The 144179-nt window shown below is 46.4% G+C and overlaps 3 protein-coding genes across 4 annotated transcripts; 1 reads left to right on the top strand and 2 right to left on the bottom strand.

Annotated features, from left to right (window-relative positions):
• Positions 1-49655: 49655 nt before the first annotated feature.
• On the bottom strand, positions 49656-99682 carry MPHOSPH9 (M-phase phosphoprotein 9; the record flags this gene model as incomplete). The annotated part of the gene is made up of 23 exons (XM_079717272.1): positions 49656-50801; positions 53235-53303; positions 53608-53855; positions 54529-54632; positions 55679-55799; positions 56612-56752; positions 57904-58079; positions 58937-59125; positions 64870-64971; positions 66387-66451; positions 67371-67418; positions 74940-75155; positions 76995-77082; positions 80540-80695; positions 81021-81481; positions 81644-81769; positions 84748-84854; positions 86297-86387; positions 90288-90411; positions 91345-91868; positions 92568-92657; positions 97435-97588; positions 99576-99682. 23 exons carry the CDS (start codon positions 99680-99682, stop codon positions 50700-50702), a joined length of 3609 nt encoding a protein of 1202 aa, XP_079573398.1. The 3' UTR covers positions 49656-50699.
• Positions 99683-104695: 5013 nt separating this feature from the next.
• On the bottom strand, positions 104696-126489 carry CDK2AP1 (cyclin dependent kinase 2 associated protein 1). Of its 2 annotated transcripts, XR_013811209.1 has the most exons (6): positions 126161-126489; positions 121551-121648; positions 119899-120025; positions 117365-117527; positions 106560-106713; positions 104696-104808 (listed from the first exon to the last, which is right to left on the bottom strand). XR_013811209.1 is itself a non-coding variant. In XM_079717713.1 (4 exons), exons 1-4 carry the CDS (start codon positions 126213-126215, stop codon positions 117460-117462), a joined length of 348 nt encoding a protein of 115 aa, XP_079573839.1. In that variant the 5' UTR covers positions 126216-126489; the 3' UTR covers positions 116708-117459. The 2 variants fall into 2 exon arrangements, 1 of the variants encoding a protein (XP_079573839.1); XM_079717713.1 differs by lacking the exons at positions 104696-104808; positions 106560-106713 and having other exon boundaries at positions 116708-117527.
• MTRFR (mitochondrial translation release factor in rescue) lies at positions 112384-114958 on the top strand (the record flags this gene model as incomplete). The annotated part of the gene is made up of 2 exons (XM_079717712.1): positions 112384-112665; positions 114201-114958. The coding sequence occupies 2 exons, from the start codon at positions 112384-112386 to the stop codon at positions 114441-114443; spliced, it is 525 nt and encodes a 174-aa protein (XP_079573838.1). The 3' UTR covers positions 114444-114958.
• Positions 126490-144179: the final 17690 nt, after the last annotated feature.

Here is a 144179-nt window from a genome sequence, read left to right as displayed (position 1 = left end):
GCCCCCCGGACCACCCAGGCCCAGCCCCTGTCTGCTGGCCCGGCTGCAGCAGGAACCAGGCCTGAGGATGCTGGGGAAGCGGGGGCTGAGGATGCTGTTCCGGGTACAACACACTGCCCCCCAACGTGCGACTGTCCTAGGACTCTTGCTGGGGACACCAGCCGGTCCCCTTTATAAGCTACTAGAGAGCGCTAAGGGAAAACTACCCCCAGCAGGCCGGCCCGCTGTGCGAGGTCCCCACAGACCAGCATCCTCCTTCTCTCTCCTCCCACAGACCCTCCCTCCCGCGCCCAGGCACAAGTGTGCTTTGGGAGGGAGCCGGCAAGGAAATCTGTCTTTCCGCACAGCACAGCGTGGCTTGGGAGGTGTTCTAGCAGACTTATTTATAGCCAAGCACCCCGTCCGCATGCTCTCCAGCGCTGCCTGCCTGCCACTGGGGCTTTTCAATCCATGTCTATATTTATCCCCCAAAGCCGTGGGGATAATGGCGAGGCCAGAAATAGCCTTGAAGACATTCACGTGAAGATGACAGACAGGTCTCCAGCTCCCGGCTGACCTCGCGCCCCACATCTGCTGCGTGGCCGTGGGTAACAGGGAACAGCTGGATGGGGCCGGGAAGGCAGCCGAAGCCAGATGGGAACAACATAATCCCTCTTTCCCTGCTGGCCAAGGTCCTCTGTAGTGATGCGGTGGACAAGTCCAAAATGGTACCTCACGGCTGCCGGGCTACGGGGAGAACGAAGGTGACACGGTTTCCTGATGGACGTCGGCACATTAATCAGCTCAGAGAAGAATGGAGAGTCAAAGGGAGCAGGCACAAGGGCTCTGCTCATTCCCGGGCACACACTCACAAAAAGCAGGTCGCCCGCCACACCAAGGCTGCAGGGCGTCTCCCTCCTGGCTCACCCCCTCACACCTGGACACAGGTACAGGGCTCACCATGGAAGTGTATGCACCGTCTCCTGCTGACCGGCCACTTCTCACCTCCTGGCAGGGAGGGTGACTCGAAGACAACCTGGCTGGTCAGGGAAGAAGCTGGGACCGTGGGGGAACCAGTGGGTGGCTCCTCCTCCCCAGCTTCAGAGTCCTGGAAGAACTCACCATCTGGGATGGGGGACAGACACATGAACAGCACATAGTGCATCAGTAGAGGGAGGCACAGAGCGCGGCCAGAGCAGAGAGAAGGCAGTGGATAACTGCCTGATGGGGAAGATTTCATTGAAGAGGGGGCATTTCAGTTGGGCTTTGAAGGATGCACAGGAGTTTACCAGGAGAGAAGGGGGAAGGGCACAGGGGACAGCAGGAGCCAGTGCCTTTAGTACTCAAAGTGCATGGTATGTTTGGGGACTGGGAGAAGTCCCAGGTGGCAGAAGTGCGGGGTCAAGGGTGGTGAGCTGGACCTCAGACTGGGAAAGGGGCTGGACCCAATCACACATCTGAAAGGCAGAGCTTGTGAGCACATGGGATTCAGAAGACTCACTCACCATCCCTGTGGCTGTGGCTGTGGGCTGCCTGGGGTGTTCTCTGACCTGTCACAGCTCCCAACAGGGAAGAGCTTTCTGATTTCATGCTGCCCCCGCTTCCATGACGGGGCCTCTGGGCTGGTCCCTGACACCCCCTCCCTGCCTGGATCTCTAGCCCCCAGTCCTGACGTACATCTGACTCCCTGTCCGTCCCTCCCTCCTGTGAGCCCCGGCCCATCCCAGGTCTCTCTGGGGCAGGGCCAGGGCTCTAGAAGCACCTCCCACAAGGAGGGAAAGAACCCCCGGTTGTGGAGTGATCACAGAGTGCCCCACATAGGTGCCATTTAATCCTGGCTGCTGAGCAAGGTAGATTCGACCTGACCATTCCACAGATGACGACATGAAGCCTCTGGGAAGCTGAACCCCCAATCTTCTCAAGACCACTTTGCAGTTAGTGATGGAGCTGGGTTTAAAACGAGGTTTGGGGCTTCCCTGGTGGCGCAGTGGTTGAGAGTCCGCCTGCTGATGCAGGGGACACGGGTTCGTGCCCCGGTCCGGGAAGATCCCACATGCCGCGGAGCGGCTGGGCCCGTGAGCCATGGCCGCTGAGCCTGCGTGTCCGGAGCCTGTGCTCCGCGACGGGAAAGGCCACAACAGTGAGAGGCCCACGTACCGCAAAAAAAAAAAAAAAAAAAAAAAAACCAAACAAACAAAAAAACGAGGTTTGTCTCAACTCTGTAGGTAGAGCTTCCCAGCTGCTTCCTTCCCTGCTGGGAGGTCCTTGGTGTGTGTGTTGGCTGGACTTTTACAGGGTCCAGCCCCTTTCCCGGCCTGATCTCCAACTCACCACCCTTGACCCGTACTTCTGACACTTAGGACTTCTCCCATTCCCCAAACATACCATGCAGTTTGAGTACTAAAGGCACTGGCTCCTGCTGTTCTCTGTGCCCTTCCCCCTTCTCTTCTGGTAAACTCCTGTGCATCCTTCAAAACCCAACAGAAATGCCCCATTTTCTATGAAATCTTCCCCATCAGGCAGTCGGCCACTGCCTGCTCTCTGCTCCGGCTGCACTCTGTGTCTCCCTTTACTGATGTATTACACGTTCTGAAACGTGTCTGATCCCAGATGGAGAGTTCTCCTCCCTCACTGTGACCCACTGCCTGGCACAGTAAACATCTTCCAGATGAGAGAGTAAACTGATTCCCTCCTTCACGCTCATCCAGAGCTGTCATTTTTGCGCCACCCACCCCAGCTTTTTTCTAAAGTATGGAACCCTACAGCAGGACCCCCTTCAGCAATCCAGGCAAATGATAAGCCCGGGTGCTCTCGCGCTCTGCCCCCCCATCTGGACAGCACGCAGGCTGCCAGGCACTCCTAGTCCTCGGAGAATACCCAGTGCTGCCAGATTGAGGAGCTGCTGCTCTGCCAGGGCTCTGACAGCAGGACCACAGCCAGGTGAGGGAGCAGGCCTGTCTTTGCACCTGGGAGCTGGCGCGGCACGGGGGACTCCAGGCCTCATCTGCAGCACAGGAGCTCCGACGACACTTTGCAGTCACTGAGCTGATTCTCTGTGAGGCTCCCGCCAGGGATGCACCCTCCTTCCCAGTGGCTGATCACAGAGCAGGAGCTGGGGTGCCCAGGAACAGGGGCTGCTGTCATGGGGTTGGGTCTTACCTCCCCAGCTTCTGAATTAACCAAACTGCTCCCGACCCCAGAGACCTGGCTCTGAATGCTCCCTGTGTCCCTGGCTTTAAGGTTTAAGTGCCTCTTGGAGTTGAAGCAAGTCCAGGGGCCACCCCCAAACTCACAAGGCCCTGTGCCAGACCCTCCAGGTGAAGAGAGATTCCCAGGGTACAAGACACTGACAGCCTAGACGGCTTTCCCAGGGGTGATCAGAAGAAGCAAAAGCACTGAAAAAGGGGGCACCCTGCAAAAAGCAAATTCTGCAGCCTTTGAAACATCACAGAGTACCTACTATGTGCCCAGCACCTGCAATCTAGAGGGAAATACTTACAACAGCGAACACAGACACAGCCCTCACCAAGCACTTTGTAGATATTCTCATTTAATCCCCATGACCACATGCAGTGAGCACTAATCTTGTCCCCGTTTTACAGATAAGGAAACTGAGGCTGGGAAAGGTGAAGGGACCTGTCCCAAGTCTCCCAGCCAGGTTCTAAAGCCAGGCAGCTTGGTTCTGGAGCCTGCATTAACCAACACACTACACAATTCTGCACAACAATCATTATAAAACAGTGTGCACTGAAAAACTGACAGCCGCCTTGGAAAAGTCTGGCAGTTCCTCAAAACGTTAAGCATAGAGTTAGCCTATGACCCAGCAATTCTCCTCCTGGGGATATACTCAAGGGAAATGAAACGTAGGTCCACACAAAAACGTATACGTGAATGTTCACAGTACCATTATTCACAATAATCAAAAAGTGGGGGGAATTCCCTGGCAGTCCAGTGGTTAGGACTCTGCACTTCCACTGCAGGGGGACATGGGTTCCATCCCTGCTCGGGGAACTAAGATCCCGCATGCCACAAGGTGCGGCTAAAAACAAAAAAGTGGGAAAAATGTAAATGCCTATCAACTGATGAACGGATAGATGAATGAGGGTCCATCCACACAATGGAATGTTATTCTGCGGTAAACGGGAGTGAAGCACCGATTCAGGCTACCACGTGGTGGAGCCTCGAAAACATCATCATGAGTGACAGAAGCCAGTCACTGAAGGCCACATGCCATTTATACGAAATGTCTGGAGTAGGCAAATCCATAGTGACAGAAAGGGGATGAGTGGTTGCCCGAGGCTGGGGGAGGGAAGTGATAGCTAAGAGGGCGTGGGGTTTCTTTGGGGGGGATGATGGACATGCTCTAAACTTGACTGTGGTGATGGCTGAACAAGTCTGTGAATATATAAAATACCATTGAATTGTACACTTTTTTTTTTTTTTTTTGCGGTACGCGGGCCTCTCACTGCTGTGGCCTCTCCCGTTGTGGAGCACAGGCTCCAGACGCGCAGGCTCAGTGGCTATGGCTCACGGGCCCAGCCGCTCCGCGGCATGTGGGATCCTCCCAGACCGGGGCACGAACCCGCGTCCCCTGCATCGGCAGGCGGACTCTCAACCACTGCGCCACCAGGGAAGCCCAAGTTGTATACTTTTAATGGATGAATTATATGCTATATGAATTATATCTCCATTGAGTTGTTTAAAAAGAAAACTGTGCAAACCCAGTTTGCACAGAGGTGTGTAAGCCCAGGTGCTCGGAGAGCCAGGGCAAGGGAGTCCCCTCTGCCTGCTGGAAGGGCAGTCTGGGCACCAGGGTCGCCACACCTGGCATTCTGCTGGCTTTCAGGTTCTGCAAGCCAGGTCTGTCCCTTACCTCCTGTGTCACACGCGAGACTTAGGAGCTGGCCTAGCACTGGCCAGTCTTCTATGTGGGAGAAGACTGAGGCCCAGGCTGCCTCACCTTGGGCAGCTACGTCCTCAAACACCCTCCTTCACGCTGTGCCGCCATAACTCTAAAGGGCTTGGTTCCAGAAGCCTTCCCCGATTCCACAGATGGAAGGTGCCACTCTCCCGCATACCCCACACCCCACGCAGACAGCGATCAGACAGCTCTGCTGGCCAGGGCACAGCCATCATCCCAAGGCAGCGCAGGCCCTGGGAGCCTCGGCCGACTCTGACGGATTTGTTTCCTTATGTGAGGAAAGGAACACTGATTTACTGAGCAACTACTAAGTGCCAGGAGCTGGGCGGGGTGGCCTACACCGCTTTTCTCATTGTCTCTCTTTCTTCGGGTCACAGTCTTTTCAAATCTAGGCCATCTTTGCAAGATGCTTTAACGGTTCAAGAAAACATGCCCATGACCTCAGATGTCCCCTTGCGATGGGAGTGAAGCACGTGTCACGGGGACAGGGCTGGCCCCGGGGCAATCTGTGATGTTGGAGGAGTCCTCCTGCTGGAATGCCGGCTCCCCACTGCCACCTCCTCTCATCCTCGCCGCCCTGGCCTGCTTCTTGGGTCCACTGCGTAAGCTTATGCACAGGGAGGTACCAGGGAGGGAGTGCGACATACTTCCCCAGAGTATTTATAACTTGTAGGCGAACTAGAGGCAAGAAGTGACTGAGGGAAGGAGAAGGAGGTGTGGCTCTCCTTCCAAGCCCCTCAAAGCACAACTCTGCTTTATTTTCACCTCCAGCACATGGCACAGCTCGCGCACACAGAAGGTGCTCAACACGTGTTAGGCAAATGATCACCCGACTTAAGGCATCTCCTCCAGTCTGGGAACCCACATCCTGGAAAGCATGCTGCGGGGGACAAGCCAACGGACTCCCTTTTCTCGGGGAAACTGGCGCCAGGAGAGGAGATGTGGATCCTGAAATCCACCACCGACGTGGGCACACCCTGAGCACAGGGCCCAACCTCGGCCGTCCTGGAGAGAGTCACCCCAGGGATGCTAGGAAGGGTTCCCCTCCATCATCTGCAGGTGCTGCAGCCCAGGGCAGGCTTGGGCCCTGGAGGGAGCCTGTCTGGGTGTTTGTTTTTCCCTTGCCATCTCCCCACTCCTCTAGCCTCCGAGGAAGATGCCAACAAAAGGACGGGGGCTGGCCTGATACCAGCCCACTGAGACTCAAGCCTCACTTCAGTGGTCTGGCTGGATCTCCCACGTCTGGGCACCACGTTCTCATCAGCCCTGTCCTGGGATCACCTGTGGCCGCCAGGGCGCTCATCAGACCCAAGGGCACAAGAACCACTTCTGGAGACAGCCCGTAAATCACCCCGTGGAAGCAATTCCAAGTTGGCCTCAAGAGTACCGCTGTTGTGATGGGACAGATCAAGTTAAAAGGCTAAAGAAAAATCAAACTGGAGTTTTCCCCCCTTTGGCCTATAGATCCAGCTTCTCCATAGAGAGTGAAAGCAAAATCTCTATCTTCCCAGGCAACCCTCACACAGAAGAGCCTGAGGATGATACCCAGCTCTTTCCAAGCTGAGCTGGGAGCTTCACAGGCCTCGTTCTGTATCTCAAGGGTCACCAGTGACCTTAAAGCTGGCCATTAGAGCTGGCTTGCAGACTAAAGAAAAGGTAGCAGCCCAGCGCCCTGCACAAAAAAGCACATGGGAAGTGCCGGCAATGAAAGGTTGCCTCTCAGGGGGTGCACCTGGGTCCTCACAGTTTAAGTGAAGCCTGTGCTCGGCGACACGGCTGTAGGGCAGTGAGATGCCAGCCCCCACCAACTCTCCTTGCCCCCTTTATTATAAGAGATGAATCATGGGTTTAAGCAGACCACCTTGGTGTACAGAAGGCCTCTGGCTTGTGTTCCCTGGGGTATCTGGTGGCTGTAGCGGCTGTTTAGTGCCCATCCTTGGACAGAGATCCCAAGCGTGGACAGCTCCTGCACAGGCCTGATCGCCCACGATTACGGGGGCATCCTTGGTTCATCTGTCCATCTCCCCAAACTGTTAGGTCCTCCAGAGCAAGGACATCTTGTCTCTGGGCTGGCACTTAATAGCAGCTCAATAAAATCTTCAAAAACATGCACAGGAGCATTGTCTCTGATCTGCCCAAGAGCTCAGACATGACCGTCAAGACCTCTGCCCAACTGAGGTCAAAATGTCAGCCCAGAAAGAGCCGTTAAACGCACACAGCACCCATAAATGTCAGTTTACAATGTCCCGGGTTCCTGCCAGCCAATGGAATCTGCCAGAATCCCACGCTCAGCTGCAGTGTTGGGGGCCAGCCCTGCTTCCCTCGGGACCTCAGACCTCTGCAGGTCTCCTCCCACAGCTGTCTATCAGTTCAGCTACAAAAACATGGGGTCAAAAACTCAGGTCTTGGCTCTGCCACTAACCAGCTTGCTGTGTGACTTTGGACAAGTAACTTCCTTTACTGGGCCTCAGTTACCCCGTAGGTTAAGTGAAAAGGCTGGACTAGGTGATCTCTTAGGTCCTTCCAAGCTCATGAGAACCTGTTTTTAAAAGTCCACACAACGAGGACTGCCAAATTCCTCAGCGGTTCCTTCCAGCTCTGCCTTTAAAACGTACCTGGAGCCCAACTCCCTCATCACCTCCACCGCTGGCACCCTGGTCCAGTGCCTACCACCTCACATGCTGCATCCATGCCCCTGCTGGTCTCCCTGCTTCCTCCCCTCACCTCATCCAGTCCGTTCTCAACACAGGAGCCAGAAACCGTCCTTTTAAAGCACAAGTCGGATCCTGGCCCTTCTCTGGTCAAACTCTAGAGTAGCATCACATCTCACTCAGAGCCAAGATTAAAGTCCAGATAGGAGTGCAAGGTCCCGATAGATGTGGGCTCTCATATTTCTCCAACCTCCTCCCCTGCCATTCTTCCACTCACTCAGATTTCCTGAACATCCCGGATGAGCTCCTGCCTCAGGGCCTTTGCACAGGCTGTCCCCTCTGCCTGGGATAACCTCCCCATTCTCTCCCTCACCTCCCTCAGGCCTTTGCTTAAATGTTCCTGACTTGAGAGGCCTTCTCTTCCCTTGTTTATTTCGCTTTGATCACCACCTGACGTACTTATATATTTTACTGCATACTTGCCTATTGTATGTCTACCCCCGCTAGACTATAAGCCCAGGAGGGCCAGAATTTTAAATGTTTTATCACTCCTTTATACCCAGCTCCCGGAATAGCAGCTACTCACTAAATGCATGTTGAATGAATACATTTGGATTGTTTGTGGGTTCGATCACACTGCTAAGATGAACAGTCTCAGGCCATACAACCCTCCAGCTTGAAAGACGTCACCCCAGGAGTCCCTCTGAGAATCCCAAGCTCTGGACAGTGTCTCTGGGAATCAAAGTGATTGTTCTAGGCAGGTTCGCGGCTTAGGAAGTACGTGGAGGAACAAAGCAAGGAAATGACACAGACCTGGTCTGGTCCCTGGGAGGCTGTGGGGTCAGTTCATAAGCAGATGCTTCCAGGCGCCTCCTTGCCGGGCAAGATGAGGTTATAAACACAGGTCAGTTAGTGCACTGGACACCGGTCGTGAGGGAAGCACAAGAAGGAAAACGCAAGCGGTGGGCTCTCCCTTAGAACCAGGGAAAGGCAGACATGGCGGAAGAGTGAGCAGAAGGCAGCCAGAAGGGGGCTGCAGTGCCAGGGGCCTGCGGACAGAGCTCCAGAGGAGCCCTGGCCCGCACCACCGAGGCCAGGCCAACCGCTTGCCCTGCCCTGCCGACCCCAGAGCGCTCGAACCGAGGGCCCTCAAGCCTGGCTCTCTGAAAGGTGCCTGGGCGAACGTCCACACGTGACTGGGAGCAGAGACCAGAAGCAAAGCCAGAGAAATGCGGCTCCTGCCACGTGGATGAAGATGAAATACGCTCTCGGGAAGATGTGCGTCACTGAGGCCAAGAGGGCAAACCCAGGGAGTGGGGATCTGGGGCTCTTGAGAAGAGGAAGAACTGGGAGGTGGAAGGACCAGACTTCGGCGGGCGCCGCTCCCGGGGCCGCGAGAGAGGGCCTAAGAGCCTAGAAAGAAGGGGAGGGTCGAGCAGTCCGGGTGGAAGCCCCTCCGTGTTCTACCTGAGTCCTGGGCAGGGCGGGCCGGGTGCCAAGGCACCACGTTAGGAAACGGACTATGGATGCAAGAGGTCAGGAGGGGACACGGGGGACGTCGGATCCTGCCCAGCGGCCTCCCAAGCGCCATGGGGGGACCTCGAAGGAACACAGGACAAGCCTCAGTCTTTGCTCCTGCCCTCTGTACGGGTGCACACGGCCTCCCTCGCTGGCCGAGGCCCCTAACAGGCCACCCATCAGACCTACAGCCCAGGGAGCGGCCGGCCAACCCTCCCACGTGGGGCTGGGGGGCTGAGAGGGGTGCAGCTCCCACAGCTGAAGGAAAGAAGCCTCCCCCCGTCCCTCAGTCTCCATCCAGGGGCCCGAGGGGAGGCGGGGAGGCCAGCGCGGTGGTGGGGACGCAAAGTGTGTCAGTTGCCACTGTGGTCTGAGGTCCTGCCCTCCTCTTCGGCTCTCTTCCCCCTCAGGAGACAGAGACCTTGCCGAGGCGTCAGCGGAGACAATGGCAGGAAGCGCCCCTCCCCGCGAGCCGGGGAGTCAGGAAGGAAGTGACCGACTCTGGGCCTGGGCCCGGGGCCCTTCCTGTCGAGCCCCTACCCCAGGGACACGCTGGAAGCTCTGCTCACCTGCTCAGGATGGCAAACGTCCTCAGCTCTGGGGAGGGGGTGCTGAGGACAGATGCTCTCCGGCCTGGGACCCCCTCTCAGAGGCAGACCCTCTGTGGACGGACAGCTCCTGCGTCAGGTTGGGCGGGTACAGAAGACAGCCAGGCTGAGCTGAGACGGCAACTCCAGCTGCCCCCTGCCTGCCCTCCACGGCCCCCCACCTCCTAGAAGGAAGGGCTCCATGCTCCTCTGGAGAAGGAGCTTCTCTAAAAATAAACGCTGCTCCTTCAGCCTTTTCCTCCCCAGCCCCCTGCGGAGGAGATGAGGAGGTGATTTCACATCGCGGAAGGGCCGCCTCTCTCCACGCCAACCCTCAACTCCTGCCCTCCAGGGCCCAGTGGTCTCGATGTCTCACACGGCCACAAACTCCCAGGAAGAGCTCAGAGGCAGGTAGGGGGCGACTGAGATCGTCCCCACCGTGGGATGTAGAGCAGGGGCGAGAACAGGGAACCTCAGGACGCTGGAACAGCATATGCAAAGCACAGAGGTGAGAGTGCAGAGCGGGTGCTGGGCCAACACCAGGGCATAAACTCCACACAGGCGGAGTCACACCTGCAACTCGGGCACCTGGGATGGTATCCGGTCCACACTAGGTACTGAGTAAATGTTCACTGGGTAAACAAGTGAAGCTGATGAGGTTGAAGTGAGGACGCGCAGGTAAGGTGGGCGGAAAGGCCACCATCTCCGACACCACGGAACTTGGGCATGAGGTCGTCGGGAAGGACAAGAACCCCCTTCCTGTAGAAGAAAAAACAGGAAACGAAGGTTCTGTTGGGGCAGGGCCCCTCCAACCAACGTGAGCTGAGGTCAGAACTCAGAGGAGGGCCCACCAGGGCCCCCCGGCGGCAGGACAGCGAGTGACCACGGAGAGGCTGAGAGTCAGGGCCCGTGTTCCCATGGCAGCCCCACTCCCAATACCCAGCTGAGACCCTGGGAAAGAACTGACGCAAAACAACAGAACAAAAAATACAACATAGCGCTCTCCCTTCTCAGCACTTGGAGGCCTTTTCACGGCAACTAAAAAGAACGGGCAATTAGAGGAGACGGCCCATGGTGCCGATATGGAAACACAGCAGTGAGGGCGCCCATGGCTGAGGCCTTGTCTGCTGTGCCCCATTTTCCCAGGGAGGAGAGGAGGCCGGGGACTGACCTGGAGACAGGCCCCCCAGCCCATGGGGAAGTCCAGCTGTATTTGGAAAATCATGCCATGTGCTTCGGGATCTAGACTTGGGGTCCAGTTCCCAGCCCAGCACTGACTAGCTGTGTGACCTTGAGCCAGATACCTGCCATCTCTGAGCCTCAGCTTCCTCGTGTGAAACAGCGATTGTAAGGGCTTCTGCACAGGTTATTGTGTGCTTAGCAGAGCCAGTGCTTTTACACCTCATAGCCTGGCTGAGACAGCCGCAACTACGGACCCCAGGGCTCCCTCCCCAGGTTAGTTTCCTGGGATGGAATGCCCACCCTCCATGCCTCGAAAACTCAAACTAGCCGATTGGTACACAGGGAGAAGGGTTCATTGAAATCTAGGAAAGGAAAAGGCAACATCACTTCAACTGCTCTGCCCACCGAAGGCCTCGGTGTGACAAAAAGGGGAGAGAGTGAGACCTGTGCCTAAGATTCAGGATATGCAATGGAATGGGGTGGACGGGAAGCCCGGCACCTGGGCTCCTGCTCTAACCCAGGGCAGAAGGAGAGAAAGAGCCAGGCTCTGGGAGATTCAGCCGCTCATCCTGACTCCACAGAGGACCCCAGCACACCCCAGCCCCAGGCCTCAGTTTCATCCAGGGAGGTGGTTACCTGAAAACACATACATGGCTGTTTCCGTGTCACTGACCCTGACTTGTGGGAAACAGCAAGGCAGCACCCAGGCTGGGGAGCCCCCAGACTCTTGTTCTGTCCTGTTGGCTGGGGTGGGGAGGGCCAGGCTGACCCAGGGGGGCCAAGAGAAGAGAGGCACCCCAGGGCGCCCTATACAGGGGAGAGAAACACAGGCCACCCGGGGAATCCAAAGCGACCAGGGAAAGAACATCAGTCCTTCCTCCTTGGTGAAGAGGAGTCAATATGTGCAAGAAGCAGGATGGATTAATACGATTCACCCCACGTACATCAGATAAAGTCAGATGTTTAAGGAAGAGGAAACGGCAACTGAGCCCCTGCCCGCCCCCCCCAAACTCCAATGCTGGTGGGCGGTCCTAACCCGCGGGTCTGCGTGCGATGTCCTGCTCTGAAGGCCCACAGAAGCGAGCCGGGGACCAGGAAACCCGTGCCAGCATCCTGCAGGGAGAAGCTCAGCGGGGGAGGGGTGAGACACCTGGTCGCTCTGATCACTCAACGCCCACTGGGAAATCGAGGAAGCCAGGCCTCCTCCTGAGCAACGCCAAAGCAATCCAGATGTGCCCAGAGGGCAGGACCGGGGGTGCCTGGCTAAAGGATTCTTCATTTGACAAAAGGGACCCAGTCCAGGACGCACTCCTGGAGGCTGATACACCCGACACTGCCCAGGGATTCCTCTGCTTCGGAAGACTGCTCAAGGAACAGGAACCCATAGCCCCAGCACACGCGGGAAGCTTTCTTATCTCAGAAGTCCAGCTCGGAGCTCTCAGCCTCAAACCTGAGGTTTTCACCCATCAACCTTTGGGACTGCGGGACCTCAGGACCTCAGGCTGCAGAGAGGAGGCAGGTAGGAGATGGGGGGTGGACGGGGTGGGGGGGCCCTGACACATCAGCCCAGGGTTCTCGGTAAGCAGCCACCAGCATCTTGATGCCCGGGGCAGGGTCACGGTCAGCGGGGCGATGCAGGTGACTCTCACCGTCCAATCAAGCTCCTGAACTTGGGCAGTATGGCACTGGAGGCCCACCTCCACCAGATACCCAGAGGCCAGAGACAAGCGCTCACAACAAAATGAAAAAGGTGGAGAAATAGATTTCCAGGGAGTCCCAGGTGCAATCAGACTACAAGAGGGCAGAACAGGCACCACGAAAGCCGCCACCAATCCAGGACCCCCATCAGGACCCGAGATGCTCCCGTGATCCCTGTGTACAGCTCAACGCCCATTCTTGTTTGTCTGAAACGTGTGCACCCCCGGTACGGTGCCCAGGAGGCAGACAGCAGCCCAGGAGGCCTTCCAGTGGCCATGACTGGAAGGCAGCCCCCTGCTGCTACAGAAGCCCTAATTGTTCCAGGAACCGATTCCCAACTCCGGAGCAACCCTACCCCAAGGGCTGAGGCCAGGCACCGGGGCAACTAGGGACACTAGAGGTAGAAGTGAAAGAAGAGGAGCCTTTCATGGTGGCTCGGAAAAGCAAAAGTGATGAACTGCAGAGTGAGGGCACAGACGGTGAGAATTCAGAGGAGGAAGAGAAGCGAACTCGGGAGGTGAAAAGATAACCAGTGACGGCACAGCAGTGGGAGGTGTGGCTGCAAGCCACAGAGACTGGCTTTTCGCACGCCGCCCACCCCAGCGCAGTCCCACGCTCCCTCCCGGGCAGCCACAGCCAATTCTGCAAACTCCTCTTTGGGCTGGGGCTGCAGGGGTTGAAGCTCCATCTCTGCCCTGCACGGACACGCTTGACCCCCAAAGAACAAAACACCCCAGGTGTGCCGGGTTCCAGGTCCCCGCCGGGCACGTGAGCCCCGCCGGCTTCCCCGCTCCACCCCACCAGAACCCCCAGCTCGCCCTCGCACGGCTTCTCCTCGGTTCTGTGTCTTAGCTTTCATCACAGCACCTCCAAGCCCTCTGTGAGGTCAGTGGCAGCCTCCCCATTTGAGGGGTCAGGAAACCCACCGAGAGGGTTAGGGGTCTGCCACGGCAACACGCCAGTCAAAGGCGAGCTGGCTTCTGCACACCGGCCCCACTCCCCTCCACTGTGTCGCCTCCCCGGGGTGAGAAGGTCAGCTGTGACTCACGCCCGGGAGAATGAGATCAGCTGTGGCTGCAAGAAAGGATGCGCACTCTTCACACAGGGGTGCACGGCGGGGAAATGATTTTTCAGACACAAAAGCATTTAAAAGCCAAAAAGTGAATGCAGGGCCAGCTTAAGGAGCGACACAGCTCCTCGGCGGACAGAGCTCTAGGGGCAGGGGGGCAAAACGACACTGGAATAAAGGAGGAAGATGCTGCCAGAGGACTCAGGTTTCCTCCCGTGACCTCTCACACAAAAGGCGAAAAGCAAATCAACCCCACTCCCTTTAGGGGAATGAAAAATCAAAATAGAACACAATTCTGTGCTGAGATTTGCTGTAGGCATGTTCCATGCACACCTGTAGCTGTGGTCATGGGGGGCTGTGGGGTGGGATGAGGTTCTGGAACTAAATAATGCACAGTGGGTTGCTGTTTACCAGGAAAAAAAAAACATTTTATTCCTTTGAGTTCTTCCCCCATTTTTACTGAAGTATAATCAACAGATAAAATCTTGATACACTTAAAGTGTATAGCCATAAAAAGAATGAAATAATGCCACTTGCAGCAACACAGATGGACCTAGAGATGATCATACTAAGTGAAGTAAGTCAGAGAAAGACAAATATCATGACACTGCTTATACGTGGAACCCAAAACAAATGATATGAATGAACTTATTTATAAAACAGAAATAGACCCACAGATATAGGAAACAAGCCTATGATTATCAAAGGGGAAGGGGGAGGGATAAATTAGGAGTTTGGGATTAACGCATACACGTGACTATATATAAAAGAGATAGACAACAAGGACCTGCTGTGCAGCACAGGGAACTACACTCAGTGTCTTATAATAACCTATGATGGAAAAGAATCTGAAAAATAATATATATGTATATGTATAACCGAATCACTTTGCTGTACACCTGAAACTGAGACAACGCTGTAAATCAGTCATATTTCAAGTAAAAAAATAAAGTGTATAGTGTGATGATTTGAAAGACGTATGTATTGTGAAAGGATTCCAACCATTGAGTTTATTACCCTATCACTGCATATTTGCTTTTTGTTTTTTGTGGTGAGAACACTTAAGTTCTACTCTTCAAGTAAATCTCCCTTATACAATACAGTGTTGTCAACAGTCGTCATCATTTTATACATTAGATCCTCTCCTTTCAGTTTTAAATCTGAATCTTCAACATGCAACCCGAATGATTTGCAAAATTGCAGGAGGGTAAAAAAAAAAAAAAAAAGGAAGAAAAGAAAAAAAACCCCAACCTTTGAAGATAAGAACCATAGAAGTCAGAATCGCTTTCCTGAAAAATTTTCGGATCCCAAACTGTTTTAGTCAACGGACATGAATTAGTAAGTGAATCTGTTTCTCTACATGATTTCTATTAACAGAATATCAGTCTCTCCTCATCCCCACTAAATAAATGTCAAACAAACACTTAAAGAATACTGATTTGATGGGGGTGCCAAATTACTAGCTTGCCCAGACATCCACATGTTTCAGGCTGGCCCTGGTTGAAAGTACAAGTTCCAAATGAGTGGGGCGCACGGCTGGAGTTGAACACTCTTGTTTCCAACCCCCGTTGACATGGAGACCATGAGGCAGGTGGCTAAAGAATGGGCAGAGAGGGCTTCCCTGGTGGCGCAGTGGTGGAGAGTCCGCCTGCCGATGCAGGGGACGCGGGTTCGTGCCCCGGTCCGGGAAGATCCCACTTGCCGCGGAGCGGCTGGGCCCGTGAGCCATGGCCACTGAGCCTGTGCGTCTGGAGCCTGTGCTCCGCAATGGGAGAGGCCACAGCAGTGAGAGGCCAGCGTACCGCAAAACAACAACAACAACAACAAAAAAGAATGGGCGGAGAAGGACGGATGCAAATGGCAGTGGTACCCAAGCAAGTTGGCCAGGTTGCTGGCAACAGGAGGGGGCAGCCCAGCTTTCGACTCCATCTGAAGGCTTGGCTCCTAATTTTTTCATTTATTAAGATGTAATTCTCATGCCATAGAATTCACCCTTTGAAAGTGTACAATTCAGTGGCCTTCAGTACATGCACAAAGTCGTACAACCATCACATCTCTCTAGTTCCAGAATGTCTTCATCACCCCCACAAAAGAAATCCCATACCTATTAGCAGTCACTCCCCACACCCCCTCCCTCCAGCTCCTGGCCAACACCATCTGCTTTCTGTCTCTACAGATTTGTCTATTCTGGACATTTCGCATAAATGGGATCATACAGTATGTGGCCTTTTGTGTCGGACTTCTTGCACTTCTCATCATGTTTTCAAGGTTCATCCACATTGTAGCATGTGTCAGTACTTCATTCTTCTTTGTGGCTGAACAACACTGCATTGTGTGGATCAACTGTGTTTTGTTTATCCATTCGTTAACAGACACTTGGGTTGTTTCCACTTTGGAGCTATTAAGAATTGTGCTGCTAGGAACATTTGTGTACAAGTTTTTGTGTGGATGTATGTGTTTGATTTAGGTACATAACTGGGAGTTGCTAATTTTTTTTTTTTTTTTTGGCCACACTGCCCGGCAGGTGGGATCTTAGTTCCCCGACCAGGGATTGAAACTGTGCCCCCTGCAGTAGAAGTGCAGAGTCTTAACCACTGGACCGCCAGGGAAGTCTCCAGGAGTTCCTAATTTTTAATAAAATAATTGAAAACAAGTAATACATCTGTATTTCTGAAAAGATTTTAAAAAGCATGACAGTGAGTTTCTCTCTCGTCCCTGTTCCCCAGCACCTGGTTCCCCTCTCCAGTGTCAGGTTAATTCTCCCAGAGACGCCTAGACATAATGTACACCCTGCTGCATTTTACAGACAGCTGGCAGGAGGAAACCTGACAACTAGATGAGGCCGGAATCAGCTTAGTGATGCTTTGGAAAGAGCACAGGGCCCAGTCCAATCCCATCTCTGCCGTCTGTCAGCAGCCCGGCCCCTGGAAAGCGGCTTAGCGGAGGGAGGCGCCCTAGGTGGACGGGTTTGGACGTCTGGCTCTGCCATCTCTTGGCTCTGTGGCCTCAAGCCCGCTGCTTAACCTCTCTGGACTCCATTTCCTTATCAGTAAGAGAGCGCTGACACTACTACCTAGTTCATGGGACCACCACAAAGGACCCATGAGCTCAGGAAAGCAAGTGCTTAGTACTGTGCCTGGCACACAGTTAGCACCCAGTGTTTGCTGCTGCTGAAATTACTGCTGCTACTGTTTGCTACCCTGTGACCCGATCCTCAGTTTCCCCACCTGGAAAATGGCGGTAGGTACCTCCCATGCACGGTCATGGTGTGGAGCACACGAGACCCCTGGTGCGCCACCGCTGCTGAGCAGTGCGACCTCCGGGAAAGTTAGGATGGCCACGCTGCAGCCCCACATCCCCGTGTCCTGCTTCAGAACCTCCCCAAAGGAGAGGCCAGGCTCCCGGCTCAGCCTCCGCGGCCCTGAGTTCTCCGCCCCACTCCCCCAAGCCCAGAGGAAGAGCCTGCAGCCTGGACCCCACCCCTGGCTGGGGTGGCTGCCTTTCTTCTTTCTTGTCCCTCTCCAGCCACCCCCCTTCCAGATCCTTCTCGCTGCTTTCTCAACAACTCGGTTCTGAACCTGAGCTGCTCTCTCTGAAGGCAGCAGGGAAACCCTCAGAGACCTTCAAGGTGGAGAGACCTCAAGAGAGGAAGGAAGCCTTAGCGGGGACCATTAGAAAGCTGTTAGGAGCGATTTTCCCCCAGCTGGCAAAAGGCAAAACAGAGCCTGCAGAACACACCCAGGCCTGGGAGGGCAGAGCAGGGAGAGGAACTGAACGGTGCTGCCTTGAGCAGCAAAAAGCAGTAAAAGTTCATGAGGGGAAAACACCCAACACACACACACACGCACACACACATACACACACACACACACACGCACGCATAACAAAAAGGAGAAATTCTTAGCCTGCGGCAGTTGGTAGCATTATGTAAAATCCCAAGCCCACAAAAATATCATTTGGATGATAAAAAGTTAAATTTAGCTAAGTACAGAGTGACTAATACCACGAGGGAGGGGCGGCACCCCCAGTTGCCTGGAGCTGATACAGCTGGTTTTTAGAAACTTTTGACAAGTAACCAGGGCCTGGCGCGGCCCAGAATAACAGATTATGTAATAAGAGGCTCAGCCATTAGCGATACAAAGCAGACGGTAAGCACTGCAGCCTCTTGGAGGGAGGGGACCGCTGGGGTCTGGCTGGAGCTTCTCCCACAGCACGGCTTCTGGAAGCCTGGGCGTTCCGGAGGCATCCAAGAGTGGAGCCGGGCCTCGGCAGGTTAGCGTAAGTGGATCACCTGGCCTCTTTTGCAAAGAGCTCTTCCCAGAGTGTCTGTGCCGGATGGTTACTTGGGTGGCCTCCAGTGGGCCAGGGCCCTGTGGAGTCCCTGTCCTTTGAATCCAGTCCGGCCCGATGACCTGTTTTAACCAACAGAATGGCGAGGGGTAGACAGGCAGGGAGCGACACTGTGCCGGGTTAGGACCCGAGCCTTAGGAAGGCCTGGCTAAGCACTGAAGACACAGACTCGGAGGGGAACCAGTGCCTCAGCTGATACAGCCAAGCTCGTGTACCCAGCCACCAGCCATGGGAGCCAGGCCGTGGTGGAAATGCATCTTCCACCCCCCAGTTAAGCCGTCCCAGCTGACAGCAGCGGAGCAGAGATGAGTCGTCCCCACCAAGCCCTGTCCGAACTGCCACATCATGAACAAATAAACGGTGCTTTCGGCCACTAAGTTGGGGAGTACTTTGTTGCAGCAACAGAACACTGACACAGTGGTCAAGCTCTCTACTGGGTTTTGGGGAAATTTCTATTCCTAATGTGAGACTTGTGAAGATTTTTCACACTCTCACATATGAGTCACTAAGAGAAGTCAGTGCTTGAATGAGTCTGAGGAAGAGACTAATTTTCCACTCCCCAAATCCCAATGGAATAAATGCTGAAGTCAAGCCTTGCGCTGAGTTTCAAAGAGCTGCTGGGAAGGCTGTCGGATTTCTCCAATGATCCAATAGACTAACCAGGCCAGGTCAGTTGATCAATTCAAGCTGTCACTTAATTACGTGGCTTTCACTCGTCCTCTCCAGAGCAGGGGGTTGTACAGTGTGGACAGAGGTATCGATGGAACTCCCTGTGTGTGGTGTCACAATTCCAGGTGTGAGGGCTGACAGCAAAGCTCTAGCTGGCTGACTCTTGGTAAGTCAGTTCCCCTCTCTGGGCCTCACTTTCCCATCTGTATAGTGAGAGGCTGATGTTTAAAAGCCCTCTCCAGGTGTGGAGAAAAGGGAACCCTCCTGAACTGTTGGTGGGAATGTAAATTGGTGCAGCCACTATGGAGAACAGTATGGAGGTTCCTTAAAAAACTAAAAATAGAACTACCATAGGACCCAGCAATCCCACTCCTGAGCATATAACCAGAGAAAACCATAATTGGAAAGGATGCATGCACTCCAATGTTCATTGCAGCACTATTTACAACAGCCAAGACATGGAAGCAACCTAAATGTCCACTGACAGAGGAATGGATAAAGAAGATGTGGTACATATATATACAATGGACTATTACTCAGCCATAAAAAAGAATGAAATCATGCCATTTGCAGCAACATGGATGGACCTCACAATTATCATACTAAGTAAAGTAAGTCAAACAGAGAAAGACGAATCTCATATGATATCACTCATATGTAGAATCTAATTTTTTTTTAAATGACATAAATGAACTTATTTAGACAACAGAAACAGACTCACAGATTTTGAAAACAAACTTGTGGTTATCAAAGGGGAAACACGATGGGGAGGGATAGATTAGGAGCTTGGGATTAACATACACACACGACGAGATATAAAACAGATAACCAACAAGGAGGTACTATATAGCACAGGGAACTCTACTCGATACTCTGTAATGACCTATATGGAAAAAGAATCTGAAAAAGAATGAATATATGTATATGTATAACTGAATCACTTTGCTGTACACCTGAAACTAACATCACATTGTAAATCAACTATACTCCAATAAAATATCTTAAAAATTAAAAAAACAGGGCTTCCCTGGTGGCGCAGTGGTTGAGAGTCCGTCTGCCGATGCAGGGGACACGGGTTCGTGCCCCGGTCCGGGAAGATCCTTCATGCCGCGGAGTAGCTGGGCCTGTGAGCTGCTGAGCCGGCACGTCCGGAGCCTGTGCTCCACAACGGGAGAGGCCACAACAGTGAGAGGCCCGCGTACCGCAAAAAAAAAAAAAAAAAAAAAAAAATTTAAAAACAATAATAAGGCCTCTCCATTCAGCTCCAACATTCTGCAATGCTATAGTTTTGGCAGAAGGGAAGGCAACACTGAAACAGAATCCAAGACACCGAACAAAGTCCAAATGACTTGCATCTAGTTTACAAGGCAGACAAACACACATTGGAATCCGTACCTCTGTCCCCTGGGAACCTCACTCTTATCTCTGTCCTTCATTTGAATTTGTTCCTTCCACAACATTCCCTGTGGAAATCCAGTGCGGTCCAATTTCCTCTTCCTAAATTACACTTTTGGCCCCTGGATTCTTAGTGGGACTGTGTAATTAGTTCTGTGCGTAGAGGGATGTACACCCCGCTTTCCAGCCTGGCCCCTAAGACACCTCACAGGGTCCTCTATGCAGAAACTCCTAACTGAGGACAATCTACATGCAGATGAGTAAACAACAACAACAACAACAACAAATCTTAGTTTTGGGCTTCCTAGTAGGCAAACCAAAGAGGGAGATACGCTGGCCACAGAGCTCTGCTGACAGTGAAAAACATACTGTTCATGATGAGAATCATCCTTCGTCCTGGCCGAAAGCTCTGAGGGGAAGTCTCCCCAGGGTCTCTGGGTGAGGGAATCGGCATTTGGCAGGAGGCAGCAACAGGAGACCAAGCTTGCCCCGAAATCTGTCCCCTCCACGGCGGAGGGTCAGCTTTTCAGGCCTCCTGTGGCCTGAGTGGCGCTTGATTGTGGCCAGCAAAATTCTTCATCCTTGTTAATGTCAACACGGCAGCACCATGATAATGACGGAAAATATTTACATACCCGTACCACGACGGGTTGTTTAGACCATCTGGCTACTGGATGCGGTAAAAGTACTGTCAAACCCACGGCCTGTCCACGAATGCTGTGCCTCAGCACTGATTCAGGCGGCATCCCAGGTCCCATCCGCATCATACACTGGACCACGGGGGACCCGAGGGGCCATCTCACGTCTTGGCCGGCCTGGACCCGCCCTCGGCCTCAGACCCCTGCAGGTCGGGAGCGGGGCCCTCCAAGTCCCACCCCTGCTCCGTCTGGGTGAGCGTCGATGATAACCTCCCGACACTATCAAGGATCTCTTTAGGACTCAAGTGCTCCAGACAAGACTCACTCGGCAAGGCAGCTCCGGTTCTGCAGCCACTGCGGGGTGTCTCCAGGGATCTCATGGGGCTGCTGGGAATTCTCAGAGGCCAACAGCACAGTTCGCTTGTGTCTGAAGCCGCTTCTGCCTGAGCTTTCTCCCGCTAGGGAGGCAGAGACAAGGATGAGATCCCACGGCTCCGGAAGGATGGAGGATGGTGAGCTTAACCTCGCCTCACTGAGAGCTTCTTCCTTCTGTCCGTGTGGCTCTGCTGAGCTCTGAGACCAGGCTGAATAACAGAGTTTTTTTCTGGGTTCATGTTAAATTTTTTTCCTTTTTCTTTCTTTCTTTCTTCTTTTAAACTTGGGGTGTTTGGGCGGGTGGTTTTATTATTATTTTCTTAATTTTAGTAAAAGCAAAAAAAAAAATTCCATTCGGAGCTCGTTTCAAAATTAGCAATTTTCTTAATGGGAAGCATACGCTCGCCGCCCACATGAGGAGCTGTGTCAGCTCGGCAATCACAGCGCCCAGTGAATATGGTGAGTCGTGTCACCTTCCTGACAACCGTGAGTCAAATGGAAACTCATCACAGGTGGCTGGGAGGCCAGGGGCCTGGCTTGAAGCTCTGATGAGGGCTTTCAGAGAGGCACGTCTGCGGGGAAGGTCGGCTGTGTTTCCGTCCACCGTGAACCCACAGCTTTAGAGTCTTTTTATAACAAACACCCTCGAAGATTTAAAATGCGCCAAGCAGAGCGTTTAGGGCCTGGGGGAGCACACGGACCAGGTTCAAGTGCCAGCTGGCCACCTTGCCTCCTGGAATCTGGATTTTGACTGTGAAATGAGGGTGAGTGACACAGCTCGAAGCAGCTTCCTGCCCTGATAGTCATACGAGCTGGTTCTCTAGTCATCAGGTGGCTGGGATGCACTGGCCTAGGTCAGGGGTCTCTGTGGCCATGGACTCAATCGAGGGTCACGGTCTTTCCCAGGACTGGCTCTTCTCTCTCTGCCAGTAGGGTGAGGACCACAAACCCCCCACGTGGAGAGAGGCCCATGAATAAAGTTAGAGCCTGAGGCCGGACATAGCACAAGGCTCAGGAGTTTGCAACCCTGGCCCAGGAGATCAAGCACGTGTGCACATCCACGTGCTCCAAAAGCACTGAGACCAACAGCACGGGTTGCCTGACAATACATAGTCTGGGATGACAGTCTGCACTGGTAACACACCTAGCACCCCAGGGAGGCCGGGTGGCCATGCAGAGGCCCAAGCGACATCTCTGGGAGGCATTTCAGATCCCTCAAGCCCCAGGAGAGACATCTGCTAGGAGCCACCAAGTAGTTTCAAACAGATACCTGCTCTGCTCACCGGCTTCTAGACAGGGGTGGGCAAATGCTCTTTGTGCAAAGCGAGCCCCTGGGGACACAGGAATATCGTAATGAAGACCACACCCAGGTCACTGCTTGCTTCACTCGTACCAGGCTCCAAAAACATCCAGCAGCAAGCCAGGGACAGGCTTCTTGTTTAAACACAGAGATAAAAGACAGCTAAAGGTGGGCCCAGCGCCTCGGGACGTGGAGCAGCTTAGCCCCGGGCCTCCTAAGTTGGAGCCAGGATCTTTTCCAGACCGTGGAGCCCCTGCAGGCCCAGCCCGAGCTCCTACTGTCTCCAGCCTTCAACGCCTCCTGCCCAGGCTCCCGCATCCCAACGGGCTGCTCAGCACCAGGCACCGACCGCCAGGCCCCCACCAGCTCAAGGCGAAATGAGAAACACATGGTTAAGGGAGCAAGTCGTTCTACAAGCTCTGTTTATTCTCTTTTTATTCTTAGGTTAGACCTTTCCTATTTCTTAGCGTCCTTTCGTTCATGAGAGGATGGCTACAGGGAATTGTAGCTTTTCTGTGTGTGTGGTTAGTTATTTATAACATAAGTTTTACCCTTTTAATTACTTTTAAGTGTACTTCGACGGCCTTCAGTGTATGCGCAGTGCTGTGTGACCGGCACCACCACCCGTTTCCAGACCTTCCTCACCACCCCAAACACTCAACACGAACTCCCCATCCCTCTTTTCCCCCAACCCCCGGTAATGTCTGTGAATGGTACCTCTTTATGTTTTTATTTTATTTTTATTTTTGGCTGCGTGGCATGTGGGATCTCAGGTCCCTGACCAGGGATCGAACCCGCACCCCCTGCATTGGAAGCATGGAGTCTTAACCACTGGCCCGCCAGGGAAGTCCCAGAATGGTACCTCTTTAAAAATAATGTCCTTACTTGGCAAAATTATTTTGTAATCTTATAAGTCCTGGTGTCATTTTAAAGCCCCTGGTGCTTCTCAGATACTCGGTGATAAACAAGCTGACAGAGGACGGGACAGGCAGCTGCTGTCCCCCATCCCCACCAGGAAGGAACCTTTCAGGCCACAACCAGTATGGAGGAATCAGGGGCGGCCCCCTCGGTCGTGTTCGAGTGGGCACCTAATGGGAGACGTCTGGCCAGGAACTCTGCTAGAGCTGCCCTTTGCGGTAGAAAGGCTCTCACCCGGTTTTCTCCAGATTTTCATCTTACTTAAAAGCTCTTCCTTGCCTGGGGTTTTAAGGTTAAAAACCGCTGCCTCGTGCTCCCACGCTGTAAGTGGGAGTCTCGATTGGTCCTACCTTTATGGAGAGCAATTGAGCAGTAGCTACCGACAGTAAAAGGAAAACACTCCTTGACCTGGCAATTCTGCTTTGGGGAAATTTATTCCGCAGACTTGAAAGCCTATTTGCATGAAAACCTACATACCGGGAGATTCACTGAGGTACTGTTTGCTCCCAGTCTTTCACGGTTAGAATGCAAAACTCCATGGAAAGGCAGCTGGCTTAAGAAATGATGGTGCATAAGAAGGACCTACTGTATATAGCACAGGCAACTCTACTCAATACTCTGTAATGGCCTATATGGGAAAAGAATCTAAAAAAAGAGTGGATAGATGTATATGTATAACTGATGCACTTTGTCAGACACCTGAAACTAACACAACATTGTAAATCAACTCTATTCCAATGAAAATTTTAAAAAGAAAAAAAAAATCATGGTGCATCCATCAGCCATACACTAAGCCCATTGTTAAAAAGCCCGGGCAGCCCAAATGAACTAACAGAGGACCACCTCCAGATTTATGAATTGATAAGTCAAAACAGCAGGTGAATAGGGAAGCAGCCATTTGTGGGGGTTTTTCTCATGTAACATATATTCATATACGCAGAGAATCTCTCTGAAGAGTATACACACTGGGAGACCGCAGACAGGGAGCAAAGAAGTCTTACATTTAACTCTCAGCCACTTGCCATTTGGTACCAAGTATAATGTATTACTTTATCCAAACAACGTTTTTCATACCAAATATGGTCTTTACTCTTTTGGTTTTTGACTACTTTATTGTAACCTATGAACTTGTAAGTTCCATAAAGCGAGAAATGTATCTTATTTATCTTTTTCCTTCTCCCAGTTTTATTGAGCTACAGCTGACAGACAGCACTGTGTACCCGGTTTAAGGTGTACAGCATAACGATTTGATTTAATTTATCTTTAAAACCTTGTCAATGTCCCGTATAACGTCACATACAACTTTGTGGGTGTTTTAGTAATTTTTTGAAGCCATGAAAGAATTGAGAGAGTGAATGATTAAGTGAATGATGAGTGAAGAAAGGCATTGGAAACATAAGTAATGTTCTCTAAATACTAGAAAACTGTGAGTCTTGAGTTGCCAGGGAAAGAAAAGGTTGAGGGGACGCAGGAACTGACTGATGGTGGAGATCCAGGTAGAAAAATCAGACTCAGTAATACTGAAGGAAGGTATACACCACTCACAGGGCAGTGATGTTGATGTTAAAAGTTTAACTGAACAAGTGTTTTTTGTTTTTTGGGTTTTTTTGGCCACGCCCCGCAGCTTGTGGGATCTTAGTTCCCCGACCAGGAACTGAACCTGGGCCCTCGGCAGTGAAAGTGCAGAGTCCTAACCACTGGACCACCAGTGAATTCCCCTGAAAAAGAGCTTTTGAATTTTAATAACTATTTTAGATTTTTTTAAAACAGCCAACATTTAATGTTTCTTTTGAAACTGCAGAATGCAAAAATAATAAAAATAATAATGGGTGGCCCAAACGATTTTAAAATACATTTTTTGAAACCACATTACATCTACCTTTTAATTCCATGGACCACATATTCCTAAAGAATCAGAAAGTAGATCAAAAAACCACCACTCTCCAGTGAGTTGGTTACAAGGTTTGAGCGTACATACCCAGCTTGGGAGCGCTTGCCTGTGATCCTCCACGAGCCAACCTGCAAGCTGGCAGCAACCTTGACCACTGAGAAGTGGGCTCACTAGCAGAGCAAGGCCGCCAGGCTTCAAGGAAAAAGCTTCCACAAAGCCCGAGGACTTCAGTCCTCGGAAAGTTATACCGGCCCCCTTGGCCACCCATACAAACAACTGTGGCTAAAATAAGGCAAAAAATGAACAGAAGCAAAACCACACTGAAGAGAGGACAGGAAAAGAAATAGGGAGGAGGGAAGGCTACCTTAAAAGGAATTAAGGGAGCCCGGGGTTCAGCCAGAGGGATGTCTGGCAGACGCACCCCCATCCAGCCCTTCCAAGGCCTCCCAGGACGGCCCGGTTCGTTCGTGACACCAGAACTTCATCTGCATCTGGGTAGCCCCAGCCAGCCAGATGACTCAGCCATCCCTAAAAGACTGAATTATACCAAGGGCTCTCTGTTTATTCAGAGACAGGCAAGAAATGCCTTTGAGAAAGAGCAGGATCATTACCAGGGAAATGTGAAGGATGCCTCAGTCCCCACCAAGCTGGCTCGGGAGCTGTCCTCGTGCTGGTTTCTAACAGGAGTTCATGGTTTCCTTCCAACAAGCATCTCCTTCCCACTCAACATGATGGCCTCGGGGAGACCAGAGCTGGGACCCGTGACAAACCCCGGGGAGGACTCCGACAGCCCCGTCCCCGAGAATGAGGAAGGTCCGACCCTCCTCAAGTGGCTTCCATTGCCCAGGATTAGTGCTGAGCTGAAATAACGGGGTCCCAGCCTTTGTAACAACAGCTCAGTGCTGTGCGAATGTGTTCGAAACCTCTCGGAGATTCCGCAGAAGGACCCTGCGAGGATGAGGTTAGGATCCCTCCTTCACAGATGAGGACATTCTGGTCCCGAGAGGCTAAGCAACTCAACCTAAACCCCGCAGCCAGCAAGCGGCACAGCCAGGCTCGGGACCAGGTCTCCTGACTCCCGGTCACACCTCCGTGACCGAAATGCTAAATGGGAGGCTAAGCTCTAAGGTGATCAGGGATACTAAGCCATGCACCGTTATTCCTGCATTTCCCAGGAACCTGGGCTCCAGGAGGCAAAGGAGATCCTGGCAGTTGCCTGAGGCTGCCAGGGTGTTGCTGTCATTTCTAACCAGAAAATAAGGTCACTGGCTTGTGGACACCCGAGCAAACAGGTGCCAGAGGTGTCCCTTCCGATAACGTTGACCAACCAGTTTCCACCTGGGAAAGTGATGGCGGTTTCATTTTTATTTTTTGACTTGGCCATCATACCATCTTATTACTTCCAATTATTTTTCAGTGTATCTACTTTGAACACCTAAGCTGTATCCATCTCAAAACATCAATTGTGCAACTTTGTTTCTAAGAGTTCTGTTCTGCTTCTTTCCTAGCCCCTGGCACTGGCTTCACTCTGGAGTGATGATTATTAGTGGGAGAGGGTTTGCTTGGCAACTGACATTAAGGGAAGGCATCTTAGAGCAGCATCTTCTAAATGCTGTTTGGCCCCAAAATCTCTTTTTGACACGACCTCCAGCAGCATTCTGTGCTCCTCAAACACACTGTGGGTCATGCTGTAGAGTGCTGTAGATGTTGTCATGCTAAAATCTATGTCTACCTCTCAATCGCTATGTTTTTAAGAGTAATGGATACTGAACTTTATCAAATGCTTTTCTGACATCTATTGAAAGCATCTAAGTTCTTTTCTTTTTTTTTTTTTTCTTTTGGTAGGTCTCCTAGTCTTTAATCATCTGCTTATGACTTTGAGGCTCGTTACCCAATGTAACGAGCCCTTTGCTGGGTGCCAGCATGGGGGAGCACAGAGAGAGACACCCAGCAAATAGCTCTTGCCTACAGAGGAAAGGGAGGGGAAAAGAACATGAAGAACACACACACACACACACACACACACACACACACACACACATACCATCTGAATGGTAGGCTAGTATTTGTGAATTCATGTATCACACACAAGGCACAGTGAGGACCCCAGGAACCACACGTGAGTCAGGTTAATCACGGGGAGCTTCCTGCAGGAGGTGGCAGGGGGGATTTAGAGACAGGCTGGAAATGAGGGCATCTGGATTTGAGTCTTGCCCCACATGGAGTCCAAGGGCATGATTTCCTCGCCTATAATTTTCTCAGCAATAAAACAGTAATAATCACAGATCAAGAGACCTCCGGAGGCACCCAGTTTAGCCTCCTTCATTTGCAAACTCTAGAGGCCGGGGTTCAAAGAGGAGAGCTGATTTGTCCAAGGTCACCGAGCCATCCCTACAGTCTTTCTTGGTTCCAAGGGGATGGGGAGAGAGATGGGGAGAGAAGCAAAAAAAGCTTTGAGATCTTGGGCAGAAAGGAAGCAGAGAAAACCCAGTGGGTCGTGACTCTTTCCCTGTAATAAACATTATTGTTGCCATCCTGAACGTTGGCTGAGTCAGGAGGCGGCCAGAGGTCTAGACTCAGGGTGCAGAGGCCAGTGGTCAGAGGAGCCACCATGCCGCCCACAGCCTGTGATCGAGCATCACAGTACCTCCCCGGGCCAGACACAGGAACCCAAGCTTCATTAAGCTGCGAGGCACCAGGTACCATGCTAGGCACTTCCACACACACTGTCCTTTAAACATCAGGATCAGCCAAAAGACAGGTGAGGACACAGCAGCTCCAAGAGAGAGCAGGTCTGTGGCAGAATCACACTCCAAATCTGCATGGCTGCCTGCATGGGGTGGGGGGCGTGGGTGATTCTTTGGCACACTTCCCAGCTCCCCTGGGGCTGCAGCACCTGCCCCCGGCAGGCCCATCTCCCACTCGCTCTGCAGCTGTGGGGACCCCAGGCAGTTGGCATCTAGTCTTTGAAAAGGTATTTATCTTTCCACTCCCTGAGAGCCAGTGAGAGCCATAAAAGGCCGTGCCCGACGTCAGGTGCACAAGCGTTCCGTAGAGACAGATGTCGTTCACACACAGCGATCAGGCCTGGCCAGTGGCTGCCAGGGTGCCTCCCCCGGGGGGCACAAGAGCCTGGGGTGCAGACTCACGGCGGAGCTGGGCGGCCTTGGCCAGGCCACAGGTGCAGGCGTCTCATATGCAAAAGCAAGGTGTGGTCCAGCCCAAGGCCCACCTGAGGTTCTAGCACAAGCCTGAGCGTTTTGTTTGGGTACCATTTTAATCTTTTTTTTTTTTTCTTTTCTTTTGGCCGCACAGCTTGGGCATGTGGGATCTTAGTTCTCCAACCAGGGATCGAACCCATGCCCCCTGCAGTGGAAGCACAGAGTCTTAACCACTGGACGGCCAGGGAGGTCTCCCATTGTAATCATTTTTAAGTGTACAATTCAGTGGCATCGATGATATTCCCACTATTGCTATTCCCACTATTGCTATTTCCAGAACATTTTCATCACCGCAAACAGAAGCTCTGTCCCCACTAACTCCCCCCCACCCAGTCCCTGGTGAGCACCATTCTCCTTCCTGTCTCTGAATTTGCCTATTCTGGGCACCTCACACAAGTGGAATCATACAATATTGTCCTTTAGTGTCTGGCTTATTTCACTCGGCATTCTTTTTTTTTTTTTCCCGGTACGCGGGCCTCTCACTGTTGTGGCCTCTCCCGTTGCGGAGCACAGGCTCCGGACGCGCAGGCTCAGCGGCCATGGCTCACGGGCCCAGCTGTTCCGCGGCATGTAGGATCTTCCGGGACCAGGGCACGAACCCGTGTCCCCTGCATTGGCAGGCGAACTCTCAACCACTGTGCCACCAGGGAAGCCCAGCATTCTGTTTTTGAGGTTCATCCGTGCGGTAGCCTGTGTCAGTGCTTCATTCCTTTTCGCGGCCATGTAATGTTCCATCGTATGGATCTACCCCATTTTGTTTATCCATTCATCAGCTGATAGGTTGGGTTGTTTTCACCTTCTGGCTATTGTGAATAATACTGCTGTGAACATAGGTGTAAAAATACCTGTTTGAGTCCCTGCTTTCAATGTTTTGGAGTATAATAACCTAGGAGTAGCACTGCTAGTAATATTATATTGTAGGGATAGACCACATTCATCAGTTGGTAACCTCGTGGGTTGTTTTTTTTCTTTTTGGCCGCACCACGCATGCTTGCAGGATTTTAGTTCCCCGACCAGGGATGGAACCCGCACCCTCAGCAGTGAAAGCGCGGAGTCCTAACCACTGGACTGCCAGGGAATGTCCAGTAACTGCGCTTAACCATTTGCGGACCCACCAAACTGTTCCACAGCGGCTGCACCATTTCACATTCCCGCCAGCAGGGCGCAAGGATTCCCATTTCTCCACATGCTCGTTAACACTTGTTATTTTCTGCTTTGGGATAACAGCCAAGCCGGAGATTTCAGAAGAAGGGAGGAGGCTAGTGCCTCAGGAGCCCAGTGCCTCAGGAGCCCCAGACACAGCCCGCTGGTGTCCGTGCGCTTCCGGCCCACCGTTCTGTGCAGAGCTGCAGGAGCACGGGCTGGGGAGTCAAGAGAATTCCGTTCCAGTTCCAGCACCCGGTGCTTATGGCTGTGCAACGCTGGTCAAATACTTTAACCACTCTGAGCCTCAGGTCTGTCCTCTGTGGGAACAGAGCTAACGAGCCCAGTGCACTTCCCGCAGGAGGCGGGGCTGTGAATCTGTGACCGCAACAGAAGAAAGAGTATTTTCAGAAACTCTACAGGGGGGACACATAGGTGGTAGAGAGGGGGTGGTTTCCACCTCCCTTGATAGATCTTTTATGATAATGTACGGGCAGGACTAGAATACTTTCCGCTTCAACCTCTTCTTTCTCTGCCTTTGAAGGGAGAAGCCAAAATACAGGAAAAAGTAGAAAGACAAAGAAGGAGTAGAAAAAATTCTAGATGACCTATTGAGGGCGGCCTTGGCATCAGAATAATTACTGGACACACACACACACGTACCAGTGTACACACAAATACACATACACACACAGCACTTGAACCCCACTGTGGATTCAAAGTTTGCCCAAATCAATTCTGTCACCAGATCCAGAGAAGCAGGTATATGGCAGGAATTAGCATCCCAAATTTTCAGGCGAGGAAATGAAGATGCGGGGAAATGAGGCAACCCTGCCCAAGGTCACACAGCACAGCTGAAGTGGAGCCTCCAGACTCTAGTGCAGTTCAGCCAAAGCACAAGATGGCTGTGGACACTGGGCTCCACGCAGGGTGCAGGCCCAGGGATAGTTCTTCTACAGCAGCAGCAACATCTGTCTGTCTGTCTGTCTGTCTGTCTCTCTCTCTCTCTCTCTCACACACACACACACACACACACACACACACACACACACACACACAGTGACTGAGGTCTCCACCGAGCAGCCCAGGCCACGTTCCAGAAAAGAAAGAGGACCCTCTTTCCTCACCGGCAGGAAAACCACGGAGCCTCGTGGGCCCCCAGCCGGCATCTCCATAGTGACAGAATCACAGAAGATGTGGGGCTAAAAATAAAGCCTCCACCTTCTGAAACCCCCATCTGCTCAGCTCCAGTTGCAGGAGGGCTCGGTGATGCTCAGTGGCCAGCACCTAAACAGCAAGGAACGCCCCTCCGCCCTGAGAACAGGGGACAGCACACCTGGGACACCAGGAACGACAGACCATCTGTGCTCCCACGAAAGAGTTTTCCACGGTCGTCTCCCACGGGTTCCCAGACAAACCGGCTCCGTGTGAGTCACGCCAGCAAGCAAAAGGCACCCTGACCTCCGGGCACAAACGTTCCCACACACGCACAAGCACCCCGTCCATGGCAGGCCTCCAGAGGCACCTCTTAAGCCTTGAAAGTACGAACTGTTCCTTTTCCAAAGGCACCAAGGGTTTTTAAGTTTCCTCACTTAAAAAAAAGAAGATTTACAAAATGCTTAGCTCCCCAGGTAGGCTCTCAAAAACCTACTTAACTCCAAAATAGGTGCAGTGTGTGGTAAATGGTCTAAAGTAGCCGTTTAGCCGAGAGCTTCAGAGGCAGACTGCCTGGATTTGAATCTACCAGCCATGCGACCTTGGGGAAGCCAGCTTTCCCCTCTGGGCCTCAGTTTTCTCATCTGTACAATGGGGTTAACTGCAGAGGACCTAGTGGAGAGTAAGTGCCCCAAGAGCTCAATCATTCAGTGGCCCGGTGGGTCATGTTCTTGTTGGCGGGCCAGCCTGAGAACCCAATAGTGAACGGACATCCCAACTGAAAGCAGCCTTTCAAGGTGCCAGCTGTGCATCAGCTGGAAACTCTCCGTATTAGCCAGCACTTTGCACACACTGAATGCCCCCCCGCTCCACTCTCCATCTACATGACCTTCCACAAATCAACCCTCAGCCTCAGCTTATCTTATAATCTATAACACGGATCACAACGTATGATTCCTAGGATGGTTATTAACTATATTACGGCTAATTTTAAACGGCCTCAAAATTCTCAAATAGCACAACAAGCGCAACCCCTCATCAGTCACGCAGCCCTAAGTTAATAATTAAGCAGCCTTAATTGGTGGATATGGAACTGCACGGCCCAGCCTCCTAGGCACCACCGCACATGGAACTGGCCCAGCCCGGTAATGGATTTCCTAAATCAGCTCACAGAGCTCATTCACATCGAAAGTTAATTAGCCTAATGAAGACAAGTGTGACTTAGTGAATTCCAGCCTGACTTTCTGCTCTGACTCAGCCACCCCAGGAGGCTGCCAATGTCATCCTCCCGGCTTCGATTTCCTGGAGCTCCAAGGAGGGGGCCCAGGAGACAGTGCTGCAGGGAACCATGTGTTCCCGGCTCCCCAACTGCTATAAGCTGGGAGGCAGCAAAAGCTCAGAGGCCACTAAGAGGCAGGACACACCTTCTTGTGGGGCCGACTCTGGAACCTCTGCAAGGGAGGGAACTTTCCAGCAAGTGGAAGTCACAAGTGAGCCCCAGGAGGGTGGAGGGCCAGGCACCACCAACCTTCATAGCTTATGACTGATGAAGATCAGGGCTGTCCCTGTCCAGGAAGACAGCAGCTCACATGTGCAGGGCAATGGACAGTCCACAAAACCGCCCTCTCATCCAGACTCCCACTGCATCCTCCCCTGGGAGGGAGCATCACTGCCCCTGTTGGATGGATACAGAAACCGAGGCACAGAAAGGTGCAATCATCAAAGGCCGTTCACTTTGGAAATGGTGCAGCTCTTGCCTCCCAGACCCCTAGGCCCTCCTAGTTCGGTTGTCTTTCACTGTTCCCCATCCAGGGGCAAGCCAAAGTCAACATCTCGCTGGCCCAGAAATGGCCCAAGTGTCCATCAACGGATGAACAGATAAACAAAAGGTGGTCTATCTATACAGTGGAATATTACTCAGCCATGAAAAGAAAGCAAATGCTGACACAGGCTACAGCATGGATGAACCTGAGGACATTCTGCTCAGTGAAATAAACCAGACGTGAAAGGACACACACTGTATGATTCTACTTATACGAGGTCCCCAGAAGGGTCAAATTCACAGGGACAGAAAGTAGCACGGTGGGTGCCAGGGGCTGGAGGGCAGAGGAAATGGGAAGTTGTTGTTTAATGGGGACAAAACCTCAGTTTGGGAAGACGAAGAAGCTCTGGACATGGATGGCAGTGATGGCTGCACAGCGACGTGAATGTACTTAATGCCACTGAACCGTATGCTGAAAAATGGTTAAGATGGTAAATTTGATGTTATGTGTATTTTACCACTCAGAAAAAAGAATGAAGTACTGATACATGCTACAACATGGATAAACCTCGAAAACATTATGTTACATGAAAGAAGCCAGACACAAAAGGTCACACGTTGTACGATTCCATTTATGTGAAATATCCAGAATAGGTAAATCTATAGAGACAGAAAGTAGACGAGTGGTGGCCAAGGGCCAGGGGAGGAGAGAGGACGGAGGATGATTGCTCATGGGCCTGGGGTTTCCTTTGGGGGTGGTGAGAATGCTCTAGAATTAGACAGAGGTGGTGGCCGCACAGCATTGTGAATGCGCTATACGACACTGAATTGCACATTTAGCAATGGTCAGTTCTATGTTACATGAATTTTACTTCAACTTTTAAAAAAAAAGAAGGAAAGGGAAGAAACTCTCCCGTTCCCTGGCCTTCTCTCCTCCTGCATCCAAAGCCTCACCCGGTGCCCTCTTTTTCTGCCGGGCATCTGTCCAGCGGCCCTCCCTGCCCCTTCCGTGCGCCGCACACACTGGAACCTCCATTTTCCCTCTGCGTCCAGGCCTGAGCACAGCCAGGGGATTGGAATCCTTCTGTGTGTGTGTGTCCTTCCGAGCAGGTTAGGATTCTAGTGAGAGCAGGAGAAATCTGGAAGGCAGCCTCCTGGGAGAACAGGTGGGCCAGACCACCTTCCCCAAGTTTTTCTTCGTCAGAGTCTTCACTAAGCCCTCTTCCAAGCTCGGAACAAGGCAAGGTGCTCCGAGGAAGCCAAAAAGGTATAACTCGGCCCTGCCCCTGGGAGCCCCCGCCCGGCCCAGCTGGGACGCCTGGGCCCCAGGAGCTACACCAAGATAACGACAGTCCGGGGAGTGGCTCATACAGTGTGGGGAGCCCCAGAGAAAAGCAGACCCCCTAACTCTTGCTGAAGGGACCCCGGCCTGAGCCAGAGGCTCCCACGGGGACCCACTTGTGTCTCTTCTCCGCCTGGTGGCCACAGGCCCTTCAACTCTCCCAGCTCAGAGGACATAGCAAGGCAGCCACCTGCAGTGCAGGTGGGAGAGGCAAAGCGTTGGCCTCCACCTCCTGCCCTACCTGCTGCTGCGTCCTGACCAGGCCACTTTGGGTCCCTGCTCTTTCTCTAATGAGCAAGGAAAAGACCAGAAGTGGGGCAGGAAGAGGGGAACAACCCAGAGCAAACTGACCCAGGCCCAGCTGAGAACCCAGAGTGGGTGGCGAGCAGGGCCCACCCTCACGGACAAGCCCCAGCCCACTCTGAACTGTGCCCTTTTAAAAACATGCCTGTCCCACCCCCATAAACGGGGTTCCTAACTCAGCCAGTCTGAAAGCGGCTCTGACCCGAGGGGAGGAAAAGGCACCACTTCCCAAGACCTCAAAGACACACAATTGGTGGAGCCTCTGACCACAACCTCCTAGGCGTGTGGCTACAAGACTTGACAACAGGATCCCAATGGGGTCTCCAACTCATGTACATGGCCGTGACCTCAGAGCATGCAACCCTATCTTGGGGAATCTAATCCTGCTCTAAATCCATGGTGCCTTTTGGCCTCATGAAGAGCAAAAGCTACAGAACAAAAGAAGAGAAATTCTGTTTTCCTCTCTGGAAAAAAAGAAAAGAAACAAAAAACTCACACAAACCCAAACTGAAAGCTTCTGGGCACTGTTCAGACTGAACTAGATCAGGAAATACTGATGGATTTTTTTTTTCTTTTTTGCCACATCGTGTGGCTTGCGGGATCTTAGTTCCCAGACCAGGGATCGAACCCGGGCCCTCAGCACTGAACGTGCAGAATCCTAACCACTGGGCCACCAGGGACTTCCCCTGATGGATTTTAAAAACAACAACAACGTAACAACATGGCACGGGCCATGTAATGGACGTGACAACATGAACTTGAAGAATCGAGGACCCCGATTACGACAAGAATCCTGGCCAGCAGGTTACCTCCTCTGTGGTTGGCCCAACTCATGACCTCCCTGAGCTGTAGTGTGCCCATGTATGAAACACGACAGCTGAAAGCACTGAGTGCCAAATCATGACTTCTTCGAGCCTCAGTTTCCTCACCTGTAAAATGGGCACAGCAGCACTTCTGGGTGTCAAATGAAGCACAACGGGCAGAAGCACTCCGTGCCATGGAGGGTGTTACACAAAAGGTGGATGAATGAGAAAGGCTGCTTTGCCTCTGGACCTCTAGCCACCGCCTCCCCACAAATGGCCATAAGGCCCTGAGTCACCACCAGGCCACTATGCTGGGTACCAGGGACTCAAAGACAAATAAGCCAAGGTCCCTCAGCCTGCAGAGCAGCTGGGCTAGACCAGGGATCCCTATGGTTTGGAGAGGGAAGGCCTGCCGCCTTCTCCTTGGGCAGGAATCTCAGTATCCAGAAGAGTCTATCATGAAGCATCAATCTGGCTGGGTACAGGATGGGTGCCGTTATCAGCCTAAACCCTCCAAACACCAGTCCTGCAGCTCCCAGGCCACCAGGACAAACCTGAATGAACCGAACATCCCAGATTTCACAAGCCGGCCTCCAGTTTACAACCATGTGGTGAGTCTCAATCCTGCTCCAGGCCCAGCCTGGGGGGTAAGGTTTCAGGGAAACGGAAAGTCATTCCTCCTGTAAGGTCAAACCCTTGGACTTGTTTTTTTCCCACGCTCCTTCCGGCTCCCCTATTCTCCTAAGATGCTGAATTCCTCTTTTCCTCCCTGCTGGAAAGTCAGACAGAACATTCCTCAGGAAAGGGGACAGTTTCCCAGGAGAAATAACGGAGGTAAAAAGAGAGAGAAATGGGTGTAATTGGTGCTCTGAACCTTGGTACCCAAGGAGTGCAGAGCAGATGCGCTGGTCCGCACGCATCACCATGACCTCACGATGCTCGGGTGAGTCACCCGAGTGAGGCTGGGACCCGAAATGAAACGAGCAGCTTGGGAGCTCAGCTGAATACTGACGTGGGGATCTGTTCACCACCTCCCTTGCTACTCCTGGCAGCAAGTGCCCAGGCTGCGTGGCCCCCAAGTATAAATGAATGAGCTCCTTTCCACACCAGGTTAATGCACATCGCACTCTGGACCAATGAAACAAGCCCCCTCAGAACGCTGCTTCACTGGGTTGGAAAATGTCACAGGAGTAGGGGAAGAAATGAGGTCTAAGTTATGCATGTCCATTTGATGGCTCAACAAGGGGGAATGCTTTCAGAACTCTGGAAGCTCTTGTTATTAATGGTGTTTTAGTGTTGGGTTCTTAAACACATCGAACAAATCTCCTTCAAACGGGTAGTTACCGACTGCCATGGGGAAGGCTGCAGGCCTCCCACCTCCCAGATGGCTCAACCACAATGAACGTGTGGCCTGTCAGATGCACAGCACTGATGAACTAATTGAAATATGCTGCAAGAAGCAAACCCCAAATAAATGTGAAATAGCTGTTTCCTTATCCAAGAGCCCCTAACTGCCTCCATGGCTGGCCGTCCCTGCCAGCTGAACGGTCCCCGGGCTCCTGCTTCCGTGTGGTTTTCAAGACTTAAATGCTTTTTGCCCATTGTGATTACCCAAGAGGGAAAAATTCTAATTGCAGAAAATGTTTGGTATCTCTCCCTCTTATGGAAAAAAAAAAACAAACCCAAAACCTGCAAGTGAAAAGTCAACTCTCACCAAGTGCCCAGCGGGACACAAGAGCACAACGGACCAGCCCGCGATAAGCCGCCCTCGACCGCGCCTCCCCGTCTGCGGGAAGCCCCGCCTCCCCATCTGCGGGAAGCCCCGCCTCCCCGGCAGCCCCGCGCCCGGATGGAAGCTGTTCCCTGTTGGAAATGGGAATGGCCGCCTATTTCTACCCCGATGCCTAGCCCCCGCCTCCCACCCTTCAAGGTGGGTTTGCAAGGGTCTGTAAAGAGATAGCAGAGGGACAGCTGGCAGCCCCCACGGAGTAGCCCTCCCTCCACCCGCCTCACGCAGGGCCCTGGCGCCTGGTGGGCGCTTCCTGGGGCCTGACTCCTTCGTGGACCATGGCCAGGTGAGGCCAGGAGGATGCAGGGCCTGACTCAGTCCAGCAGGGCAGCAGCGGGAGAGAGCTCCCGCTCTGCTCCACAGCACAGCCGATGAGTCAGCCAGACCCTACAGAGACCTGGGGGAAGCCCCCCAGCTTCAGAGAGAGAAAATTCCATCCTTCGCGGGGAGCCATTTCCAAAAAGGGAAATAAAGAACCTCGGAGAGAAGAAAGAGCAATAATCCCTATTATTTATGTACCAACTCTTCACAGGGCACACAAGGCAGAACATTTTTGGAAAGGTTTCCAGGACTAAGAAGGAGTAAGAAAGCCAGGATTTGAGGGTTGGGAACCCGGGAAGCCCCATGCTAGCCCGAAATGCCTCAAGAGAATCATTTCTGGGACTTCCCTGGTGGTCCAGGAGTTAAGACTACACGCTCCCAATGCAGGGGGCTGGGGTTTGATCCCAGGTCAGGGAACTAGATCCCGCAGGCTGCAACTGAAGACCCTGCATGTCACAAGGAAGATCTTGCACGGGGCAACAAAGATCTGCGTGTCGCAACTAAGACCCGGTGCAGCCAAATAAATAAATAGATATGTATTTTTTAAATGGTAAAAGCTTAAAAAAAAAAAAAAAAAAAAAAAGGATCATTCCTTTGGGCGAAGGGCTGCCCTTGGCGCCTCCCAGCAAAGACCAGTTAGTTCTGTTAGACGTGGGGCTGCCGACACCCCCTTGTGTGCGAGAACACAGGACCTCCTGCCTGCAGGCTGTGGAAAGGGGAGATGGGTGCTCTTCTGGAAGGGATCTAGGAGGGCGAGGTGGGGACCCTATGCCCGGATATTTCTCCTTCCTCTGGCACCCAAGACAGAGCAAACACAAGAAACTGCGGCTCTGGCCTTCATTCACCAAGTAATTACTGAGCGTCCACAAGGGGCCCCGTTCTGTACGCTGGAGTTACCATGGGGGTAAACACAGTGACAAAGACAGCAGATGGGTCACTGCGGTGGGGGTGGGGGCGTAGCACGAGGAGGAAAGAATCTCATCGCGAACGCTGCAGGAGCTGAGAGGAAAGAACCACACTTGGGATCAGCCGGGAGTGGGTGCAAGTGTTGGCTGGCCCCAGCCACCTGTGCGAATTCCAACAAGTCACTTACCTCTCTGAGCCTGTTTCCCTTCTGTAAAATGTGGCCACAGTCCCTCCTTATCTCTCGGGAATGCTGTGTTGTGGAACTACTTTGTATAAACTGTCGGTACTCATTATTCACGGATTCCCGTATTTACGAATCCGCCCACTTGCTACAGTTTACTTGTAACCCAGAAACTGACGATCGCGGCGCTTACGAGGTCATTTGCAGACATGCACGGGGTGGGGGTGGGGGGGAAACTGAGTCACCCAACGCCCAACGTGCAGCACAGGTCAAACAAGGTGGCCCTCTGCCTTCTGTTTCAGTTCAAGCTGTCAACAAGTGTCCCTTCCGTGATCCATTAACTGCCACAGTTTTCACACTTCTGTGCTTTTTTTGTTAGTGATTTAACATGGCCCTGAGCATGAAGCTGAAGCACTGCCTACTGCTCAGAGCTGCTCAGAGCCGAGAAGGCTGTGATGTGCCTTATGGAGAAAACTCGTGTGTTAGATGAGCTTCGCTCAGGCCTGAGTGATAGTGCTGTTGGCTGAGTTCAATTAATGAATCAATAATATATAATAAATAAGGCATCTTTAAAGAGAAACACACATAAGAGAGTTATGTATTGATCGGTGGACAAATACGTTGTGACCAGAGGCTGGCGGGAACCTACCTCCGTATTTCCCCTAAGAGCAGTGGTTCAGGGCACTGTACAGAACGGCCAGGAATGGGCCTCGACGGTGTGCACACGTGACCTACGATGTATTATACTCGAGGGCTTCTGCTCTGTGAGGCCACGGCTCCTGCAGCTGACGTATCCACACCTGGCCTATCAGCATCACTCCGAGATGGAAATCAGCCTCGGGGTCCCCGAGTCCTGCGGCTTCTTTTAATAACTCTCTGCCTTTCCCCTGCACTCCCAACTCCCAACACCTTCCACATGAGGGAAGCGGGACTTCGGGGCTTCAGCGAGGAGAGGGTGTGAAACTGCTTTCTTTTTTTTTTTTTTTAATTAATTAATTTATTTGTTCTTATTTTGGGCTGTGTTGGGTCCTGGCCGCTGCGCACAGGCTTTCTCTATTTGCAGCGAGCGGGGGCTACTCTTCGTTGCGGTGCACGGGCCTCTCACTGTCGTGACTTCTCTTGTTGCGGAGCCCGGGCTCTAGGCACGCAGGCTTCAGTAGTTGTGGCGCATGCGCGCACGGGCGCACGGGCTTAGCCGCTCCGCGGCATGTGGGATCCTCCCGGACCAGGGCTCGAACCCGTGTCCCCTGCATCGGCAGGTGAACTCTCAACCACTGTGCCATCAAGGAAGCCCCGAAACTGCTTTCTTTCTTTTTTTTTTTTTTATGGTACGCGGGCCTCTCACTGTTGTGGCCTCTCCCATTGCGGAGTACAGGCTCCGGACTTGCAGGCTCAGTGGCCATGGCTCACGGGCCCAGCCGCTCCGCAGCATGTGGGATCTTCCCAGACCAGGGCTCGAACCCGTGTCCCCTGCATCGGCAGGCGGACTCTCAACCACTGCGCCACCAGGGAAGCCCCGAAACTGCTTTCTTGAAGCTCTTCCCCAAAGCTCTTGCTTGGGTTTGATTTGTCTGTTGCTGGAATCCTGCCTGTTGGTTCATTTTGTTTCTGTCCTCTGGCAAGGGCAGTTTTTTGCTTTTTTCAAATTTAATTATTATTCTGACGAACTTTATTTCAACAGTAACTATATATTTTGTTTGTTTTTAAACGATTAAAGCAATTTTATTTTACTTTTTTTTGAATTTTTTTTTAAACAGCAGGTTCTTATCAGTAATCTATTTTATACATATTCGTGTATATATGTCAATCCCAATCTCCCAATTCATGCCACCACCACCACCCCCCCCGCTGCCACTTTCCCCCCTTGGTGTCCATACGTTTGTTCTCTACATCTGTGTCTCTATTTCTGCCCTGCAAACCGGTTCATCTGTACCATTCTTCTAGGTTCCACATACATGCGTTAATATACGATATTTGTTTTTCTCTTTCTGACTTACTTCATTCCGTATGACAGTCTCTAGATCCATCCACGTCTCTCCGTTTGTTTTTTTAATACTTATTTATTTGGCTGTGCCAGGTCTTGGTTGCAGCATGCGGGATCTTTAGTTGCTGCATGAGGGATCTAGTTCCCTGACCAGAGATGGAATCCGGGCCCCCTGAATTGGGAGCGCAGAGTCTGCACCACAAGGGAAGTCCCAAGGGCAGTTGTTAATATGAGTAATTGACGTGAACGCCAGCTCTCCTCCCCAGCAGTGCTCTTTCTGCCTTTGCTCATAAAGGTTTAGCAGGGGTTTTTCTTGGTGTTTGCTGGGCTGGGAGTGAGGAAGACGGTACCCCTGTACCCGTCTGACAGGAGAAAAGGGCTGATGTACAGGGCTGCTGTCCGACTTCAACTTCGCCAGTATAACGAGCCAGCACCAAGCTGGTAATTAGGGACCTGGGTTCCAGGCTGCAGGACAGGTCTTGGGCAAGTCACTGCTCTTCTCTCAGCCTCGCCCTCTCGTCCTTAATGGGGTACAGCCCTCCCAGCTCCAGCGTTCCCAGACCCTCCAGCAAGACTGGAGAAGGCACCACCAGCCTCCCCACTTTCCCTCCAGACCGATTCTCTCCTTTCACGCAGGAACCTTTTCCGGTAGGGCCGTGGTGATAACCACAAATTTGACTCTAAATCCTACACACCTTTCCAGGTGCCCTATCAAAACTCCACCCATTCTCCAAGGCCTCCTTCAAATCCCACCTCTTCCAGGAAGTCAACCCTGACCGCCTTACCCAGAAAGGGTGTCTCCTCCTCTGAAGCCTGTCTGCTGTTTAAGCAACACTTATCTCACATGCCCGGTGTTACCCGTGGGGCGCACCTCCCTAACCACACCGTGAGTCGGCCTAAGTTTTAGGTGCAGTGTTACATATTGTATTCAACTCTTATCTGTCCAGTTTTCCAGAAACCTTTTTTTTTTTTTGCGGTACGCGGGCCTCTCACTGCTGTGGCCTCTCCTGTTGCGGAGCGCAGGCTCTGGACGCGCAGGCTCAGCGGCCATGGCTCACGGGCCCAGCCGCTCCGCGGCATGTGGGATCTTCCCGGACCAGGGCACGAACCTGTGTCCCCTGCATCGGCAGGCGGACTCTCAACCACTGCGCCACCAGGGAAGCCCCTCCAGAAACCTTTTGTGATGAGTTATAAAGAATACAGGTAGATTTACACTTACATATACACGTGCACATAGACGAGAGTAAAGTAGAAATAAGTATGCTGACCCCAGGGTAAGTGAATACAGTCACTACATGAAAATATAGCATTGTGCTCCCAGCATCCTGGAAGCCAGGGAAGAGGAGGTGCCCATAATCAGTTGGAAAGACAGTGTGGGTGGAATGGGAAGAGTCTGGCAGAACTGGGCACAAACCCGGAGTGCCTTAGGGCAAATCAGTTGACTTCTTTCTGTGGGAAAATGGAGGAAGAACACCATCTAACGCGCAGGGTGCGTGGGGAAGCCTCGTGCGCGCTGTGTGCATGCAGTACACAAACCATACATGTTTTCCTTCTCCACCTTCCTTCTCATTATCAAAGGAAGCAACCTACATTCCCCGCACACAGGGGAGGCAAATCTTGCCTGGCCGTAAATTCTAAAAGAAATGTTTCATACGAGACTCTGTAAGAAGACTTGAGCAGAGAGGGGGCAACGCCCCACGTTACCGTTAGCCTTGGTTTTAGAGCAAAGTCAGACAACGATTTGCCATGGCCGCCATGGCTCTATTTGATCACATCCCGGGTACCCAGTGAAAGCCTAATAAACATTGACATAAGGACCTACAGGGAAGCTACTTGAAGACCACTTAGTGGCAGGGGGTCCTGGTGAGCAGGTTTCAGGAGGGCTGTCTGCAAGGCTGACCACCTCTCCTGCCCATGGCTGAGGACGCAGGCGTGAGATCACTGTCCTTCCATGACAGAGCACATGCCCGCCCCCACCCCCACTGTCTTCTCCAAAAGCAGCAAGGCAGCGATCATGAAGCACCAGAAGTTTCCTCTTTTTTTAAAAAAAAAAAAAAAAATTTTTATTTATTTATTTTTGGCTGCGTTGGGTCTTCGTTACTGTGCACAGGCTTTCTCTAGTTGTGGCGAGCGGGGGCTACTCTTCGTTGTGATGCATGGGCTTCTCATTGCAGTGGCTTCTCTTGTTGCGGAGCACGGGCTCTAGGCACGCGGGCTTCAGTAGTTTTGGCTCACGGGCTCTAGAGCGCAGGATCAGTAGTTGTGGTGCACGGGCTCAGTTGCTCCACAGCATGTGGGATCTTCCCAGAGCAGGGATCGAACCCGTGCCCCTACATTGGCAGGTGGATTCTTAACCACTGCGCTACCAGGGAAATCCATCACCAGAAGTTTCCTCTTCTAATCTCTACAAATGAACTGTACATTCTCCACGACTGGCTCTTCTCAGGGACCAAGCTGGAAAGCCTTAACGGGATGGGATGGTTAAGAGAACATCTGCCTGGTTTTAAAAGAGGCCTCTAGATATGGAGGAAGGCAAAGTTGGGCCCCAGTGAGAGAGGATGTACAGTCAGCTTGGGACAAGGGCTCTTAGTTCCTCACCATTTATCCGACAGACATTTGCCCTAGAGTCTCCCATGTGCCAGGCACGGGGGATGCAGAGAAATGAGATTCAGCGCTGACCCCACAGGAGCTCAGTCTAGCAGGGAGGCACAGAGTAACATTTTTTTTTTTTTTTCTTGCAGTACGCGGACCTCTCACTGCTGTGGCCTCTCCCGTTGCGGAACACAGGCTTTAGACGCACAGGCTCAGCGGCCATGGCTCACAGGCCCAGCCGCTCCGTGGCATGTGGGATCTTCCCGGACCGGGGCACGAACCCATGTCCCCTGCATCGGCAGGCGGACTCTCAACCACTGCGCCACCAGGGAAGCCCCAGAGTAACATTTAACTGACGTTCTGCCTAAGTTAGATTAGGGTGGCACAAAGGTGCAGGTGATGGACTCCACCTGGGAAGGCCAATGAAGACAACAAGCCCGGGTCTCGGTAATGAGCAGTCATTAAGGCAGAGGACGCAAGGCCCAAATCCTACAGGGCCTCATACAAGCAGAGGAATTTTCTTTCAGATTCCATAAGGAAGGACCAACCAAGATCAAGAGAAACCAAGTGACTCAGTGAAGCTCGTACGACCTTATGGGACGACCAGGCCTGGAGCCTTGACTCCCATAGTTCAGTTACCCTGCTGCATCCCCTGCACGGTGAGTACAGAAGGCCAAAGAGAGAAGCCCATTCCACACCCAGTGCCCAGAGAGCCCAGAGTCTGTGCCTGGCCATCATCATAGCAGAGCATGTACTGTCCTAGTCATCTGGCAAGTCCCTCCCCTATAAGACAAACATCCCTTCCTAACTCACTGTGTTTCTCTCTGCAAAGGAAGAGGGCTGGGAATCTCCTCCGATCACAGAAGAAGAAGAAGAATTTAACAGGGACCGTCCAGGAGTCAGATAAGCTAGGTCCCCAGAGGCAAGCTGGGGAGGGGGCTTCTAGTGCATCCAGACACTGACGCTGACGGTGCACAGGGTGCTGACCCAGGGCGGGGGACCAGGGATGAATCAAACTCCACCCCCGTCCTCCATCCTCCAGGAGCTCACAATCCAGCCGGGGAGATAAGCCAGGCCCAAAAGTAACTATAAAATAAGGCAGGCGGTGATAAGAGTCACACAAGAGACACAAATAAGGTGCAGTGGGAGTTCAGAGCAGAGATGAGTCACGTTGGGGGCTTGGCCGCAAGGGAGATTCAGATGAAGGCGAGCATTTACCACATTCCCCTCAGAAAGGAGGCAGGGGGGCTCTCGCCTATAGCCCCAGTGGCTCCCAGGTAGGGGCTGGGGACGGAGCTAGCAGGGGACCAAGAAAGATGCTCAGAGGAGGCCCCCTTTGAAGGACCCTGATTCTGAAGGGGAGGCCTGAGACTTTGGAGAACTGCCCCAGTCCACATTTCAGAGGCAGGCAGAGGAGCGTAGGATGAGGAATTTGGAATTTAGGCAGGGGCCGCAAATGCGTTGAAAAGGGACAGCGCTGAAGATTTGCCTTGAAATGACATTTGCCGAGCAAACACACTCTGTTTATTCAGAATGTCCACTTGAGGTTTCCCGGCGGAATTAGCTACACGTTATGGCGGAGGCGGGCACTAGCGTTTCCCTCTCCCCAAGTCCCCCATCAGCCCTGCCCCTGACAAGCAAGCCTGAGGCGGGCAGGGAGGAAGCTCGCCGCTCGGAGACAGCGCCGGCCCCTCAGGTTAACAGCAAAGGGAGACTCACGGGATGGAGAGGGGCCAGATGTTCCTCCAGCAGCACTTCTTCCCAGTCCTGGCCCCCTCTCTGAGGGCCGCACCCCGGGCTCAGGCCCCGGACACCCACCCAGCCAGGCCAGCGCTGGAGGGCTGTCCAGGTGGAGGCGGGAAGCCCAGAAGGCTACACCGAGGGCTTTGGCCACCACTTCCTCCCGGCCCCTTCCCAGCACTGCACACACACCTGCCCCTTGGCCGCCGTGACACTTGTCACTGGGGGAGGGGAGTCCTCCGCGCCCCAGCCGGAACCGACGGAAATTCGGCATTAGCGTCGGGGCCCCCCCTGAATTCCGAGGGTCAGCGCCTCCCGGGGGGCCGGACTGGGGGCGATTTCCTGAGGCCGGGATCCCCGCGCGCCAGACCCTCCTCCCCGCGCGGGGCGGCGGGGCCCGGGTCTCCTACTTTTCCCTCCCGCCGAGCGCGCGGGCCGGCGGACAGGCGGGCAGGCGGGCGGGCCTGGGCCTCCGGGAGCCGCCGCCCGGCCGGGGTCCCCACCCCGCGCCCGGCCCCCCCGCCCCCTCCCCGGGGGCTCCGCACGGGCCAGAGGAGGGGGCCCGGCCGCGCCGCCTTCCGGCCGGGCCGCCGAAACACTCACCCAGCTCCGCGCGGCGCGGCTTCGTCCTCTTCAGCCGCGCTGGGCCGCCGCCGCCTCACGCCGCCCGGGAGGCCCCGGCCCCGCGGTCCCGGCCCGGCCGGCTGCGCCCCGCGGCTCCGCGCGCCGCCACCGCCGCCGCCGCCAGCTGGCCCCGGGCGAGCGGCCGGGCCCCCGCGGGCATGCTCCCCGGCCGTCGGCGGGCGGGCGGCGGGCGGGCGCACGTGCGGGCCGCCGCGGGTCTGGGCGCTCGGAGCGCGGGCCGCGGGCCAACGAAGAGGCGGCGGCCGGCGGGGCGCGGGGCCGGGCGCGCCCGCGGACCGGCCTGACAGCTCTACGCCGCGGCGCCGCCGTGCCCCGCGCGCCCCAGCGGCCGCTGCTGCCCGTGCGCGCCGGGCCCGCCTCGCATTCCCTCACTCGGCGGCAGGCCTGCGCCTCCGTCAGGCCACGCGGGGAGCCGCCCGCCGCCTCCGCCCGCCCCGAGGGCCGGCCTCCGCCCGGAGCAACCCGGCAAACTTGGTGGCCCCGCTCCGGCGCCGGGCGTGCTGTCGCCCCGGCGACCCCCGAAAGCCCGGGGCTCGCTTCCGCGCGGGAGGCCCCGGGCGCTGGACCCGGCCCACGACCTCTCGGCCCTTTTAACACCATCGGCCTCGCCTATCGGGAGACTCGCGAACAGTAAGAGGGGAAGGGAACGAGCAGATCTGCAGAAATTGGGGGAAAAAAAATAAAAATCAAGTCCTTCGGGAGTAAAATGACAAATCAAGGGGAACGAACTGAGGAAGACTTCGGAAGGCATTTGGCATGTGTGGACAAACCAAAGGTAGTTAATTGAAGTCCAAACCTTGATGCCGGGCACTTGCATCAGTTACCGACCCGATTTGCAGAAATAGGCATCAAGGAGTTCTCTCCTCAGGATCCCAGATATGATCTGGACCAAAAAATGAAAATGCGCTTTGGTCATCAGACGTCATGGAAGTAATAGTAGCCAGAGGGTAAGTTCTAGTCCCTGACCTCAAGGAACTGGCAGAGGATCAGAAAGAGCTTCATCTTGATGTTCCCTCCCAACTGGACGCTCCAGTTGGACCAAGAGGGTACTGAGTGAAATTTAAAGGAAATCATAAAGCGTATATTTAGACTGAGCAAGGATGGCCTTGTTTGTCAAGATCTGAAGTAAGTGAATTAAACAGGGCACACCCAAAACCTATGGGTAGTTTACCTCTCACTAAGTACCGCCTTATAAGGTCGGGAGGAGCGGGGGAGTGCTTTCCCCTGGAGGGCAAGGCCAAGCTCAAGTTAAAGCGCTCCAGGATGAGTTCAGATCAAGTCAGAGAACAACCCTGACCAAAGGCTGTCCCGTCTCCTTGGACGCTGAACGGGCCAGGAGAGCCATCGTGACACAGCTTGCCTCAAAACACCCGCCTTGTGATCACACGGAGGCAAGTGAAGGGGTCCCCATAAATACGAAACCCTCAACTCCGTCCCTCCACCAAGGGGTGCCCTAAGACCCATGAAAGGTTTTCAGCCCCAATGCTGTTCCGAGACGGCCAGGGATTGAGTCATCATCTGTCTCCTGTACAGCCGTGCTCCTTGCCTGAGGACCCGTGGAAACCGGACTGGATGACAGACCCTTTTGCTGCTACTTCTCCCTGTACTTGTGCTTTAACCTAATAATAAAAGTAAAAAGAAAAAAAAAAAAAAAAGGGTTTCAGAGCATACAGATCTCCAGAGTGAGGCTCTCTGCCTGTAGGCCAGTCGGAACGGAGCACCTGGACGGCTGCCACTGTAACCCTGCAATGACTGCTCTCAGACCAGTAACTCGGAAGACTTAACACCATTAAAAACCAGATCCCACAGTGAGCCGGTAGGAATAAATACACTAATATCACAATTATTCGTATCCACAAATATTTATTAAGTGCCTGTATTCAAGAATGAAGAGGAGATGGTCCCTGCTCTCATGGAGCTTACAATTTCATTACTCCAGCATCTGACTAGACTTAAAAACTGCAACAAGCACTGGTCTTTGTCTAATGTCAGCAGCATTATAGGAAGCAAATTTCTCACATTATATTGGTCACTGTTACAGTGAAATTGTGAATAAAACATTATCTTTGAAGTCTGTAGTCACAGCGATGACATGACATATAATGTCCAGCAAATGCAAATTTATGGCTTGCTTCCTCCTATTTGAGAGGGGTCTGCTGAAATAAAACACAAATCAAAAGGGGAAGGCTTAACACAGGTCCTAAGAATACTGGTGTAGTTTAATATATTATTAAACTGCCACAGAACTCTTGGCAAGGCAGGAAATTATTTCCTGCAAAATCTGTGCAATATAATTGGTTTAATTAGACCTGCAAATCTCATAACCATGTACAATCACTTATGATGGGTAAACATGATTTACCTTTATGATTCCTAAAGGGCTCTAGATATGTATTTATTTTTGAAACCTTCTTAAAGACTCACAGCACAAATGGCACATTAAAATTTAGTGAAAACTGCTTTTGAGATATCTAAAAATTAAAATGACAAAAATGTCTAACTTTTCTACATTTGTAAGTACAGAGTTCAGAATTCAAATAGCATTCAGCAAAGCACCTGGCTTTTCCGAGTTAAAAAGGGGAACAAATTTTGGTTGCTTATCAAACTCCAAAAGCAAATCATAATCTTCATATAGATCTTCCAAACGTTCAGTGGCAGCCACTTCCTTCATGTGCTCCTGTGTCACAGGCCAGCACCTTTAGAAGTCTAATTATGGAACATTCAAAGGTGCAATTATTTTGATTACATTGGCAATACTTTTTTTTTTTTTTTGGTAAAACAGCCTATATCAAATAACCCCCAAATCATCTACTTTACTTAAGATCACAGGGCTTCTGAACTTACGCTAGCCAAGTTATCAATTACTCATTAAAAAAAACACACCAGAGGGAAGCTCATTTAAACTCTAAGAAAGCTCATTTTTTGCAAAAAGATGGAGAGAACAGCTTAGACCACCTAACAAATGTCAACCAACCCAAGGCAGTTTTTGAGTCAATTGCTGGGGACATAGTCTACTTTTCTATCTACAAAAGCACTGAAATCATTACTTCAAAAGCCTATTTAATAACCCAGAATGAATCAGAAATGTACTGTTTATTGAAAACTTACTAGACACCAGGCACTTTACATAAGCTCTCACAATGGAAGGAAGCTTCTTATCTTCACGTGGAGGAAGGCAGCCCTGAGCAGGGTGTGACCCAGGTCTGTCTGGCTCGCCTGTCTCCTGCCCAGCTGCTGCAGTCCTAGCGCTGCCTAGTAGCTACATCTACTTGGGACCCTAGAAGGACAGAGGACATTCCCCCCACCTCAGGAGGCTTTTCAGGGAAAGGAAGAGGGTAGATCCAGGGGAAAGGAGAGCAGTAACTCTACTTGCATTTTAAAAGGCACTTCCCAGAAGTGGAAGATTCACTTAGGTTTTTTACTAACTGCAGCTCAGCCCCAGACAGCAACAACAGTTGCTTTTAAAGCTTGCCATCTCTCCAGCTTTCAGGTTGTTTTGAAATGGAGTATTTGTACGTTAAGCATTATCAAAGGGAAAGACGGCTGAAAGGATTTTTTCCTTGGTGTCCCTCTTCACAGCTACAAAGAAAAAAAATTTTTTTCTTAATTTTAAATCAGTGACTGATACTTCCAATCTATTACACACGTCACAAATCAAAGCATGTTTCCTGAGAGGTACAGAAGACATTTTAACGGGGCTTAAGATTGGAATAAGACTACTGAGAAGATAACTCCCTGACAAGAGAAAACTCTCATCTCTTCTGAAGTGGCAATTTCCTATTCTTAAGAATGTAACAGACTTTACAATAAAAGTAGGGAACAATGAAACATCCTAATAATTTTCAAGTTAGTTTTTAGTGTCATCTATAGGAACACATTAAAGGGAATATCATTGGTAAAGTCGATCCCTTTATTAAGTCTTGACACAAGCTCTCCTGGAACTTGATTAAAAAGAACGTTTTCTTCACTATAACTAGGAGATTAAAAAGAAAAAAAGACTAGGAAAAAACACCAAGAATAAGGCACTTGATTCTGCTGATGAGTAACTCTGATTAGCTGGAGGTCTCCAACAGGTTGCAGGAGTTGGAAGCAAAGGTTTGATTCACGGACAGGAAGGAGCAAGAGGGGCCGCTGTCAGGCGACCCCGGCTTGCTGGGAACCCCCGAGCTGAGCAGGGAGGCTGCAGGCGCCAGGCCCGAGCTCAGGCAGGGGAAGCTCCGGTGAAGGGTGCTCAGAGATTATCTGAGATCCCTGCTCAAAGGCATACATATACCCGAATGGAATAACGGGTGGCTTGACTCAGTATAACTACATGCTATCAAGAGCCACAGAAGGAGAAAAAGCTCAAAAGTAAACCAAACTGTAAAACCGGAATCAGTGGGAATCAATGGTGAAAGTTTGGAATGAGTCTGTTTGTCAACACATACAGAGCTTGAATATGTGGGCACTGGGTTCTGACTGGCCACCAAAAAGTGGGCAGCTAAGCAGCCTGGACCTGACCAGAAGTCAGGACCTCTACCTGCTACGCTCCCGATCAGAGCACAGCTTCCTGCCCACGTGCTACTTCTGAGAGCCAGGAGGCATTGCCAAGGCAGCGCGCTGGAGCCCTCCAGCAAGGCCACGCGAAAGGCACCGAGCTCTATCTAGACACGTTCCCTGTCCAGTAACAAGCAGGGAAGGTTGCTCTCATCTCAACCTACTGTTCTTACAGCAGCTAATATGGGAGTATTTATTTTTCTTTTTGGCGGGGTGGGGGAGGGAGATTAAAAATGTCTTCATGACGATCTGACAGCTGAGGCCACGTACACTGAGGAAACTGGGGTTGCTCTTACAACCTCACTGAGTGGTGGCCTATATTTCCATCAAAGCTTTATCACCTCATTGTCAAGGGCGGGACACAAATTACATTCAGAATGATGGGCAGAAAGGTACAACTCCCCAGTTGTTAAACTTTTCTGAAAAGTACTACATCTATCACAAAATTAGAGAATTACATCTCTATCATTTTTCTTTCTTACAAATAACGAAGTTTAAGGGAAACAAAATGAGATATTCTTACTTTCAAAGCTTTCCAATATTCCATTATTTCCAACATTTCCATTATTAACTATTCCAATATTCACTCTAAGACACGGTTCAAACACGAATTACATTACTACTATTTTTAAAAAACTTCAACACAACTAAATCCAGGGTATGCTGTTTTTTGGTTTTTTTTTTTTTTTTTTTGCATTCAGCATGTATTTAGTCTATCATTACGGAAGCTGTTCTTAGGCATTTATTTAAAAATAAAAGAATCATATTCACAACGTAGAACAAGTTTATAAAATTGGTGTGCAAAGTTAATGGTAAAAGGATAACACTATTTGTTTAGAAACAAAGCTGTCTCCCCTATTTACATTTCCTTATTCTTGATATAAATTGGATACATATACTATTTAAAAATAATACTTTTTAAATAGTAAAATATACAAGAGATTCCTGAGCATAACAAAAATATCTTGAAAATATGTGGCCATTTGAAGTATAAAATAGCAAGTGTAAAGAATAGCATGATTGTAAAACTACTGTGTGAAAGCTTATAAACAGTATAAAATAGTTTGCCTTTTCTGAGTGCATAATTACACATTAGTGCAAACAAAACTGTCTCAAAATTTAATGGCTACAAATCTCAAAGATTTGCAGAGGTGCGCAAAACATGAAATTTCTTTAATGTCATACGAACTGAACCCAGCTCTCGATTAATCTTCTCCAAACGATCTTCCAAGGCTTCCTGGGTGAAAATCATGGAAAAAACTTAATTAGAATTCTACATCAAGTCCACCGACTCTATAATTACCACCAAAATGACTTTTCTTTCAGCAAAAGAGCAAGTATAAACATCAAAATTACAATCATTTTGGTTTTTACACAAATCGTCATTTACATTATTTCTTTTAAACTAAACATAAATCAACTTTTCAACCATTCAAGATAACTGCTTATCTTTAAATAGAAGGAGAGAATTATTTGACTCCGTTGAACTGAGAACAGTACAAGAGGAACCTAGAAGTTTCTTCACACGTTTCGCCAGAAGAAACGGACACATCTGACTGGTGCCGTAGCCCACTTACAAGTATATCAAATAACTTTCTTCTGACAAAAATTTCTAGGTTGAAAAAGAGGAAAAACGCTGGAGGAGACTTTTCCAAGAAACAAGATATTTCACAATGAGTCAGTGTAACAAATGCTATTTTTAAATAAATAGTACTACTGTTAAATAGTACCTGGAATATATATTCATCATTTTAGATACTTTATTAGCTATTAACTCCAATGGTATCCTGAAATAAAACTTAAAAATTTTCTCTTCAACAACTTTAAATTGTAAAAAAAATTACACGTTCATTTTAGAATTTTTAGAAGACAGACGAGAAAGAAGTAACAAATAACCACTGTTCCCCTTTCCTGTTTTTTTCTGCAGACAGGAACACCATTTTCAAGAAAAATAAAATCAGAATCAAACTCTACTTCAGAATGTTTTTCAATTTAACTTTTCTTGTTATGGAATATACTTTATGACATCATTGTAAATTAATGTGCAATATTCCATCAGATATACCATATTTAATCAAGAATCTTTTAGTTGAAATTTAGGTTGCTTCTAATTTCATATATCACAAATAATGCTGCAATATATATTCTGAAACATACCTCTACACAGACCTATAAACACTGCCTTAGGAATCATTCCCAAAAGTAAAAATGCTAGGTCCAAAGAAATGTAAGATTTTAAAGCTTTGGATACATGTCAAGCTAAACTCCAGAAAGTCTTTCTCCTTCCACTCGCGTGTACAAGGATAAGCTTTTCCCTAGCCCAGGTTCTGGTGTTTTTTTTGTTTGTTTTTTTTTTTTAAATACCTGCCAATGTGATAGTTTAAAAATGATGCTTTTGTTTAAATGTGTGGGGTTTTTTTACTCATTGGTGAGGCCAAGCATTTTTCAATATTTTTTGCCCAATTTTACCTTTTTTACTTATGAATCATACACAAGCATCCTCAGCCCTTTTTTGCTGCCATTTGTCTTCTTACTGGATTGAAATAGCTTTGACATAGATGAACAGAACCTAGGGCCCTTTAAGTCTTATTTTAAGAGCTTATCATCATTATGTAAAAAAACATATTAAACAAAAGTTTCAGATACATTTAGAATTAGAGTATGAACAAGTTTTCCTTCTGCTTTCCCAGTAAACTGTTTTATTTTTATTTATTTATTTGTTTGTTTGGCTGCACCTCGCGGCATGCGGGATATCTTAGTTCCCCGACCAGGGATCGAACCTGCACCCCCTGCATTGGAAGCATGGAGTCTTAACCACTGGACCACCAGGGAAGTCCCCCCAGTAAACTATTTTAAAATGAATTTCATGTGTTGACTTTTACAAATTATTGAATAAAAACGTTCAGAACAACAAAAACAACGAAAGAAAGTCAGAAAAAAAGAGAAGTTAAGGATACAGGCCCTAGAAAAAGACCTCTGCTATTTTCTGTGTGTCTTTCTCACAGATCAATCTGAAACTGAACTTTTCCTGACATTAAGGCATTGAAAAGCCAAAGCTTGCAGTTATATAAGAGACATATCATTGCTGTTATGTTTAAAATGTTACAAAAAGAGATTTAAAATGTTCCATGGTTTCATGCATTTTAATTCTCTTTGAAAAGCAACTAAAAAAGATGTACACGGCCCACTTCGCCCGCACCATCTCCTGCTCAATAATGGAATCACACCTCTCTTTTGAACCTCACATCTATTCCAGTCGCAAAGTGCCACTGTCTTATATGTCTACTAAATGGAAAGGGGTTCAGAAATAAATTGCAGATTGGGGAGAAAAAAACAAACACAAAAAAGGGAGATTTAACGTGAGAGCCTTAAAAACGTAAAATCTGTTAATAGACATATTGCCATTTGCTCCCAAGTTAGTTTCTTGAAAACATGATGGCATGAACACCTTTTTCTTAGAAGTATAAAGGTAAAGTCGCTTTTTGCTCCTGAAAGCTAGCATGCAGTTATAAAATGTGCTATCATTACCAAACACTTCCTGTAAAGGCTAAAAGTTTTGACCGACTGTTTCAGTGTGCCTAAAAACTGTGATATTAAAAAATCATCGTGGTTAAATGGAGCACTGACTAGCATCAAGCCTCCAAAGCAGACTCAGGGTAAGACACTTCACCTGATTCAATCTTGTCTGCAGAGTGATTCGTCCTCCAGTAGAAGGCATTCGGCTTAGTGCTGCCTCAATCTGTTAACACAAAAAAATGTTTAAATAAAAATAGGAGAATTCTAATTAGTGGCAGGGAGGTTTATAACAGAATGGAAAGAAAAGACTTCAGCCTAGTATTTTCTTGTCCATCTCAACTTCACATAAGTTTCCTCTGTCACAATTAGTAACAACAGCTTGGCTCACACACGTTTCTAGTGCGGCTTTGTGTGGCATCCACAGTAACTTCCTGGGTTTGACACAATAATTCCCTTCTGACTATTCCTCAGACATAAGCATTAAGTACAGAAAAAGATTTAAGACATTTTTTTATGTTTGTTTTTACCTGGTCTTTTTCTTTTGTAAGTTCATCAAAAAACCGTTCCGTTTCAGCTAGGGTCCTAATTTTTGCTGTATACTCAAAATCATTGCCCTGTGGTGGTACGTAGGCAGGCTTACACTGCTCATAGCTAACTGATTTATTCTTCTCCCAGGCTGATCTCACAGAGACTTTCTTCACTCCACTTGGCAACGGTTCGGGGGAAGAGCTATGATTAACATGGATGTCAGTGGTTTTTTCTGAGTATTTTTTTTCTGTCAGAGAGAAAAGAAATTTCTTTTATTTCTTATCAACTCTTCCAGCAGAGCATGTACATACTAAATATGTTACCCAACTTCACTTTCTGGAAATGGCTGCTACACGGCCCAAAAAAATGTAATGAAAAGAGATACATAATGAATCATATATACTCAGTTTTCTTCTCCACAGAATTCTAAAAGCCCTGCCCTCCGTTTGACAATCTTAACAACTTCCCTAAATAAACTTAAAGCAAAAAAAAAAGTTTAAAAACTAAACAACACATTTAGTGGACATATACCAACATTACAGAGTTAGTATTTTAAGGGCCTACCCAAGTGATTTCACATACATTATCTTATAACTTTATAAGATAAATGAGAAAAAGAAACTTAAAATATAAATGAGAAAAAAGAAGGTGCATATAAGTTACAGAATATAAAAAACTGAACAGTATGGCCCTGGTAATTAAACATTAACATCCCCTGTACCTCGGTTTCCCAACTTTCCAATGAGGATAACAACACTGACACAATATATGAGTGTCACAAATGCTTATTTTTAGAGGCCCTTGGGTAAAAAAAGATTTAAGTGCAGGATATAATGACATTTAGAACCTTGAAAAGATACCAGAAACTCACAAAATGAAAGACTAAAACCATAACTGATCATTTTTTTAGGAAAAGGTACCTTCTGAGTCATCTAGAGGAAGAAACTGGAGTTGTTTCCTTGGATTGGGACGTTGTACTGTAGACACAGGAACAGTATCTAAATCATCCAAAAGTATATCAAATCTATTGAATGAAGCAAGTTACTTGTGAGAAAAAAAGTGTTAACTGATGTTCCCTATCTCCACGAGAAAGATGAGCTGGCATCCAGTTAACTTACATACTCACATATTTTTAAAAGAGAAAGGTGGTCAAATAATTTTTTAAAACTGAAATTTAATTTATATTTTCTTTTTTTTTTTTTTTTTTTTTTTTTTTTTTTTTTTTTTGCGGTACGCGGGCCTCTCACTGCTGTGGCCTCTCCCGCTGCGGAGCACAGGCTCCGGACGCACAGGCCCAGCGGCCATGGCCCACGGGCCCAGCCGCTCCGCGGCATATGGGATCCTCCCGGATCGGGGCACGAACCCGTATCCCCTGCATCGGCAGGCGGACTCCCAACCACTGCGCCACCAGGGAGGCCCTAATTTATATTTTCTAACACAAAATTATATTTACATACTGGCGACTTAAAGCATTTACCAATACATTATCTCAACTGATCTTTTTAACAACCATATGAAATAAGCAGGTAGGCATTATAATCCCCTTTTTATAGAAGAGGAAACTGAGGTTCAATGTGCTTCAGTAATTTTCCCCACGAGCCTGACGGAGCTGGGCCACCAGCTCTCCTGTCTTAGGAGTCAGTGGTCTTCCCAGCACAGCACACACTCCCAGCCACACTTCAGGGAGGACAACTTTCTCAGGAGCACAGGTAAGCTTATGTTCAGTGACAGGGCCACACCAGGACAGTCCACTTCCTTGTACAAATGGCCCCCAATTTTCCCTGTATCTTATACCTTTTCAGGAAAACAAAGAATTATCATTCTATATCCAAAAGCTGGAAGAGGTTCTGAGGCAGTATTTAAATTTTATAGTAGCCAGTTTACATCCTTAAAAACTGTTTTCACATATTATAGTACTTTTTTATTTTTAGTATGACATTTATTTAAATGATTTAAATCCACAGAATCCACATTAACAACTGAAAAATTAGTGACAGCCAGAGGCATAAGTTGACATTTAAAAAAAATCAATACTATATATATTTTATTCAACAATTTTAGAGAACTTACCGAATCGGGCTGCTTTCATTTTTGCTAAGTAGATGACTAAATCCTGGGGACAAATTTTCTTTAGGGGATCGCTTTGGACTATAAGCCACAGTCACTGGTGTTAACATAATCTCTCTTTTTGCTACAGAGGAAAACGAAGAGGAGACAGTGTGTTCCTTCTATGTATGTGCTAGGCTGGCAGAGCATAGCTTCTTTTTCAGTACCTTATTTCTAACTAAGAATACATTTTCATTGTAAAACTTTTTCAAAGATAAATAAGAGTATACAAAGTAGAAATAGTTCATAATCCTAACATCTAGAGGAAACCACCGGCAAGATTTTAGTGTATCAGACTGTAGTTGCAGCGCTCTGACTCAAAACTGGTTTTTCAGGATTTTAGAAGTCGACTGGAAATAAGATGGAAACACCAGTGCACTAGTGAACATTCCTAATAACACAGTCACACACAAATCTCCCCAGCAGTTATGGAAATGGAAAATAAGGATACAGAAGCCCAGTGCTTAACTTTAAGACCATACTTATAATTGGCTAAAGAAAAAGGTGACTAATGCTGAGTAATCTTAGGTAAATATATGGAAAAAAACATCATTTTTCAGGCTAGTTTAATTTGTTTGAACTACTGTTTAATTTGATAGTTGTCAAAATATCTAGTTGAGCTTGTCTCAAAAACTGTGAAGTGGTATTAGTTGCAAAACATTTGCGGCACACACTCAAAAATCTCACTTTGATAAATGGTGAGAATTCTTCAGTTACAGTCATAGTAACTGTGCAATCAGATGGTGTTATTGAACAAGATCGAATTTAGGGATTCTGTGTTCAGAGCACTGTACGAGGTGCTAGGAAGAGAGTAAGGGACACAGAAAGCATCAAACAGTGTGTATGGCTCAGATGCCACTCTGCCAAGCCCAAGAGACATAAACCTCTAACTCTTACTTGGAGTACTTGATTTACGATTTGAAGGTGGTAAAGATGACGATCTCTGTGAAGCAGAATTAAATCTCTTTTGTCTTTGCTGGGCACCTTTCTCTGGGGACCGACTTGCATTGACTGAAGTGTCAGTTAGCCGAGGAGTCACTAATTCTGTAAGAGAAAAATGTAAAAAAAGAAAAACAAAAAACCAAAACAAACCTAGCTTCAGTTATCTGCTTTTTATTAACAGATGGTTACACCAAGCAAGCAATTCTTCTCACCATCTAGATTATAATGATTACTTGCAAAATGCACCACATTACAATGCTAAAAAATGCTTGATGAACAAAAACGTGGGAGTTTTTAATGAATTCATTCTGGTTCTCTGTTTACAACTGGCATTCAAGGTGATTTTTCAAGTTTATTTTTAGAAAGCAGGTCACTAATTTATTTACTAGCGGATACTGCTTTGGAAATGCAATGCCAAAGATGTTAATGACGTAATTAGCAGGCCCAACCAAATAAGCACCAGAGCAAGTACAAGTGCCTGGACCTGTGAAATAAACAGCATTCAACATACTTCTTGTCCTACGGATAGATGCTCAGTAACCAAGAAAGGGAGAGTAGGAAATGTCACATCTCACTTTATGAACACCAAATGCCTGTCATAACTTTTTGACGTGTGCAAGTAAGACAAATTGATATGGAAAGTTTTCAAATATCCTTAAGAATGCCACGTAAATCTTTAATAATCAGAACATAATATGTCATTTGAAAAGGTACGTATGTGATGACAATGATAAATTAACAACTGAGGGGGACTTCCCTGGTGGTCCAGTGGTAAAGAACCCACCTTCCAATGCAGGGGATGGGGGTTCGATCCCTGGTCGGGGAACTAAGATCCCACATGCCGCGGGGCAACTAAGTCGGCGTGCCACAACTACTGGGCTCACACGCCCTGGAGCCTGAGCGCCACAACTAGAGAGAAAACCCGCACGTCACAACTAGAGAGAAGCCCGTGCGCCACAATGAAGAGCCAGCACGTCGCAACAAAAGATCCCACGTGCCTCAATGAAGATCCCACGTGTTGCAACTAAGACCCGTCATAGCCAAATTAATTAATTAATTACTTAAAAAAAAATTAACAACTAGGGGATTCAACTGTCTGCTATGGGGCCGAAACAGCATAAAAATAAATTTAACCTTTTATTTTATTACTTGAGGCATTTCATTTTAAGAAGGTAATATAATTGGGGGAGAAAGGGGAAGAGATCTATATATCTATATTTCTATCAAACAAGGAATAAAATACTTACTATTTGAGGTATCCTCTTTCTCTGTCTGTGTGCCCCAATTTTTAAATACTTTTTCTTCATCAAGTTCTTTCAAAGCTTTCATGATTGGTGTGTCTGAAGTGTCTCTTTGTTTTTTTATCAATAAACTTGTTGGTGAACTTCCAGGTGAAGGATCCTTTTCCAGAGGAGAATGGTACCTTAAATAATAATTTTAAGACACACGGTGCTATGAACGGAATATTTGTGTCTCCCCAAAATTCTTACGTTGAATGCAATTCTTATGATGCATTCTTGTCCTCACCTTTTGGAGGTGATTAGGTTTTGATGAGATCATGAGGGTAAAGCCCCCAAGCTGGGATTAGTGCCCTTACAAAATAAGGAAGAGACATCTTGATCTCTCCCTGCACACATGCACCAAAGAAAGGCCACGTGAGGACAGAACCAGGACCCAACCAGGACCCTGACCTCAGACTGCCCACCTCCAGAACTGTAGGACATAACTGTTTGCTGCTTAAGCCACCCAGTCAAGGGTAACTTGTTGTAGCAGCCTGAACTAAGATGGTTTACTGGGATTACTAGGGGAATAACATGAGGGTTGACAGTTCCTCCACAACGAGTATGTATGCTTTACAAGGCAATTCAATAAAATTGAGCCTGTATATAACAGACCAGTGCTTCCCAATCCTTTTCACAGCCTAGAGCATACAGAAATGTAATATTTATAGGGCACTCTGGAGTACATGAACGAGGTCGCTCATGGGGGCTCAGCTATCTGGAGGGTGAGGATCAACCTCTTGTCCTAACTGTAAGCCCGTGCACAGGGCACACCACTATGCCAGCGGCACAGGTGGAGACAGCTCTGCAAGGCCTACAAAAGGAAAATCTCCGAGAAGCACTAGCCTTTCAAAATAAAGTAAAACTCGGATCCTCAAAATTAACACATAAAAAGAACGAGGAGATGGCTCTTTACAACTTCCTGAACCTTGAAAGGCAACTGAAATCCCTAAGGAAACCTAACCGTCTCTAAGTACGATCTTCGACGGAGCCGTCTCACCCAGGAGGGCAGGTGGCCTCCGGCGGGCTGGCTGCCTCGCTGGCCCGCGTGTCCAGAGGCCGCCCGGTGGCCCGCGTGTCCAGAGGCTGCCCGGTGGCCCGCGTGTCCAGAGGCTGCCCGGTGAAGATGGAGTGGTCTGCTCCCGGGATCAGCCACTTTCGCCGGCTGACGTCGGAGCCTGCCAGCGTGCTGTGAGGACGAGAAGTGTTCTCAGGCATTGCACGGTCTGCGCTCCAGTTTAGACTGAGCACATACAGAAAATAACCTGCTCTGAAATATGATTTCCACATTTACACAGGAATTTAAAAACAGCATAAAACAATCTTATTTTAGCTAGATGAACTCTATTTTACGGTTTTCAGCTCCAACTGAATTGTTATACTTGGTTTCAGAAGAACAGTCAAGATTTAGGTACCGTCACGTGTACACGGCTCTGAACACCCCGGCCCTGAACACCCCGGCCCAGCCCCGCACCACACTTCACACCCTTTATGTCCCGTAGAGCTCAGGGCCCTGAGGTGAAGCAAGAGCACCTTGCCTGTTCCTCCCAGACCAGCACTGCCCACAGAATTTTCTGTGAAGACAGAAAACGCCCTCCACGTGCACAGTCCAATACCGTGGCCACCAGCCACGCACACACGAGCTCGTGCATGCTTGCAACGCAGCTAGATTTAAACAGCTGTGGTGGCCAGCACCGCTGTACCGAACAGTGCAGTTCTAGACCATGACATTCCTCCCTGTGACTGTGAAGCCCGGCCCGACTGAGGCTCACCCCACCCTACACTCCGGTCACTCGAGGCCTCATCCTCTCCACACCGCCTCCTGCCCTCATCCCGCGCGCCCTCCACGCGCACCCGGGAGCTGCTCCGAACTCCCGCCAACGACTGGACTCCCTTCCTCAGTCGCCCCTTCAGAGGATGCTCAGTGGATGCATCATCCCAGAGAAGGCAGCCCCCTTCAGAAAGCAAAGCTCCAAAGATCCTCTGGCTCCCGTGCTCGAGCATCCCCATGGCGCTCTCGCCACGAGGCCCACGACCCTGGGCACCCCCTTCGCTGTGCACCAGCCCCTCCTAGCTGTCGGGCTCCTCTTCACCCCGCTCCCACCATCACCCCAGCCCACGCTCCTGGTAATCAGTACTTATCACCTGGACCCCCTTCTCTGCTCACGTGCCATCGCATCTGACTGGCAGCAAAACCTAAGCCTGTCTGACTACAATGAGCTCATTTTTCTTCTGTGTCTGTACTCCTATAGTTGAGCTTTGCTGGAAAAAAGCTGCCCAGCTGTGTAGACTGGGGTATCACCACAGAATCACTATCACTATCTCAAGTGGACGCCCAACACTGGCTGCCAACACATCTTTCCGTAATTAAGGAGCTCCGATTCCCCAATATGACTATCTGACACCCTCTCCACTCTCCTCAAACCTCTCGCCCCAGCCTTGACTGTCAGGTGATAACCTTGCATCACACTCCAGAGAGAAAATAGAAACCACGGGACAGGAACTCCTGTCTTCCTCTCTCTGCTTCCTTTCACAACCAAACTTTTTAAGAGTTGCCTCTTTTATCTATCAGTATTTTCATTTCAGCTCCCAGTCACTCCTTTCCCCCTCAATTTTTAAATTAAGAATCATTTCAAACATTCTTAGAAAATTACAAAGAGTACTATAACAAGCACTTGCCCATACTTAGTTTTAATAAATGCTAACATCTTTACCATATGTGTTTTTAATTGTAAGACATAAATAGCATATATATGGTTGTTTGCATTTTTAAAATTACATAAAGGGCATAATGTACACATCCTTTTAATGCTGCTTTTTCTACTCAACATTATGTTTGAGACTTACCCATGTTAATATCTACAGCTCTACCATTTTAATAGTTTATCCACAGTATGACTGCCTCACAAGTCATTTATCCTTTCTCCTGTTGGTGCATGTCTAGTTTCTAATGTATCACCTTTCAACAATGCTATAATGAACATGTGTCAGAATTTCTCAAAGGTAAATACCTTAAACTCGAACTGTGGAATTTGGGGTGTGCTCACCTTCAGTCTTACTGGATACTGACAAATCACTCTCCAGATGCGCTGTGCCAATTTTCAGTCAAACCAGTAGTTTGAGAGTTCCTGTTTCTTCGTATCTTTGTGAAATTTTTCAATGACTGGCCTGTCTGATGGTGTGAGTGGTATCCCATTACTGTTTTCATTTGCAATTTTCTGATTATTAGTGAAATGAGCATCTTTTCATTTTCATTAGCCATTTAGGTTTCTTTTTCTGTGAACAGCTTGGTCATATTCTTTTATCAGTTTTTTATTGAGGAGGTTCTCTTTTTTTTTTTTTTTTTTTGATTTGTAGAAGTCCTTTATATTCTGGATACTAATCCTTTATTGGTTCTTGTTCACTTAAAAAATGTAGGACTTCCCTGGTGGCGCAGTGGGTAAGAATCTGCCTGCCAATGCAGGGAACCTGGGTTCAAGCCCTGGTCCAGGAAGATCCCACATGCCGCAGAGCAACTAAGCCCGTGCGCCACAACTACTGAGCCTGTGCTCTAGAGGTCGCTCGCCTAGAGCCCGTGCTCCACAACGAGAAGCCACTGCAATGAGAAGCCCGCACACCACAACGAAGAGTAGCCCCCGCTCGCCACAACTAGAGAAAGCCCGCGCGCAGCGATGAAGACCCAACGCAGCCATAAATAAATAAATAAATAAATAAATTTTTAAATGTAAAATAGTTCAAGCATGAAGACATCCAGATGATATTCAGGCACCAACCAACCCGCTTTATAAGATCTTGATCCTCTGCTGTATATCCTTTAGAATTCTATGGCGCGGAACAATACAGATACCACTGAAGTCCCCTGTGTACCTTTCCAACCTCATTCTTCCCAAAAGCAACCGTTCGTGCTAAATTTGTGGTCAGCATCCCCATGAGTGCTTTTACACCTTTACTCCATCTGTATGACCCGTAAGATCTGCAGAGCTGATTTACATGCTAAAGTCGATATAACTAGTACCCAATTTCTTCTGCAACTAGTTTTTTGTTGTGTGCCATATTATGTTCTTAAGATTAAACCATGTTGACAGGCTAGTTATGGGGTTGGCAACTGTGAGTAAAGAGCCAGATGATAAATATTTTAGGTATTATGGGCCAGATAGTCTCTGTCACAACTACTCAACGTTGTCACTGCAGCACAAAGCACCTATAGACGATACACAAATGAATAAGCTTAGGTATGTTCCAATAAAACTTTATTCCTGGACACTGAAAGCTGAATTTCATATAGTTTTCAGGTGTCATGAAATATTATTCTTTGATTTTTTTTTTCCAAACATTTAAAAACAAAAACCATTCTTTGCTCACAGGCCTTACAAAAACAGGTGGTATGGGAATTCCCTGGCAGTCCAGTGGTTAGGACTCCACGCTTTCACTGCCATGGGCCCGGGTTCAACCCCTGGTCAGGGAACTAAGATCTGGCAAGCCATGCAGCCCGGAGCAAAAAAAAAAAAAAGAAAAAACAAACACAGGCAGTAGGCTAGATTTGGCTGGGGAGCTGTGGTTTGCCAACCCCCAATCTAGTCTGTGCACTGTCATGCTGAGCAGTATTATGCATAAATGTATCACAATATACTGACATTCAGGCTGTTAGACATCTAGGTTGTGTTCATTCACTCTTCAATACATCCACAACTGCCTTCCGCTTCTATCACTTCGTGCCAACTGCTCTCCAGGTCATCAGGAACCTCCAGCTTACAAATCCAACAGACCCTCATTCTTCATCTCACTGGCTCTCTTAACAGCTGCTTCAGTCTTTCTCCTGGTTTCCAGCAGCTCTTTCTCAGGTTCCTTTGCCAGCTCCTTCTCTACCCAACACCAAAACACTGGGGTTCTTCAGAGCTTTGTCCTGGGCTTGCTTCTCACTAAACACACGCATCCATCCAATAGCTTTAAGCCCTATCTAGAAAGACGACTCCAATATTTATAACTCCAGCCTTATTTCTGCACTCCAAACGGAAATTTATCATCACCTGCTTGATTTCCACTTGGAATTTACATGAATCTCAAACTAAAATCTTCAAAATGGAAATTCTGATCTTTACCCCATGGTCTGCTCTTCACATCTCCTCCCTGGTTCAATGCTACACCTTTAGCTGTTCAAGACAGAAACAAAGGACTGACCTGACGCCTCCCTTTCTTACCTTGCCATCCAATTCATCCAGAATCTTCTCAAATCCTTCTCGTCTGTCCATTTCTATGGCCACCACCCAGCTAGCACCATCTCTCTCCTAGCCCTGCAACAGCCTAATTAGTCTCTCTGCTTCTACTCTTTTCCCCTCCTCATGGCAGGTGCATTTAAAAAATAGAAATCAGGGGGCTTCCCTGGTGGCGCAGTGGTTGAGAGTCCGCCTGCCGATGCAGGGGACACGGGTTCGTGCCCCGGTCTGGGAGGATCCCACATGCCGCGGAGCGGCTTGGCCCATGAGCCATGGCCATTGAGCCTGCGTGTCCGGAGCCTGTGCTCCGCAACGGGAGAGGCCACAACAGTGAGAGGCCCACATACCGCAAAAAAAAAAAAAAAAAAAAAAAAAAAAAAAAAAAAAAAAAAAAAATAGAAATCAGGTGACACAATTTTACTATATAAAACCCGGGCTTCCCGGGTGGCACAGTGGTTGGGAGTCCGCCGGCCGACGCAGGGGACACGGGTTCGTGCCCCGGACCGGGAAGATCCCACATGCCGCGGAGCGGCTGGGCCCGTGAGCCATGGCCGCTGAGCCTGTGCGTCCGGAGCCTGTGCTCCGCAACGGGAGAGGACACAGCAGTGAGAGGCCCGCGTACCGCGCAAAAAAAAAAAAAAAAAAACCGTCAAAGGTGTCCCAATGGACTTAGAGTAAAATCCAAACCCTTGACCCTGGCTTAGAAAGCTATGTATGATGGGTCTGTGATTTTATCTGGGGCTCCTTTATCCCTTGCTGGGAACAGTCAGGCCACACGAGCCTCCTCTGGGTTCTTCAAACATAAGACTAAGCTCTTTCCTACCTCAGGACTCAGCAAGAGCACTGCCTCTGCCTGGAACACCCCTCCCTCCACACCTCCCACCTGAACGACTCTGCACGTCTTCCCTGTCCACTAACGTGTCCCTCCACAGAAAGGCCCTTCCCTGACTCCAACTTCAGCCCTCCTTTTTGTTCAATCTCAAATGTCCAATTTCAGTTATTTACATTACCTTATCTTTCAATAATTCATTATGTCCTACTAATATTAATTAGTAAAGATCTAGAAAAAGTTTCTCATTTGACAATTACAACTTAGGTTAACATTTGCAAGTTAATCTTTTTCTGATAAAACATCAATATTAGGAAGTTATGACCTACTCATTTAATACTCTTTATTTACATCAAAATCACAATAAAAACAATTCTAATATGAAAAAAACTTACTGTGTAAATGAATCATCAAGATAATGCTCTTAGATTATAACAAAGCTAATTTGGAAAAACTAAAAAGTAAAATCCACACAACCTAATGCAGATCCATCTTCATAATTCTTTCCTCTAACACGGGAATAAAATTTCTGGAAGTTTAGGGCTAAAAGACCTTTTGAGATGTTCTAACCCAATGTCCTTGTTTTTACAGATGATAAAACTGAGCTCCAAAAAATTAAGTGAGATGCCTAAGGTCACACAGCTGGGCAGAGTCAAAAACCATAAAACATCCCAATTCTCCTCACTCCCAATCTGATTCTACATTACCTTTCGGCAAATGCCTCTGCATATGAGCTTTCACAATATCTAACAGTTAGATGTTTTTACGCATCAAGTTCTGTGATGACAGTTAACTGTGTCTTCCTCACGATTTAGACAGATGAGTGTCTCAATTCAATTACAGGGTGCACCTATTACTAGCTTTACAGAGAGATTAAACGAAGTAACTTACTTGGCACGTGAGGGTCTCATAGGAGTTTTAGAATTATGACGAAGACTTAACATATTTTCATGCTCTACTTGCTTGACCTGAGCTTCAAGTTTTGAAATTGTTCTAATTCAAAAGCAATAAGATAAATTAAGTACATTTCAACAAACTTAAAATACAGCTCAACTACAAATTACTTATTTACTTATTTAACAGATACTTCTAGGAAAGGGGTGACAAAAGAGCTGCACATGCATAAACCTTCTTCATAGTAAAAAGCCACATTACACTTTAAAAAGCTGAAAAAAATCAGGGAGAATAAATAGGAAGGCAAATAGAAAAAACTCTACAAAGGAGCATTTCGTATGCTACAACTGAAGGAAAAGGGAACAACAAATACATTTAATACAGAAAGTAAAAAGAAATTTAGAAATTTTACTACAGATAAAAACACACAGTATAAATTAAATAAAAATAAAATAAATTCAGCAATCAAATAAATTGCAGTTCTAACATGTTTAATTCTAATACGTATGTATTCATATGAAATATACACGGGTAAGGCTCTCACAAAAGAGGAAGCAGGCTTACCATCCAAAGCAGAGCTATTAAAAAGAACTTCCTGTTCTGACCAACTCTCAACCTGCAGGCAGCTCATCTAATTTGTGCCGTGTTCAGAATAAAAGCTTATCTTCAAGCTTACCAAGAGAAAATAAGCACTCTGGCCAGTTAATTGTTTTGCGGATATCTTGGCATTCTTTCTATCTTTTAAAACTTTGAATATGTCTCCATCTCATCTTTTAAACTTAAATTCTTACCTACTCTGTTGCAAGGAAGATTTGAGGGAGAAAGCTCTAACAGGGCTAATGCTTATACCAAACTGATAACAAACGATCCCTAGAATTGAATGCTTCACAGAAAAGACTTGAGCAGACAAGAAAGCTAGACAGTGTTCCTGTTCTTCCCTATGAGAAGTCCTTAAGAGTGCAATAAAATCTCTAAATCAGGGACATCACTTATCTCCAAATAAAACTACAAAAATAATATGCTAAAGCCAATTAGAAATATCTAATCATTTGCCATAGGGACCACTTAATGACTGTTCCTTCCCTAAGTAAGCAAATCAGATCATGAATACAGTCCTCAAACCAGGTCTTTAAGAAAGTAGATAACCACAAAATTGGTGTGAATGCTATTTTCTTTTTGGAGCACAAAGATAATTCAGTGAATTAGACTACTTCTTAAAATTCTTTTCAATGATTTAATATCACTTAGGTTTTACCTATGCTAAGTAAATACATAAAGTTTGGGGACGTGCACACCTTTCAGGCACAGCCACCAGTATATTCCAATCATTTTAAAATCTTTGGCTAAAATCAAATGTCTTTCCAGGGGAAGGGAAGATGAGGATTAAAATCTAATCTCAATGTGCTTAAAAATCCCAAGAAAAGCTTTTTTCATCACTTTTAATATAGACACATATTTAAGGCCGGAAAGAACAGTTAGAGGTATTTGCTTATTAGTAAGACAATATATTTTACCTTTTCAAATCAGAAATCTGAGTATGTGCATCAAGCAATTTGTTCTCAGTTTTATTTAATGTATCCTATGAAAATAAAGGAAAAATTCAGATAACTGAAGGTAAATATTCAGATGTATTCCTTTTCTTTTAAAATGCATAATATAAAACTAATCTGAGACTACACCAGAGAGCTACAAATAAAATTATGCAGATACTCAGCAAGTATGGCATCAGCCACAGAGCCAATACACATAATTCAAGGGAAAAAACAAAGAGCAAAATACTGGTTTATACAAATAGCTGTGTGGAAGCCCCCTGTTTCATAAGCAAAGCCTATTATGCTTTGCTTGATTAGAAACAGTGTTAAAATGGACATATTTTAAACACAAACTTGACTGAAACCTCAGTAAATGGCAAAGCGAATACCTGCAATGATGAGATTTCAGATATAACAACTGGCCCCTGAAACCCCAGACATCTTGGCTACCTAGCTATGCAGGCCTTTTCACTAACCTTGAAGAATCACAACCCTGCATTTTATGCAACTTAACTACTTGGACCCCATTTACTTATTGTGGGGTTTCAATGAATTCAAATATGTAGATCCCAAACAGAGTTTTAATTAAGAATTTAACATAATTAACTCAACCCCACAAAAAGCTAATGTTTTGAAAAACGAAACCTTATATTTAAACAGCATTAAATAATTATTTGCATTTGTATGGCATTTTATCCTCTTCTAAAAATTTCATCCCATCTCAAATGCAACAGCCATTCAATAAATATTTGTTAAATTAACAAATTCAACAAATTTGTGAGTTAAATGGGCAGATATTTGAAAATAAGGAAAGTGACACAAGAGGATAAGTGAGCGGTCTAGTTCAAATAGCCAGATGGGGAGAGAGGAGGGGAAGAGAAAGGGAGGAAGGGTCAGATCTCTCGACTTCCAAACTAATGCTTTTGCCCCGACAGGAAGTTCAGAACATGAATGATCAACTGTTACCTTTACTCTTTCGTGTTCTTTTCCAAGGGACTCATACTCTCCTAAAAGCTACAAGGAAAAACAAAGAATTGCACCACAAAATTAAATATTATAATATCAACGGAGGGACAGCCTGTAAAATAACTGCCCTTACTCTTCAAAGATGCCAGTGTCATGAAAGAAAAACGTTAACACATTGTTTCAGATTAAAGGCAACTAAAGAGATAAGTGAATGGATCCTGGACTGAGGAAAAAGGTGACATAAAGGAACAATCTGGATATGGACTGCATCAGTATTAGATTTCTTTATTTGGATAATTTTTCTGTGACTATGGATGTATTTCTTAGGAAACACATACCAAAAGTATACAGGTACCGGGGCTCTATGTCTACAACTTACTCTCAAATGGTTCAAGGGGAAAAAAAAAAAAAAAAACATATATATATATGTATGTGTGTGAAAATATATATATATGTGACATGATAAAGCAAATATGGCAAAATGTTAACTGGTGATCCTAGGATATAGGAGTATGACAGTTCTTGCAAGTTTTCTGTAGATTTGAATTTATTTCAAAATAGAAAGTAAAACAAATAATTTATTTCAGTCAGTGCCCTTTAAGTAAGCAGTATTTGAAAAGATTAAAATGTATTTGCATTGTTCTCTTTGGAATTGTTGCACACTACCTTTTGTTAAGTTAGTTCCACAGAGTAAAGGAACAATCCCCAAAGTCTAATATAATTAGGTAATTTATTCAAAAATACATAAGTGAGACTTCTGGTGAAAGAAGAGAGATTCATCACAGGATATTCTTTTTATCCAGAGATCCCACTAAATTAACAATGAAGCATTTAAAGAGAAAACAAAAGAGGTAACAGCAACGAGTGAGAGATTTCAATGAAGATGCAACAAGGCCACAACTTCCAGAGTCTGAATACAGGATGCTGATGGCAAGTAGGCTGATCTCTTCATAACCCTGAGAGGCTCACAGCTTGAACCCCAGGTTCAGTGGTGGGCAGGGCTGAAGCACAGGGCTGACCACAGGAAACTGGTTCAAAGTCCTGGGTTAGAGCCCAGGGCCTCTTCCCGTCCCATACAGCAGTGGACTGTTCAGCCAGGCAATAGGGCACAGAAGACACGACTGTGAGAGAAAAATGCAACTTTGGAAACACAAGTATGATAGCAGGGTGTGAGGAGGAGGCAAAGAGACAAAGAGAAAATGACTAAGGAAAAGTCTTCAAAAAAAAAAAAAAAAAAAAACCCACTTGACTCTCCCCTCCCTCACTGCCACCAGAGCCTGGCTGATAGGTTCCAGACAAGAAACCGGAAGACTTTCCTTTGGGAAAACTGAACAACCCCAGAAAAAAAGACACATTCACACCTGGAGGTTCCCTAACCAAATGCCTGGTGCATCACTTACAACTGCTTTTAAGTGAAGGTACCAGGAAGTAAGTCCCATCTGTGCACACAGAGTCTCCAAATAGCTTTTTACTGCCTCCCTCTTAAATGTGAACCTACCAAAGAACCAACATTTGAAAAAAAAAATTCCATATGAAACAGACTTCAAATCAAAATGAAAGGTTAACTTAGAAGAAATAATGAACCAAATCTAAAGGAAAGTATCAAAAGAAAGCTATTATTGGGACCTCCTTGGTGGTCCAGTGGTAAAGAATCCGCCTTACAATGCAGGGGATGTGGGTTCGATCCCTGGTCAGGGAACTAAGGTCCCACATGCCACGGGGCAACTAAGCCCACGTGCCACAACTACTGAGCTCATGTGCCTCAACTAGAGCCCACATGCCTCAAACTACAGAGCCCATGTGCTCTGGAACCCAACGCGCCACAACTAGAGAAGAGAAAACCCACACACCACAACTAGAGAGAAGCCCATGCACCACAACAAATGATCCCACATGCCTCAGAGATCCTGTGTGCCGCAACTAAGACCCAATGCAGCCAAAAATAAATAATAAATCTTTTTTTAAAAAGAAAGCTATTATTAATATCCTCAGAGAAATAACAATGTTATAGTCACAAAACAAGAACAGAAAGCTTTGAAAAACTAGCAATCAGAGAATAAAGAGCTCTTAGTAAAAATGAGAAAAGACATAATTAATACTAAGACTGGAAGATAAAGGACAAAGAGGTCTTGATGAACACTAAAACATAAATAAGTCTTAGAGAATCAACCCATGCAATACAACATCTACTCATAAAAGTTCCAGAGAAAGAGAAGAGAGAGAGGCAGGAAATTAATAGAGAAATAATATCAGCAAGTTTTGTAGAACTAAAAGACATTAATTTCCAGATTGGAAGAATCTATGCCCCAAACACTGTTATGGACTATCAGAATACCAGGGATAAAAAGAAGATGCTAGAAAGCTTCCAGAAGGCTAGTCATGAAAGGCACTGTGGCTGTCAGGAAGCTCTTTCAGGACGCCTGTCCTTGGTACTCAGCCATTATGCTGCAAAGAAGCCCAAATGAGGCCACATGGGAGGAAACATGGAAAGAACTGCAGTCTTAGTCAACAGCCATCATCAAAGGCCCCAGCTTCTGAGTTTCCAGCTAAGGTCCCAGATAATGCTGGGCCAAGATAAGCTGCCCCTGTTAAGCCCAGTCCAAGTTCCTAGACCACCGAGCCCATGAGGAGAATATGTCCAGTTTGGAGGTCATTTGTTTTGCAGCTCTGGTAACTGCAACAATACCCCAGAGGTACTTGCACACATTGGCACAGGAGGTATATATAGGAATGGTCATGGTAGTGTGGCTCATAACAGCAACAAAAAGAAACTGGAAGCAGGAAAATGGATAAATAAATTGTGGAATATTCACACAATGGAATACTACACAGGGATGAAAACAAGTGAATTAGTGCTGTATGTATCAGCTTGGATAAGGCTTACAAAGGAAAAACAGTTTCAGAACAGTAAATACAGTATGATAGCATTTATAGTTTTAAGATATGCCAAACAAACAACACTGACTAAGCAACCATACAAACATGATGATACAAAGACAGACATGGGAATGACATTCACACCATTCAGACCGATTACTTCTAAGAAGGCAGAGGTGATCAGAAAAGGTACATGGAGGGCCTCAACGGCATCTACAGTATTTTAATTCCTAAGGTGGGTGGTGGGTCAGTCTACATGTATTTGTTATATTATTCTTTATACCTTTGTATATACCAGAAATATTTCACATACAAATGTTTAAATAAAAAAGAATAAAAACTACATGTATCAACACGGCCAATCTTAGAAACAATGTTGAGAGAAAAACAGGTGCTAGAAGGATACAGTGCAATACAATTCACATATGGTTTACGAACATACGAAACATTACTATATATTGTTTAAAACAACGTGCATATACAGTAGAAGTAAAAAGAACAGAGTGGGGATAACCAAGAGCACATTTAGCACAGCAGGCGCCTCTAGGGTGGGAGAGAGAGGAATAGAAGAGGGTCTTTCAACAGTATCTACGGTTGGCCAGTATATGGGGATTTAATGCATTACTCTATACCTTTCTGTGTGCTTAAAATATTTGACATGATTAATGTGGAAAAAGTCAGTGCTATCCCTGGAAATAGTCACGCAATTTCAGCTGAAAACAACATTCTACCTATCCTTTGCGCTTCACTGCTACTCAAACGATCGGTTTTTAATTAAAAACAATGACATCCCAGAAGCAATGAACATACCTAGATCTTAAGTTTCTAAATACCATCTTCCACTTAAAGGAACCAGGGCTCTGGGGAAAAATGACTGACTTAGGGCCGGGGCTAGAAAAGTACAAGATGGGCCTGGAACATCTGGCTGTGGCAGGAAGTCTAGAATGACGGGAACCTGTCAGAAGGCCACAGAAGCCAGCTTCACACGTACCCCTCAGGCCAAAGCATCAAAATAATAAACAGAGTAAAAAAGACTACCTCACTGAATAAAATAAGAATCCATGAGTCCACGCTGATAAGCAGAAATAAAAAAGGAGGACTACTCCCTGCAGTAAAATGTAGAGGGAATCATAGAGATAGAAAAAACACCATTTGGCAGCCGCCACAGTAATTAGTGGTTTCAGGCAAGACACATCAGGGCATGCTACAGCTAGTGGGTAAAAGTTTGATGAGAAAAACATGATTTACAGAGCCTTAAATTACTCTCTCATAAGTTACATGTTAACTGCAGTGGGGGAGAAGCAGGGTATAACTTCACAGTGGAGACCCACAGCAAACCCCACCTTCACCAAGTGGCTGGAGTTGACACCCACACAGTTCACACGTGCCTCCTAACAGGAAGTGCTAAGAGGGGCTCCTGTGCATCACGACAACCCAATCTAACTGTGAAGAAACACACACCCAAACTAAGGACCATTCCACAATGTGCTGGCCAACGAACTCTCTGCGATGACGGATGCAGTCCCCCCACGCTGCCCGACACCACAGCCACTACCTACGTGTGACCGCTGAGCACTTGAAATGTGGACAGTGCAACTGGGGAACTGAACTGTTTATTTTACTTAATTGTAATCAGTGTAAAGTTAAATAGTCACATGTGGCTACAGGCTACCATGTTAGAAGGCGTAGTTCCATAAAATAATTAGTCTATGATCTTCAAAGAGTTTTAAGGTTATAAAAGACAGAAAAACTGAGGATCTGCTCTAGGTTAAAGGAGATAAAAGAGATGTGACAACTCAATGCAACATGTAGTCCTGGATCGGATCCCGAACAAGGGAAAAAAAGTTTCTTTTGGTATAAGGAATACTTGTGGTATAATTTGCAAAAAATTGAATGGCATGTATAAATTAGATTACTATATTAATGTTAATTTCCTAATTTTGCTATGGTTATATAAAAGACTGCCCTTGTTTTTAAGAAATAGACGTTGAAGTATTTAGAGATAAAGATGCATTATATCTCTAACTTACTCTAAAAAAGTTTGGAAAAAAAATTTTTTTTTTTAAATCTTTAAACTATATGTGGACCGAATGATAAAGCACATATTATAAAATGTTAACTTTCAGAATCTAGGTGAAGGGTATATGAAAATTATTCACCAATTTTTGCAAGTTTCTGTAGGTCTGATGTTAAGAAGTACAAGTTTTAAAAACCAGGAGCTCATGTACTCACATACACTAAAATTACACTATTAATGTGTATGAATGAGAACAGTAATAACCGAACCATGTAGAGTTCTAATCAAATATGGCACACCGAATGGAGTGTTCATATGCACTCCCTCCTGAAACTTTACTAAAATGACTATAAAGGAATAAAAAACATAGGGCTTGCTGGTATGATATGCCCAAAATGGTACTTTACCTCTGTGATTTTCCTCCTAATAACCTTAGTCTAATCATGAGAAAAATATTAGACAAATCCCAAGGGACATACTGCAAAATACCTGCCCAGTTCTCCTCAAAACTGTCAAGATCATGAAAAACAGGAAAAGTCTGAGAAACTGTCACAGCCAAGAGGAGCCTAGGAAGCCATGAAGACTACATGTAATCTGGTCTCCTAGAGGGAGTCCTGGAGCAGAAAAAGAACATTAGGAAAAAAGCAAGGAAATCTGAATAAACTGTGGTGTTTACTTAATAATAATGTATCAATATTGGCTCATTGGGACTTCCCTGGTGGTCCAGTGGATAAGACTCCCCGCTCTCAATGCAGGGGGCCTGGGTTAGATCCCTGGTCGGGGAACTAGATCCCACATGCATGCTGTAACCAAGAGTCCGCACGCCTCAACTTAGAAGGCTGCATGTGGCAACTAAGACCCGGAGCAGCCAAAATAAACAAACATTTAAAAAAAAATGGCTCATTAATTGTGGCCAAGGTATCGTACTAATGCAAGATGTTAATAACAGGGGAAATGGTGTGGGGCACATGGGAACACTCCACTATCTCCTCAATTTTTCTGTAATTCTAACTGTTCTAAAAAATATTTTTTAAAAAGTAAAGTGTGACTGCAACTATAAAAGTTTTCAGATATGGAAGGCCTCAAAATTTGTCTCTTATGCCTTCTTTTTCTCAGGAGATGTACTCTAGCAAAACAGAGTTAAACCAAGAAAGAAGATATAGAATCCACACAAAAGGACAGATTCAATACAGAAAAGAAGCGAAGACAATTCCCAGGATGATGACAAAGGCAAGTCCTAGAAATCTGTGTATCAGACCTCGAGGGCAATCAGTTCAGACTGAAGCAAGGATACTGGGGAGGCTAGAGGAAAGGAAGTTCTATGCATGTAAAAAAACTAAGCAAGCAGATAAAGAGACAAGGCAATTATTAAGTCTAGGAAAAATAAAAGTTGTAAGAGAAAGGAAATGCAATCACTGAACACTGCAGCTTAGCTTTGAAAAATATCTGCACAGACATAAGAAACACTGAATTCTGATTCATTTATAAATGATAATATATCATATTTAAAGTCTAAGACACCACTAACTAGAAATCATGCTATTTAATATTATTTACTAAAATACTAAGAGGAAAAAGTGCTGCCAATTAAAATATGACACTATAAAGATGCATTCCAATTTCTGAGTTGTTCAAATGTAAAAGAATAAGCTTCGGGCTTCCCTGGTGGCACAGTGGTTGAGAGTCCGCCTGCCGATACAGGGGACACGGGTTCGTGCCCTGGTCTGGGAAGATCCTACATGCCACGGAGCGGCTGGGCCCATGAGCCATGGCCGCTGAGCCTGCGCATCCGGAGCCTGTGCTCCACAACGGGAGAGGCCACGACAGTGAGAGGCCCGCGTACCGCAAAAAAAAAAAAGAATAAGCTTCTCAGAATCAATTTAATACATCAAGCACAGTGGAAAGAGAGGGGGAGTGTTTGTTTGGGGAGCAAATGGTATAAGAAAGCTACACTGTGACCTTGCACAGAGGGTAGTCTATATATAATGTCTGAAACTGATGGGGATAAAAAAAGAGCAATGTAAGTTTGTTACTTAGAAACATGGAGCAAAACTTTAGAAGGAATGGCCAAAAGAGCTGAAAATAATGGCTTCTAGGGTAGAGGACTCCAAGATAGGGAGAGGTGAAGAAGATTGCTGTTTCTCATTTGATATTTGACCATTTAAACCATTTACATGTATTACCTTCATGAAAATAAATTTTAAAAAACAAAGCAGCAAGAATCAAATCTAAAGCTATCAGGAAGAAAATATCAACAGCCGAAATACTTTCAGATTTTACTTTTAAAAAACAAAACCTAAAACCTAATCCAGTTTCAATGTTATACAAATCTAAATTTTAAGTGAAATTAAATCAAAATGAAAAATTTTATCAAGCCTGTTCTAAATCTGGTCCGTTGTACCTGCCAGACACACAGATGTTGATTTAAGATAGCTCAAAGGCTGCCCTGCTAGAGACAGAAAGGCGTGGGAGTGACACCATAGTTCTGAAAGCCCTGACTTCCTGCTTTAAGGTAAGACCCAACTAACTCGATCAGAAAAGTACACGTATATTTGCAGCTACAGCAAAGTTACGTAAAATGAAAATAAATGTGGAAAAAATCATAATAGCTTGTAACACTACAATATCTGAAATTACTTTTAGCCAACCATGTCACTGAGTTACTTGTCACTTACATCTTGAAACATTTTATTTTCTTGTTTTAGTCTTGCTTCTTTATCATCTGAGAGTTTGTAAGCATTCTCAAATGCCTCTTCTAAATCCTGAAGTCTAGATTTCAGTCGAATGATGGTATTGTCTTTTTCTTTATTACTCGTTCTCATTTCCTCAATTCGTTCCTGCAAAATTTTGGAGGCACTGCTGGCTGCACTGAAGCGTTCTCTAAGATCACTCTACAAAACAAAGACAAGGATAATACACTGTTTTTAATAATAATAAAAAAAATAGATGTCTCAATAGCAGCTAATAATCTGTGGACATTAAATATAAAAGAAAAGTAATAAAACAAAACACATAAATGGAAATGAACAAATTTGATATTCTGTTATATCCCGGGATGGAGACTAGAAAGGATTACCCTATAGAATAATACACAGAAAACCACTGTCTGAGGCATTCTGATTCCAGGACTCACCTGTAGATGACTTTAATGAGGAAAAAATAACCATGGCTATTAGGGAAATGATTCCAAAAGCATAGCTGGAATTTGTTGCCCCACACTGATATTTAGAGGGGAAAAAAAGCATTTCTTACCCTATTCTCTCACTTACAATGAAAATAAAAGAGAAAATTCAAAACATCTGATATGTTAATATTCATTCAACAATCATTAATTGCAAATCCACTAGATGGCAGGCACTAGGGTGCTAGAAATGTAAGATTAACAAGAGGACTTCCCTGGTGGAGCAGTGGTTAAGAATCACCTGCCACTGCAGGGGACACGGGTTCAAGCCCTGGTCCGGGAAGATCCCACATGCCACGGAGCAACTAAGCCCCTGTGCCACAACTACTGAGCCTGCGCTCTAGAGCCACAACTACTGACCCCGTGTGCCACAACTACTGAAGCCCATGCGCCTAGAACCCGTGTTTCACCTCAATGAGAAGCCCACACACCACAATGAAGAGTAGCCCCTGCTCACCGCAACTAGAGAAAGCCCGTGGGCAGCGAAAGACCCAGCATGGCCAAAAATAGATAAATTAATTGATTAAAATTTTTTTAAAAAAAGATCAACAAGAAAGGTCCCTGACTTCATAAAGTTTATGGTTTAGAAGGAGACAAAGATAACTTCAAAAAACATCAAAACTATCCTGGTTTCAGCATCAAAAAACAACAAACAAAAAACCCATCAAAGACAAAGAAACAATGTCTAGAATAAAACTGGCATTTTACAGAAAACACTGTTTGTAAAATTATGCACAGAAGAATAAAACTTGGTAATGCATGGGAAAGAAAAGTTATTTAAGAGGAAAGGTTAAGCATTCCTAGTTATACACCCAAGAAAGCTGAAAATGCATCCACATAAAATCTTGAAAATATAAATGTTCGTAGCACTATCATTCATAATAGCCAAAAAGTGAAAATAACCCAAACATCCGTCACCTGATGGATGGATAAACAAAATGTGGTGTATCCATACTACAGAATATTATTCCGCTATAAAAAAGAGTGAAGTCCTGGTCCGTGCTACACTATGGATGAACCTTGAAAACCTGATGCTCAGTGAAGGCAGCCAGACACACAAGGTCACATATGGTTTTATTCCGTTGACATCAAATACCCAGAATAGGTAAACCCATAGAAACGGAAAGCAGAGCAGTGGTTGCTCATGGCTGAGAAGAGCATGTAATGGGGGGAGATGGCTAAGAGGTTTGGGGTTTCTTTCTGAGTGAGAAAAAAGCTCTAAAATTAATTGTGGTGATAGTCGCACAAATTTGTGAATATACTAAAGACCACTGAATTATACACTCTAGAAGGATGAGTTTTATGATATGCAAATTATATCCCAAATAAAAAATAAAGTTTTTCGAGGGTAAAAGTTTATAGTATCATATGAAGCCAGCAGCATTCAAAATATAAACGTAACAATAAAACATCCTAAAGGAGAAGACAAGCAACATATAACCAATGTTTTTATAAAACTGTTCATTCGTCTCTAAAGTTCAATTAATAAAAAAGCTTATATTTTTAACATTAAGCCACTAGAACAACAAAAAATAGAGTACTTACTTACCACTTCTATTTCCAGCAAGTTATTCTTATTTTCAAGTGTTCTCACACGACTAGTAGCTTCATTCAGAGCACTATCTAACTGGCCACATCTAAAAACCATATATTGAAACAAAACAATCAAAGACAAGATCCTTCCTCTTAAAAGTATTATAAAAATCTAACTGATTCTACAATATATTAGGTAAAACAAATTTTCCAATGTTAGCCAAGACTAAGGATGCCATTTTAGTAAAATATATCCAATGAACCTGATATTATAGTATCCGGAAAAAATTAAAAATGATATGAAAAGATCCCTAACAAGTATTAGGTGAACAAAGCAAGATATGAGCAGGTATTTGTACATTCACATTCATAGCAGCATAAATTCACAATAGCCAAAAGATGGAAGCAACCTAAGTGTCCACCAAGGGATGAATGGATATAAACAAAATGCAGTGTGTGTGTGTGTGTGTGTGTGTGTATGTGGTGTGGTGTGTACAATGAAGTATTATTCAATGTTAAAAAGGAAAGAAATTCTGACACATGCTACAACATGGAGGAACGTCAAGGACATTATGCTGAGTGAAATAAACCAGACACAAAAGGACAAACACTGTGATTCCATTTATACAAGGTACCCAGAAGCATCAAATAGAGACAAAGTAGAATGATGGTTGCCAGGGGCTGGAGGGAGGGGGTAATGGGGAGTTATTGTTTAATGGGTATAGAACGACAGTCCTGCAAGATAAAAAAAAGTTCCAGAAATGGATACTGGTGACAGTAGCACAGCAATGTGAATGGACAATGCCAGTGAACTGTAAACTTAAAAATAGTTAAAATGGTAGATTCTGTCATTTTATCACATTAAAAAATAAAAATTAAATATGCAAGATATAGAAAACTGCATAAAATAACTTGATCTATGAAGAAATATATATGTATATGCATTATAATTTCTGGAGGGATGCAAAAAATTAAGTCTAGGATGTGAAAACAGAAGATGGGGTAGAAAGACTTCATAATAAATCCTTCTGTACTATTTCAAATCAGCATGAATGTTATTCTTATAATTAAAGACTTTCTTTGTAAAGTTAATTACCATAGAACCTCAAAATAAGAAAATACAAGGAAGAATTTGGTCACCATTTTGAATCAGTGTTCAATGATGTGTTGTGAATAAAAGCTAATATTTATTCAGCACTGACTACACACTCAGTCTTTGTGAAGCACTTTGCACTCATCCTCACAATCCTCTGAGTTAGGATTGTCATCATTCCCATTTTACAGATGAGAATACAGAGACAGAGAAGTTAAGTTCCTCCAGAGTCACACTGGGATTCTAAGCCAGGCAGTCTGGCTCCAGAGTCATGCTCCTACCCACTACGCATTAATGCCTTGCAGAAAGGAAACACTGATGAAACTGTTCTTGAAACAAAGATCACTAAATAGTCAGGTGTTGCTGTGTTGTTATTTTTCTGTTGTAATTACCTCACTGATTCCGGTATGCCAGAGATCTCATCCCCCAAGTTGCAATTGTGTGACAATATAAGTGTTAATGGTCCCATCTGCAATAGCAGTGGGATTCCCCAATTTGCAATTGTGAAATTTGAAAAAAAATTGCTGTGTATACTGACAACATAATATTGGTTTTTGTCTTAGGTAAATCGTTTTTCCAGTTCTAAATAACTGCAACTTCTCATTTTGTTTCTACTGTCCTCTGTAACACAGTTTTATATGGTAGAGGCCGAATCAAGCCCTGTAGGGGTGCTGGTAGGAGAAAATGACGCGTTGCTCTTCATTTGCACGCTATCAATACATTTACTCCACTACCTAGATTGCTGCTGTTACTCTTATAACACGACCACTTATTTAAAACCCTGACTTCCAATTTGCTCCTCCTACATTCTCCCACTGCTCCGTGTGCTCTAGCAGCTTCTAGACATGAAGATGTTTTAATTAGCTCCCCTTCTTTGGCACCCCGTCTTTGACCCAACAAGGTCTACTGGTCGGCGTCTTTCAGACTTCTGTTTTCTAACAGGAAGTACCTGTGGTCATCTGTGACTTCTTAAAAAACAAAATAAAACAAAAATAAGAACAAACTTCCCCCAGCCTGGTATCTACTCTTTTCTTTTTGTCCTAGAAAACCTAAAACTGGCCTTTTTTCCTGGCTCTTTTCAAACTACTTCTCTGCCATTGTACCCCCATCGCCACCACCAACAGCAAAATGGAAGCTATAGAAACGATCAGGATTAAGACAGCATGTTAACTACCACAGCAACCACACACTAGTATAAAAGATAGTTTTCCCGACTTCCCTGGTGGCGCAGCGGTTAAGAATCCAACTGCCAATGCAGGGGACATGGGTTCATAGCCCTGGTCCAGGAAGATCCCACATGCCGCGGAGCAACTGAGCCCGTGAGCCACAACTACTGAGCCTGCGCTCTAGAGCCCGTGAGCCACAACTACTGAGCCCACGTGCCTGGAGCCCTTGCTCCACAACAAGAAAAGCCACTGCAATGAAAAGGCTGCGCACCGCAACAAAGACCCAACACAGCCAAAGAGATAAATAGATAAATAAATAAAAGCTAGTTTTCCTAGAATTCTCCAAATTAAACTGTTAACTGGATCAGATTTCAGTTCCCTCCTAATCTTTTCTCAAGGGGTTTTGTCTTTTTTGCCCTAGAGAAGACTTTGTTGTCACCTAGACTCTACCAGTTTTCAATCTGTTTAATACCATTTGTAAAGTATGTTGCAAGTACGCTGTTACTTTTTTAGTTTTTTTTTTGGCCATGCCACATGGCATGTGGGATCTTAGTTCCTTGACCAAGGATCGAACCCGAGCCACCTGCAGTGGAAGCGTGGAGTCTTAAATTAACCACTGGACAGCCAGAGAAGTCCCTCAAGTACGCTGTTATTAACACTAGTAAAAGCATCAAATTTTGTAAATGATTCTCTCTCTCTAAAATAAGTGGAAAGCTATCCCTAGTATAAGACCATTCTCCCCTGTGTGTCTATGGTTTTTTTGAATGAGATAACTGTTTCCACAGGTTCATGAGTGTCTGGGTTAAAGTTATGCATTTCTGGGTATGAAGAAAGGTTGAGAACTGCCCCAGGACATCAATAATAGACTTATTAGGGAATCGGTAGAGCATTAATCCTCCCATAAATGACATTCCTTTACATACACAAAATCTGCTCAACTATCTCAGTATTTCGCCCACAAAAAACAAATGTCCTCATCAATTATCAGTGTTTTGTAAGAGGATGGCTCAAATCTTTATTTTTTGGCTGCACCCACGGCTTGTAGGATTTTAGTTCCCCAACCAGGGATTGAACCCGGGCCCTAAGCAGTGACAGCAAGGAGTCCTAACCACTGGACTGCCAGGGAATTCCCTCAAATCTTTAAAAATACTTACTTAGGCAAACAGGTTTCTTTGTGAAAAATTTCAAATCTAAAGCACACGTTTTCAAAGTGTTTTAACATCACAATATGTTATACTTTGGGGAAAATAATATATCCAAGTTGGAGAAACACTAACTTTACAGTTAAATTATAAGTCTTACCTGTCTACAAGAATTTGATTGGTTTTCTTCCAATCTTCAACTGCAGGAATTTCTCTTGCCTCCAGTTTCTGTTTCAAACTATTTATTTCTGACTCATAATAAGCTCGAAGATCTGCGATGTGTCGAGCATGCTTTTCCTTCAGGTTCTGCCTAACCCTGTTGGTGAGAGGAAAAAACATCATTTAGAAAGCATCTCCTCACTATCTTGATAAGAAAAACCAAGAACATAATGATTCTCATACACAAAAATACAGCCTTTTTCCTTTATACACCCACAGAAAATATAATAGATTAATACACAAGATGACAATAAAGCAAAAAAAAAAAAGACATTATTTTTTAGATGGTCTACCTTATAAACATTATATTATCTTTTTAATTTTTTATACATTACTGAAGTTCAATAAAAACAATTCCCATAATTCAAGCAGACATCATAAAAAACCTATTGACATTACAAGCCATTCACTGAAATACATACTTAGACAATATCACAGGATCTTCCAGGGACGTCAGTGAAATGCATTCTGGGACACCACTGGCTGTACCTGGAAGCTGGGACTGACTGACTGAGGCAAAAGGTACCAGGCCAGTGTTTTCTTCATCTACACTGTTGACTGAGATGTCGTTACTACCAATAGTATATACTGCAGGAAACGTGGAACTGGTCCTACTTTCATTTTGGAATGCATGATTTTTCCAAGAGTCCACTGGAGAAACTTTTGTATTTGAAGGATATTTTGGGAATCCAGGTAACTGAGATGTAACATGACTTGCTTGTGAAAACGAGTCTATGTCAGAGTGACTAGCCATACTAGGTTCTAGAACAGAGTCCGGTGAGAAGGATATTCTGTCATCAAGGGCATTCAAAAAGCCACGTGGCTGAATCCCTGAAATCTGCTGACTTGGCTTCAGGTGTAATGTTGGGTCTAGAGTCAGTACCTAGAAAAAAGACAGACAACAGTAAGCTCTCGCCCTCTGTACTCAGTTTTTGTTTTCAAGTGAGTAGGCTTTAGATCTCCTAGGGAAAAGGAAGCTCAAGATGAGAGTTAAGAGTCATGAATCATCTTTCATTGTCACTCAGCAGAGTGCTGTCAACTTTACCTCCGGTGGATGATTTGGGTTGGAAGCAGAAGGGAGATTCCTCTCAGGTAACTGCTTGTTTTCCCTCTGTTTTTTATAATAAATATCCTTCAGTGATGGTAGCTTCATCTCATTACTAGTATTAGACTTAAAGATACGAAACAAAATTATTTAAATATTATCAACGAATCAATGACGAAAAAAGTTTACTTTCCTGATATCAAGATCAGTACCATAAAAAGATTTTTGAAAAATTTAAAATAAACTGAGATGCCAGACTGCCAGATTTGTAATAAGAGTTTGGAAGTCATTACCTATTATGAGGCTCCCTCAGAATGAAAAAATTTTCATACCCTCTAACAATAAATATTAAGGGGATAATTTAAACCTAAGATATTTAGCAGCCTAAGAACACTTCCAAAGAATAAAATCCTTGGTAATCTCCTTACTCAAAATAAGAACCGAGTTTTGAGGTAAGAAAAGACTTCATAATGAGTGAAGGAAGCAGGGCAAGAAAACTTCTGGCCAGATTAATTTCCTGTGACCCAAAGGGACAGGTGTCGAAAGGTGGAGTTCCCCAGCTCTGTAGTTATATTCGTGTTTAAGAGTTGGCAGACAACAAGAAGTGTTAAGAAAGAAGTTACCCAATGAAAATAAGACCCCTTTTTAATTAGTAAAATAAGAAGATATGGGGACTTCCCTGGTGGCACAGTGGATAGGACTCCTCACTCCCAATGCAAGGGGCCCAGGTTTGATCCCTGGTCGAGGAACTAGATCCCACATGCATGCCGCAACTAAGAGTTTGCATACCACAACTAAGGAGCCCATATGCCGTAACTCAGACCCCACACAACCAAATAAATAAATAAATATTTTTTTTTTAAAAAAAAGAAGAAGATACAATCCTAACTTCTACAGCTGAAATCAGGGCTTTGCTACACTGGAAGTGTTACAAACCTAAACTCCAAATACTAAAACACTGGGCTTAAATTATTTCAATGTGGGACTTATTGTAGGGCGTGACAGGGGTACCATTGAACCCTGGGCCTCAAATTTAAACCGTGGACATTCTCTCAAATGAGAGTACAGATCGAGCGAGAGATACATTGAAAGCACTGAAAGAACACATTCGTCCTAGAGCTTTAAACTTTTAAACTGTCCCATTTCCAGACCCTACATAGACAGGCTGCGGAGCACCAGGAACTAATGTTTTTTTCAATAAACTCTATAACTAGCTTGTGAAAAAGACAATTAGTTATACTTTTTGTGTGTGCATTAAAGGCATTAATTTGTTAAATGTAAACCCTTAAAATTTACCACAATTTCTATAATCCTGCTTTGAAATTTTACTTTTTATACACCAACAACCTGGAAGCCTTTTCAGGCACTGAAATCTATGCCAAGCAGCAGCTCTTGGACTATGGCTACAGCCTGAGGAAGGAATCCTGCCCTGGGTGAACAGTTGCAACTATTCTATTGACAGCTCACTGTAATACAAGGTAATATTTTTCACCACCTCTTTTTTTTTTTTTTTTTGGTGTGCCGAGTGGCTTGTGGGATGTTAGTTCCCCGACCAGGGACTGAACCCAGGCCCTCGGCAGTGAGGGCTCAGAGTCCCAACCACTGGACTGCCAGGGAGTTTCCTTTTCACCACTTTTATGATTTCTCTTCTTGTCATATTTTAACATCTCTGAAGTGAGGATGTCTCTTGTAATTAACAGCATCTTACAAATGCCTTTGGTCAAGTAGCAGCTGTGACATAATTGTCACTGCCTGCTCATAAGCAAATAAAAAAGCTTTCAAAATTGGCCAAATAGGTGTCAGCAGCTTGGAAGAAAATCCTAGAGGCTACGCTGGAACCCCTGAGAAGCAATATTTAAGGGACAGTGAATCAGACATGTTTAGCAACATTCCCCATCTGAGAGTCAAAAGCAGGCCAGTCCTACATAACTAAGCCAGGTAAAAACTCAGCACACCAAGGCCTTTCATCCTTTTTTAAAGAAATGCCAAGTCACCAATGCTCTTGGTGGCCCAAGGGAAATGGCATGTGGAAAACACAGAAACCAACACTGACTTAAAAAGAGAGGAGTGTGGAGTGTAAGCTCCTGTAGGTAAAGAAGTTTCAACTAATTTACTTCACTTATATTATCCATAAGGATGTACGAGAATTACAGGATAAAAATATATGTTTAAGTCTACAAAATATAAATTCTAAGGGATAAGAAAGCATTGTATCCGTCTGATGGATGAATTTTTTTTCTTGGTAGAATATGAAACAGGAAGTCTTAAAATTGATGGCAACTTTATATTTTGAGTCAACAAAATATAGTGTTAATTTACTGATGTTGAAGACCAAGGAACACACACAGTGAGCCCTGTGATTGCAAAGCCCACTGAGTCTCCCAGACCCCTCAATCTCACTTCCCCCACCCTTCCTTCCTAGTGTTTATCTGTCTCTTTTTTCCTCCTTTCCTGAAGGACAGAATGCTGGTTCCCGCCCTCCCTGGGACTCCGATGTCCAAAACTACACTGGTCCCACGCTGTCTTGTCCGTCTATGCCTGTCACGCGTGTTTACAGCTCTCCTGGTTACTTTAATTGTATCTCTCCTTTCCTCCAACCTATTCTCTCATCTCCTGATCTAAACACAAGTGAGATATATACATCGATGTACACATACTGGATATTTTTATTTCTTTGCTCTCAAGTCAACAAAATATTTACATTTCTTGCTCAAAGAAAATCAAAACAGCAAATTAAATTGCTCATAATTATGATACAAACGGATCAGCGGGAGGGTGTAACAGAACAGAAAATCAAAACCACGCCTGGGAACGGGGGAAGAAGTTTATTTGTGTACCTACTATATTTAAAATAGTGGGCACAAAACCATGTCATTTAATTTCACAAAACACTAACCAGGCATTTTTAATTCCATTTTTAAGTAACGTTCCTAAGATCACATAGGCAGTGAATGACAGAGACCAAATCTGAAAGCACGCAGATATGATTTAAAGCCCATGCTTTTTTCTGTGTATCAGAAATTGAAAAATACAAACTTTGTAAATGAAATAGTGTACACAATTGTATAACAAATACACACGTGCATCGTGGGTTATTAAATTACCTGGCTTGGTGATATATCCGTGGAGGAGGCTGGAGCAAACGTCTTCTCTAAAGTCTCAGGCAAAGAGTGATACATGTCCTCCTCCTCCAGTTTCCAGTAAGTCAGTCCTAATGTGAACACATACACAGAATAGATAAGGGTGAGGAAAAAGAACAAAAATGCTTTCTAGAGTAACTTATTTCTACCTAAAGAAAATTAAACATGGGAAGTATGTGTTCTAGAATAACTTATTTTTACCTAAAGAAAATTAAATATGGGAAGTTTCTGGCTATCTGGATACAGGAAATTGAATTTGGAAGGGAAAAAATTCACATAAATGCCTTGCCATATATGAGTCCTAACTTAATGATCCAAGTATTTTAAACTGAACTATCATATTATTAAAAGTCAAGATAAATTCGTGCAATTTAAAAAATAATTTTTTAAGAGACAATTCCTTTATGCACAGTACAGACGTACATAGAAGCAATCTAAAGAATTCAATCATTCAAATCCTTATTGAGCGTTTGCTGTACCAGCTGGGGAGGAGGAGGCGTGAAGAGTGAGCCGTGAACTGTAAGTCAATCATGCAGTACACACAGCATGTCAGAAGGTGGTAAGCACTCTAGTAAAATTTAAAAAATCAGTGTAAGGGAATATGCAGTGCGTGTGGAAGGGAGCGCAGGCGCTCTTTTTGAATAGGGTGGTCAAGGCTGGCCGCGTTAGCCGTATATGAGGGAGCTCCCCCGTAAGGGGCGGGGGAGAACATTCCACATACAGGAAGCAGCCAAAGCAAAAGCCCTAAAATGAGAACTTATCTGGCATATTTGAGCAAACAGCCTCTCTACTGAAGCAGAGAAAGGGAGAGAGCAGCAGACAGTGAGGTCAAAGAGCAGAGCGAGATGTCTCGGGCCCGCAGGCCTCTGTAAGGACAGACTCCCTCCCGGCTGTTATTCTGCGGGAAGTGGAACCACCGCAGGGCTTGAGCGGAGGAGTCACAAGATCTGACCTGTCTTTAAAAAGGATCACATTGGCTACTGTGTTGAGAACAGATGGAAGCTGCAGGGGTGAAAGCAGGGAGGCTGGTTAGGAAGCTCGCGGGAACCCAGGGGACAGGTGATGGGGCTCTGGTAGGGTGAGAGCAGGAAGGTGGTGACAGGTGATCGGATCATGGTAATTTTCACAAGGCAAAGCTAATTCATCCTGAACTGGATGTGGGATTGAGGGAAAAAGGAGTCAGTATGTAAAGCCATTAAAGCTAAAATAAGCTCACCGTGGAGAGTAAAGAATGGCTTACAGACAGTTTGAATTTCTTAATTCATTTTGGAGTATCTGAAAAATGCTGAGATGATTTTTGCAGCTGTTTGAAATAACTGCAAAAGTACTTCTTTCTACCTTTACAGAACTTGTAACACAAAGTAAGGCAAGTAAGGAAGTTACAGCTACCAGAGGCACAAGACAACACATACTACTTTTACAGAAACCACTCTAATATACATGATTATCACCCTATGAGAAATGTGCACGTTATTATTTTGAAAAAAACTCCTTAGAAATATAAGTATCATACCTGTTCCTGAATCAGACATCCAACAATTTGGACTCTCATCTGGTTTGTTGAGGTAAAAAGCTCGAGAATGTGTAGCAGCAGTGAAATCAGACTACAATTCAAGAAAGAAAGCCATTAGTTGCCAGCTAAAAATCATTAGGCACAAACTGCTGACACAAAGAATAAGAGCCAGGTGTCAAACCCAGGCATAGAGAAACTTTCAGAGGTTCACAAAGAAAGAAAGCCTGGTTTTCCCCATGGTTACAAGAATTGCAAAATGACAGGAATTAACAATGAAGGATTTTCTATTCCTGTGTAATTTACAAAAGTTTGTTTTGATTCTCTGTGGAGATGAAGGAGGAAACCGGAAGCAGACATTATGAGTTCAGAAAGAAAACGTATTTATGGATTTCCCTGGCGACGCAGTGGTTAAGAATCCGCCTGCCAATGCTGGGGACACGGGTTCGAGCCCTGGTACGGGAAGATTCCACGTGCCGCGGAGCAAGTAAGCCCGTTCACCACAACTACTAAGCCTGTGCTCTAGAGTCCGCGAGCCACAACTACTGAGCCCGCGTGTCACAACTACTGAGGCCTGCGCACCTAGGGCCCGTGCTCTGCAACAAGAGAAGCCACTGCAATGAGAAGCCCGTTCACAGCAATGAAGAGTAGCCCCCACTCGCCACAACTAGAGAAAGCCCACGCACTGCAACGAAGACCCAACACAACCAAAGATAAATTAATTAAAAAAAAAAAGAAAATGTATTTATAATTTGCCATCGACTTCCAAAAGAAACTTCAAGTGCCTAGAATTAAAGTCATTTAGTATAAAAATTAGTGTAAAAGCCATAACAATTCATTTTTATCATTAAGACTACAATAAATCAACTCTGAAAACTGCATATCAATAATTAATATGAACTTTAAATAGTAGACTACATCTTATATGCAAATAATTGGTTACCAGAAAAGGCTAAAAGTGCTTACTTATCCTCAATTCTAATAAAAATTCTAAGCTAAACTCTCCTCACAATATCTCTGGCACTGTCACAAGAAATCTGTGTTTCCCCAGAGAGATATGTGATTTTCATCGGAATTTTTCTTATCAGTTTCACCACCATCAAACTTTTAATTCCTGTTAAAAAGTATTTAGCTCTATTTGCTTACAACCACCTGTGAACCCACTGCAAAAGCAAAAGCACACTAAGCTGATGCCATTCTACATACCAAGGAGGGCTTATCCCCTCAGCCTTCTGAGGCTAAACCACTTTAGCCTCCTTTTCATCAAATGTCTCTCCTAATACGCCTACCTGTTCAAATTTCTGTCGCATCTCTGTACTTAACAGACCAAGAGAAGCTGACTACAGAAGAATAAGTGAAAAATCCCAATTAAAATATTTTGACTTTTTCCTGGTTCTTTGGTGTAAACCTTAATGTGCTCAGTCGACACACGCCCCCTTGGCTGGAGGGGGCTCACCTCACACGGCTGCCTGCTGCACTCTTCTGGGCCACAAGGCATCGGCTGAAGAAAACAGGCCCGGCTTTTAAAGAACAACGAAAGTATGGTGCAAGGAAAGCCCTTCCCAAGAAGCTGGCCTCAGCCTAGCACAGGATCTTCATCAGTAACAGTCTAGCAGCATCTGAAAAACCACCATGGAGCCCACACCTGGGGATATGGTAACAGCCAGTCTGTCCCAGACAAAGGACCAAGGAAACAAAGACTGACTTGAGCTTTGGAAAATCCTTGTGCTAAACAATATCCAATTTCAAGACATGCTTCAAAATAGCTAGGACCCAAAATAAACTACCTTGTATAAAAAGAAAATTGGATCCCAAGAGAATTCTGATCATAAAGATTCCCTGGATTTAGACTGAAAATGGAAAAAAAACAGTGGGAGAAGAGAAAGGATGAACTAAAGAAGAAAGTTCCAACTTTTGTGAATCCACAGAATTTGATTCAGAATTATGCAGGTAAGAAGTGCATTTCAGGTGTGGTGTCTGATTCAATAATCACCACTACCTGAAAGCCATTTAAAACTTGGACATACCAAAGAAACTTGATTCCCCTAATGATTTAATAGCAAAAATATCTAATTCACCTTTAAAAAATAGGAAAAATAAAACTTGTCCAGAGATGATCAAAGAAAAGGAAAAATTCAAAGAGAATCATGCCCTCATCACAACTTTACCCTTTGCACAACTGACATCCCCAGAGGCAGAACGGGCTACTAGGTAGACCTATCCCCGCAAGGGCTTATTTCTCAGGCAGTGTCTCTGATCCTTCAGCTGCTTGTCTGATTCTCCACTGAATCAAGGGAGAAAATTAGGCTAGATCATTGGTTCCAAGCTTTACAGAACATAAGAATCACCTGAGGAGCTTTTAAACCACCTGATCATAGGTCACAACTGCACCAATGAAGACAGACCGCCTGGGGTGGGTGGCCAGTCATCAGTAGATTTTTAAGGCTCCTCAGGTGACTCCAATGTGCAGCAAATTCTGGAAACCACAGGGCTACACAGAACAAATACCGATCCACAGTCACAAAAGACAGTGAATCCACCAAGTTACACACCACAAATCCAAAGTTCATCAGAAGTGAAAAAGTCTCCACAAACTAAGTTTCAGTTAAGGTAAAAACAGAAAAAATGAAGCTACTATATATGAAAACATTCTCCATTTCTGCCAACCTATTCCAATGAAAAAAACAACTTCCACCTCAGCCTCCAAATGCTTTTATGCCACCACACCAAATAAGGATATACCATGCTTGATGGCACACAGGTTCAAAAGAACAGAGCTACCAATACAGCACCAGCCCCCAAGGCTTGATGGTTCATGTAGCTTCTTCACCTTCATTTCCCTCAACACAAATCTGAGTAAGTTAAAAAAAAATGATGATTTCAAGAAGCCTAAGTATCATGGGCTGAAGAAAGAAAATTTACTGAAAGAGAAATATTGCCTTATGAAGGCTGGGGGACTGCCTTCTTACGACTTCCATTCTTTTCATTTAAATTAATTTAGTTTTGGCTGCGTTGGGTCTTTGTTGCTGTGTGCGGGCTTTCCGGAGCTGCGGCGAGCAGAGGCTGCTCTTCATTGCAGTGCATGTGCTTCTCATTGCGGGGGCTTCTCTTGTTGCGGAACATGGGCTCTAGAAGCACAGGCTTTAGTAGTTGTGGCGCACGGGCTTAGTTGCTCTGCAGCATGCAGGATCTTCCCAGACCAGGGCTCGAACCCGTGTCCCCTGCATTGGCAGGCGGATTCTTAACCACTGCGCCACCAGGAATGTCCCCACAACTTCTGTTCTTTAATAGATCTTTTTCAAAGGAAGATGGAAAGACTATATTTAGGATGGCCAGTTTCTAAAGGAATCAAGTTTGTAGAGAGACTTGACTTTGCGATTTCAATGTATTATATACTAAACAATGTTATTCTATGACAATTTAGGCCAAAAGGTCTTTAAAGATGTTTCAACCTTACTCAGTAGCTACAGCTCTTTAACAAAAGCAGCTGCTATATGAGCAAAAGGAATTTAAATGAATGCTTAGAATTTAAACATTCAATCTCTTACAATTTGGATTATAAATTCAGAGTTGTCCAAGCTTCAACTGTTTTTATAATGGCATCTTAAAGCATTCACACATAGAGTACTACTTATTACAACTTAGCAGTAGAACAAATTATTTGAGGGTTTTTAAAAAAACAATGTATTACTCTCTGGCTAAATGTAAACATTTGCAGTACAAAGAGAATTAGGACCTTTACAAAATGTTTCATTTTTTTTTTTAGTAGTACTTTATCCCTCATTGGTTTTGATTTCCGGCCTACTAAAGAACCACTAATTGGAGCATTGTTTCCCATCCTTTGAGACACCAAAAAAGATATGTCAATGGAACAAATTAACAATACAAAACAAAGGGCAAAAAACTTATGTTAATGAACATGTGGTAAACTCAACATAATTATCCTAATTGTCCATAGATGAAGCATGCCAGAGTCAAGTGACTGATCACCTACTTTCTCAATTGGTGATTTTTTGGTTTGCTCATTTCCTTGCATAGATTTTGAACACCCCTCTTCTTTATGTGCTCTCTTTGGTTGGTTCTGCCTCAGCATTTGAGCCCATGATGTTATAGATTTACTATTTAAAAAGAAAAAAACAAAACACCTCTCTTTAAATGCTGTCCTTCACAAATAAAACTAAACACTAGTAGATACTATGTCAGTGGAAAATGCTTTGAGTTGTTTTTCTAATAGCAGAGAGAGGATGGATTTTTATTGATTCACATAAATTTCTTTTTACAACATCTTACTATTAAAGGCAAAATGAAAAAAGACTGACTAGCAGTGACTAACAATACTTATAGTCTGTAGCCATGGAACAGAACAAAAACCACCACAGTGGCCCCTTCAAGTACTCAGTATATCTCCACAGTGAAAGCATACTTATTTAGATGGACTTATAATTATACTTATGGGTACCCAAGATTGTGTTGCCACAGCAAAATACCTTACACTGGATGACATATTTCAGAGACATAAAACGGAACATAATTTTAAGTGATTATTTGCTTTACAAACATTCAGCCAAAGTTTCTTTTACCAAAAGTTTCTTTTACCTGGGTCGATCAAAATGTCATTTAACTTACAAAATCTCTTCTTATAAACAAAAAACATAAAACTGAGTATGCTTGTATATAATTTTTTGTTTTAAATTATATGAACATGTGTGACAAAATTCCACTGTTGATGCAGTCCTATACTCTAATTTCAGCAAGTCGATAGTGACTAGAAAATACAAAAGGTATTTTTTCTGGCAAGGCCTCTCACCTTAAGAGTTTTAGTAGTCTTATAACATTGTAAATGGGAAGACAGATGTCGTTAGCATGTAGTGTGCTTTGTTAATTTCAGTTTTTTCCACAGGCAGTAAATAAAACAATTTGATAAAACTGATAGACATTCGAACACATCTCATTCCAACTAAAAGGAGCTGTATTTACTAAACATGTTTAGCTTATTATAAATGTAATAAACAAGTCAAACTCCCTTCAAGTGATGGAGAAATTCTACTTACTTATCTGTTTTTCCACTGTATACTTCCGAAATCTTATTTTCACCAAGAAAACTGTGTTCAAATTCATCAGGAAAAATGGGAGTATCTTCCTTTAAAGATGCACAAAACTCTTCATTTGTATGTATATAAAAACTCTGGTTTTTCACACCATCTACAAGTGACTCCGTTTGCACCACCGGTGCTCCAGACTGTCCTTTAGAAACCTCTGCGTGCTCCATGAATTCTTGAGCGTCCTTAGATTTGTAGGTATTTAGTTCTGAGGCACAAAAGGTACCATACCCACTGCTCACTGAGCTACTATCCACATTGCAGTCTGGTTGTGACATGGATGTTTCTTGCTGCATTTCAGGTTCTTTAGACTTGGGATAACTGAAAACAGATTCATTTCTCTCACTGTTTTCAGAAAAAAAACCCATTTGACTTTCTGAAGATATTTGTCTGCTTAAAGAACTTCTATCACAGGAAGCCCAGGAAGCATTATTGGTCTGTAACTTGACTAAATTTTTTATCTCCTTCTGTATACGCTGAAAATAAAAAGTTACAGAGTTGGCTAAGGATGTATATTAACATCACATTTTTATAAATGTCTTAAAATATTGTATTTAAAAATAAGAGATATTACCCTAAAGATGACACATGTGCATTATATTTAGTTTATAAACAAAACTGATATAAAGAACTAACTAATTGGGACCTTTGAGATGGCCCACACTCTGGCATTTCTCCCAGGGCCACTCTCACCTTTTGAGACAGACCGAGTCCTATATTTGGAATGCGTACCTCTAAATAAATAAATCTACTTCTTGCCTATCACTTTGTCTCTCACTGCATTCTTCCTGGGATGAGACATAAAGAACCTGAGCTTCAGTAAGTGCTGACACCAGGAACTCAGGCCCCCACCCAGGTGGAGGATGGAATGATGATGCTGACCCTCCGGCCTTCAATCAACTAAAGCTTGGACTCTGTGGACCTTTGTCCCAATTCTACGCTGAGTTCTCCTCTGCTTAAGCCCCCTCACGATTATGCACGTACCCTTAGTTTAAAACTTCCCCAGTTTTGCAGTTTGGGGAGACACTGCTTTGGGAAAAGATCCCCGGTGTTCTCCTTATTTGCTGCAAGTAATGAATCCTTCCTTCTCCCAAAAAAAAGGGGAAAAAAATTAACTAAGTGGTTCTTCTGCAAATCTTACAATATAAAAACAAGAATCAATATAAAGAACTTACTTGAATTTGGTTGTGGAACTGTTCCTGCTGGGCAACTATCTGCTCTTGGCATTGTTTTTCCACCAAATTGAATAGCTGTAACCACCTGGTCTAGTAAATTATAAAATATTTTAGTTAAACATAAATTTTTAACCTAATACTTCACAGAAATCTTCCTCCAGTGGGAAAGAGCCTTTTTTAAAAATGTATTTTTAATGTAAAAGTCATTAGCTAAATTAATTATAAAACTATATTTAATGCAAAAGTACACGGACATAGGCTTGGGCACCCCTTTCTTATGTTACCTGTGGTCTGGGTAAATTTGAGGGTCTGAGTAAATCTTCTTTTTCAAATGGCATCTTGATTTGATGTCATCTGCTACCATTTCTGATTAATGAATAACTGCTGCCAGCTGTACTTTACATTTGTCTTAAGTTCCTCTTCCTTTCCTCGTAACACCTAATGGTTTTCTTAAACACTAACCTGGACCCAGAAAAAGAATCCCACATCTTAAAACAACAAATAGTTTAGTAGTAGGAGAATTTGATCCCTAATTTAGTTGTTCTTCAAGTTAAAAAAACCTTTTTTAGAGTCAGATATTAAAGCACTGCAGCTGAAAAAGAATGAAAAAATGACTCTGAAAACCTGTGGAAGTGACCTATAATTCCCTTCACGGCCACTTTTAGGTCCTGATCCATCCTGACCCCCAAGAGTAGTTAAGTGCTCTTATCACTAGACTAGGCCAAACCACGGGAGGAGAGGGGGCACGGACTTCTCCAGAGGCTGAATTCAATCTAAGGGCTGGTCTACTTTCAGTAGCAGACCGTATGTAATAACATGCAATGTCAACAAGCAGCTACCACAACTGGCTTCCCTGTTTAAAACCTTTCGGTGCCTTTCCACTCCGGTCATTCCCTAGGGCGCCCTGCGTGATCTGGCTCAGCTACGCCTCCCAGCTTCATCTCAAGTCTCTCTGTCCCTTTCTCGACACACACCAGCGTCGCTGGCCCCCTTCTGTTCCCTGGACACGCCAAAACTGTCTTCCGCCTCAAAAGTCTCGCACTAGCTGTACCCTCTACCTGGAAAGCCCTCTCCGCAGCTCTCAACATGGCTGGCTTCCTCCCCCCCTGCGATTTCAGCTCAATTATCATCTTCTCTCGAAGAGTTTCCCGGACCACCCTCACAGTCGCGCTCTCTCTTTCTTGGCACCCTGTTTAGTTCCTTCGGAGCGTTTACCACAGTCGGAAAGTCTCTCACTTGTTCTCCTGGTTAGCCTGTCTCTCTCCCACCCCGCGCCCACCCCATCTCCAGCACCTAGGACACAAGGCCAAGAGTGGACACTCAGATACACAGTCTAAACGAGTGTATAACAATGGATACTGCTAGCTGCGCTTTTCTTGGTATTATAGACTACAGAATCCAGAGACCCTTCAGGTTCATGGTGAAAGCCACTTATATAACAGAATTAAGTTGAAACCTGTATAACGGTATTAAGGTAAAGGGGAGAAAACCTCAAGACTGGAAAAGGAAGCCTTAAAATGAAATACGATGGTACTGATAGGAAGCGTGAATTCTAAATCAACTGACTTCAGGACAAGGTGGGTTAGACCAAATCAAGTCCCTTACCTTCTCAACTTATAAAGTATCTTATATTAATCAAAACATAAAAGAAATCATCAGGCAACAGTTTTCTTATACAGTTATACCCCTATACCTTTAGGGGTTATTTTTATCCTAATAAAGTTATTATTCACATAAAACTAAATTATGATAGAATAACAATTTACTTAACAAAAAATGGCTTCATAGTATGTGAGACACTTGAGATTAATCACATCCTTATCATCATTTTCTTATTTAGGATACAAATGAATAGAGTTCATTCAGGCCATAAATTAGTGGAGACTTTGTTTTTCCAAGTCAGATTTTATTGTTAATGTTTTAATTTTAAGTAAGCTAATTTAAGGATATTTTTAAAACTGTGAATAACATTATACACTTAATTATTAAGAAGGGCTATTATTCATTTCCAACTAAACCTATGTATACCACCGGCATCTTACGTACTGCTGGAGGGCATGGGCGCCGAGTTTTCCCCTGAGCCCAGGTGCCTGGCGCTATTAGCCTGAACGGGGCTGCTGCCATCCGCTGCTCTAGTCTGGCCTGGGAAACTTCCTATGGGCTTTTCCCAAGCCAGACTCCCGCCTCTCCACCAACAACCTGGGTGGTCCTGAACAAGTAAATTTAACTTCCTTATGCCTCAGTTTCCTAATTTATAAAAGGGGAACAGCAACACCTCATAGGTGGCTGAGAGGACTACATTTTAAATTTAAATGTGATGCACGTAAAGCAGTGGTCTCAATGGGGGAACTATATTTTGAAAATCTGTGAGGTCATGGTTGTCACAAGGATAGCGGGAGTACCATTAGCATTTAGTGGGCAGGATCCAGGGATACAAATCACAGGATAGTCCCTGACAATGTGTCCATTTTATATTATAAAAATGATACATATTTTGCATAGTTTTCAAATCACCAAATTGTCCAGGAATGCAACTACCAAGATGTTTCAGAACTTGCTCAGAAATGAGTCACCATTTCAAAAAATCATGTCACCAGTTGCAGTGCTGGATCATCAGTGCAAGGCAGATGTATCAGTCTGTGTTGATAGCTGCTGCGTTCAAGGTGAGTCTACCTAGAGGTAAACACCAGACTGCTGCTACATTATGTTTTCTAATGTGGATATGTCTGAGTATTTATACATTTACATATTATCTTATTATAAGTAACTATTATTCCTCTTTTATAGCACAGTTAGGACATTACCCTGATTTTTTTTTTTCAAGCAGATACAGGCAGGTTATATTATCTGTGAATTTAATTTCAGGACAATATAAGTTGATGTTATTTTGAAAACTGTTATAAAAAGAGGGCTTTGGGTCCAATAAGGTTGAGTGCCACTGACAGAAAGTATCTAGTATACTGCCTGGCAAATACTCAATAATTATCACATAACTATTACTATTATATACATAATCAATAGTGCTAAATTGTTAAAATGCTAAAATAATTTAGTTAATGATGTGCTTTTAAATTTTTCTTACAATCATAGAAATATGAGCAAGCACTTAAGAATGTATTAAAGTATTTCTATGGAAATGCCTTAAAAGATTCTTTCCTGATCTAATAAAAATACATAACCTTCCCAAGTTTAAGCAGTGATAAACTTAAGAATCCCAGAAGAGATGCTTTATAAAGGAATTCTAAAGAATCAGGTCATCCCCAGATCTCTTCCAGAGCTCTGTGGAGGTTTAGTTCTTTACTGTAATAATATAGATTCGTTTCTTGTAAGTGGTAGAAGTCTGACAAATGTTACTATTCCAAAAGAAAGATGTAAACATGAAATTCAGGAAAGAGTCAGGAATAAGACTTGCGCTATCATTACCTTCCCATTCTTTCTAAATCATTACCCTAAAGCATCAGAGACTTTTATTTTCACAGGCTATGAAAACACACAAAACAAATTCAAGAAATTTTACTGAAATGGCCAAAAAAGTATTTCATATTCTGTCAAAGTAAGAAATAGCTTAAGAAGTTCTTCAGTGAATAATCAATTATATGTCTACATTATAAAAATTAAGTAGTCAATTAATACTGAACGGAATAAAAATAATCTGTTAGATCACAGGAGAACAAAGGGCAGAAAGAAAGAAACCAGTTCAAATATTAAAAGGTGTAAGTACCTGGTTGGTATTCTGGCTTGTAATCATCTGTGTCTTAAATTCACAAATATATTCTGATTCTGATTTAAGATGTTGATTTCAAAGACTAAAAGTAACAATTTCTACTTAAAAATGAATTTGCCAGAAGTCAAGCCACATTGATGCAATGCCTCATTTTTTTTTTAAAGCGTATCAATTCAGGTATTATAAGCTAATGAGTAAGTATACTAGGGGAAGCATTTCATAAAACATTCCATTATTATTTACATCATTTTACAATGGCATTTTATAGGTCTTTTGCATTAGCACATACTGATTGTTATATGGAAAAAAAAAGGTATCAAAACTTAAAACTCAGCTTTCTTTTAAGTTTGCCATAATAGTCATTTTTATAACTCCAATGATTATGGATAATGAATATAAGTAATTACACTTAGGGGTGGCTGCTGCTGAATTCTTAAACCAGATAATCTTTTATTCCATTTATTCTACATAGTTTTAAAACTATGATTAACACTTACAACAAAATCCACTGCTCTCTAAAGAATTTAATAATAATATTTTACACATTTCTACGAAGTGTTACCAACTGTAGCCTTGGAAAAGTCTATCTTGGGCATTATTCCATGAAACAAAACTTATTTATAAGTATTCTTTTAACTGTTAAATTTTTATGTCACAATTTAACCTATGGACAAAAAAAAGAACCACTTGACCTGAACAACCAATATAAGTCAATGTAGCACAGCTAAATGCGATAAGGTATTAAACAGAAGCCTTACTTTATAATTAGAAATATTTCAAAGTGGATTTAGGTTTTACAAAATGATGACAATTCTGTATAAGTTACTTAAAAGATCAGAATTAGTAACAATATCAATAATTTTGGAATTCTCATTTTTATGAACAAAGACAATATTTTAGTTCACATTTGAAGTATAAATTAGAATGTCTAATCACTAATATATTGTTAAAACATACCTTTGATCATTTTTCACATTTGTTCTATATTGTTCCCTAATTAATATCCTTGACCACTTTATTCTAGCAATAACTTAAGTATCATGCTCTTTAGGATATAAATTTCTAATAATTTAGAGTTTAGTACAGGCATATTTATAAATAGAACTATTTTTTTAATTCCAGAAATAAAACAAAACTAGATACCTCACAGTTTTTCCAAAGTTCCGAATCAGTCTTTCCACTGTTTTGTAGCTCTTGCATTAAAGAGGTTAGGACTTCAACTGTACCTTGAATTACAGACGGTCTGGTCTTCCCTGAGAAAGAGGATACCCCATTTGTACTAAGGTGGGGACTACTTCTGTTGAAACATAAATAATTCAAATGGTTTTCTTCATTCTACCAAAGTGTTGAATAATTCAGCAGTTCAAGATTTAGCAGAGCAGTACAAAACTACTGATATTTAATCCTTCTTAATGGCACCTCATTTGCTGAAAATCTGATCACAAGTTTGTCCATGAAGGGAAAACAGCAGTGAAAAGACAGGCAGCACTTAATTGTATTCTTAAGAACACAACAGAAAAACCTTCTTCAGAAGCGAGAGAACAGTCCAGAGTACAGCAGAAAATAAAAGTTTCTGCTAAACAATAAGAAAAATTCTAAGCTACTCTGATCTAAATTATTCCAGAGGATTATTTCACCCCACTTTAAGAACAGCCCTTTATTGTTATGGAGATTCTTTCTCCATTGCCCAGAATTACAGTCAAGTCTTGTTAACTGGATCCCCCTAATTTGGTGTGATAAGGTGATGCTTATCTTTGCACCGTCTCTGAATAAAAGTAGTGCCAACCAAATTAGCGGCAAATATTCAGGACTTATTTAGCCTATTCAGTGCATAAAATAGCACTGATTCTTTCCAGGAGGACTGCTTTTCCAAATCTGAGATGAGTTTATTTCAGATTTGTTTTATAAACCCACAAGGCATAATTAGGGACATTAAAATTTATTTAAATTCTAACCGTTGAAAGGTCACTTTATTTATTGATACTCTGATTTGTTTCACAAACAATTTGCAAAAAAGAGGACACTAATGAAAATAACAGTAAAATAATAAAGAGGATCAGAGAAAATACTAATAAAAATTCAAGGGAAAGAACATAATATGTTGTCCATTAAGTGTTAAATATACAATTATAGTTGTGTAATAATCAAGTTTAAATTTGGCCAGTTGAACTGCCAGTCACAATGAAAAGGGAGACGGTTCAGTTACATAATTTTCATTAGAAAGGCACATTTAAGTTCCTCCAAGTAAATCAAACACTATGTTCTAAAAGGGGTTTCTCCTAGAAGTGGGTTTCAAAGGGGCTGTCAAATGATACAGGAAACAAAAAGCGTGGCCAACATTCGGAAGTGGGTATAGATTACGATGGCAAACATTTCTGGACCTTATCCCATGCTTTTTTTTTTTCCCCCTTTCCTCCCTATTTTTTTTTTCCTCCCTATTTTAATTTATGCTTTCTCCTCTTCTTTTATGTATTCTTGTAAGCTGCCTTAAATTCCTCCTGAGGCCAAAGAATGAACAAATTTTGAAAGGAATTAATTTATTTAAAATACACAATTTCTTCAAGACCTATTACTGTGTGTAAATTTGCTCCTTTACCAGTAGGCCCCAGATTGCTGTGCTTTTGTTTTATTATACCTGCTTTTTATAGGTGATCTCCTCTCCAGTGGTCCCTGCCTCTTTACTGTTTTTAACCTACTGTAATTTAGAAACCAAATAATCAACTTGCCAGACTATGTACAAAATGAGAATAAACAGGCCCTGATTAAAAACAAACCAAACATGGGATAGTTTAAAAAGAAAATGCATAAAACGCATGGTTTGATAGCATCTACTTTGTCAACTCAGAGCCCGCTTTTTTGCTTACTTCCTAGTATTCAACTTTAATTGCTACTTTCCAGATTGGTGAGGTATTTCTGCAATATGAAACATTATTTGTCCTCTTAACTTCAAAATGGAGAAACAATAGTTAGACAACTAAATTTTAAAGATATACCTGTAATTTACCGAAAACAAAAAAAGTGTAAAAAAACTCCAACTAGCAAAACAAATTCTTTTTCACAATGTTCCCCATGCAAAAGTACATCTCTGGGAGAAATAAAAACATGAAAGGACTGAAACTATTCTTAACCCAAACAACTGTCCTTGAACACTTCCTGATCATAGTTTTGGGGTTTTTTCAATGCAAATCAGTAACTATGACACCATTTGGATGCACTGGCAAACTACGCAAATAAAGTTATTTTGATTTGTCATTACATTAAAAAAAAATCTATCCCATTCTTACCTATTAGTACTTAAGTTCAGTCCAAGAGAATGGGGAGAATTTTTTATATCAGATTCTACAGAAGGTGAAGCTTTTTGTAAGGGTTTCCCCAAGTCAAAATCTTCCATAGCGTACAGAAGTTGTTACTCTCTCTCACTGGAAAATGTAGGTTCTTGCACTGTTTGAAGAAACTGAATCTGAGTCATCTTCAGATGCTTCATCGTCTAAAGGCATTTTCAGTTGCTGACATTCAGACTGTGAAATGTCTGAAGGTCCCAGGAGAGTCTGAAAATGAATGAGGAACAAAAACTATTATAAAAAGCCATTAAACCTAGCAACTGTCTTTTCAAGACTGTGGAAACCTTGATCCTTTTATACAAATCTCCATTAAGGGTAGCAACATTATTCATAATAGCCAAAATTCAGAAACAACCCAAATGTCCATCAACTGATGAATGGATAAATAAATGTTGCGTATCTGTATAATGGAATATTTTTCAGTCATAGAAAAGAATAAAGTACTGATTTATGCTACAATGTGGATAAACATTTAAAACATTATGGCAAAGGGAATTCCCTGGCAGTCCAGTGGTTAGGGCTCAGAGCTTTCACTGCCGTGGGCCCAGGTTCACTCCCTATTCAGGAAACTAAGATCCCGCAAGCTGCATGCGGTGTGGCCAAAAAAAAAACATTATGCTAAGTAAAAGAAGGTCAATAAAAGGCTTCGTATTGTAGGATTCCATTTATACGAAGTATCTAGAGTATGCAAATCTATAGAGACAGAAAGCAGATTAACAGCTGCCAGGAGCTGGGAGAAGGAGAGAACGGGAGTGACCAAAATGGGTATGGGGTGTCTTTTTGGGGAGATGAAAACTTCTAGAATTACACAGTGATGATGGTTGCACAACTCTGTGAATATACTAAAAATCACTGAATTGTACACTTTACAAGAGTAGATTTTATGGTATATAAATTATATCTCAATAAAAAATCTACAAATCTTCTGATTTGCAGAAGTAGTAGTATCTTTTCAGGTAATATTTCACAATTTTATGTGCTTAATCATCAAGGTTCCAGACACAATTCTACTGTGTAACAACTGGAATACTTATTGATACGTGCCTTGTTCATTCCTTTAATAAAGTCTACCAAATATCCGTGCTTGTTGATTTATACAGTGAATAGATGAATGGGAACTACTTGGTATCTGTACTGAATCTGGTACTGAAAACAGCCAATTAAACTGTTAACAGTGGTTGTTTCCCCACTGGCTGGAAGGCGGGAGTGGAAGGAGTGCACTATACACTGTATACGTAGAGTACTTTTGTACTCTGTGCATGTTATCACTTCTTAAAAAATAAACTATTTGCCAGGTCCACTAAAATTTAACTGAAGCTAGATGTAGAGGTAAATTGGCTATAACAAGTCAAACAGCATGCCTCCTGCTTAAGGAATTCATGTCCTTAAAAAAAAAGCCAGGAGTAAGTGGGTGGGGGAGGCGGAAGAATACAGAAAACATACGCTGCTTACAAGATAGACATTTCAGGGGGTGCAAGAGAGGAAAACTACCTATTATTCTGGTTCCTCTAGGTTCCCACTTTCTAGGGCCTGGTTTTACAAAGCACAACCTTGAGAGCATCAGCTCACAAAGGAACCATTTCCTTCAGGGACAGGTGTGAAGGCCAAGGGTAACCGGACCTAGCTAAACAGATTTCTCCCCAGTGACTCAGCCCATCACCAACGACAAATGGGGTATTGAAAAAGTCAGGGGCTGCACCTTCCATCTGGCAACGAAAATACCTGGATTCAAATCACCTTGCTCTTCCAGCAGGAAAACACAAGCTCTCCAGGGACGCGGATCGGCCTGCAACCCCATCTATAATTTCCCCCGTTGAGTTAATCCGGATGCAGTAGATCCAGATGGATCTTGAAATGCGGTGATGCTTTCCCAGCAGAGCGTGAGGGTGGGGAGGAATGGGCGGGAGAGTGGGAGGTGAATTAAAAAAAAAGAAAAGATATACAATGCAAAAGTGTAAGAACCTGATGGAGACTGGGTATAAGAAGAGAGACTTTTATATCTCCCGTCAACAAAATATGACGCTTTCGATGGCCCCAGCTCCTAGTAGGAAAAGGCAGTTACGGGGTAGAGGAACGACTGATGGGGGTCTGCTGAGAATATAAAAGTTAACCAGGCGTTTTGCTTTGGTGGGAGCCTGAGAGGGGGGGAAAGAAGGCATGATTTCAGGTTTTGAGGCCAAATCCTGGCGTTCTCGCGCTCACAGCCAGACCGCAGCTGCTGGCGGCGGCTCTCGGGTTAAAGTATGAAGGCGAGGAGAACCCACGCAGTTGCCTAAATTGTAGGCAGCAGGGAGGCTGTAGTTAAGACCACCGGTCCAACAACTACAATCGTGATTCTCAAAGTAAGCCCAGGAAGCTGGTCAAAAAAAAAGAGAGACAGAAATCCCTCAAGCCCCCCGCCCCTCGGGAAGAGGCGCTCAGCGATTGGGCCGCGCGGGTGTCACTCAAGGGCAGAGTCTAGAAAAGGTGCACTGCCGCGAGCAAAGCCCCCACACGGCCGCGGGCTCCGCTGAGGTTGCGTCTATCGAGTGTTGTCTTCCCCCGCCCTAACACATCAGCACACTCAGGGGGCCGCTGACTTGGTGTCTTCGAGTCGCGTCCCCTGTTTCCCGCGACCGGCAGCTCCCCGCAGGCCGGCAGTTCCCCGCAGGCTGGCGGCCGCTTACCTGGCCGCCGTTCCCACTGCCGACGTCAGTGTCGGGCGAGCACCTCTCGCGACCGTTAAACTCGAGGGAGCGTGCGCGCGCCCGGCGTCTTGGTTGCGATTGGATGCTCGGAAGGGGGCGGAGACGGCCGAGCCGCGGCGCGCCCGCGTCCACTTCCCCCGTCCCGCCCCCAGCTCTCACCAAAGAGGGAGGTGCGATGCCCGCGGAAGCGGGGTGGAGGGGGGCGGGGCTGCAGTCAAGTCCTCTCGTCTGATTGGCTCTCTGGGCACCTACTGCAGCTACGCGGGAAAGAAGCCTCAGCTTCCCGCATGCGCAGTTAGTAAGACGGGGGGCTCGGGTTTGTGAAGGGGGGCTGCGGCAGGAGTACGGCGCGTGCGCAGGCGCGGGAGTGCGTTTGCGTTACCGCTCCTGCGGCCCTTCCGGTTCATCCAGAACGTTGGGGGCGGGAGCACCAGTCCTGAGGTCAGGTAAGCGTCTGCGGAGAAGCCCGACACCCACACGGTTGCCCACGATTGTTAGAGACTCCGGAGAGAGGACTGGGAGCTGGGACCCGTGAATTTCCCCGTTTGCGACCCTGAGTCGCGCAGCGCATTGACCTGAGGCCCCGCTGGCGGTGAGGTGAAGCCGGCCCGGACACCCGATCTAAGTTTACCCTGGACCGGCTTTACCCTAGGCTGGTGGGGGTCGGCACTGGGGCTCTTCAGGGACTTGGAGGGGCGGGCGAGGAGAACCCACCCTTGTAGAGAAAACAGTTGCACCGAGGCCCGAGGACGAATGGAACGATGCTCGTTGACTTGTTCGGCGGAGGCTTAGGGACCTGTTAGCACGCAGCTGGGCCTGTTTTAGGCATCGTGGGTGTTCTCCTCTTGCCCAGCCTTTCGAAGAACCACAGAGAACCCTCTCCGTGGGCCCCCAGCCCATCTCACACGCACTGGTCAGTTCGCCTTTCTCAGACGAGAGGTTCTTACCCTTTAAGGTACTTCGAGTTCTTAGATTTTCCTCCGAGTGTCCAGAGCCCACGATAAAGGGACTTCGCCAGCCTTGTCCTTAGGTGTGCCGGAGAAGCCAGGACGGAGCAGATGTTATTTGCCCTTGGAAAAACAAATCTGCCAAGAGGCATTCCATCTGACCTGAGCCTCCTAAGAATATCTGACAATTTTGTCTCAACAGTAGAAATTCAGTCTCTCCAAAACCCCATCCGTCTGTGGGAGAGTTCAAGCTTAAGTAAATCGAACCCTCCTCCCAATTGCGTTAATCCACCCGTCAGTATTGTGCTTGTGTTAAGACCCAACCAAAATCAAATCATTTTTAAGCACACGGCTCTGTTTTCAGCAACCATGTTTCTTTCAAGTCCACCCAAAAACAAAAACAAAACAAAACGCGGTTTTACCACTAATTTCGGTTGGCTGCAAAATCTGTTACTTGAGATCCTCACACTAGGATGGGAAAGTGGATTCCTGAGATGGCTCCAGGCAAAGGGAGGTGTGTTTCCTTGCAAGAAAAATGTTAACCCCAAAACCGAGTACTGGAGATTAGTTCCCAACCATGCAAGAGGCAAGAGATCATTGCTTTTTGCTACAAAATCTGATGGACTTTGTTTAGTTTGAGTGCGTTTTTGTTTTTGGCAGTGTCATTTTTAGGTAACTTTCAAAAAAATCTATTAATGTTTTAATAAGCCAGCATGTTCAGAAGCTAGTATTCTAATTAACTGAGTTATCTTGTTAACCAACTGATACAAAATATTTTGGTAAGGTTATACACACCTTACTTCTTTTTTTTTTTTTTTTGCGGTACGCGGGCCTCTCACTGTTGTGGCCTCTCTCGCAGCGGAGCACAGGCTCCGGACGCGCAGGCTCAGCGGCCATGGCTCACGGGCCCAGCCGCTCCGTGGCATGTGGGATTTTCGCGGACCGGGGCACGAACCCCTGTCCCCTGCGTCGCAAGCGGACTCTCAACCACTGCGCCACCAGGGAAGCCCCACACCTTACTTCTTAATTTAGGTTAAGCTCTTTGGTAGTGTCGTAATTTTTACAAATTCAGAGTGGAAATTGCTTTTGACTAATTGGTCTAGAGAGAAGCTTTATAAAAACAGAGAGGAGGTTTTTTAAGTCCATATTAATTATTTCTGAATATAGAAAACAGAAGTAGAAGGTGTCAGAAATTCAAGTATATATTAAGTGTAAGAACTATTCATCTTAATTTAACACCCCCCTCATACTGGAGATTTTGCATTACTTGTATACAAGCTTACACCACTATTTTATGCCCTTATAAGGGTGCACAGCAAAGGAAACCATAAACAAGACAAAAAGACAACCCTCAGAATGGGAGAAAATATTTGCAAATGAAACAACAGACAAAGGATTAATCTCCAAAATATACAAACAGCTCATGGAGCTCAGTATCAAAAAAAAGTATATGATTTTATTATAACATCTTTGTATCGCTCAGGTGTTCCTCTTTTGCCACGATGACGTCAAATTGCCGCTTTTGAGTGGAGATCTTTCACTCTGGGATAAGATTAGGCTGTTCAGTAATAGTGGCTGCTAATGGCTTGAGGCATTTAGTGTTTGTTAAGCAGGGTGTTACTCTGTGTCATTTATTTTTATATACAAAACAGCTTGTCATTGGTGGGGGTTGGAGGAGGGACGTCCTCCACAGCAAAAATGAGGAACTCTAAAACTTTATAGTTTAACCATTGAAGATGAAAAGGAATAATCAGGTGTACATTTAAACGTGACTTTTTTCATCTTTTCTGTCCTTCATGATTTTTTTTACTATATCAGATAATTACTAAAGATCTCTATGTTTAAACCAGGACTTGCTGTGATGAAGGTAGTTTTTATCTTTCAATTTGAACCTTCTGGGAAGTCACGCTATATTCTTGGCATCATAATTATCTCTTTTACACCTGATTTCATAGACCACAATTATGATCTCACCAAACAGCATATCTTCGGTAATTTCATGGTTTCCAAGTATTTCTTAAATTGGACCATGCCAAGTAAAATTGTTTGCAGGTCATTTTCTAGATACCTTTTCACTGAGCTTCTAAAACAGAAGTCCATGAAATAATCCGTTTGCAGATTGGGCTTGTGGTGTGTTAGCCAGAGGTTCCTGAGCTTTGTAATTTAGGGATCCTAAGCACTTTACATTTGTGGTGACGTGTACAATTTTTTTCTCTCCCTCGGTGGTATTACCTCTGTTTTACAGATGTGGAAACGTGGCCAGAGTTGCACAGTGAGTAAATCGTGGGGGCAAGGCATTGATGCAGGTCACGCTGACTACAAAGCAGTATGGCCTTTTGGGGACAAAGTGAGAGGGGGAGTCAAGAAGAGAGCGTTGAGGGCTTCCCTGGTGGCGCAGTGGTTGAGAGTCCGCCTGCCGATGCAGGGGACACGGGTTCGTGCCCCGGTCCGGGAAGATCCCACATGCCGCGGAGCGGCTGGGCCCGTGAGCCATGGCCGCTGGGCCTGCGCGTCCGGAGCCTGTGCTCGGCAACGGGAGAGGCCACAACAGTGAGAGGCCCGCGTACCGCAAAAAAAAAAAAAAAAAAAAGAGAGCGTTGAGGAAAATGAGCTCACGCTTTCTAAGGAGCTGGGGGAAGGACAAATCTGGAGATGTTATGAAAGGTAAAGAAACAAGCAGCAGGAAGGACAAATTTAGTTTAAAAAAATGGACTACGTAATGTTCTTCCAAAATAAGTCTTCCTGAAATATTCCACATAGTATACATCCCTTCTTTTCTTTATTTGTATGAGATATTCACTACGCTAACATATTTGAACGTGCTTTGAAAACCTAAGTCCTAAACAAATACAAAGCATCATTAATGGTAACAGAGTCTTTGAGACTTTTAGAGGAAAATGTGGAGTGTGGTTATTGCTGTTTTAATGTGTTTGTCTTATTTTAATAGTGTAGTTGATAAATTATAAAGTTCCTGTTAGGCGCCGTAAATAGAAGAAAATCACAGTGGTGCGCCCAAATAGGACGGATGTAATTGTGGATTTGAAGTTTTCTGTTTTAAAAAAAAAAACGGAATGGGACGTTGGTATTGTATGAATTGAAAGCTTTTCTTTTTATCTCCTTCTTTAGTGTCTCTTGAGCTGTGCAGCAGTAAAGCCTATGAAACTTAGACCAAACTCAGAGCAGTTTCCTTTCCCTCTTGTCCTCCCAGATCAAGGATAGCAGCCCTGTTGTCCTTTCCTGCTCAGTCCATTGTGGTTTTCTTATTTGAGAAATAATTCTCTGGAAACACTTACTGTGGCTGAAAGGTGCTCCATCTTGAGCGTAGAGCCCCCAGCCTAGGAAATGACAGGGTCTATTTCAAGCCTGAGCCAAAGTTCCCAGGGGTTCCGTCTGGGGAGCTGTTCCAGCCCTCGTAAGGATCTCAGGCAGCTAGAACAGGAGGATGAACTAGATGTGAAAAGGAGAGAAAGGCTGCTTTATCTTGACTCCCATTCAGCAGGGAGCACCAAGACATGCTTCTGAAACATAGACTATTATTAAGCATTTCACAGAAAACCATGCCCTCACTTAGCTTCTGGTGCCATCAGCTGGCCATCTTGTCTTTTTAAAGCTCACTGTGTTTGGTCCTTCACCATTGATTAGGTCATTGTTTTTGAGACCTATTTTATCTCCTTATTCGGGAGGGGGAAGCAAGACCATGACTAAGCAGGTAATCAGCACTCCTGAATTCTGGTCTCAACTTTTTAAACATTATAAACATAAGAGACAATAGCTCTTAAAAGTGTCTGTCCTAGCAGTTGGAAGAACTTGTTAATTCCTGTGTCCTTTGCTTCTCAAACTTCAGTGTGCCTCTGAATCACTTGAGGATCTTATTAAAACACAGGTTCTCTGGGACTTCCCTGGCGGTCCAGTGGTTAGGACTCTGCGCTTTCACTGCTGTGGGCCCGGGTTCGATCCCTGGTTGGGGAACTGAGATCCAGCAAGCCGTGCGGCACAGCCAAAAAAAAAACAAAACAAAAAAACACACAGGTTCTCATTTAGAAGGTCCTGAGATTCTTCATTCCTAACAAGCTCCCAGATGGTGCTGTTGCTGCTGCTCTGTGGACCACACTCTGATAGCAAGATTCTAGAGCTACCTCATCCACTACAGTAGCTGCGGGCACATGTGGCTAGTCCAGACTGACATGTGCTGTAAGCGTGGCCATACTTCAGATTTTGCAGACCTCATATAAAAAAATCTAAATAATTTTTTATATTGATTATATGTTGAAGTAATATTTGGGATATATTGGATTAAGGTATATTGAAATTCATCAGTTGCTTTTTACTATTTTTAACGTGACTATAAGAAAATTTAGAATTTCACATGTGGCTTGCACTATATTTCTACTGGACAGTGCTGTTCTAGAACATTAATGCAGGGGACTTCCCTAGCGGTCCAGTGGTTGAGACTTCACCTTCCAATGCAGGGGATGCGGGTTCAATCCCAGGTCACGGAGCTAAGATCCCACATGCCTCCCACTAAAAAAACAAAACATAAAACAAGCAGTATTGTAACAAATTCAATAAAGACTTAGAAGAAGGCAGCTTTAAAAAAAAATTAATGCAACAGAAGCAACGTTTTTGATGTTCTTTTTTCAGATGACCCAGTTTCTCAATCCCCTTGTGACCATTTCACCTGTTTTCACTCAATTCGATAATCATCTGTCTTCTCTTCCTCTCCCGCCTGTTCTCTCCTTTACACCTTCTCCATCTCCAGCATTGCCATCATGATCGTGGGGCTTTCATCCAGCAGTCAGGACTGCAGGCAGCAACCACCTCACCTGGGGGCTGGTTAGAAATGCGGAGTCTCAGGCCCCACCCCAGCCCTAATGAGCCGTATCCTATTTAACAGGATCCCTAGGGAATTTGTGCATGAAAGTTCGAGCCGCAAGAGCTTTAACAGTCTTCTTTCCTAAAGCACCCCATTTCAGCGCATCGCCGCATCTGTTCTTGCGGTTAGTTCGGATGACATTTCTGCAAGGTTGATACGCCATGAAAGTTGTGGCTAAGAGAAACTAGTGCTCCACCTTTCTAAAAAATACTTAAACAGTGAATTTTAGGCAAATGGTATCCACAGGTGGGTCCAGAGTTGAAATCCTATGTCTTCCAGATTCAAATATCCTCTCTCTGTCTCAGAGACACAAAGGCAGTAGCATCCCTTTACTGCTCTCCAGAGCATTTCGGCTGTTGGTGAAACAAGCCTCACCTCACTGCATCTTGTTTAAATATGTGATTGTTTGCTCTGGTCACAGGCCACATTCCAGAGCTGAGCATGCCACCCACGAGCTAGGTGTCAGTCTTGGTTTGGGCTGATTGTGGAAGCTAGAGGAGGAACTGTGTACCAGCTGGATCCAGTCACGAAGAAAGGCGCCTAATAGGATGCAGGTTCCAAGTCCCAGTAACCAGCCTTCTGGTGACTTGGGAGCACAGTGAAGTCTGAGAACCACTGCTCTATGGCGTGTCATCCATTCCGGGCTCTGGCATGTATCTTACTTACGGATGTCTTAATTTCTCTTTCATGCTACAGGCTCATCGAGGCCCATGCATGGCACATAGTAGATGTTGAAAATATTCATTGAACAAATTAACATTGCCTGTTTCAAAGGCGTCAGCCCTGTTATCTCTTAACTTGACCAAGTGAGAGAGAGCATGGCTTTAACCTAAACGGCAGCCAGCTGTTCAGCACAGACGCCGCCCTCCAAGGAAGAGCGGAGCCTAGGGGAGTTGGGGTGGAGAGCCGGCTGGGCCCGACGCTCCCACTCATGGGAGGGAATCGGGGCGCGCTGTCGTGACTGCCGGTTTCCCCTTACGCACACCGCTTGTTACCATTCTTTTCTCTTTTTTTAACGTCACGATGAGCTCTAATTTGAGCTGCTTTCATTGTTCCCCGAAGACTTTGGGTTGCTCTGTGGGTATCACGAAAACTGAAATCCAATCCGTATTCTTCTCTGGGCTTTGGGGAAGTGGAACCATGGGTGTGTTTGTCATTTTTAGCCACCTTTGGAGTACAGCCAGAGCTCCAGGAGATACTAAAAGTATTTGGAATTGTCCTATTGGCTGTTGGAATTAGCTGTTAAACAAAGCAGCCAGTAACTGAACACTGGGGACCTTCTCGAACTCCAGTTGGGTGGGAGACCTTCCTGTGTGTGTCAGCTCTGAACTAGGACAGAAAGGTAGATGTGAAACACAGTGGGCTGGTGACAAAGCAGCTGAGAAAAGCGCCGTCCTCTCCGCCCTTTGTCTGGGAGTTTCACCCCGTCTCAGACCTGCTTCCTTTCTTTGTCGCTGCACTATATTCCACTGCCATCCTGCCTGGTCAGATTTACTAACGGAAGAGAAGCCCCAAGAGAGGTACTGGCCTCCTGTTCCATGAACCTAATCCAGGGACTGGACACTGTCTGATACACAAAGGAATTGTGTTCTGTGGATTGAAAGCAGAAATAAGGGGAGGGAAATTTTGGACATCAACTTAGTCTCATTCATTTAATCATTATAGGGGAGTGGATTCTTTGTTGTAGAGATTTCAGAGAATGTGCCTGGGTTTATCTTTATCTTTTCCTGAGGATACTTCTGACATATTTCACACACAGTAAACAGAAGCAGTGTTCAAAGCACCATTTTCACTGGCATACTCTGTTTCAAAATATCTCCCTTAGTAGCCGCAGAGCACATTACGAACCGACACCACCTTAATTATCATCCCCCGGGACTGAGGGAACCTGCTCAGCACGTGCTGAATGTCGTGCTTTTCACAAAGAACATGTGTCAGTCATAGGACTGAAAACTAGCATGGCCTAAAGCTTGAAGAGTACATTTCATTATATTTATTTTCCATAGAAATAGTAGAGATAGGAATGAAGAATACTGTATTCATTCTATTTTTTTTTTTTTTTTTTTTTTTTGCGGTACGCAGGTCTCTCACCGCTGTGGCCTCTCCCGCTGCGGAGCACAGGCTCCGGACGCGCAGGCCCAGCGGCCACGGCTCACGGGCCCAGCCGCTCCGCGGCATGCGGGATCCTCCCGGACCAGGGCACGAACCCGTGTCCCCTGCACCGGCAGGCGGACTCTCAACCACTGCGCCACCAGGGAAGCCCAGATACTGTATTCATTCTAAAAATGACCAGTGTCATCTGTACTGATAATTGAGAAAGGCACTTGGATTTCAAATAACAGAAAATGCACATATTTACAAGGAAGCAATGCCTTCTAGCATGTTTCTGCATTAAGCTTACCTAGCGATCAGTGTTGAGCCCAGTGGATGTTAGCCGTCAGAACTGCTGGTGGGTGAAAGGTAATTGAGCCAAGAGAAACCTAGTGAAATAATTTGGTGGATGGTACGTTACTTTTGGCTGAGGAAGTTGCCTTAGGTAAACTCCAGTTCCTACCTGTGTTAGAGACCAGTTGCCACGAGCTAGAATTTACAAGGTTTCAAGTGGTAAAAGCTGTTTAGAGCCTCACAGGAAGCACTTGTTAAAAAGAGCAATGTATGCTTTTAGTGCCTACATAATCCTCGATCAAGAAGTAGTATGCAAGTGGCACATTCGTAGTTCCCCAAATCTGCCTGGGTGACAGGGATTTTTTTTTTTTTAATTCACCTTTGGCTGCGTTGAGTCTTCGTTGCTGCGCGCAGGCTTTCTCTAGTTGTGGTGAGCGGAGGCTACTCTTCATTGCAGTGCGTGGGCTTCTCATTGCTGTGGCTTCTCTTGTTGCGGAGCACAGGCTCTAGGCGCGTGGGCTTCAGTAGTTGTGGCTCGTGGGCTCTAGAGCGCAGGCTCAGTAGTTGTGGCGCACAGGCTTAGTTGCTCCGCGGCATGTGGGATCTTCCTGGACCAGGGCTCAGACCCATGCCCCCTGAATTGGCAGGCGAATTCCCAATCACTGTGCCACCAGGAAAGCCCTGGTGACAGGGATTTTGCTAAAAACCAGTCTCATGCCTTCAGAGTTATCAGCAAAGCCCTTTCCAGAATATACTGTTTTCTCTGATTTTACTCTAAGCCTGTGTGGGATGCATGGAGAGGGCTTATTCCCCCCATTTTCCAGATGAGAAAATGGGCGAAAGTTGTGACTCCCCAACCCTGACCCCATTCACATGGGGAATATGTAGGTCTCTGAAAAGAGGTGATACCTTTCAGATCCTCTGCCCTCCTCCCCTCGAAAAAAAGCAAAGGCCTGTGGGGTTCACTATACCCTCATGGCTGTTATTCTCTATACTATTCATTTGTCAACTAAGACTTTCAGCCTTAGGCTAGTCTCGAGTAGTTACTGAAATCTCTTGTTCAGCACCCCTCGCTTTCTTCTTGAATATCTTCTCCCACTAGGCTGTGAGCTCCATGAAGATAGCGTCTTGCTCTCTTTGACCTCACCTCACTCCCTATACCTCACCTCATACTTTGAACCTAACAGGCACCTTAATAAAAATCAGTTGACTTGGTGGTTCTGAGGATGAGAACTGGTTGCATCGTGTGATTGGCAGTGCTTCTGAGGGAACAGATGTTCCTATTCAAACCCACGAAACTGGAAACATGAAAAAACAGCAATCGTGACATTGATTGATAGTGATATTTACTGTGTCAGACTGTTTAAGCTCAAGCTATAAAATAGACTATCACGTACTGTCGTCTTTCCATTTTTGATTTCAAAGATTCTCACCCGCTTAAATAATGTCCCTTGACTCAGATCCTAATTCTTGTGTGATGTACTATGTAATATTTCCTTACCAAATTACAGCCCTGTTCTTTTGAATTTTACACTCAAAGCCTCCCTTCCTGAGAAAACAACACTTCTGGGTGCTTTGAAGACATTTTTGGGTCTGTTATAAGAAAATATTTATCAGTTGGCAAGGCCTGTACTGCTGAGAACACGGTAGACAATGCAGGGCCGGGGAGAGGTGTGTGTTGCCGAGTATGCTGTCTGCACTAATTTCCTAAACCCCCTGCCTGCCAGATGGGTGGTCATCGTTTGAACTGGTTCATAAAAGGTGATTTTAGAACCTGCGGTATAATCCTGAGCGCCACCAAGGCTGAAGGGCTGTCGTTTCTGTCTTACCCAGGTCCTGAGCAGGCAGAGCCGCACGCTATGAGCACCTCGGGTCTGTTCCGTTTTCCTGCCCCACTGACCAGAGTGTGCACGGTGCCCTGGGGACTCCGGCCCCGCGAGAAGCCGGAGCTCTTATCCCCTGGAACAGCGGTCGCTCCAGTCCAGGCGGCAGGCAAGAAGGACCACCCTGCTCTGCCCTCCCTGGATGAGCGTGAACTTGAGGAGCAGTTTGTAAAAGGACATGGGCCAGGGGGCCAGGCAACCAACAAAACAAGCAACTGCGTGGTGCTCAGGCACGTCCCCTCAGGCATTGTCGTCAAGGTAGAGGAAGGCGGCCGTGGGGGTCCCCTGGTTTCTCCTGAGTGAAAACTTGTTCTCACCATGGCCCCGGCAGTAGAGGGACTGCAGGTCTCGTGCCCGGTCCCGAGCGTTCCTCCCAGGCAGAACCTCCTGCACGGCGTCAGGAGCCTCCTTCCAGGATCCTTTGCAGTTGCGCTCTTACTGCTGCTGTCCTTGAACTTGGCAGGCCACGGTTCTTGTCGAGCCACTGGGCTGCAGGGTGGCTGCAGAAAGCTCTGCGGCACTGCCGTGGGCCCAGTCTGTCCGCCAGTGGGCTCAGCCCTTAGCCTCCTGGCTGATCGCTCAGATGGTCGCATTCTCCATGTCCCTCCGTCCCCTCTTTGGTAAATGTCAGTGACACCTACCCTTCTGGAGAAGGACTGAGTGAGGTAACGTTGGCAACCCGATTTCAGCCCTCAGAGGAAAAACGCCAGGCACAGCTGCCTGTAGGAGTCTTTCTTCTGAATATAAAAAACCAACCTCTGATCAAAATATTGCCAGCTGTCAATACATTCTGAACCTCTAGGAAACGGTGCAGTGCTTTTCTCCTGTGTCCTGGTTTGGTAGCGGCCCACTGCCTCTGGAACTGCCAGTCCATTCCGTATCCCCAGGGCCCTGAAGGCAGCACAAGCCTTGAGGCACAGCAGAGAGAGCAGAGGCAGGTTTTCGCACACCAGCGGTACCTTTCACAAGTACTTACATATCACGTGAGCTTGTGGCCGCCCCGTTCTGAGCCACTTCACATTCGAGTTAACTCTTAATCGTCACAGCCTACACTCGTGATGTGGAATCTGAGGCACAAGGGGCCTCCTGCACCTGCAGCAGAGTCAGCCCAGACCGAACCCAAGTCTGTCCCGAACAGCTGTTCTTCGCTACCACGCTTTTGAGCCAAGAGTGTATTAGTGAAAATCTCATTTTTCTTTTCCTCCTCGAAAAAAGTGACCTTCGTGAGCAACAAATAAAATTCTGAAACCTATTTTATATAGCTTACTCCAACTTTGCTTTCGGTACTATCCTTTCATCCTAATTTCACAGAATTTCTTCTATCAAATTGCTTTGCAGGGCACTCACCAGTGATAACGGAGATATTATGTAATGAATATTATGGCTGACTAATAATAAAGGCTATTTTCCTCCTTCAGAGAGAAGTTTACATTTATAAACGGGGCACACAAAGGGCTTGCTTAGACATACTGGTTGATGTTTTCAAAATTATTTGGGAACTTTAAGTTATTTGAAGGCTATTGTTACTTCTAAACAAAACAACACTCCTAATACTGGAACAGTCACAGTGAAAGCCACATAATACAGCTGGGGTGTGGGACTGGGCGGGCGCTGAGCAGAGGCAGGAAAGGGTATGGCCTTCGTCCTGTCACTGACCTACTGGGACTCCTGACAAGTGGCTTTCTCTCTGCGGGCCTGACCACTCTATAAAGGGACTAGGTTGAATTTAATGATTCCTGAGGTCCTGCCCAGAACACACTGGCTTTCACATTATGAAATATTATCTCTTACAGTGCCACCAGACTAGATCCGTCGATCAAAACAGAAAGCTAGCTCGGAGAATCCTGCAAGAGAAAGTGGATGTTTTCTACAACGGTGAAAACAGTCCTGTTTACAAAGAAAAACGGGAGGCAGAGAAGAGAAAGCAAGAAAGGAAAAAAAGAGCGAAGGAGACCCTAGAGAAAAAGAAACTCCTGAAAGAACAATGGGAATCAAGTAAAAATGCGCCCAGAGAAAGGACTGCAGATTCTGACTGAAAGAACCTGCCGGATGGGACTTCCCTGGTGGCGCAGTGGTTAAGAATCCGCCTGCCGATGCAGGGGACACAGGTTCGAGCCCTGGTCTGGGAGGATTCCACATGCTGTGGAGCAACTAAGCCCGTGCACCACAACTACTGAGCCTGCACTCTAGAGCCCGCGAGCCACAACTACCGAAGCCTGCACACCTAGAGCCCGTGCTCCGCAACAAGAGGAGCCACCGCAATGAGAAGCCCGCGCACCGCGACGAAGAGTAGCCCCCGCTCGCCGCAACTAGAGAAAGCCCACGCGCAGCAACGAAGACCCAACGCAGCCAAAAATAAATAAATAATTTTAAAAAAAGAACCTGCCGGATGCCTCCAGGGACAGCGTGAGCTCCACCACCACCGCAGCTGTGACGGGCTCCAGAGACAGCAGAGTTTCTAAACAGCAGACAAACTGTAGTGAATAGCAATGCACACTTTGAGAATAAAACTGTAAAAAGAAACACGAGGAAGTCATTACTGTAGAAGGACAAGGGCACTTTTTGGGGGAGGAAAGGCCGTCGTCGTGACGCGGGGCTTGGAGGGGCTTCTGGGCGGCTGACAGGGTTCTGTGTCTTGACCTGGACGGTAGTTAGAAGTATGTCACCTTTTAAGCTATACACTTGTGTGACTCTATCTTGTTTTGTTATCAGAAGTTAGAAATGAAAGTTGTTTTTTTTCGGCTGCACCATGAGGCTTGTGGGAACTTGGTTCCCCGACCAGGGATTGAACCTGGGCCCCGGCAGTGAGAGCGCAAAGTCCTAACCACTGGACCGCCAGGGAATTCCCAAATGAAAATATTTTCGGAAAACATTAATGTTAATAATGGACTTTTTATGGAAAACTATAGAATTGAGTCAAACAATAGCATTTAGTGCCTCCTTGTCACCTGCTGGAAGGTCATTGCTCAGTGATACACAGATGTCATTAAGAGAACAAAAGAAAACAAGATGGCGAAAGATTTACAAGTTAGTAAGTTACTTGCCCATTTACCCCATTAGCTTAATAGACTGTATGTTGACAAGTAACCTCTCTGATGTGGAAATACACATGTCATTCTCTGTATGCTGATTTACAAGTAGTAGGTTTATAAAAGATGAGGTTTCAGAAACTTGGGTTTGTGAATTTGCTTGATACCATCCTTGAAGCTGGATTTGACCTTACAAATTGGGGGTTTTTAGGCATGGTTTGTTAGGACACATCTGGAAGTTTATGCCTAAAAGTAGTAGGGAAACAAACCGTGAGGTGAGAAGGCCACTGTCAGACATAGGGTCTGCCTCATCAGTGAAGACCAGACTGCGTGCATCCAAATAAAGTTACCTGTAAAGAAGCCAGGTAAGGGTCTTCTCACCTCGGAGTAGCCTGGTTTGGAGGTTTAGCTCTACGCAAGGCTCTCGACCTCTGGTCGCAGTGTGCAGGGCCCTTCCCAGCTCCAACCTCCTTTTAGAAGGGAGCCCAGTGAAGTATCTGGAATGGTACACAGAGGACCGTAACAGTGGAAGGGAGTTTGGGGAGCTTCAGACAAGAGGGACAGAAGCTTTAATTTCTGTCTCCCTTGAACCTTTTTGAATTTCCTGTCACGTCCACGAAGGAGATGCAGACAAGCCGACTGCCTGATATCCATTCCTCTGGCCTTTAGAGACGTCCTGGCTGGGACCTGGCCTCATGCCTGTGAAACTGACCACGTCCCTCCTTTTGTCTTAGTCTACCCCTCACCACGGGGAATCCTCATTACATCGGGATCGGTGCCTAAGGAATATAGTAAGGATGACCTCAAAGTCCCTTTGGAAGGCACTGTTGGGGACCACCCCATGAATCCTCAACACATCCGAGGCAACCCAGTTTTCCCAGCACCAGAGCAGGTAGTTCTTCCAGTGAGAACAGGATGAAGTAGCTAGCTTGAGTTTAAATGCTCACAGGATAAGTTCCTAAAAACAGAATGGCCTAACCTAGGGGAGCACAGAAAGGGCGAAATCAATAACATCGCCTCTACTCTTGTTTTCTTTCCTGGCACACACTGAACATCTGCTGCAGTTAAGATGCATCCATAACGCAGCTTCACCTGATCCCTGCCTTCTGACTTAACCGACACATCCTGTCCCTGGCCTGTTGTGCTACTGATATTGTCATGCAAAATGTTTCTGGACCAGGTGGGAAAACGCCCTTTGACAGGTCTCTCCCCACTCGCTGAGGAGCTGTTCTTTAAAATACCACCAAGAATTTGCGGAACCCACATCTTAATACAAGCTATTAATGAAAATAAGCTTTATTACATCGAGTAATAAATACAAAGATGCAAACAGTTCCATTTTCTTCCAGATGTTTGGATCAACTTACAGGAGAGGCAGAACTGAAATCTACATAGAGTCTCAGGAAAAATTTCGGGGATCCTTGTTGGGTTTGGTTTGGGAGGTCGCTCTTTCTTCTGTATGTATAACTTGTGCATTTTTAAAATCGACTTCAAAGCACTAATAGTCATGCAGATGCTTAAGCAAAAAAGAATTTACGTTAAGCAGAATCTATAGTGTATGGGAAGCGAGGGGACCAGCTACTAGTTAAGTGTGCTGTCAAGTCCGCACTACAAAAAAAAACCCCTTCAAGTTGTATCAGCTTATGAAAAGGAACAAAGAACAGTCCGGGTAACATAAATGTATTCAAAAGAGGAGAGCGAGACGCCGGTATCTTGGAGGCAAACTAGTTTGCTGTAAGACAGGTAATTTTTACGTGCATCTTTTGAATCAATGCTTTAAAAAACAACAACAAACACCTGGGTGGTTCCTAACTATGTAAAATGTAACTCCCCATCAACTGCCAAATCTTTCCTCAATGTTACAGACTGTAGATTCGGAGCCTAGTGAACCATGGGAGGGGCAGGGGGAGGAGAAACCAAACTGTTACCATTTTGAAAACAAAAGTTTCATCTGAACAGGGGAGATGAACTGTAACTTCTTCTCTCCGAAGAAGATGGAAAACCGTCCAGGCTCACAAGGCAGCTAGGACCTGGCATTCCGTTCCGTTTCAGCCAAGCACTCCCGCACCAGTCCTCGAGCGTGGATGATGCCTGCAAGAGAAGCAGAGGCGGGCGTCAGCCAGCAGCACCCATTCCAGAAGAGGAGGAGGGTCCTTCCAAACCAACCGCGAAACCCTCGGACTGGAGGAAACTCGGGCCCTGCATCCAACAACCCAAACCCCATCCCACCCCTCAAAGCCAAAACCCCTCTTCACGTCTCCCTAAAAGTTTCTTCCCACGCTCAAGGTGACAGCCAGCCAGCTCTCTGTTTCTGACGTGACTCTATTTGAACCCTGTTACCATCCAGATGTCGGGAGTAAGTGTGTCCTCACCCAAGTTCTTTAAGCGGGGACCCGCTTAGGAGATTCCACGCCTTCAAACCATTATTTTTCCTAAATTCTACAAAGAGCTTGACAATGTCAGGCAGCCTGCCTGGTTCGGGTGCGAGACGAATGCTCACTCAGGCCACCTTGGTCCACTGCTTTGTCCTTCCCCCCAGGGGATGGGTGCCATCTTGTGCACTATTATTCTCCCCTCATCTTTTATCTCTATAGTTGGGGAGTTAGCTATTGCTTGTTTGGGTTTTGTTTTGTTCTTTTTTCGGCTTTACTGAACTTCATGAAATATTGATTTCATTTTAATAGACACCAAGAATCTACTCCTTCCAAGAGCTGACCCCCCCAGAGGGCACTGGGAATGACACCCCAAGTCACTCAGGTGTCCCCACCTCACACGTCTTACCCCCCAGAGGTTCCGAAGACTTTCTGGAAAGGGCTGTGTAGCCACTGTCGCAGCACTCCACTCTGCCATTGTACTGCGACAGCAGCCGCAGACATTAATAAGCAACGGGTGTGGCCATGTTCCAACAAGTCTTTACTTCTAACACTGAAGTCTGAATTTCACATAATTTTCACATGTCACAAAATCATTTTTTCCACCATTAAAAACCGCAAAAAACATTCTTGGCGCTTGACTCCCTTGCGCCCTATGACCCTTCTTACTTGCTATGATGTAAACTTGGCCACCTTACTGGTCAGGGTGCCTGTGGGACCAGCTGCTCACCCAGGATGTGCCCTGAAAGCGGTCACCAGGTGTATCCATGTGTTGACCTGAACCGCCAGCTTTGTTGGGAGGCTGCAGGTCGCCTGTCAGAACGACTGCGGGGTCCAACATCTTCCCAGGCATTTGCAGTCAGGTATCCGGCACTCCCGTTACCAGGACTGCAGGCAGAGCGATGCCCACCTGACCCCCAGGGCTGGACTGGGGGTTAAGCTCCTTCTCTCCCCCGAGCCCTCCTCTTCCGTTCCAGCCTCCAACTGCCAGCGCCCTCCCCACGCCTGTGCCTGTTATTCCCCGATCCAGCTCTGCAGTCGGTCAGTCTCTTCGCAAAGCTGTCATGAACCGGCCCACTGCTCCGGGTGGGAGCCTGTCCTCAGCCCGCCTCGCCCTTCACTGGAGCCGTGGCCTCAACGGCAGCCCCCGTCACGCCCCAGATTTATAGCCAGCGAACATTCCCCTCTCGATTTTCTCCAAATCTGCTTAGAGCTCTTAACCTTAAAAAAAAAAAAAAAACCCTCCTAAAATTAAATTCACACATAAGCCACCGTGCTCTGAACTGCCACCTTCTAAAATAGACATGCTTTTCTCCACTCCACGCCGCTTTCACTTCATGAAGCAGCAAAAACCAACCTATTTCTCTGCCTTCTGAAGTCAGCTGGCCAGTCACCTCTTCACGTGAGTCACTTTCCTCCTGTGGCACCATCCTCCTGCCCTCCCTCCCTCTTCCATCAGGGAAGAACTTCAAAGCGTTCTCACTCTCCGGCCCCAGACTGGGACGGACCACACGCCCCCCTGGGCCCCGCTCCAAAGAGGACAGCAGAGGGCAACGCAGGCCCCCTTGGCCTCGTGTCACTGGCCTCACCCAAGTTGGGAGCCTACCTTATTGGGCTGCCCAGGGCTCCTAGGACCAGTGTCGGCCCACGGGAGCGGAGCGGGCATGAGGCGGAGCTGCAGGATCTGGGTACAAAGACTTTTTTTTTCGGCCGCACCACAAGGCTTGCAGGATCTTAGTTCCCCGACCAGGGATCGAACCCGAGGCCGCTGCAGTGGAAGCGCGGAGTCCTAACCACTGGACCGCCAGGGGAGTCCTGGGGATTTCCTTCTTAGACGCTGCATCTGACAACTGGCCGCCAAGCCCCTTCCATCAGATGTACATCCCACAGACCCGCTCACCCAGCCTGACGCCTCCACAGCCAACGGTAATTCTGTAACAAAGCGGGAGCCCCTGTGCCCTGGGAGACTCTTCCGTCTGCCACCCTCCATTTTCCCCAGAAAATCTTTCAAGACAGTTACTAGGCCAGTGCCATGGGGTCCGCCAGCAGCGAGGCGTCACCTGTCCAGGGAGTCCTGGGCCACGACTTACCTCGTTTTAGTCTCTCCATCGCGCTCTTGCTGCCCGCGTAGGTGGGTCTGATCTCTTTCCCCAGCTCTTCGATGATGGCCAACAGCTCAGCGTATTTGCTCTGGGGCACCTGGCTGTTCCCAGTTCCCTAGAGTCAGAAAGAAAAGGGTGCAGAAGGATTGAACCCAACCTGACCCCAATGCCGTGGTCAGGACCCCACGGCATGCCAGCTGCACGAGGGCAGGGCTGGGGAGAGGCCCGAGCCGGGGGCAGGTGGTGGAGGGAGGGCGGCCTGGCCCAGACTCCAGGGCAGCTGCGGCCAGGCACGGCCCACCTGGGCGACAACTACAGAGCAGGGAGCCGGCCCTCTCTACTGTCCCCACACACTCAAGGCAACCACCCAGCAGTCTGCAGAAAGCCCTTTTGTCATCTCAGATGGAAAAAAAAAAAAAAGACTGGCTTGTCCATAGGAAAGTGTTCACTGAGAATTTCCTTGAAGGAGCCGATGGGCGGGCAAGTGATGGCGGGGGAGGGGTGCTGAGGGTCCAGAGTGGGCGGAAGAGATGGAGGCCACACGTGGGGTCAGCAGGACCACAAAAACTGCCGGGACCACCCAGACAGAGCCCAGAATGTATTTAAATTCATCCATCCTCCCCCGCAGGCAGGGCCCACCACACAGAAACCCCTTCTCTCCAGAACCCCACGAACAGCCCGAGCAAACACCCGGAGCGGGGAGGCTGGGGTCCCGCCGGCCTGTGGGCCTCAGCCGGGCCTCCCTGCTCCCCCTCCCCCCCCCACAGCTGCATCAGGGCGGCCACCTCCCCCCAGGCCCTCGCCTGCTGCCGCCTCCTGGCCTCCTGGTCCTTCCTCCTCTCCTCGTCCAGCTCGGCAGCAGCCTCCCGCCGCCACCTCTTCAAGGGGGCCTCGCCCGTGCCCGCCTCCCCTCCGGGGGCAGGACGGCCTGGCGGGGCACAGCTCCCAGCCGCCGCCTCATCCGTGGGGCCGGCCTCCGTGGCGACCTCGGAACGCGAGTGGCAGCCACGGGAATCTCCCGGCTGGCGGCCCGGGTCCCCCCTCGCGGGGCAGCACTTCCCTGGCGGCCGGCGGCCGCCTCCCCTGAGGGCCCGCCAACCCGGTGGGGAAAGCAAGTCTCGGGGAGGTTGGGGCAGGGGCGGTGCACAGTCCTGTAACTGGTGGAACCAGGTGTAAACCAGGTGTAAAGCTGAGGGGCCAGCAGCTCTCGGTGCAGCGCACCTGGACTCCACTAGGATATGGGCCCGTCCTCCCTGCAGGGCCCACAACCTTGTGGGGGGTGAGTGGGAGCAGGGACCCCCTCCTCTGTCCAAGCTCAGATCCAGAGTCAAGGCCAGACCTCACCTCCCCAGGGACCAGGCACGAGGAGGCCCACCAGGGACACACGTGGGGTGGTGGCCCCGTCGGGAACTGTGGCTCTCGGGGCTTCCAGCCTTCTTGGGGCTCTCCCACCCCTTCCTGTCACTCGGTGTCCCCCGTGAAACCCCCTGCCACTTCTCCATTCTGATGCCCTGAGCCCTGGGTTGAGGAAGCTCAGATGACAGCTCCATCATTTCTACTCCCTTCACCGCCTCCCCTCTGGCCCAGGCCGCCCCTAGGGCCCCTCCCACTGCACATCCCACCCCCCCCCGCTGCCATACCTGGGTGTAGCCTAGAGATGGCGGCCCGTAGTCACTCAGCAGCTGGCGGTACTGTGAAGACGTTGCCATACTGGTGGAGGGCGGGTGGACACTCCCAGCTACGGGGGAGGAGACAGGAGTCAGTAATCAAGTAGCCTTGGCTAACTGTATCCGAGGTAAGGACTCTGAGTCCCCCTGCCCAGAACTCACGCCATCAACAGTGGTCTTTTGTCTCTGAGGATACAGAACCCTCTTCCTGTCCTCTAGTTTGGCCACGGCTGATACTCCGCGTAGATGACTGATGGTAAAATGTAGCTAACAGACCACTGCTCTTCACGCCCACCACCACAGCAGACATTGCTAATCAATCACAGAAATCCTTCCCATACATGCAGTCGAAACTGGTAGCAAAGACGAAAGCTGCTGCTATTCTCAGCCTAACCCTTGCAAGTCCCCTTTTCCTGGGTCCTGCTCCCCAGAGGTTGATATCCTAGAGACACATGGCTGCCACAAGAGCCCATCTGCTACTAAGGCTGGTCCACACCTGGGCTGAGACTTCCTGTGTGCCCAAACCTCTGCTGGAGTATATGGTGAGGAAGACAGGGGAAGATCTGGAGGTTGTGAGACCCAACCCTGGCTGGGGACTGGGGTACTGGACACAAAGTCAGGAATCTGGAGCACATCACAGCCTGTCTGTGTGTCCTCGGACAAGCCCCTCAACCTCTCTGAACTCCTGTCGCCCCTCTCCAAAGAGGGGACAAGACTCTCGGCAGTCTGAATCTATGCCCGGCTGGCTTCACCCCCATGGGGGAGGCGTAAGACCCCACTTACGCACTGTAACACTGGGAGACACTGTCCCTCAGCAGAGGGACCACAGGGGGCCAGGGCCCGGCTCAGAACGGAGTCTCCTGCATGGGGGGTGGGAGGCCCTCAGCAGGGAATTTTCCAGCTCCAGCTCAGTAGCTGGAAGCATGCAGACCCATAATGGCGTCCGAGTGGTCATTAGCAAGTAAAGGATGTCCTGCAGAATTACGAACAGCAGTAACCATGGAGAATCTACCTAGCCCTCCTCAGCAGCTAGCTGCCCGCATGCCTCCATGCCCGGCCGGGGAGCAGCTTCCCCTCTGCCTGCCTTCCCCGGAGCCAAACTGTCTCTCTCTCACGCACACAGTGGGCTCTGCAGACTTGGCCCCGGGGAAGGACAGCTGGTGCCAGGCCGGCCAAACCGACCAGCTGCTCATCTGGTGTGGGCAAGCGGAGGGGGCAGGGGAGGAAGGAAGTTCAGGAGCTCAGGCTGCTGGAGCTGGAAGGGGCCCTGGAGCCCCCCCCTGCAGAGACAGAAACACAGACCAGAGAGGGCGGGCACCGCCCCCAGGCCACACAGCACAGAAGAGGCTAACACACCGCACCTGTCCCTCTGTCCAGGAGCTGTAGACAGCTTGGTACCCGACGTGTCTTTCTCGGTCTCAGGCCTGCCTGGATTTCTGCACTGGGACCCAGATTTATGCTCAAACACAGGATGCCCAGTCAGGAAACGTGAATTCTGCCACCTCTAAGCTGGGGACTGGGCACAGCACTGCGCTCCTCAGAGCCTCATCGCCATGCCTCTACAGTGGGGTAGCTGACACACCTGTGCTACAGAACCACACCTCCGTCTGACGCAACTGCGGGTGTGCAGTGGCCAGAACACAGGAATGCGGCAGGGCGGGTGACCCCCAGCCCCCTCACCACATCAGCCAAACCCCAATTTCCTGACCTTCTGATGTGGGCGGCGAGTGTGGTCTGGGTAGCTCAGGCTTTGCTGCCCCAGGCCAGGGTTCAAGTCCCGACCACCACAACTTATTACACCTCTCTGTAAGGCCAGGATGCTAACTGCAAGACTGCGGGGGGAGGGGGGGTCTACTGCACTGCTCGGCACTTCAAGCCATCTAGAAGATTCCAGCTCCCTGGCGGGAGGTGAGCTGCACACCTCCGCTTCATCCTCTGCACCACCTCCTGCCCTCCTTCTCTCACTGCAAGTCTGTATTTCTTGCCTCCCAGACCCATCTTCTCTCCCACAGCCAAGGGCTTGGACTAGGAGCCAGTCCAGCTGCGCCATACGCGGCTGTGTGACCTAAGACAAGGCCCTTCCCTCTCTGGGCCTCAGTTTCTCCATCTGTCTGAGGTGATGGTTCCCACCAGAATGTCTCAAGGCCCTAGATGCTGCTCCTCCCGGGTGCTGGGGTTAGGTCCCGGGGGCGCTGAGGGGAGGAGGAGGAATGGGGCGGGGGCTTGGGGGATGGGGATGGGGAGTCAGGCAACAGCTCAGAGCTTGACTTTCCCACGGCCTGGGTGATGTGGTAGGTGACCCCGACTCTGTGCCAGCGCCAGTCCCTTACTCGGTGTTCAGAGGGGGGTGTCTGTGGCCCTGGAGAGAGCTGGCGGAAGGGCCCCGAGTCCCACTCATGCCCACACCTTCCTGCAGACACAGCGGCCGGCTGCCGGAGGCCTAGGAGAAAACCAGACCGGGCGTGAGCACAGCCTTCACGGAGCATCGCAGACAATGCGTGCAGTGTGCGGGGACCAGGGAGGGCCCGGAGCCCAGGGAGGGACTGGCAGAGGCCAGCAGCTCCTGGGGCCAGGCGCGGCTCCCCGCCCCCAAGCCAGACAAAGAGCGCCCGGGCCTGGGGAGCTGGCGGCCTTCCCGCCACTTGGGGCGCCTGGGGGGGCTCTCCGGCGGGGAGGCGGGGGCTTTGTCTAACTCCGCCACTGCCACCGCCGGCCAGGCCGAGGCTTGGCAACTCTCGAGCAGGAGGCAGGGCTGGAGGGTGTGAGGGATGATGACAAGGAAGCCGGAGGAGCGGCAGCGGAGAGTCCATCTTGGATGCAAATGGCACGGGGAGATCCGGCCTTTCTAAAGGGGTCCACGGGGAGGGGGGCGGCCCCACCAAAACACAAGAGACCTGGGGACCTGCGCAGTCCTCCTGGAGTTCACCGCAGAAGAAAGAAGAAAATCTGTGTACAGGTGCTAGCCAGCCCAGGGGGCTTCGGGGTCCCCAGCGGGTGCCTCTGTCACTCTGTGACCCCAATCCCCGAAGGGCCCCGTTCAGGGCGCCGGCCTCAACTGCACCAGGGCCGGCCTGAGACTTCCCACCAGTCCGGGCTGGCAGCAAGACCCTCCACCCATCCCACCCCAGAGTCAGATGAGGGAGGCAGTGAGAAATACTATGTCCACAAAGCCCGTCTTGGTAAGGTGTGCAGACCCCAGAAGAGGTGAGAACATCTGAGGAGAAAACGGGCTCTTGGGGCTTAGCACCCACATTTGACCAACTCAACTATCCCCCACCCCCTGAATCTTAACCCTTTCCAATCCCCAAATCTGTGTCCAAGAAGTTAAATATATATATACATACACACACACACACACACACACACACACACACACACACACACACACACACCCCTATACATATATACGCATATACATATATTGCTTTCCTGGGGCCCTCTTCAGATTTTCGTAGTTATGGAGTCAACATTCGGAGACAAGGCCCAGAACCTTCGGCCAACGGCCAGCGTGGCATCTCTGACCAGTAAGGCCAACCCCTCCCTGCCAAGCCCCCTCCATGCACCTCGCTTTTTTGGAAGTTTGTTTCCCATCAAGAGTCTAAAGAAGAACCTTGGTGAAGGGACAAAGCCGGTCCCCTCTGAACCCACAATTTCACCTACCGCCCTCGGTCCCTGGGGCAAGACCCTAGGCACAGCCTAAAGCTGCCTGACAACTTCTGCAGGAGTTTCCTGGGACCGCCCAGCTCCAGCCCCAGGGAAAGGAGAGGACGGGCCCTCCGGCTTCCGAAGGAGGGGGCCTTCTAAACCCAGACTTGGGGACTCCGAGATGCGGGGGCCCCGCTGAAACGACGCCCCCAGCCGCCGCCTCCAGGCGCTCCGAGGCCCCCGATCTCCTCCAACTTCTCTCACTCCACGCACGCCTGAAGGGACCTCCCGTGCGCCCCGTTTTGGGCGCCCCGTCCCGCGCGCCAGGCCGGGCGGGCGCCCAACGACGATCTCCCCTGCACCGCCGGTGACCCCAACGGCCCCGCTCCCTCGGGGGCGGCTGCACCTGGCACGCTCGCCGCCCCGCAGCGCCGCCCGCGCGTGGCCCGGGCTTGCTCACGTGCACCCCTGGCGCCCAGGCCCCCTGCCCGGACCTGCCCCCAGCTCCCTAAGGGCGGCCCGCGCCGGGGTCCCGGCGCCCGCTCCCAGCGCGGCCCGGCCGCTCCCGACTCCCGCCGGCAGGGGCCCTCGCCGAGCCGCCCAAAAGCCCAGGAAAAAGGAGCCGAGAAAGCCTCCCCCGCCCTCGCTCGCCGCGCTCCCCACGAGCCCTCGGCCGCCGGCGTGGGGGGGACCGCGGCGTCCGCCCGTGCCCCGGGCCCCGACCCGGCCCCGAGGCCCGGCGCGGGGCGCACCCGCGAACTTTGGCAGCACGGGCACCGGAATCATGGCGGCGGCCGCCGCGCTGCCCCGGGCCGGGACCCGGTGCCCGCCGACCCCGGCCGCCGCGGGCCCCCGGGAGCCGGGGCCGTGCGCGCGGACCCCCAACTTGGCGGCACTTGGGGCGCGGCGCGCGCGGCCCGCGGGGCGCACTCACTCACCGGCGTTGAGGGAGGCGGCGGGCATGTGCGCGGTCAAGTTCGGTTTGTAAGACATCCCCCCGAGCGGCGGGGCGCGCCGGGGCGCAGCGGGGCCCGGCCCGCGAGGGCGGCGGCGAAGGCGGCGAGGCCGGGCGGCAGCGAGGCGGCCCCAGCGTCCGTGCGCCCGTCCGTGCGCCCGCCGAGCTCCCGCGCACTTTTTGTTGTTGACGGCTCGGGCCGCACCGGCAAATATGGCCGTCCCTCACCCTGACACCCGCTGCAGTATATCACCCATACATCGGGCGGGCGCGCGGGCGCAAGGGCGGCCGCAAACTTTGAGCGGAGCCAGCGGGGCCGGCCCGGGCCGGGAGGGGGCGGCCCGGCGCGCCGCGGCCCGGCGTCAGGGGGCGGCTCCGCCCGCGGCCGCGCCCCGCGCCTCCGGGCGCGCTCGGCGCCCGCAACTTGGCAAAGTTTGGGGGGCTGGGGTCCCGGCGGCGCCCGAGGCCCGCGTGGGTCCCTTTCTTCTTCTGCGCTGGCGGCGCCTGGAGATTTGTGCTTGTACCGATTAATTAATTAATTTTTTTTTGTAAGCTAGGTAGGACTGCAGAATTACTTTTTTTCCTCTTGACTGTGGGGGCAGGGATGGAAAATTACCTGGAGAAAATGGTGGCGAGTGGTATTTTTAAGCACGTAGATCATTCCAGACGCCGAGGTCTGCCTACTCCCCAGAATAAGAACAACCAATTCTTGACATTGATTTCAAATAAATTTCATGTCCCTGTTGGTATTAAGTGGTTTTTAACCCCTTGGCGGCCTAGACTCCTTTGAGCCTGGGCAAAACCCAGAGGCCTCCTCCCCTGGGAAATACACCCTCACATCTACATAATTTTGCATCTTAACTCATTCAAATATCTAAGAAGCGCCTACTATGTGCCGGGCACTGTTGCCGGCGCTAAGGGTACCAGAATAAACTTGACAAAGTTTTCTCTCTCCTGGATTTTACATTGCAATTTTTGATCCTCCTCCGACGGACCCCTGCCGACTTCTCAGATCTGACTGATACGCAATCATCAAATGCATTTTGCATTAGATGATGAAGCTTTTGAAGGTGTTATTTCTTGGAGTTCTGCTTTATTATTACTTTTTGAATTTTTATTTATTTATTTATTTTGGCTGCGTTGGGTCTTCGTTGCTGCGCGCGGTCTCTCTCTCCTTGTGGCGAGCGGGGGCTACTCTTCGTTGCGGTGCACGGGCTTCTCATTGCGGTGGCTTCTCTTGTTGCGGAGCACGGGCTCTAGGCGCGCGGGCTTCAGTAGTTGTGGCACGTGGGCTCAGTAGTTGTGGCTCGCGGGCTCTAGAGCGCAGGCTCAGCAGTTGCGGTGCACAGGCTTAGTTGCTCCGCGGCATGTGGGATCTACCCCAAACAGGGCTCAAACCCGTGTGTACCCTGCATTGGCAGGCGGATTCTTAACCACTGCGCCACCGGGGAAGTCCAGAGTTCTGCTTTAAAGTAAATCTTGTCAAAATACACAAGATGCCCACCCTTTTCTGCCTTTTCTAATCGCCAATCTTTGCAGATTTCTTGATTAGCCACAGACATTCAGATACATCTGAATCTAGTGAGGAAGGCCTCAACCTCTTTGCCTGAGGGAAGGGATACCACCAATTCCTTCCCTCTGTCCCTTTAGGATTGAAGGTACAGGCGACACCCCCTTCCCAGGACCCCTTGTGGTCAGCTTTAGGCTGATTCAGCCAAGGATGCTCAGCGAAATTTTATTCACAGATAAATTAATATCACCCTTTCCTACCATGCTCCCAGGGGACCAATACTCTAGAGTAGCCCTGTCCAATAGAAAAGTACTGGAAGCCACATATGTAATTTAAAAGTTTTAGTAGTCACATTTTAGAAAGTAAAAAGAACTGGTGAAATTAATCTTTATATTTTATTTAACACAATATATCCAGAAACAGTATGATTTCGATATATAATGAATATAAAGCAAATATTAAGATACTTTACTTTCTTTTTATAATACTAAGTCTTCAAAACCCAGCATGTGGGCTTCCCTGGTGGCACAGTGGTTGAGAGTCCACCTGCCGATGCAGGGGACACGGGTTCATGCCCCGGTCCGGGAAGATCCCACATGCCGCGGAGCGGCTGGGCCCGTGAGCCATGGCCGCTGGGCCTGCACATCCGGAGCCTGTGCTCCGCAACGGGAGAGGCCACAACAGTGAGAGGCCCGCGTACCGCAAAAACAAAACAAAACAAAAAAAACCCAGCATGTATTTTACCTTTACAGCTCATCCTAATTCAAACTGGCCACATTTCAAGTGCTCGGTAGCCACAATAGCTAGTGGTTTTCCTGCTGGACTGGTTCAGGGCTCACAGGCTGACAGACCTTGGTATTAATTCTGGCTCCATCACCTATTCGCTGTTGGACTAAGCCTCCATTTCCTTGGGGCAAGAATCCAGATCTCAGTGGCCTGCTTCAGTCCCTTGTACAGATGTTGTGGGCTATTCTCTTTCCATATTGTATTTTTACCACGATGCCCCCTCACTGATCATCATTGGAAAATATTTTTCCTTTTGTTTTTAATTGAGACCTAGTTCACTTAGTATAAAATTCACCCTTTAAAAATATACAATTCAGCGGGACTTAGTATAAGCACAGAGTTGTTCAATCATCACAACTATCTAATTCTAGAACATTTCTGTCATCCCCAAAGGAAACCGAACAGCAGTCACTCTCCATTCTCCACTACCCATAGCTTTAGGCAACTACTAATCTACTTTCTATGTCTAGGGACAGACCTATTCTGGACATTTCATATACATGGAATCAGTTACAACATGTGTATGGCCTCTTTCACTTAGCATAATACTTTCAAGGTCCATCCATGTTGTAACACGTATCAGGACTTTGTTCCTTTTTATGGCTGAATAATATTCCATTGTATAAATAGACCACATTTTGTTTATCCATTCATTAGCTGATGGGCATTCTTTGTTTCCACTTTTTGACTATTATGAATAAAGCTGCTATGAACATTTATGTACAAGTTTTGTGAACATGTTTTCAATTTGGGGGGTATATACCCAGGACTGGAATTGCTGGGTTACATAGTAACTCTATGTTTAGCTTTTTGAGGAACTGCCACACTTCTTTCCATAGTGACTATATAATTTTATATTCCCAACAGCAATGTATAAATTTTCTGATTTCTCCATATCTTCACCAACACTTTTACTATATGGCTTTTTTTTTTTTTTTTTTTTTTTTTTTGGCTGTGTTGGGTCTTTGTTGCTGCACACAGGCTTTCTCTAGTTGTGGCGAGCGGGGGCTACTCTTCGTTGCCGTGCACGAGGCTCTCATTGCAGTGGCTTCTCTTGCTGTGGAGCATGGGCTCTAGGTGCGTGGGCTTCAGTAGTTGTGGCACATGGGCTCAGTAGTTGTGGCACATGGGCTCTAGAGCGCAGACTCAGTAGTTGTGGCACACAGGCTTAGCTGCTCCGTGGCATGTGGGATCTTCCCGGACCAGGGCTTGAACCCGTGTCCCCTGCATTGGGGGCCGGATTCTAAACCACTGCGCCATCAGGGCAGCCCATATCTGGCTTTTTTATTTGAGGCATCCTAGTGGGTGTGAACTGGAATCTCATGGTTTTGATTTGCATTTCTTTTTTTTTTTTTTTTTTTTTTTTTTTTTTTTTTTTTTTTGTGGTACGCGGGCCTCTCACTGTCGTGGCCTCTCCCGTTGCGGAGCACAGGCTCCGGACGCGCAGGCTCAGCAGCCATGGCTCACGGGCCCAGCCGCTCCGCGGCATATGGGATCCCCCCAGACCGGGGCACGAACCCGTATCCCCTGCATCGGCAGGCGGACTCCCAACCACTGCGCCACCAGGGAGGCCCGATTTGCATTTCTTTAATGAATGATGTTGAGCTTCTTTTCATGTGCTTACTGGCCATTTGTGTATCTTCTTTGGAGAAACATCTATTCCAATCCTTTACCCATTTTTTAACTTGAGTTTTTATGTTACGTTGAAAGAGTTCTTTATTCTGGATACTTGTCCCTTCTCAGATTTATAGTTTGCAAATATTTTCTCCCATTCTGTGGGCTATCTTTTCATTTTCTTGATAGTGTCCTTTGATACACAAAAGTTTTTAATTTTTTTTTATTTTTTTTTTGCCGTACCGCGCAGCTTGTGGGATTTTAGTTCCCTGACCAGGGATCAAACCTGGGCCCTTGGCAATGAGAGCATGGAGTCCTAACCACTGGACCGCCAGGGAATTCTGCAAAAGTTTTAAATTTTGATAAAGTCCAACGTATCTATTTTTAAATTTTTATTTGCTTGTGTTTTGGTACCATATCTTGTCCAAGGTCATGAAGTTTCACCTAAGTTTTCTTCAAATAGTTTTTATAGTTTTTGTTCTTACATTTAGGTCTTTGATCCATTTTTAGTTAATTTTTGTGTATGAAGTGTGTCCAGATTCATTCTTTCATGTGGATATCCAGTTGTCTCTGTACCATTTGTTGAAAAGTTTATTCTTTCCCCATTGCATGGTCTTGACACCTTTGTTGAAAATCAATTGACGATGAATATGAGTTTATTTCTGGACTCTCAATTCTATTCCATCGATCTATGGAATCTATCCTTGTGTCAGTACTCCACTGATTTGATTACTGTAGGTTTTGAGTAAGCTTTGAATTCAGGAAGTGTGAGTGTTCCAACTTTATATTTCTTTGTCAAGATTATTTTGGCTATTCTGGGTCCTTTGCATTTCCCTATGAATTTTAGGATCAGCTTGTCCTTTTTCGCTAAAAAAAAAAAAAAAAAAAAACCAACCAAAAAAACCCAAAAAACAAAAAATACAGTTGGGGGCTTCCCTGGTGGCACAGTGGTTAAGAATCCACTGGCCAATGCAGGGGACACAGGTTCAAGCCCTGGTCCAGGAAGATCCCACATGCCACAGAGCAATTAAGCCTGTGTGCCACAACTACTGAGCCTGTGCTCTAGAGACCGCGAGCCACAGCTACTAAGCCCATGTACCACAACTACTGAAGCCCGCGCACCTAGAGCCTATGCTCCAGAACAAAAGAAGCCACCACGGTGAGAAGCCCACCCACCACAATGAAGAGTAGCCCCCGCTCGCCGCAGCTAGAGAAAGCCTGCGCACAGCAACGAAGACCCAACACAGCCAAATAAATAAATAAATTTTATTTTAAAAAAATTAGTTGGAATTTTGATAGGGTTTGTATTAAATTTGTGTATCAAGTTAGGGAGTACTGCAATCTTAATTTCAATGTTAAGTCTTCCAATCCATGAATGCAGGATGTCTTTCCATTCATTTAGGTCTTCTTTCTTTAATTTCAACAATTTTTCAGTTTTCAGTGTACAAGTCCTGTACTTCTTTGGTTTACTGTATTCCTAAGTATTTCATTATTTTTGATGCTATTGTAAATGGAACTTACTTAATTTTTGGATTGTTTATCTCTAGTGTGTAGAAATACAACTGATTTTTCTATACTGTCTTGTATCCTGCCACTTTCCTGAACTCACTTTTTAGCTGTAATAGCTGTTTTGTGTCTGCATGGAGATTCTTTAGGGTCCTCTATATAAGATCATGTCATCTGCAAATTAGAGTTTTAGTTCTCCCTTTCCAAATGGGATGCCTTTTCTTTCTTTTTCTTGCCAAACAGCCCTGACTAGAGCCTCCAGGACAGCACCGGATAGAAGTGGTAAGAGTAGACATCCTTGTCTTGTTCCTGATCTTAGGGGCAAAGATTTTAGTTTTTCACCATTAAGTGTGATGTTCACTGTGGGCTTTTCATAGATGCCTTTTATCAAGTTGAGGGTGGGCCCTTCTCTTCCTAGTTTGTTGAGTGTTTTTATCATGAAAGAGTTGGATTTTGTCAAATGCTTTTTCTGCACCTATTGAGATCATGTGGGGGTTTTTCCCCTTTATTCAACAAATAGTTATCAAGCATCTGAGTGTCAGGCCCTATTCTAGGGGCAGCAGAGGAAGACCATCCCCATGGTGTGATGAAGCTTATCATTTCAGGCATGGCGGCCCTATTTAGCTGTCCCCTCTTACCTCACCACACTGGAGCCTTGCCTCTCACTAGTTACTCTTCTTCAGGCCAGCCTGGATTATGACCCTGGTGCTTGTTCATTCCCACGTCCGAGCCTTCATTACACCACCGTGCCCTTGTGTTCCACTTGGCCAACTCCTGCTCACCCGTCAAAGCCCAGCTCAACTATCCCCACCTCTGAAAAGACTTCCCTGCCTGGCTGCCCCTCTGCTAATGCCTGCTATTGCATTTAACCTGGTCAGTCTCCATGAGTCTGAGCCACCTGAAGGAAAGAACTGCATCCTTGAATGTCTCGTCAAGGCATACAGAACATTCCATAAAGGGCCTCAGTGTGCTCCTAGAAATGAGACAAAGCAAGATCAATTCTCATTTGCAGGCAGTACTCCTGTTCTCAACCTTCTTCCTGCTCACAATTCACTTTCCATAACAGATGTGTTAGCTTCCTGGGGTTGCCATAACTAATTACTACTAACTGGTGGCTTAAAACAACAGAGACTTATTTGCTCTCAGTTCTGGAGGCCAGAAGTCTGAAATCAAGGTATGGGCTGGGCCACACTCCCTCTGAAGGCTCTAAGGGACGATCGTTTGCCTCTTCCAGCTTCTGGTGGCTCCATGCATTCTTTGGCTTGCGGCTGCATCCCTCCAGCTCTGCCTTCAGATGGCCTTCTTCTCTATGTGGCTTCTCCCCGTCTCTTCTAAGAACACTTGTCATTGGATTGAGGACCCACCTTAATCCAGGATGATGTCATCTCAAGATCCTTAAATTAATTACATCTGCAAATATCTTTTTTTCCCCAAAAGGTCACATTTACAGATTTCAGGTGGACATATTTTTAATTTTTGGGGGGGACGGGGTAGGGGAGCACTATTCAACCCACTACAACAGGCTTCAAAAAAGGATCCGGGGGCTTCCCTCGTAGCGCAGTGGTTGAGAGTCCGCCTGCCGATGCAGGGGACACGGGTTTGTGCCCCGGTCCGGGAGGATCCCACGTGCCATGGAGCGGCTGGGCCCGTGAGCCATGGCCGCTGAGCCTGCGCATCCGGAGCCTGTGCTCCGCAACGGGAGAGACCACAGCAGTGAGAGGCCCACATATCGCAAAAAAAAAGAAAAAGGACCCGGATTTTTTTCCCTTTCTCCTCTGAGAGTTAAAACCCCTAAAAAAGGGAAAAAAAAACATTCCTAGTGGCTCCACTAAAAACATCTGTGTGAAACTCCCTCAAATAGGTCCCTTTATTTTTATTTTATTTTTTTCAGCAAAGAAACATTTATTGCAGGGTCAGGCAAAGAGAACGGTGGCTTGGGCTCAAAAACCCTGAACTCCAAATAGGTCCCTTTAAATGAGTGGTTTTAGTTTTTTTTATTTATTAGTTTAATGGAAATGTCACAGAGTGGCTTGCCAGGGATTAGAGCAGATGAAGGAGAAGGCAGAGCCTAGCGAAAGAGCTTGGCCCGGAAGAACCTCAGGAGATAAATTTTAGTTCTGGATCCGCCATGAACCTCTCTTTAGGTCTCAAGTAACTTGCCTAACCTACCTGGGCCTTAGTTTCACCTGTAAGACTACGGAGGTTCAACAGGATGAAGCTCTAAGAATTCTCGAAATGCCAACATCCTAAGAAGGCAGACAGACAACACACGTGCCATTTTCTCTAAGGAAAAATGTCAGCCTGGGAAGGCCTTGAAATCATTTTGATACTGTGTTTCCATCACCATTCTGGGGCAATCAGCTCCAAAGTGGGGTGCACCTGCCTCACTTGGTTAGAAGGGTGATTCATAGGAGTGAGGGAATATTAGAATTCCTGTTTATGTGGGATTTACCACATACATATTAGCACAGAAGCACACATAGGACTTATAACTTAATAAACAATAGTGGAAGTATACTCAGAAACACTTATTAGAACATGTGACCAAAAAAGTTTGGAGACCACTGACTGGAGAAACTAGTTAAGTAAGGCAATCAGACCGAACAGTTTGACAACCAGACAAGTTGTGGGTGAAGTGTCATGATTAAATCAGCAGTTAGTAACTCCAGTGTGGTTTTTATCCTCAGGACAGTAAAACCATACTTTATATCAAGTTGTTGTTTTTTTAAAAAATAAATTTATTTTATGTTTATCTTTGGCTATGCTGGGTCTTCGTTGCTGTGCGCGGGCTTTCTCTAGTTGCGGCGAGTGGGGGCTACTCTTCGTTGAGGTGCTCAGGCTTCTCATTGCGGTGGCTTCTCTTGCTGCTGAGCACAGGCTCTAGGCACGTGGGCTTCAGTAGTTGTGCCACACGGGCTCAGTAGTTGTGGCTCGCGGGCTCTAGAGCACAGGCTAAGTAGTTGTGGCGCACAGGCTTAGTTGCTCCACAGCATGTGAGATCTTCCCAGACCAAGGATCGAACCCGTGGCGCCTGCAATGGCAGGCGGATTCTTAACCACTGCACAACCAGGGAAGCCCAAAAGTTTGTTTCTTAAGTCTGATCTACGATAGAAAATCAAAAATGGGGCATGCAGGGACTTCCCATGGTCCAGTGGTAAAGAATCCACCTTTCAAGGCAGGGAACGCGGGTTCAACTCCTGGTCCAGGAACTAAGATCCCACATGCCGCGGGGCAACTAAGCCTGTGCGCCACAACTACCAAGCTCACGTGGCACAAAGTACAGAGCCCACATGCTCTGGAGCCTGCACACCGCAGCTAGAGAGCCTGCGCACCCTGGAGCCTGCATGCCACAACTAGAGAAGAGAAAACCCACACGCCACATCTAGAGAGAAGCCCACATGCTGCAACCAAGACCCGACGCAGCCAAATAAATAAAGAAATGGGGCATGTAAACATTTGAGGATATAATAAACATCTTTTCATATCAATACCTCTGAACAGGAAACACACATGTAAAAACAAACTGTGGGAAAAGAAAGCTAAACAGAAAATCCAGTATTACTGCAGAAATTGAGAGCATTGTATAATTTATCTTGATCTAGGCCTAAAGATGAAAAAGGGGATTCTAGAGACCTCTTATGGCTCTAAACAGTGGACATCTTCACAAAACACCTAACTTTCTACTGAAGGTTCATGAATTTCTCAATTTCCTACAATTAATAATTTATTCTAATTTGGATTTCTCCAGTAATTGCACATCAATCTTTGTGAAAATGAATCTTGCCTACAACCAAAGATAAACAACAGAAGCTAGAGCATTTTTTGCGATACTCAAAAATTTACCCTCTGAAGTTCCCCAAGAAAGGATACTGAAGAAAACGGGCGAGAATGGCTGCCTTGGAAAGAAGAACGGGAGCCGAGCGGGAAGAGCAGGGTGCGAACGTTCACTGTATGTTCTCATCTGCCTGTTGACTTCTGTCAGGTATTGGTATTACTTATTCAAGCAAACTACCAACCAAAAACATAAAAAGTAAGTATCCCAGACTAATTTGGTGTCCACCTAGCCATCCTACCTTTGCATGCTACCTGGTGGTAATTCTTAGGTGGACGGTGATTTGGAACCAGCAGTGTGGCACTCGCCTCTCCTAACCCAACGATGCACTTGACGCCCAGAGTGGGCAGCTTTCAGAGGACGAAGCCAACTTGCTGAGAGTTGGGCTCTAAAAATAAACATTTTGCACATTTCTTTTAGCCTCTTTTCTCTCCATAAAGGCCTCCACAGATGGCTTCTTTACATCATGCTCTCAAATGACTAGCTGATAAATATTCATACTTATGGAAATTGTATTGTACATACTCCAAACCCCCAGCCAGTTAAAGTTTGTATTTTCTGTTATCTCAAGGGTGGTGCCCCCTTGCTCATGGGTTTTGTCCTCTGTAAAACACACACAAATTTGTGCACACACACACACAGATCAGACACCAGCTTTTGCCTCTGTATGATTAATTTGCTTAGAGGCGATTTTGACCCTCAGGAGGACATTAGGCCATGTCTGGAGACATTTTGGATTTCCGTAAGTGGGGGGTGCAGGGTGCACAGTGTGTACTACTGGCACCTAGTGGGTGGAAGCAGGGATGCTGCTCTACACCCTACAATGCACAGGATGGTCCCCACATCAGCCCACTCTCTGCAAAGAAAAGCCCGGCCCAAATGTCAACAGTGCTGAGGCCCTGGGAGACACAACGTTGAGGCTGAAAGCAGACTGGGTTACAGATTAAAACACTGAAGGGGAACAAGGTCAAAGCAAACTGGAACCGTAACAGAAAAACTCAGTGGGGACAGTGGAGGCTCTACATGAAGTCTGGCCTCTCATTTCTTATTCAAATTAATACTCAATTTATTAAGGTTATATATTCAAGAACAAGTTTCCTTTCAGTCTTCAAGCATGACAGAAATATTTCAGGAAAATTTCACTTAAAATGTAAAACACTCCCTTTTCACTTGTTCTTCAATTAATGTTCAATTATCTCACGTATTTGGCAGACTAAACGTCCCTAAATGTAAACACCGTTTACAAATCTAATTCCTTTAAGGATCTCCAGCTACAAACTGAACGTGACTCTCTCACGCAGTTCAAACCCCACAAAGAAAAGACTCACAAACAAGCCAGACTCCAAACATTTACAAAATGCCTTTGTCCGTGTCTAGAGGACAGTCATACGGCATAGGGGCAGAGAGGTTTACACCACACACTCTCTCTCTCTCTCTCTCTCTCTCTCTCTCTCTCTCTCTCTCAGGGCAAAGGGATCTACTCACTGTTCTGGGTGTCCTGTGGCAGCTTCTCTCCTGTTCATTCCCAATTTCTCTAGCTTCCCAAGACCAGTGCAAGGAGGTGACTGGATCTCTTGTCAGGTCATTACTTCTCCATCGATGAGCCCCAGGGCTCACCACACTCCCTTCTCTCCATCCATGGCAGCCTCCTCAAGGCAGGCTGGTGCCAGTGGATGGTCGGTCACCTCCTGGGCCCCCCATCAGGCACCCAGCATTCCTAATGTCTCCTTCCTAGCTCCCACGACCACCGGAACCTTAGCTTGCTCGCTCGTTTGCTATCTCTGACATGAGAATAACTACCCACGAGGAGTCTCTACTGAGGACTGCATGTGGCCCGATATAGACACACAGCAGTTGCTTATTAAACACTAGTGAACCCACGAGGAGTCTCTACTGAGGACTGCATGTGGCCCGACACAGACACACAGCAGTTGCTTATTAAACACTTAGTGAAGAAACATGAAATACAGGCACTCGGGCTTCCCTGGTGGCGCAGTGGTTAAGAATCCGCCTGCCAATGCAGGGGACAGTGTTCGAACCCCGGTCCAGGAAGAACCCACATGCCGCGGAGCAACTAAGCCTGTGCACCACAACTACGGAGCCTGCGCTCTAGAGCCCACGTGCCACAACTACTGAGCTCGCATGCCACAACTACTGAGGCCGGCGCACCTAGAGCCCGTGCTCCACAGCAAGAGAAGCCACCACAATCAGAAGCCCGCGCACCACAACGAAGAGTAGCCCCTGCTCACCGCAACTAGAGAAAGCCCGCGCACAGCAACGAAGACACAACACAGCCAAAAATAGATAAATAAATAGAAGAAATACAGGCACGAATTTCCACAAAAATTAGAAACTAAAAGGCTTTTCATCTGAAAACTAGAGGAGGACTGAGGACTATGGACAGGACTACAGAAAGCACCCCACAGTGACTGGCACACACTATGTTGTCTGCAGTAGTTTCCGTTTTTTTTCTTAAGCAGAGCTCCAATCTTAAGACTCACAGACTGGATGGCTGTGCAACACCAGGAATGAATTTTAAATAGGAAGCCTCATACCCCCACGTCCTCCAACACTCGTGGCACCTTTCAGGGAGGACACCCCATGACCCAAGCCCCCCGGCCTGGGCACCCGGTGCTGACTCACTGAAGCTCTGCAGCAGCACAGACATTTCTGACTCTAACAAATGCTGGGTTGCATTTTATCCACATCGTGAACAGTCTTCTAGAATTCATTTAAAATAAAAAACCAACATAATAGAAGTCCGAGCCCCCAACGGAAAGAAGCTCTCTAGGTGAGCGTGGTTGCCCCGACACAGCTTAAACGGGTGCTCAGAACCCAGACAAAGAAAATACACAGAGAAAAGCAGCATATTAGCCAGTTTAATTTATTTAAGAATCTTACAAAAAAAAGAAAAAAAACCCAGAAAAACAAAAATCAAAAGACACAACAAAAAACCTAAATACAGAATTCGTTATGCTTCATGGTTGATCGTTTTTACTTGCAAGGGTATAAACCTCGCTAAATGCAGCCAATACATTTTTATTGCATGAGACCCAATTTTTAAAGTTACAAATCAAAACGGTCAGAACAATCGTTTCTGGACACTCGGTACTATATTACCACGGAAGGCTGAAGCAGTGCAGTATCATCAGAACAGTGCGTACCCTTCATACACTGACGGACATTCAAAACAGAGTAGCAATATAAAAAGAGATTTTTAAAAAGAGAACAGAACAGAAACAACCAGAAGAGTTTACATCCACCTTTGTTTCAAATTGTCTTTGGATTCCATCATATGTTGTCTCAAGATGCACCATGTCAGATCAGTAAAGGAAAGAAGATCTATGCCTACGTATAAAAGTATCCTTTGCTCAGCAGAGGTAGAACCTGGCAAAAGTTTTATTGCAGAGATACAGCGTACCTCTTCCCACCTCTCATGGTTGATGGTAGATACAAGTGGTTATTGAAAAATAATATCAGTAGTTTGCAAATTCAGTATAAACCATGAACAGGATGATTTCTGCTGATGGAGGTGAGACTGCAATGTGCTACGTAGAAAACAAGCTCCCCGCCCCGTAGAGGGGGGTCAGGAAGGAGGCTGGAGCTTCTTTATCCTCTTCAGTGCCACAAATACTGCCCCAGCAAGAAAGGCCCTCAGGACAGGGGGGGCGGAAAAGCCAGGGAGTTCTCACTAAGGGGCCTGCGGACTGACCCTCAGCCCCAAGGAGGCCTGACCTGCAAGTATCAAAGAGAACTGACGTTCCCAGGTGGCACCCCTTGCTCGACTCTGCACTACAAGGGCGTAGTCTTAGCCTGATGGTGTCCTGACAGCTGCTGCTGCTCCACGGGCGCCAGAGGAGGAGAGCCGGGCAGGACATGTTGGGACAGGGATTCCTACTGGAGCTCACCTCTGAAAGGCCCCGTTTCATGACAAATTAGGTTCCTAAGGCTCACCTAAATGCAGACAACTTTTAAATCTCAGTAAGTCTGCGAAGTTCAATAGTAACGAGTGAAACATGTACACGAATGAAGGCCCAAGAAAGGCTCACGGCTACCTTTCCTGAAAGTTAAGGAGGAAGCTTTTCTTAAAAGTGCGAAATCTGTACGTAAAAACGCAGCGTCTGCCTCCCTGGTGACGAGCACACCACTTCTGTGAGCACCCCTGGGTCTGCCCTACTGGCAACACTCATCCAAGCATTAAGAATGCCGTGATCCAGCTCAGCTCCTAGGCTTACAGCCAATCTAGTCAGGATCAATTCACCAGTTCACTGGTGGCGGGAGAGCCCAGCAGATCCTACCAGCCAGTCCCTCCACAGTTAACTGGCTGTTTTACCCGGAGCACAGAATCAACCCTTGAGCTGAAGGCTCATGGAAGCCTCCACAGCAATTGTGCTGCTCGATTCTGGAGGACAACTGTCCCTTAAAGGACATTCTCTAATGTCACCTGTCAGCATGGACACCAGCATGTACCAGGTCTGTCTCCATTCCTGCTCTAAATATCCCTAGCTGGTGGGAGCACAAGCAGATTACCCATGCTCACTGGAAAGTAAGCTTCTGATTGTTACTTGTAGGCTAAAAGTACACGCTCGACTTCTTAAAGAAACAGAAAATCTGCAGCAGTAGCAGGTCATAAATCACTGTTCAGATCTGCAAGATTTTCCCCTCAGCTGGAAAGCCCCAAGGATGAAGGATTTGGTGCAGGCCTGAAAAACTGCAAGGGTAGGAACAAGTCAGGTTTACTGAAGAGCAAGTTTGATCGCAAATGCACTGAAGAAGTTAGAGGAGCTTAAAGGAAGTCTTGGGAAGAAATTTTTTAGGTGAAAACATCAGGCTCACTATAGCTTCCAAAGAGCAACATAAATGAGCATAACTAGTCATATAATGACAGTATCAGAAATTGCACTCAAGTACATTCCCCCCAATACAATGCATTGCACACAGTAAAAATTTGTAATAAAAATGCAAAACACAATCAGGCATGTTGAAAAATATTAACACAAAACAGACACAGGAATTCTATAGTAAAGATGCAAAACAGAATTCTAAAATATATGAACAAATTCAACTAAGAAGTTTTTCACACGTTTCTACATCCAAAAAAATAATAATAATAAACTGTAAGAAGCCCCCTATGGGAAGTCAAGAAAAGAATAAATAGGATTGAAGGGAGGAGGGAAAAGAGAAAAACAAGCTGGTGGCGTCCCAATTTACAAGAAATATTTACATTCAGAATTCAAAAAGAACTCAACATTTCTATATATACACATTATGTACATATATATGTAAGTACAGCATAAAATCAGAAGGTGGGTTTTGGATTTCACCTCAAGTATGCAGAAAAAAAATTACTAGCTAGCTCGAGTTGCAGGTATCTAGATGTGTTTCCTTCACTTATATGCCCTTAAAAGACACTGCCTTTGTACTAGACAACTGGCAGCCAATGAGGACTTTTTACAAATGGCTTTTGCTCACAGCTGCAGCCATGACATGGACTGCCTGCTGCATATTCCAGCAGCAAAGCGTGCACAGTGAGCGTGCGAGGTGTGGTGTTAGCCAAGGAGACTCAGACATAGAGGAAGGATAGTCAACAAATGTCTACTGTCCCTGGGATGCCTGCACTAGCCGAACATCTGTTAACTGCATACCAGTCTAACAGCGACTCTTATGTAGCACCATTCTTAGAAACTATCAAATATCATTCAGGTACATTTTTATTTTATTTTACCTTTTCAGGTCCATTTTTAAAATGAGAGTGTTTAGATAGGGACCTTCCTCTTAACATCTCATCAAGAAAAGGACCCAAGTGAAAAACACTTTTCCTCTGCTCCTACTTTCATAAATTGAAATGCATCCATCATTTCTAATCTATTGCTTTTTTTCCCCTCCTGCTAAACTGGAAAGTGGAGGGGACTGGGGAAAGGCTCCCATTATACAACAGGAAGTGTCTGGTACCCTTTCTCGTCATGCCTGTTAGAAGTTGCTCTAATAGCATCACATGGAGATTAGCCAATGAATGCCCCAGTGGCTACAGCCAGAAAATTATGCTTCTAGAATATTATATACCCCTGGAGCTTGGTAATCTAGAACTTTTACCATTACAGATGAAGCAGAATACAAGTAACTCAAAAAGGTTTCTGAAGTGCTAGTTGGATTGGAATAAATATATATATATATACATACACACAACACTACATTGCTTTGGATGCAGGTTCTTGCTAACTTATATACAGATGCAAAGAAAAGATACTGAAGAGTGTATCGGCAATTTAGCAGCAAAAAGGGAAAATTGCTTAAGATATTTACTTTTTCATCAAGTTGTGTTTAAAAATACCTTATTAATACTTTTAGGAATTCATATCGTTGATAAATATCTGGATTATCCCACTAAACTGCAGCTTGTGGTAGGGAGGGTGCTAAATTAGGGGAACACTAACCCCCCCCACCAATACCATCTGAGCAGCTCTGGACTGGGAAAGTGGTTTTCAGTACAATCGGCACTGTAAACTCTGAAAACACTAACGTGACTTGTAATCAAATCTTTGTGCTCAGAGCCATATTGCTAAAAAGGGAGAAAAGGCATTACAGAGGCCAAATGGACTCACATCGGGTTCAACAAGGTCCCTGGGTTCAGACGTGGCATTCAGATCCTGAAATACAAGGATCTGTTGTACAGAAGTTAGCTGTTGTTGAGACTTGATTTTTTGACAGAGGAGGACCTTGAATGCTGGGTTTTCCCATGTTGACCAACCTAAAACTTGCTGACTTGGATAAGGGCACAGTGTTAAAGGTCATATGGTCACCTCCAGAGAGCAGGACGGGCAGCAGACTGCCAGTGCTCACATGCACACCACACCACGATAAGCATGTGCACGTGGCACCTCAGCTCCCCATCCAGTTACACGGCTGCCTTTCTGAGGTCTACTTTGAGAGTTTTCAGAGGCCTTATTTCTGGACTTTTTTTTAAAAAGCAAAACAAAGCTGTTCTACAAAGAACAGAACATACATATATCCCCCTTTGTAACAAGATAGCTATTCCAAGAGCAAACATTACATCATAAATTGTGAGGGTCAACTAACTGCATGCTAAAGAATCCTCACACTGAAGCTGCTTGGAAAAAACCATAACCTGCTAAAAAAGATACTCCCACACACAAAAAAGGGAAGTTGGGCCAGGCCTCCAAGAGGGAGTCTCTTTTCCCCAACCCTGCCATTTTGTCTCACTGGAGGGAACAGGCTTGTTATGCTTCCCCCTCCACAGCTCTATTTCACCTTGGGATGTTGACGGAAGCTGAGTGGGCTCCTGATTTAAAAACAGAAGAACTAACTGGGAAGTTTTGGTGCAGGTGGACAATTCTGCTCTTGACTGTCAGCTGGGTCTAGTGGCCCTAACAAGGGACATTGGTTGATATTCATATGGATCACTGCCTGAGATATAAGGACTAGACTGAGGATAAAAGTTGCATCCACTGGGCAAAATATGCCAAAGAACAGAAATTATTCTCAATTTGTTCCTTTAGGCGTCTAGAATAAATAAACCCAAAGAAAGAAAACTTATGGTAAACGTGACATAACCAAACTCAGGCGTAAAGAAACACAAGAGGATGACAGCCCTAGCTTTCCCGTCACTTAACATATATCTCACCTAATTCTGCAAGAAGTTTAGAAAGTTACAAAGGAGAACAGTTCAACTTGAGAAACTTTCAAAAGTACTATCATTTTACCCCTTCCTCAACACCATTTCAATTTTGAGGGGTAGGTTTTAAACCAAAATATAAGGCTACCTGGAATGTTGAGCAACACGCAAGTTCTGCAGCATCCCCATCACAGACTACTCTTGAGGGTGGTGAGGGCCTAAACAAGAGTCCACTTCTGCTTAGTATAATAACTTTTTATTTGACATCTACAAGATTGTGGTATCTTGCAGCTTTTGACCAGGTTTATACAATCTCAGTTTTTCAATAGTGCAACCTGTGCAAGCAAAAAAAAAAAAAGGAAAGAAAAAAAAAAAGGAAACAAAAAGACCAACTGTCCCCTCACTTGTTTTTATAAACATCTATTATAGGCGAAACAAAACTTACCCATATTATAGATAAGTGTCTATTCACATTTGTACATTACCATTTTTAACAGCTTGAGATAAACTCTACAATGTCTTACAACACATTAAACAATATTCAAGTTACTGGGTAACAACAATAACAACAAGAAATAAACATACAGCAGAAGCCTCAAGTGTTTCCTCATTGTCTAGTTTACAACTCAAGTACGGTTTCCATTTTTAAGAGTGACAAAGCAAATTAAGATAACGAAGTTAAAAAAAAAAAGATTGTTTGCAAGACGGAAGCCAATTTGTACTTCTTTCTAAAACTATCTTTAAGTTAAGAAAAATGTAATTTTAAGAAAAGCAGGCTTGTAGCCATTTTTGCAGCACACATTAGGAATACTATTAATACATTAAAATTAACTTTTAAGAGTTTTATCACCAAAAAAATTATATACTCATTACCTTGACAAGAAACCTGGGGCAGGGAGAATGGGAGAAGGTGATTTCGCAGGGTTTGAAGCAATACCCAGGTATAAACACTATAAAAATGCAATAACCAATGCTGTACATCTACAAATGTTTCTCCCCGTTACTTGACTTCTGTGTTAATCTTGTTTACGCATGCTGTCAAAGACATGCACTGTCAGAACAAAAACTAGAAAAAGAACCTGAATGCATGATATGTAACCTTTCATTTCATGCTTTAATAA

The sequence above is a fragment of the Hyperoodon ampullatus genome (genome assembly GCF_949752795.1).
Source record: "Hyperoodon ampullatus genome assembly, chromosome: 13".
Taxonomy (NCBI): Eukaryota; Metazoa; Chordata; class Mammalia; order Artiodactyla; family Ziphiidae; genus Hyperoodon; species Hyperoodon ampullatus.
The sequence above is the reverse complement of the archived record's forward strand: the minus strand, read 5'-3'. Positions and strand labels throughout refer to the sequence as shown.

Excerpts from the sequence above, each read along its gene's own strand:
- CDK2AP1 (XM_079717713.1), bottom strand. The coding sequence starts at position 126,215 with ATGTCTTACAAACCGAACTTGACCGCGCACATGCCCGCCGCCTCCCTC. Across the intron at positions 121,649-126,160 it reads CGCCGCCTCCCTCAACGCCG|CTGGGAGTGTCCACCCGCCC; the intron begins GTGAGTGAGTGC and ends CCTCCCCCGTAG. Across the intron at positions 117,528-119,898 it reads GATGGAGAGACTAAAACGAG|GCATCATCCACGCTCGAGGA; the intron begins GTAAGTCGTGGC and ends CTTCTCTTGCAG.